The sequence below is a fragment of the Bufo gargarizans genome, chromosome 11, assembly GCF_014858855.1.
Source record: "Bufo gargarizans isolate SCDJY-AF-19 chromosome 11, ASM1485885v1, whole genome shotgun sequence".
Lineage (NCBI taxonomy): Eukaryota > Metazoa > Chordata > Amphibia > Anura > Bufonidae > Bufo > Bufo gargarizans.
Window position 1 is genome coordinate 94489966 of NC_058090.1, and position 113154 is coordinate 94603119.

The 113154-nt window shown below is 45.4% G+C and overlaps 2 protein-coding genes across 2 annotated transcripts; one reads left to right on the forward strand and one right to left on the reverse strand.

The window, feature by feature from the left end:
* The first annotated feature begins 3641 nt into the window (after positions 1-3641).
* BOLA1 (bolA family member 1) lies at positions 3642-5556 on the forward strand. Its single transcript, XM_044272513.1, has 2 exons — positions 3642-3701; positions 4934-5556. The coding sequence occupies exon 2, from the start codon at positions 4937-4939 to the stop codon at positions 5342-5344; it is 408 nt and encodes a 135-aa protein (XP_044128448.1). The 5' UTR covers positions 3642-3701; positions 4934-4936; the 3' UTR covers positions 5345-5556.
* Positions 5557-15237: 9681 nt separating this feature from the next.
* SV2A (synaptic vesicle glycoprotein 2A) lies at positions 15238-61884 on the reverse strand. The gene is made up of 12 exons (XM_044272039.1): positions 61302-61884; positions 45587-45767; positions 41006-41157; positions 39724-39857; positions 38506-38595; positions 37932-38042; positions 37493-37581; positions 32704-32868; positions 31648-31781; positions 20157-20363; positions 17934-18093; positions 15238-15421 (listed from the first exon to the last, which is right to left on the reverse strand). Exons 1-12 carry the CDS (start codon positions 61882-61884, stop codon positions 15238-15240), a joined length of 2190 nt encoding a protein of 729 aa, XP_044127974.1.
* Positions 61885-113154: the final 51270 nt, after the last annotated feature.

Genomic DNA, 113154 nt, shown 5'->3' on the forward strand with positions numbered 1-113154 from the left:
GTACTCATAAAAATTCCGTTTTAGAGATTCCCTGTTTGCAATCTGAGCGTAACAGATTAATTCTGCCACCATGGAAAGTGTACAGATGTCTAATAATAGACATTTCCATATCTGTGCGCTACATGCGGGATCCGTATAGCGCGTCTAATGTATTGTTTCTAATTAGTAGGATGTATGCTCAACATATTAATTACCAGCATATTTATAGCCATCAAAGTAAAGATTAGTCCAGTGTAATCAGCTTGAACTGGTCCATCTGTTTTACTTTTCTGGCACATTTTTTTTTAGTTTTAGATAAGAATTTTTCAAAAAGGCTCTAAAATTTTTTTTAATCTTTCATCTGGCATCTTAATTAAGATCATATTTTTAGAAAAAATTTGTAGAAATAATAATATCTTCATACAGCAAATAGACCTAAACGTAAAAATGCTTAAAAAGATAAAATCGTTATAAAAGAATTGAGCGTAATTTTTTAAAAATATTTTAGATAAAGTTTTCAAAAATGGTTAAAACTAATGTTGAATGGAGATCGGATCCTAGGAAAATCTATTTTGACTTTTACAAAGGTATAAAATAGTAATATCTCTAATATAGCTCATAGACCTAAAGCAATAATTTAAAAAAAATTGAGCGTAATACATTTTTTTACAATTTTTGAGAGGGGAACTAAAATTGCATTTGAAAATTTCAGAGCAATAATTGTACTCCAGAAAATGACAAAAAAAAGTATAAAGTAATAAAACATAATTCATTAAATGTAATAAAAAATAAATAAAAAATGACCCTCGTGATATTTTCCCTGCGTTGTAAGAAATATTATTCTAGGTGACACTTTTAATGTATGTACAGTGTGCTGAATACTGACCTCGGATCTGGCAATAGTTATCCGAAACACTTACTAATAATTTCCATCTGTCTCCTGCAGGTTTTGAAGTCTCTGAAACGGATTTTTTAGAGCCATGAAGAGGGACCACACATGATTCCCGCAAACTCAGAATAGATCACATGGATCATAGGTTGGCGTATGGACTTTATTATGATTTATTACTAAAGAAGGATTTTTTCTTAATTCAATTTAGTTTTTTAGTTTTTTTTCATCTTTCTGTGAATAAAGGAATAATAATACTAAAAGTAAAAAACAATATATATATATAATTACAACAAAAACTTTATCTTCTTGACAATTTGCTATAGACATGAAAAAGTCCTATACATGAGACCACAAGAGTTTAGTATTACTAGAAAAGGTCATGATGTACCATATTGTATTATTTCATTCTTTCTTGGTTCTACTCATGCAATATTTTAAATTTTTATTTTTTTTGTGTATATTTTTGAGTTTATACAATCCGTTTATATTTGTGATTCTTTTCTGTATATTTTTTATGATTTTATCATCAATTTATATATATTTTTCTTTTTATGTATATTTTGTATACCGTCATTAACATTTTTGTTCTTTTTATGTATATTTTTTATGATTTTTATACCATCATTTTAGATTTTGGTTTTCTTTTATGTATATTTTTATGATTTTTATACCATTTTAGATTTTGGTTTCTTTTTATGTATATTTTTTATGATTTTTATACCATTCTTTTAGATTTTGGTTTCTTTTTATGTATATTTTTTTATGATTTTTATACCATTCTTTTAGATTTTGGTTTCTTTTTTCTGTATATTTTTTAATGATTTTATCCCATCCTTTTAGATTTTGGTTTCTTTGTATCTATATTCTTTATGATTTTTCTACCATCCTTTTAGATTTTTTCTTTTTATGCATATTTTTTTATAATTTTTCAACCATCCTTTTAGATATTGTTTTATTTGTATGTATATTATTATGATTTTTATACCATCCTTTGAGTTTGGTTTCGTTATATGTATATTATATATATATACTATCTGAACTGTATTGTAAGCCATAATCTGTCTTTACTAATTAGGCTGCTATTAATTTTTTATTTTATTTTTTATTTATATTTTTTAATGTTCAAAAACTGACATTGTTTGGATGGGATTTCCTTTAATTTCTATCATATAGCAAGCTGATCCTACAATATATTTTTCACACCATATGCATCACACACTTGGTACAATCAAGCGATAAAATATTTTAGATTTTTATTTAATTTTTTGATTGGGGGGTGATCACACTGTTAGAACATATATTTGAGGGTTGTTACCTGAAATGGTAGATTTAACATACCGAGCCTATTAAAAATCTGCTTTGCTTTAGTGCTCATGCACACAAACGTATTTTCATTCCGTGTCTATTCCGTTTTTTTGCAGACCATATACGGAACCATTCATTTCAATGGGTCCGCAAAAAAAACGGAAGGTACTCCGTGTGCATTCCATTTCCTTATGTCCGTATTTCTGTTCCGCAAAAAAATAGAACATGTCCTATTATTGTCCGCATTACGGACAAGGACAGGACTGTTCTATCAGGGGCCAGCTGTTCCGTTCTGCAAAATACGGAATGCACATGGACGTCATCCGTATTTTTTGTGGATCTGTTTTTTGCGGACCGCAAAATACATACGGTCGTGTGCATAAGGCCTTAATGGTTTGCTTGTGTATTATTTTAAAAACATTTTTGCTAAAGTTTTTGCTAAATATTTTTTATGCCTCATAGTATCTATGGCACAAAGCAGCAATTATGCACGATACTTTCTTTACAAAAAATCTGTGTGGTAGTATAAATAAGGTAAAATAGGAAACTTTTTTTTTTTTTTAATCATATGTTTTGACAATTTTAACTGGATTTGAATAAAAGGTTTTAGAATCAATGAACGCAACTGCCATACCAAGGCATGGTGGTATAAAGTGTCAGAGACGTGTCCAGCAGTGGCATGTGTCCGGCCTATGAACTAAAGAATTTAAATAAATATAAAAAATAATAAAAATTTATATCAATGAATATAATACTAACACTCCAAAGTAACTGCCTAAACATAATCTGCAGCTAAAGGGAGACCTACGTGTTAATTGTAATAGGCCATCCAATTTTGGAAATTTTAGAGGTAACTGACATTTTGATATCACCTCTGTGGCCCCATGTCCTGGTGGTTCTGTATACTAACAATGCACTTATTCGGATCTGGAGTTCCCCTTTAGTCAGCTTCTTTCCATTGAGCCTCATCTTAATCATGAGCTTAAAAGGGCAAATTATAATAAAGCTGCAGAGAAACGCTCCATGTGAAGCGCTGACCCCGCAGCTGTGCGACAATTACAGAGGACACCGCACATTTCACATAACCTAGAACTCTTGTGACGCGCCTGCCACCTAGTGGTAAAAGTGAAGAGCTGCGGCCTCCAGTATTGTTTATCTAACTGCCATCTAGCGGTCAAAGTGATAAACTGCAGTGCATAATGAATTCAGTGCTGTGACCCATGACATCGTATTATATTAGATCTTCACTGTGGAGAAACAGTAAGACCAGCTGAGACTTGTAGTTCCCTAGCAGCAGACAGGCCAGAGTTAATGTCCTCCCCTGTGTTCTGTATAATCCCCCTCCTAACATTAACTGGGACTATTACACAGCAGGAGGAGGAGTCTGCGCACAGCGCCCCCCAGTGCATCATGGGAGGTGTAGTTCTCGGTGCCGCAGTTCAACTGCATTTCCCGGCATGCAATGGGACTTCCGGGTAATGGCTGCGAAGAGTCTCCTGTCTGCAGGGTGTTGTGAGTGTTGGGGGTCAGTATGGGGGGAGGGGTGTTAGCAGTGGATTAACCCTTGGTAGCCAGGGTCGTCATTACTGTAGTATTGAGGGCTCAGTGCAAGCAGCTGATGCAAATGCCCAGGAGCTCCTTCAGTACTTCTGACGGAGGAGCCCCCCCTTTAGTGCCTCTGCTGAAGAAGCCCTCTATATTTCCACTGCTGAAGGAGCCCACCTTTAGTGCCTCTGTCAAAGGAGCCCCTCTTTATTGCCCCTACAGAGGGAGCCCCCCCCCCTTAGTGCCTCTGCTGAAGAAGCCCCCCTTAGTGCCTCTGCTGAAGGAGCCCACCTTTAGTGCCTCTGTCAAAGGAGCCCCTCTTTATTGCCCCTACAGAGGGAGCCCCCCCTTAGTGCCTCTGCTGAAAGAGCCCCCCCCCTTAGTGCCTCTGCTGAAGAAGCCCCCCCTTAGTGCCTCTGTCAAGGAGCCCCTCTTTATTGTCCCTACAGAGGGAGCCCCCCCCCTTAGTGCCTCTGCTGAAAGAGCCCCCCTTAGTGCCTCTGCTGAAGAAGCCCCCCCCCCCTTAGTGCCTCTGTCAAAGGAGCCCTCTTTATTGCCCCTACAGAAGAAGCCCCTCCTTAGTGCCTCTGTCAAAGGAGCCACCCTTCGTGCCTCTGCTGAAGAAGCCCCCCCCCTTAGTGCCTCTGTCAAAGGAGCCCCTCTTTATTGCCCCAGAAGAAGCCCCCCCTTAGTGCCTCTGTCAAAGGAGCCCCTCTTTATTGCCCCTACAGAGGGAGCCCACCCCTTAGTGCCTCTGCTGAAGAAGCCCCCCTTAGTGCCTCTGCTGAAGGAGCCCACCTTTAGTGCCTCTGTCAAAGGAGCCCCTCTTTATTGCCCCTACAGAGGGAGCCCCCCCTTAGTGCCTCTGCTGAAGAAGCCCCCCCCCCCTTAGTGCCTCTACCCCAATTGCCTGGTTTATTGACTATGAACCCTTCAGCACCTCTGACACAGGACCCCGTCCCCTCCTTTATAGTCCATGACTCAGGTGCTCCCTTTCGTGCCCCTGCCCCCCCCCCCCCCCTTATGATCTATGATTTGGGTTACCCCTTTAGTGTCTGTGCCCCAGCGGTCGTGTTACAGGGCTAGGTAAAGTGCTGCAGCCCCTCCACACCTCTGGGCCCCGCTGATGGTTGCAGTACCAGGCACAGCCTGTGGTTGGAGGTGGCGCTTTGTCATAGCAGCCTTGTTTTACCATACTGTCTTTGGTTTCAGCCGATGCTCCCGGCACGTGTTCTCCAGTCTTGTAGACGTGTCCCCTTAGTTTTGGTGACCTCAGCATATTCAGGAATCCGAAGAATGGAAAAACCCGTGGAGACTTCAATCAGAGCCAAGCTGTCTGAGAACTTGCAGCCCTGCCACCTGGAGGTGCACAATGAGAGCCACATGCACGCCGTGCCCCCCGGGTCAGAGACCCACTTTAAAGTGGTGGTGGTATCCGATGTGTTCGGCGGGAAGTCTCTTCTTCAGCGCCACAGACTTGTCAATGATTTGCTGAAAGAAGAGTTAGCCGGACCTGTGCACGCTCTGTCCATCCAGGCCAAGACCCCACCACAGTGGGAGGAGAACCCCACCGTTACGCAGAGCCCTGGCTGTATGGGGGGTCGAAGCATGATCCCCACATGAGCAAGAAGATCATCTCCCAGGTGTAAGCAGGAGCACAATGCAGAGGGGGAGACCTACCTGTCCCCAGTCCTGTAAACCCTGGTCTGGAGCCCCAGGTCTGATCACATTTTGGACATTTTTTGTTGTTGTTAAATAGTATTAAACCGAGAAAAAACAGTATTTCATGTAGATAGTTCACCAAAATTAATAAATTAAAAATATTAATAAATGTTTTTTTTTATTATTATTTGGGGGGGCGAATCCAGTTTGATGCAAAAACTTTCCATTCTGTTGGGATCCATAGGGGCAGTATAGTAGTAGTTTGAACTGATTTATTTTACACATTGGAGTCCAATTATTCTGACCACTTCCTACTTTTGACGTCTGCAGCGCGTAGCTCATGAAGGAAGTGCCGTGTGCTGAGCTGGGTCAGTGGGTTATAAGGTGTGCTGAGCTGGCTCGGTGGGTATATAAGGTGTGCTGAGCTACCTCGTTGGGTATATAAGGTGTGCTGATCTGGCTCGGTGGGTATATAAGGTGTGCTGAGCTGCCTCGGTGGGTATATAGGTGTGCTGAGCTGCCTCGGTGGGTATATAAGGTGTGCTGAGCTGCTTCGTGGGTATATGAGGTGTGCTGAGCTGCCTCGTGGGTATATAAGGTGTGCTGAGCTGCTTCGTGGGTATATGAGGTGTGCTGAGCTGCCTTGGTGGGTATATAAGGTGTGCTGAGATGGCTCGGTGGGTATATAAGGTGTGCTGAGATGGCTCGGTGGGTATAAAAGGTGTGCTTAGCTGCTTCGTGGGTATAAGAGGTGTGCTGCTGCCTCGGGGGTATATGAGGTGTGCTGAGCTGCCTCGGTGGGTATATAAGGTGTGCTGAGCTGGTTATGTGGGTATATAAGGTGTGCTGAGCTGCCTCGGTGGGTATATGAGGTGTGCTGAGCTGCCTCGGTGGGTATATAAGGTGTGCTGAGATGGCTCGGTGGGTATATAAGGTGTGCTGAGATGGCTCGGTATATAAGGTGTGCTGAGATGGCTCGGGTATATAAGGTGTGCTGAGCTGCCTCAGTGGGTATATAAGGTGTGCTGAGCTGCCTCGGTGGGTATATAATGTGCTGAGCTGCCTCAGTGGGTATATAAGGTGTGCTGAGCTGGTTATGTGGGTATATAAGGTGTGCTGAGCTGCCTCGGTGGGTATATAAGGTGTGCTGTGCTGCCTCGGTGGGTATATAAGGTGTGCTGAGATGGCTTGGTGGGTATATAACACTGTGCTAACATATCCCTCGTTACTGTCATGGGAAAAGGGGTGATTTATCAGATAAATATTTGCTCTCGGGCCCCAGGTGGCACCAGACGTGTGTCTAACACAACAGTTCAGAGAACCTATTACGGGGCTCCGGAGCAGATGGACGGTCACTGCTCCTCTGCTGGTTGGTAAAGGGTTGTCTTCTGCAATAAGTCAGGTTTTCTGCCTCATGTAACAGGTGGACATTGGCGTGTCAGAGGAGAAACTCCAGAGAACAAAGACCCTGCAGCCATTGCTGGAAGAACAAGCTGGCGGTGGCTGCGTTATGGTCTGGGAAGGTTTTGTGGTATTCTTTGGGGACGCTCATCCATGTGGAAGGCACTCTCCACTGATTTGAGTATAAATCTATCCTTGTAGATCTCTTACACCCATTCCTCATTGGTGGGGCTCTGATTTGAGGATAGGTCATTAATATGAATTCCCGGATAACCCCATAAGGACCCGTGCCATACATGTACGGCGCAACCGGACGTGACTTAAGGAACCAGTGCCGTACGGCGCAAGGTCCGCGGGGCTCTGGGGCACGATCACCGGGGAATCATGGCACCATTGCTGCTCTTACCATCAGGCAGCCATGCCGGGTAAGGGCACCATGGTGCTGCAGCTCTAAGTGCTGCGATGGCCGGTCAATGAAGACCGGCACATCGCAGCGCAGAAAGCTGTCACAAGCATCGGGGCGGGTCTGGGGGAGGTGGCCGGTGCTGGACTGTTAGCACCGGTCACCTCCAAGGTGAGGCAGGGGACACTGGTGTTTGGTACCCCTGTCAGCGATGCTATTGGCTGGAACAGCACTATAGCTGCACAGGAAAGGGAAGAACCTCCTGCATGCAGCCATTCTAGCTGGTGACTGCTTGCAGAGAGGGTCTGTGCGGCTTGTGGCTTGCTGGACTTGTGGTGCACCACCACTTGCGATTTAATCCTTTCCTGCTGAAAAATTGCTGCACTGATTATTATTATTTTTTCATTTGCAGCTGTTCCATATCCCTAAACCACCCTCCGTCCCTTCCCCGCCCCCCTCCCTCCCATCCTTTTTATATGGATGCCATTGGTCCGTGCAATTATTATAATTTTTTGGTCTTTTTATTTAATTTTTTATTTTTTTTACAATTTTCCAGCTCCGCACCCACTTTTCTGCGTGCGAGTTGTGACCGCCAAGTGCTTGTTCAGTACATACCTGCCTGATCAGCACCTGCCGATTATTGTTTGCGCTTTTTAATATATTTTTTCACATCTGTGTTGAGTTTTTTTGCCAATTTTTTTCTGGTTCAAAAAGAAGAAATTGTAGTAGTGCTTTATATAAATATATATAGAGTTCTAGATTTTTTTTAATATATATATATATATATATATATATATATATATATATATATATATATACAGTGGCTAAAAATATATATAAATCTATATATATAGAACAATGGCTAAAAATGAACATATCTACAGTACAGACCAAAAGTTGTACTGTTCATCAAGAGAATGCCAAGAGTGTGCAAAGCAGTAATCAAAGCACAAGGTGGCTACTTTGAAGAACCTAGAATATGACACATTTTCAGTTGTTTCACACTTTTTTGTTATGTATATAATTCCACATGTGTTAATTCATAGTTTTTGATGCCTTCAGTGTGAATCTACAATTTTCATAGTCATGAAAATAAAGAAAACTCTTTGAATGAGAAGGTGTGTCCAAACGTTTGGTCTGTACTGTAGATATGTTAATTTTTAGCCATTGTTCACTTTTTTAACACTGTAGTGAATTTTTATACTACAGTTTTTGCACGCACGTGTGCTGCAGAGCACCGATCGTAGTGTGCTCATTTACATCTGCCACATTTTTTAGTTAGTTTTTTTTTTTGTACTTTTTTTTGTGAAGAAAGACCTGCAGTTAGTGGTAGTTAGACTTTTTTTTTCTTTTTTACACTAACTAGCTCTAAGTACTGTAGTTGTTGATACTATGTGCTAAACTTGAAACACTAATGGCAAATAAAGTTTACATATTGTAAGGAGCTTGGGATCACTTACAAGAACCAAAGAATCACAAAAGAACGCAGGTGGAGATAAGATCTCAAGAGCTTCTGTTTATATGTGAAGGTTAACTTGGGTTTCAGGCTGGTTTTCAGGTTCACTTCCACCATCAAAAAAGACCATAGGCCCACCGTGGACCTCCCTATGGAATGTAGCAGGCTACCTCTTAGTATGTATGGCAGACTGAAGAAGACAACAGGACTACTCACAGTGATCAAAGAATTCACGACATTCATGGACACATTAACCACGACGGACGCCACTCATCACTTGTGGACATATATTTATTGATATTTTATTTCACCCTGAAACTGGTTTGTTGCACAAGAGATGAACTGAATTCCAGGGATCACGGTTCTCATACACCTTCCACAGCACCGTATCGGCATAACAATAAAATACCTCCCATATAACTATTCACTTCTGTATAGACAAAATGGATTTTTTTTTTTTTTTCAAGACATAAATTGTAAGATTTTTTTTTCCATACCTCTGTTCTTTACAAACATCTATAAACTACGGCACGGTACAGTTTGCAAACAGACAGTACTACGTATGTGGAGACCAACTACTACAAAGAATGGATTGAAGACGAGAAAAACGTATTAGAGAACTTGAGGAGTACGGAGCTGGAAGTAAGTTCTGGTCAGGAGTTGTCAAAACTTGATTAGCTTTAGAATGCTCTTCGTAGCTTTAGGACAATCTATTTCCATCCTTGCCTTTTGGTCTTCAACAATTTTGTAGACCTTACTGGTCTTCTAAGGTCAAACACAGTTTGGCCTTCTTGATTGTTTTTCTCAATAACTAATTTAGCCACTATCTTGAAGGTTAGTGGCTAGTACATATGGTACCTACACCTTATGGCAAACTCAAGCCTCCTAAAACGTAGGAGTTATGCCTGATGCAACAGATCATAGCGCTCTTCGAAGAGTGCTTGGTCACTTGGTTGAATGTTTGAGAGCCATACACTCATTGGCTACAAGGATATCAAGCCAGCATGCAACCCTCATACTTTTATCGGTGAAAGGACTCTCAAATCATTTCTTGGGCTGCTGGTTAACCGATCACTTGATTTGACACCATAAGAATGACCGGAGCTCCAGGCTCAGGTCAACATTGGCTCATGTTGCGAACTTGTAACATGGCCATTGCTTTCACTGGCTCGATCGAATAAATTAATAAAATAAGTTAATTAGGGATTTTTTTAGGACAACTCCTAACGTGACCCACCTCCCAGCCACAGTGCTTCCTCCATCTCTATCATATTATCATATCCTACTACACATCTACCACTGTTGCATCATAAGTTATTGTAGAACGAATTGATACAGCAAGAAAGACGAGAAACTCGAAAAAAATAAAAGTATAAAAATATTTGGCAAAAAATGACAGGTGACGTATACACGGCACACAAACTGATTGTCACAATGTTGTTCAGGGTAAACTGATGACGACTGTGTTGTTTGTTCATTTTTATGTCTTTTAATTTACCATTGTCCATTTCAAGTAACTGGTTGATATATATTTCATGGGCTTTTTTGGGGAGAATTACCCCCTGTATCAACACATCGTGTCATCAGTCACTTTTTTCAACATGGACATGAAGAAAAACTCAGGTCGGTTTCCAAAAACCAGATGTTCAGTGTATTTGTACGTCCATATACACTGCCATAGTTACAAAACGGACAGTGATTATACAGTAAATGACTAACTTTTCATAGTCCCCAGGGTGAAAGTCCTATTTCTTCCCAAAAATGTCTTGAGGATGCTTCAGTCAGCGAGGATTCTTGGTTAAAGATGCACTAATCCTCATCAAAGAAGTAACATTAGGATCTTTTAGAAGATAGTTTTGTCCTTGTTATGGGGGGGAATATCTAAAAGGAATGATGTCGAATGGGTACGTAATGGACGCACTCACTAATGGAAATTTTCACAAAAAATTTTCACATCAGAGATGTCATGAGAGCAAGTGAAGGTAGCCAGAGTTTAGTCTCTTTGGATATTGTACATATTTGACCCTGTAAGAAAGTTTGAAGAATATGTATTCTGTTCGTTTTCTGATTAAAATTTGCATGGTGATCTGAAATTTGTAATTCTGTCATGACTCCAGGTCCTTTAAGAAACTCTTAATTTTCTTTCATGTAGTGGCTAATTTTAAGGTGCCGATACGTTGACGACGTACACTAGTAATCGAAGGCGCTACCACCCCTTGCCTTTGTAGTTGAACGTCACGGACGTCCTCCTGCTTACGCCTAATGAATTTGGACGTAAATTCCAATGGTTAAAATTAAAAACAGTTTCCATTTCTACTCTGAATCTTCAAAAACAAAAATTTTCTATAGACATCTGCTGATGTGATCCTTTGCCTGTACACGCTAGTTACAGTCTATAAGGAATTTTTTGTTTTCCTATTCACTAACATATAAACCATATATAACAATTCTAGTGAACACTAAGCATGACCACAACACAAAGACGCAAGATACGGCCTTGTTACGTACAATTAATAACAACCATTGAAAAATAATTTGATTTTGATTTTTTTTTTTTACAGATTAGTACATAGTTTTGCTAAGAACCAGCGGCAGTCAGCACGGACACACTGAAACACAAATGAGTCCTCTGTTGCGAGGATCACAGAAATATGTTACCTTTTGTGCTTTCTGCTCTAAGTTGTGTTGAAATTGCTTGTGCTCCAAAAAGGCCTATGCTTTTTTTTGTTTTGTAAGTTATCATATAGAATATAAAAAAAAAAATGTCTACATCCTCTAAGAGACTATCTTGATGGCATGAAGATCCATAAACCCTTGCTTGAAAGCATGATCAGAAGCAGCAGAAGATAACTCCTTGTAGAAGGCTTGGTCAACGCTTCACAATGGGTCCTTGAGTTCTTACTCATGTTTGAGAATTTGAATTTTTTATTCTGTTTTGATAGAGCTAGAATCTAGTTGAAGTCCACCAACCTGACCTCTGGGTCCAGGAGGCACCAAAGTCAACTTCTTACTTAAATTTTAGACTATAAATCAGGAACGTTCAAGGTTTAAATCTTCAGCCTACCTAAGACCTCCTAAATGTTTGATATGACATCATAGTCTTAAGAGAATGCGGCCAACTATACCAAAGGCACCAGCCTCTCAGAATTTTTCTTGTGTGCTTTCCAGAAGACAGGTCTCCAAGATGAGAAAAAATTGAAGATACACACACAATACACCTAGATATGCTGCAAGGAAGTCCATACCATGTAAAAACACTATGTATATTTCTATGAAGTCGATAGCGAATAGGTTGTTACACTGTAATTTCCCATATATATCTATATATTTACAGTATTATACAAATGGCGGCAAAATGACCATTTATATTATATAAATAAACTATTTCTTCGTTTCCTTAGAGTCACATGAAGATGTAAAAACGCGTCTACTACTAAGTCTGCCAGCTCGGGATATGGCACTCCACATGCATGCAGGGTTTTTTGGAGACACGGTACAATGGGAACCTAATGGCTTTTGCTACAGGTGGTGCTCACGTCTACAGGTGGGGCTTCACCTCCAGAAGTCCACTTACAAAAAAAAAAAAAGCTATTTTCATAATATATTTAGCAACGGGAGGTGGAAAGTCACATACTAGTTTTGACATCTTCTGACGTGGCTGTGTCTCACCACTGCACTAAAAAAATATATATAATCTGGGCCAATAATTTTTTTCTTCTTCACATAAGCAAACTTAAAGGGGTTGTCCCATGAAAAATATTTAACATTTTTCAAACCAGCACCTGGATCTGACTACTTTTCTAACTGCATGAAATTCAAAATGTAGTATAGTCAATAAAATCTCTCTGTATAGCGCCACCTGCTGTTTGTTTGTTTTCGGATTTCGCTGTCCACCTCGGTAACATCACTGAGGTGGCCACACATGCTCAGTTCCAACTGCCACCAGCTGGATCTACTGTTAGAAGCCGTGAAAGTTACAGGGAGAGAGTTGCAACAAAAAGGACATGCCCCTGAACTGTGATAGGGAGAGAACTAAAGTAGAAAGGATACGCCCCTGAGCTGCCAACTTAAAATAAATGCAGCTATGAATGGGGAGATCTCTGGATCCATGGGCTGGTTCTAGCTTAGAAAGAGATTGTCGTGTACTATATGATGTCTGATTTACATTAATCATAGGAGAACCCCTTTATTTAGTGAGGTCCACAAAAGAAAGTAATTTTGTATCTATAATAGTCTTATTTTTTCACTTTGGAATATTTATTTTTGCATGATATTGGCCATATTCATATTTATATATATTGTGCTTTTTTTTTGTCTAAACACCACTTCTTCCCCCCCAAGAACGTACGTAGCATTGAAGCAGGCTAACAAACTGCTGTGGGGCCCATGGAGAAAGGGGGCCCAGCCCTTGTTGCTCCCATCCCCTGCGCAGGACTTTCCTCTCAGGGGGAAATACATTGTGAACAAACAGCAGAGAGAGGAATTCACCCAAGCATCATGGAAAGGCTGCAAACTGGGAAACAAACATTAGGCTCTTCTGCCCTGGGTGGAAAACCAGCTCTGTAATAGAGGACCCATTTTCATCTTTTATGCCACTGATCCCTGCCAATAGTACTTATTTGGGACATGAAGAGGCCAAACCATAACCCATCCATCTCCCAAAGCTACATGCTGAGCGATCCTTCTGTGCCCATCCAGAAGTCCACAACCAAAAGTGTAAAATCAAGCCCTAAAATGTCCTTCAAAATAAAACATGTACTTCTTGTTTGTACATTAATGGAATGTGCCTACATTTCATGGAATGTTTGATCCATTTTTATGAGCTGGTCATATTTCTGTGCTTCGTATTTGCGACATTCTACCCCTACCATTTATCCAGGAATAGATCTCTAGATTATATTACCAACCACCGGCCCTGAAAGCTGCCATCTTTTGAGAACTATGTAAACATAACACATGGCCAATTCATCTAATAAGTAATCTTGATAACAAATAAGTATAATAAATATATTAATAACTGTTCAGATGAGGCTAGTTTTTGTACTGGGCTTCTGCAGTCTACTGCTGCTCCCCCAGACTTTTTTAATTTCTAGAACATCTATGTGAAAATAAGCTTCCCGGCTACATAGGCACCAATGCACTTTGGTTGCAAAAAGGACATTTTCACATCTACTGATAAGTTTAAACTATATTTTATATTTGTGTTCCTTACACCTGTCTAGACATAGGTAGCATATGATATTTTGAGACTAAGGAAGACCTAGCTGGGCATTTAGATGGTGTTTCTAGTAAATTCTGACCTACCTTGAACAGCTCCTGTTAATACCCAGTTTAAACAAGAACAACGGTTGGATCCTTCAGAATACACTATATCCCAGAACTAATGTAGGATACTCTAGAAACCATCTAGAACTAATCTAGGATCCTTCAGAAACTATTAAAACCTAGAACTACTGTAGAATTCTTCATAATCTACTACTACTAAGATCTGCTGTAGGATCCTTCAGAATCAATTACCACCTGTAAGATCCTTCAGAATCTATTTCAAACTAAAACTATTGCAGGGGCTTTCAGAATCTGTTACAACCTAAAACTACCATATAATCCTACAGAATACATTAAAACCGAGAACATCTGTAGGATCCTTTAGATTGTATTTCAACCCAGAACTATTGTAGGATCTGTTTAGTAACCATTACTGACCATAATAATTGTGTCATCCTTCAAAATCCATTATAGTTTAGAAGGATCCTTCAGAATCCAGTAAAGCCCAGAGCTACTGTAGGATCAGATTGAAGGGCAGACTAGATTGACCTGGTGGATTTTTTTCTGCCATATATATTTTTTTCTTTGATTCTTAAGAATCCATCATAACCCAGAACAACTATAGGATCCATTAAGTATCCATTACTAACCAACATGATTGTAGGATCCTTTCAGTAACCTGTACAACCTAGAATAACTATAGGATCCTTTCTATATTTTAGACTAACCAGGACAAACATAAAATGTAAGAAGAGGCAAGTATATCTAGAACAGTGTTCTCCAGTCTGAGGCTCATCGGCTGTTGCATAATGACGAATTGTTCTAGATCAGTGGCCTCCAAACTGTACTTCTCTGAACATGCTGAAAATTGTAGTTTTCGAACATATGAAGAGCCACAGATTGAGGAACAGTGATCTAGAACAATCACAATTTTTACTAATTTCTAGAAGTATCAAGAATGAATTCAGGCTCTTCACAATGTCCAATGAGTCTGAAGAGCAAATCATAAGTTCTTCAATGACTAGAGGTGTTAGAAACACAACATAGAGGTTTTTCATTTCACTAGATCTATCTAGAACATAAAATCTCTGCTCTACACAAAGTCTAGTGCTTCTAATCCCCATACTAATCATGGAGGAAGCTCTGAAACTTAGAATAGTGCAAAATGTTCAGTCCTTGATACATTTTCAGTGACACATATGCATATTGTTTTACCAAACATTTCTGGGAAGAGGATATGGGGAAGGGGCCCCACACATAGCGACAAAAAAAAAGACATTTCACAGTGTCTACTAATCTACTCTCTTTTTTTTTTTACAATGGTGAATCTCACTGAAGCACCTGGCCTCGTGTTTCTGGCAATTTAAGGGCTAAAAAGCTACCCAGGGCCAAGGCAGCAGAGGCCAAGAGGATGGGCACTGCTTTGGCTATCCCCACGAAGGAGGTAAAAATGCTTATCCCCAGGACAGCAGCCAACTTGCAGAGGGCATTCAGGAATCCGAAGGCAGTCGTTCTGGAATTAGATAAAAAAATAATATATATGAGAATTTAGAAGAATATTTTTAGTATCCTAAATGTCCTGGAGGCATAAGAAATTTCACTGCACATAACTCATTCATAGATCTCAATATTTGAAACATATAATGTCGAGCGTCCCATCTAAAGAGCATCTTTCTCAAGCATGATCATTTAAGGTGGCCATAGTTTTGAGCCGACAGGTCTTCCAACTCTCCAATACACATGAGCATGTGTTCCTAATAGGGGAGAAGGAAATAAGCTGCTGCCAGACACCTCTGTCAGGAGCTTATCTCCCTTGAGATCAATAGGATGGGTTCAACTCTTCTTTCTACTGACATCTAGGAGTCAGAACACCACCATATACCTTTGGAGGTCAGCTGGTCCTACCAGAAATGGTGGATTTGATTTGACCGGTATACATCTAACATGTCAGGCACGTTTAGATATAGATTTAATCAACACCTCTTTGAATATAATACTTCCAGGGAAGAGGGTATTCTGGCTCAGGTTCCTACCTTCGAACTGCAAGAGGAACCACAATCTTAATGAACATCATTGGTCCTTCAGAACCAAAGTCTTAGTTTGCAGCTGCTTTTTGCTCTCATAGGACTGAAGAAGGGTCAGCGATCTCAAAATAGCCTAATGAGTCATGAGACTGGATGTCATCGTCTCTCAAAGCTCGCCATACACATCAGATCAATAATGGCTGCAGCTGCCGATTTCTGTGGGACCAACTGACCTTCTAATGTGTATGGGTTTCGGCTGTAACCCAATGGCCGATTTTTGTTGGAAAGAAGGATTGGGTAGATGGATTTCAAAATGCTCAATTTTTTTCTGAAAGGAGATGTCTGACAACATCTAATTCCACCTACTGAGAACATATTTGCATGGGTATGGGAGGGGGGAAGATCAGGAGGGATGAGCGTTTGGCCGACAGCTATCTAATATGTTTGGCCTAACTAACATTACATTTCTGCTGTTAGCTCCCTGGACGGAAATGCTCCAAATCTAACGCGTCTTGAGTGACTCATCGCATGTAATTACTTTATAAGATATTCTCCTGGTGGAGAAAACAACCCTCGCACACTAATCACGGTTTAGTAGTCTCCTCCAGTGTGTGCTCCAGGGGCTGTACCGGTCTACAAATCTGAATATTAATACATCTGCATTTACATGAATTAAAAACAATCGTATATTGTAATGTCTGATATATACGGCATCTAGGAGGGAGGCCATACAAGAAAAAACAGAGATGATAAAAAGTGCACCAGGAAGACTAGGCCGCACTACCATGGACAACTAAGGGGTCTCGTTTTCACTCCGACGTAAGATGACCATGGACAATAGAAAGGGAGGTGGAAAATTGAATGGAGCCCCAGTTTGACTATGTTCCTGTGATATCACTGCACTGTTCCTGTACTGGTACCACATGTGTGCATTATACAGTGCCTGCATGTGACCAGCATATCTATGTTTTTCTCTTATGCTGTCACAATATATTTGGTGATCTTTTTGAGTGCATTATTCCTGTATTATGGTATCATGGAGTGCATAATCCCTGCCCCGCGACATCACTGTGTGCATTATCCCTGCACTGCGACATCACTGTGTGCATTATCTCTGTACTGCGACATCACTGTGTGCATTATCTCTGTACTGTGACATCACTGTGTGCATTATCCCTGTACTGTGACATCACTGTGTGTATTATCCCTGTGCTGTGACATCACTGTGTATATTATCTCTGTACTGTGACATCACTGTGTTTATTATCTCTGTACTGCGACATCACTGTGTGCATTATCTCTGTACTGCGACATCACTGTGTATATTATCTCTGTACTGTGACATCACTGTGTGTATTATCCCTGTACTGTGACATCACTGTGTGCATTATCTCTGTACTGTGACATCACTGTGTGCATTATCTCTGTACTGTGACATCACTGTGTGTATTATCCCTGTACTGTGACATCACTGTGTTTATTATCTCTGTACTGTGACATCACTGTGTGCATTATCTCTGTACTGTGACATCACTGTGTGCATTATCTCTGTACTGTGACATCACTGTGTGCATTATCTCTGTACTGTGACATCACTGTGTTTATTATCTCTGTACTGTGACATCACTGTGTGCATTATCTCTGTACTGCGACATCACTGTGTATATTATCTCTGTACTGTGACATCACTGTGTGCATTATCTCTGTACTGTGACATCACTGTGTGTATTATCCCTGTACTGTGACATCAGTGTTTATTATCTCTGTACTGTGACATCACTGTGTGCATTATCTCTGTACTGTGACATCACTATGTACATTATCCCTGCACTGTGACATCACTGTGTGCATTATACCATTACCTTTTCCTCTGTGTCACCAAGTAGACTCTACCACAACAACTATACCACTAAAATACCAAGAACAGGGGATAATATATGGAGAGTCTGAGAAATGGAGTATATTCTACTTTGTAATCAGCGAGTGGAAAAAGAACCATACCTTTTGTCTGAGGGGTAGAGCTCCACCGTCAGGACATCCAGAGCATTCCAAGAGGCAATACTGACTCCACCAAAGAGGCAGAGTAGAGCAATCATGGCCGATTCACTGTTCCCGAAGAATAAGAAGAAGCAGCTAATACATGACATGACACTGGAACCAGCTGGGAAGACAGACAGATCAGTCACTGAAATATCCCACCAGGTGCTCTGCATCTATCAAAGCATAACTTATGGAATTGGATCTATTTTAGAAAAAAATGGGTTGCTTTCTTCCAATAACAGTGCCATACCTGTCCACAGGTTAAACATGGCATTGCAGCTCAGCTCTATTCACTCCAAATGGAGCTAAGCTACAATACCACACACAACCTACCACCAACAGGTGTGGCACTGTTTAGGAAAAACAGCAGCCACATTTCTCTATAGCAGCACTTTAAAGAGGACCTGACAGCAGGATGAACCTTATTAAACTAGGCATGGCAGGGTTGATTCTTCTGATTAAAATGAAACACAGGAGAGGTGAGGACTGATTATCTATCACTACTAGAGCATCCTGCTTATCAGTGATTATAGTATAAGGACAGAAGAGACCACAGGAGAGGTGATAACTGATTGTCTATCACTACTAGAACACCCTGCTTATCAGTGATTATAGTATAAGGACAGGAGAGACCACAGGAGAGGTGAGAACTGATTATCTATCACTACTAGAGCATCCTGCTTATCAGTGATTATAGTATAAGGACAGAAGAGACCACAGGAGAGGTGATAACTGATTGTCTATCACTACTAGAACACCCTGCTTATCAGTGATTATAGTATAAGGACAGGAGAGAATACAGGAGAGGTAAGAACTGATTGTCTATCACTACTAGAACATCCTGCTTATCACTGTTTATAGTATAAGGACAGAATAGACCACAGGAGAGGTGAGAACTGATTATCTATCAACATTTATAGTATAAGTGACAGGAGAGAACACAGAAGAGGTGAGAACTGATTGTCTATCACTACTAGAACACCCTGCGTATCTCTGTTTATAGTATAAGGAGAGGAGAGAACACTGGAGAATAGACAACTGATTGTCTATCACCACTAGAACACCCTGCGTATCTCTGTTTATAGTATAAGGAGAGGAGAGAACACTGGAGAATAGACAACTGATTGTCTATCACCACTAGAACACCCTGCGTATCTCTGTTTATAGTACAAGGACAAGAGAAAACACAGGAGAGGTGAGAACTGATTATCTATCACCATTAGAACACCCTGCTTATCTCTGTTTATAGTATAAGGGACAGGGGAGAACACAGAACCAACGCTGCCGGGGAGTATTACTAGTTTAGTTGGGTTGATCCTGCTGATGGGTGCTCTTTAAGAAACACATCACAAAAAGTAAATTAGCTGTAATTAGAGCTGCCCATCCAACTGTTAGCCCTGTCATCAGGGCACTCATGGAATTATAACACCTTTAGTCTTATTTAAGGGATGCTCTGCTTTGGACAATCCCTACTTGTTAGAAGGGTCCCTTGACAATAAGCTGATCACTAAATGCCCTTCTGCTGGGATCCTAGCGATCAGATTTTATCTGGAGGGAAACAGACAGTAAGTGTTCCCTGCAGCACCACCACAGGGAAAATGAGGTATTACACAGTGTCCATTGGTATCGATGAGTTATCTGTGTAAAATAGAACAGGTCCTATACTATATTTGCTGAACCCTGCCGGATCCAGCAAAAACGCTAGTGTGAAAGTAGCCTAAGATATTTATGATAACCCAGCTTTTTTGTAGATATCAAACCAAACCACTCTCCTATGGGAGGAAGCAGTAGGCAGTGCCACTACTTGGTGCCCAACTTGATGGGGGTTAAAGCCCCTCTGAGGGTAAGGACTGATCTTGGTTTATTGATAAAGTACACATAAAATCATACTCCCAGTAGGGGGCAGTATGTACTTCTATTATCAACAAATGTTTGCCTTCATTGGTCCTGTATTCACGCAACTCTAAACTGTTCTGTCTCTCGTGGGTACTCTCTTAGCTACTGCCACTATTTGCCCTTTCATGGTGCTGTAGGGAAGCCAAAAACCTCAAGCTGAGACACCCAAGGATCGCAGAAAGAGGCTGCCCAAAATTAGACTAAGAAGCCCTAATAATAATAAATATAGCATAATACATTAAATTTGACCTAAAAGTGAATCTGTTGGCAGAGCACTGATTTTCTCACCCAGCATACGGAGACGCCCGATTTTGTCCATCAGCAGTGCGGAGACAATATTGCCCGGTAGTACCGCCAAAGTCCCCAGGAAACTCACAAAGTAGATCATGTAGGCATTATTAATGTCGTCGCTGAAGTCGAGCTGGCATCCCTCCTTACTGTGCAGGAACGTGCTGTTAATAATCCGACTGTTGATGAACTTATAGTCAAACAAGTCTGCAAAGCAAGAGCGATTAGCTACAGTTATATTCTTGTACATAGGAGCAGTATTATAGTAGTTATATTCTTGTACATAGGAGCAGTATTATAGTAGTTATACTCTTGTACATAGGAGGCAGTATTATTAGTAGTTATATTCTTGTACATAGGAGCAGTATTATAGTAGTTATATTCTTGTACATAGGAGGCAGTATTATAGTAGTTATATTCTTGTACATAGGAGCAGTATTATAGTAGTTATATTCTTGTACATAGGAGCAGTATTATAGTAGTTATATTCTTGTACATAGGAGCAGTATTATAGTAGTTATATTCTTGTTCATAAGAGCAGTAGTATAGTAGTTATATTCTTGTACATAGGAGGCAGTATTATAGGTAGTTATATTCTTGTACATAGGAGCAGTATTATAGTAGGTTATATTCTTGTACATAGGAGCAGGTATTATAGTAGTTATATTCTTGTACATAGGCAGCAGTATTATAGTAGTTATATTCTTGTACATAGGAGCAGTTATTATAGTAGTTATATTCTTGTACATAGGAGCAGTATTATAGTAGTTATATTCTTGTACATAGGAGAGGCAGTATTATAGTAGTTATATTCTGTACATAGGAGCAGTATTATAGTAGTTATATTCTTGTAACATAGGAGCAGTATTATAGTAGTTATATTCCTGTACATAGAAGCAGTATTATAGTAGTTATATTCTTGTACATAGGAGCAGTATTATAGTAGTTATATTCTTGTACATAGGAGCAGTATTATAGTAGTTAGTCTTGTACATAGGAGGCAGTATTATAGTAGTTCTATTCTTGTACATAGGAGGCAGTATTATAGTAGTTATAGTCTTGTACATAAAGGTAATATGTAAAGTGAGGGGGCACACACACCAGAGAAACAGTATGGAAACAATTAACGGATGAATAATTAATATTTATTACTCTAAAAAACACTCCCCTAAAAAGATATATATAAAACATACATAAATAATAACAACCTATAATTAATTGTCATGTAAATCCACTGATATGGGTAATAATGTCGATTGTTCAGCTGCAGTATTCTGGATAGTACTGTGGGTATAATAAAATAAAATTCATCCAAATGGTATCCCACTTTGTACGGTACTGTGGCACAAACAAGTATGCAATGTCCAGAAGGTAACTCCAACAGGTGTATTTTACTTTCAATGCAATGGAACAATGCTGCTGGCTATATATCAATGTCCAGTATTCAGAATAGCATGCGTGAATGTTTGCACAGATCCTCAGATTACTCACAGTGTCCAGCCGCTTGCAGTCTCCCGGTCTCACCCGGTCTCACCCCTCCTTATTGTACGGTAACGCTGGTTTTTCCAGGTAGCCGAACACGGCCGTCTGTGGCGTCCCACGTGACCTGATGCTCTGGGGTTCCGGGCGGACACTACGATGACGTCACTGCTATGCGGCGGTAATTTCAAATCTGGTAGCGGATCTCTTCTGCTGGCAACTTGATATTTAATTTCTTTATCTTTTATTCTTTTTGTTGAATCCACGCTCACTCCACAATGCCAGACGCGTTTCGGGTCTTGCGCCCCTTCCTCAGTGGCCACTGAGGAAGGGCGCAAGACCCCGAACGCGTCTGGCATTGTGGAGTGAGCGTGGATTCAACAAAAAGAATAAAAGATAAAGAAATTAAATATCAAGTTGCCAGCAGAAGAGATCCGCTACCAGATTTGAAATTACCGCCGCATAGCAGTGACGTCATCGTAGTGTCCGCCCGGAACCCCAGAGCAATCAGGTCACGTGGGACGCCACAGACGGCCCGTGTTCGGCTACCTGGAAAAACCAGCGTTACCGTACAATAAGGAGGGGTGAGACCGGGTGAGACCGGGAGACTGCAAGCGGCTGGACACTGTGAGTAATCTGAGGATCTGTGCAAACATTCACGCATGCTATTCTGAATACTGGACATTGATATATAGCCAGCAGCATTGTTCCATTGCATTGAAAGTAAAATACACCTGTTGGAGTTACCTTCGGACATTGCATACTTGTTTGTGCCACAGTACCGTACAAAGTGGGATACCATTTGGATGAATTTTATTTTATTATACCCAGTACTATCCAGAATACTGCAGCTGAACAATCGACATTATTACCCCATATCAGTGGATTTACATGACAATTAATTATAGGTTGTTATTATTTTATGTATGTTTTATATATATCTTTTTAGGGGAGTGTTTTTAGAGTAATAAATATTAATTATTCATCCGTTAATTGTTTCCATACTGTTTCTCTGTGTGTGTGCCCCCTCACTTTACATATTACCTTTTTGAATCCTTTGGGGTCCTGGGGGTAGGACCAGAGGGTGAGCACCTACCCATACGTGACAGGGGTGAGCCGCTGTATTCGATTTACTGTTAATATTCTTGTACATAGGAGCAGTATTATAGTTATTTCTTGTACATAGGAGCAGTATTATAGTAGTTATATTCTGTACATAGAGCAGTATTATAGTAGTTATATTCTTGTACATAGGAGCAGTATTAAGTAGTTATATTCTTGGGACATAGGAGCAGTATTATAGTAGGTATATTCGTGTACATAGGAGCCAGTATTATAGTAGTTAGTCTTGTACATAGGAGCAGTATTATAAGTAGTTATTATTCTTGTACATAGGAGCAGTATTATGTAGTTATATTCTTGTACCAGAGAAGCTGTTATTATAGGAGTTAATATTCTGTGTACATAGGAGGCAGTATTATACTATTATAATTCTTGTACAGGGTAGTCAAGTATTATAGTAGTTATATTCTTGTACATAGGAGAAGTATTAATAGTATTATATTCTTGATACATAGGAGAAGTTTATAGTAGTTATATTCCTTGTACATAGGGGGCAGTATTAACTAGTATTATATCTTGTACTAGGGATGCAGGTATTTAGTAGTTATATTCTTGTACATAGGAGGCAGTATTATAGTAGTTATATTCTTGTACATAGGAGGCAGTATTATAGTAGTTATATTCTTGTACATAGGAGCAGTATTATAGTAGTTATATTCTTGTACATAGGAGCAGTATTATAGTAGTTATATTCTTGTACATAGGAGGCAGTCATTATAGTAGTTATATTCTTGTACATCAGGAGCATATTATAGTAGTTATATTCGTTGTACATAGGGAGCAGGATTAGACTAGTTATATTTCTTGTACAGTGGGAGGCAGTATTATAGTAGTTATATTCTTGAACATAGGATCAGTATTATAGTAGTATATTCTTGTACATAGGAGCAAGTAGTCATAGTAGTATATTCTTGTACATAGGAGGCAGTACTTATAGTAGTTATATTCTTGTACATAGGAGCGGTATTATAGTAGTTATATTCTTGTACAATAGGAGGCAGTATTATAGTTAGTTATATTCTTGTACATAAGGGAGGCAGGTATTAGTAAGTCGTATATTCTGTACATAGGGAGCCAGTATTATAGTAGTATATTCTTGTACATAGGAGCAGTATTATAGTTAGTTAAGATTCTTGTACATAGGAGGCAGTATATATAGTAGTTATTATTCTTAGTACATAGCGAGCAGTATTATAGGTAGTTATTCTTGTACATAGGAGCAGTATTATATGTAGTTATATTCTTGTCATAGGAGCAGTAGGAGCAGTATTATAGTAGTTATATTCTTGTACATAGGAGCAGTATTATAGTAGTTATATTCTTGTACATAGGAGCAGTATTATAGTAGTTATATTCTTGTACATAGGAGAGTATTATAGTAGTTATATTCTTGTACATAGGAGCAGTATTATAGTAGTTATATTCTTGTACATAGGAGCAGTATTATAGTAGTTATATTCTTGTACATAGGAGCAGTATTATAGTAGTTATATTCTTGTACATAGGAGCAGTATTATAGTAGTTATATTCTTGTACATAGGAGCAGTATTATAGTAGTTATATTCTTGTACATAGGAGCAGTATATAGTAGTTATATTCTTGTACATAGGAGCAGTATTATAGTTATATTCTTGTACATAGGAGCAGTATTATAGTAGTTATATTCTTGTACATAGGAGCAGTATTATAGTAGTTATATTCTTACATAGGAGCAGTATATAGTAGTTATATTCTTGTACATAGGAGCAGTATATAGTAGTTATATTCTTAACCAAATCTCTTTTTATTGAGAAAGCAAATAGATATAAAGTGCCACAATACAGCAAACGCCATACGCAGATGGCATCAGAATAGTGCAATCAAATATAACAAAAGTCAAACAAATGAAGGGGGGGGGGGAACACCAATAGACAAACAGGACAACGGACAGGGATAAAGAAATACCAAACAAGAAGAAGGGAGGGAGAGGGAGGGAGGGGGGGTGGTGGGTTCAATAATGGCGGTGTCAGTCATATCATGACAGGGTCTTTCAAGACGCCGGGTGGCGATAGGCTTTCCAGGGACTCCATATGTCCAGAAAACGAGGGCGAGTGTGAGATTCCCAGTGAGCCAGTTCTTCAAAACGACATATCTGATCCACTTTCTCTTGCCACATCAGCAGCGTAGGTGCAGAGTCGTTCTTCCACAGCAGAGGGACTAGCAGGCGGGCAGCAGTTAGAAGTAACGTTGGTAGGTTGTTTTTAGAAGGGGCGAGGGTGATATTGGGGCACCAAAGCAGGACCAATTGCGCATCTAGACTTATAGGGGAGCCGCAAATGCGCCCGATTAGGCTCTCAATCTGTGTCCAGAAGGGACGGATTAGACTGCAGGACCACCATACGTGAGATAGGGACCCCTTCTCTGTTCCACACCTCCAGCACTGATCGGGTATGTCGTGATTAAGATTATGGAGGAATTCAGGCGTTTTGTACCAACGCGTAAGAAGCTTAAAGGAATTTTCCTGTATTTTGATACAACGACTGAATCCGTGAGAGTTGGAGAGGATAAATGCTTTTTCGGGTTCTGAGAGGGGGTACGAGAGCTCCTTCTCCCAGGCCACTAAAAAGGATAGTACTGGGGGTGTGGAAGAGAGTAACTCCTTGTAGAGAGTTGACAGGGGCTTCTTCGGGGGGATCGGCATATCAAGTTTCTTTTCCAGCCAGGTGGATTCTTCCGTGCAGAAGGGAGGGAGTTTCAAAATCGCAGTATCCTTGCGAAAGGCAGCAAGAGCCAAGAAGGATTGCTTTCGAACCTCAGGCAAGGCCCGAATCGTGTCCCATGTCAAGTCCCCACCCGTAGACACAACCTCCTGTAGTGTGTGGTTAGACAACTGATACCAAACACCCGAAGGGGCAGTGATCTCGGGATGAACTAAGTTTTGCAATAAGTGCAGAGGGAGGCGAGGATTCGGGAATCTCAGATCTTTAGATCTATAGAGTTTAGCCCATTCAACGAGCATGCCCTTCCAAATGGGGGAGGCAAAGGAATGTGAGGGCGTACAGCTACGGACCCCCCACAGGACGAGATAATCTTTGTATGTAACGAGGCCTCGCTCTAGAGCTGTGCATAGATTTGGGGGCTTCGGGAAAGAAGAGAGAAGCACCTATTTAGGTGTGTGGCAGTGTAATACAGGTGGACATCGGGAAGGCCGAAGCCACCAAACCTCTTCTCCCTCGTCAATGTGGAATAAGCTATCCTAGATGGTTTGTTCGACCAGAGGAAAAGGGAGAATCTCCTACGCAACTCTGTAAAGTACGAGCGCGGGAGCCATATGGGCAACGTCTGCAGCAGGTATAGGAGTTTGGGGACAATGAAGGTCTTGAGATAATTCTTCCTGCCTATCCAGGAGATGAAGGGAAGTTTTACCGACTGTAGATGGGATTTAATTGAGTTGAGCATAGGGGTGTAATTAAGGCTGTAAAGGTCATTCAGATTCCGCAGAGATGTGAATCCCCAAAAATGTGATGTCCCGAGCGGCCCAAGTGAAGGGGGTGGAGCGTTTAAGCGACGCAACAAGAGCGGGTTTACATGTAACATTCAGGGCAAGGGATTTGCTATAGTTGATCTTGAAATTGGAGACCCAACCGAATTCTTCAAATATAGAGTGTAGCCGGGGGAAGGATGTCTCAGGGTTCGTGGTCATAATAAGGAGGTCGTCTGCAAAAGCCGCCGTGAGGTGAGTGTGGGAGGCTCTCTGGAGACCTTCAATATCGGGATCTTGCCTGATTTTGCACAGGAGAGTTTCCATGACTATCACAAAAAGCGAGGGGGAGAGAGGACAACCCTGCCTAGTGCCATTAGTAATGGCAAAAGCGGGTGAAAGAGTGCCGTTGACTTTGACCCTGGCAGAGGGGGCAGAGTACAGAGAGAGGATAGCGGAAATGAGTTGGTCAGGAAAGCCAAATTTCGACAGAGCCAGTGACATATACTGCCAGCTCACTCTGTCAAAAGCTTTCTCTGCATCAGTGCTCAGCAGAGCTAGCGGGGTAGAGGTAGACCGTGCCCAGTTCATGAGATGAAGGAGGCGAACAGTATTCTCATTACCCTGTCTGCCAGAGACAAAGCCAACTTGTTCTTTGTGAATAACATCCGGGAGAACTTTTTGAATCCGTTGAGCCAGGATCTTAGCCCACCATTTAATGTCCGTGTTTAGTAGGGAGATAGGGCGGTAACTGCCACATTGCAACGGGTCTTTATTCTCCTTATGGATAATGGTGATGTGGGCTGTGAGTGACTGGGCAGGGAGGTGGCCACCACCCAGGAGATAATTACATAGGGAGCTAAATTGAGGGGCTAGGACAGATTTAAAAGTTTTATAATAAGAGATGGTGAAACCGTCAGGGCCGGGACTGCGACCGGAGGGGATAGTGGCTAGGACTTTCAGGACTTCCGGGCCAGAGATGGGAGCTAATAGTTGGGAGGACTGATCCGGGGATATAGAGGGAAGCTGAAGGGAGGAGAGGAATTTATTCGAGGCCTCCGCGACGGAGCAGGGAGATGACCCAGGAGGGGGCGGGAGGTTGTAAAGGTCTTCGTAGAAGGCACAAAATGCTTTGGCTATATCAGGGGTAGACTTAAGGTGATTGCCCGCCGCATCTTTGATCGCCGGAATGAAGGAGTCAGAAAATTGTTGTTTAGTTAGCGCCGCCATAAGTCTGTTCCCCCTGTCTCCATGTGCGTAGGATTTGAAGCGCGCACGAAGGAGTAATTTAGCTGAAGTAACGTTCAACATATCTTTTAATTGAGATCGCGCGACAGAAAGCTCCTCCGCAAGGCTTAACGCTTGGGATTGCTTATGGCTAAGCTCGAGGGTGGCGATACGGGATAGGAGGGTGGACATGGCCTGGGCTCTTTGTTTTTTAAGATGGGAGCCGAGAGCGATAAGCTCTCCACGGATCACGGCCTTGTGGGTTTCCCAGATTACAGCGGGGGAGGGAGGGGAGGGACCTGCGGTGTTAGTACTGAAGAACTCCTGGAGGGAGGTGGCTATTTTCTCAGATGACGCCTGGTCCTGGATGATGGTCTCATTGAGACGCCAGTTCCATTCCCGTGTAGGGAGGGTGGACAGCGAAACTGTCAGAAAGACAGGGGCGTGGTCCGACAACGTGATGTTGCCTATTCGGGTGTTTACAATTTGTTTGACATGCTCAGAGGAGAGAAAGACATAGTCTAATCTGTGGTGTGAGGACTTGGCATGGGAGTAGAACGAGTAGTCACGACCCGTGGGGTTCAGGGTACGCCAGGTATCAATAACACCTAGTTTACGCAGAGCCACCTTCAGGCGTCTAAGACGTACGTGAGTGATAGCCGATTTCCCCGAGGAGGAATCCAGAAGTGGGTCTAGGGTCACATTAAAATCTCCCCCCAGAATTACCATACCCTGTTTGAATGCAGCCAGCGCAGCGAGGGTCTGAACCAGCCATGCAACCTGTCCCCTATTTGGCGCGTAAATATTGGCCAGTGTAACCGGTGTGCCCGCTATAGAGCCCTTCACAAATAAGTACCGGCCATCAGGATCCGAGGAGGAGGCTGTAACCGCAAAGGGTACCTGCTTGTGAATGGCAATACTGACACCCCGGCTAGCGGAGGCCTGTGCGCTGTGGAACCACTGAGTGAACTTTTTGGAAGGAAGATTGGGAATCTTACCTGCCCGGAAATGTGTTTCTTGAAAAAAGGCTATCGAAACTTTGTCTTTTAGTAGTAAGGAAATCACCTGGGATCTTTTGCACGGCTCGTTCAGGCCCCGGACATTAAGGGAAGAAACTATAAGAGAAGCCATGTTAAGTCAGCAGGAAAGCACAAAGCAATCATAATCTGAGCGAACCAAGTAAGAACATTAGGATGGGATAAGAGGACACAGAAGGGGAAACACATGAGGGCAAAAGAAGGGAGACAATAATGCAAACAGTAAATCATAATCACAGAATGCAGAACTAAGAGCTCCACGGAGCGCCTGGGAATCAGAGGATCCTTTCTCATCACGGCCTGGTGCCGGGATCCATCAGGCGGGGGGTCTCGTAGAGCTGGGAGAGGCCATGAAAAGGCCATCAGGTAACAAGGAAGTCAATGAGGGAAACAACGGCAAACAAATCCCCTGTGCAGAGGGGGTGGGAGGGAAGAGGTAGATAACATTCAGGAGGGCGAAGTCCTCAGGGAGGTAAACAAAGGCCTGGATACACCTAGAAAGGCCATGTCAAAAGGCTAGACAGCTCCTATGCATGTCCTGAACAATATAACAGGAGACAACCGTAACTTCCGGAGGTCCACTTCAGGAGAACACCTGAACTGTGAACGGCGAAAATGGTGGCCAACGTAGCAGAGAGGAATCAGCGATGAGGAGAGCGACCCGCAGCAGCGGAAGCCTGGGAACTCTGACTGGGTCGGGATTTCTTCCCGGCAGGCACAAGGGACCAGGTGTCTGCAGTCGGAGGCGAGGGTATAGGATCTCCCTGGTCTGCCGGCATCCAGGACGGAATTTCAATTGGAGCAATACCCAGTGGGACCCAGGCCCCGGATAGGTCCTGAGGCGTGCGTATGGTGATCTGCCGCCCGTTTTTGACAACGGCCAAGCCAAAGGGGTACAGCCAGCGGAATTGGGTCCCGGAAGATTTAAGAACTTCAAGAAGCGGACGCAAAATACGTCTCTTTGCCAACGTGGAAGGTGCCAAGTCCTGAAAGAACTGCAGCTGCGAGCCTTCATATTCCAGGCGGTCCGCCTCTCTACTGGCTTTCAATAGAGCCGCAGTGTCCACAAGACTGAGGATACCGCAGACAACATCTCTCGGAGGGTCTGAAGCCTTTGGCTTGGGGCGAAGAGCGCGATGTATGCGTTCAATGACAATATTTGCTGCTCTTTCTGGAGTTAAAAGATTCGCGAATATTTCTTTCGCGATTTTTTCAAGAACTTCCGATGCGAATATTTCAGGGAGGCCGCGGATGCGAATATTACGTCTCCGGCTGCGATTTTCCTGATCTTCAATTCGCAGGAGGGCATCGTTAAGAAGATCTTTATGCGAACCAAGGGTGGAGCAAGTTTCCTCACCGAAGCGAATAATCGCGTCTTGCGAGTTTTCCAGTGCAGCGACTCTCTGGCCGATGGATCGGAGATCGGTCTTTATTTCAGTCAAGTCCTGCTTCAGGGGAGCTAGCGCAGAGTCCAAAATTTCGCGAAGGATCGCTTTTGAAAGATTCGTTCCCCGCTTGCGATTTTTATATTCGGATGCATCCGAAATACTTCCCGCTTCCGAAAATTCATCCGGATCGGAATGAATAGAAGGAGCCGGCGCCATCTTAGGTGTCCCAGCAGCGGTGCCCTTGGCAGCTTTCCTCAGGAATTTCTCCATGTCAGGCTGTTTGGAGCGGCTCACAGGTGGGTCAGCAGGTTCCCTGGGGCGATCTCTCTCCACTTTGCCCATTTCAAGCTTCTAAAAGGTGCTATAAAAGGGGGTTTGTGCCGGCTAGGATGAGGAGCTCAGTCACCGGCAGCCATGCAGCTCAGCGGCCAAACTCCGCCCCTCTAGTAGTTATATTCTTGCACATAGGAGGCAGTATTATAGTAGTTATATTCTTGTACATAGGAGCAGTATTATAGTAGTTATATTCTTGTACATAGGAGCAGTATTATAGTAGTTAGTCTTGTACATAGGAGCAGTATTATAGTAGTTATATTCTTGTACATAGGAGCAGTATTATAGTAGTTATATTCTTGTACATAGGAGCAGTATTATAGTAGTTATATTCTTGTACATAGGAGCAGTATTATAGTAGTTATATTCTTGTACATAGGAGCAGTATTATAGTAGTTATATTCTTGTACATAGGAGAAGTATTATAGTAGTTATATTCTTGTACATAGGAGAAGTATTATAGTAGTTATATTCTTGTACATAGGGGGCAGTATTATACTAGTTATATTCTTGTACAGGGGAGGCAGTATTATAGCAGTTATATTCTTGTACATAGGAGCAGTATTATAGTAGTTATATTCTTGTACATAGGAGCAGTGTTATAGTAGTTATATTCTTGTACATAGGAGCAGTATTATAGTAGTTATATTCTTGTACATAGGAGCAGTATTATAGTAGTTATATTCTTGTACATAGGAGGCAGTATTATAGTAGTTATATTCTTGTACATAGGAGGCAGTATTATAGTAGTTATATTCTTGTACATAGGAGCAGTATTATAGTAGTTATATTCCTGTACATAGGAGCAGTATTATAGTAGTAATATTCTTGTACATAGGAGGCAGTATTATAGTAGTTATATTCTAGTACATAGGAGCAGTATTATAGTAGTTATATTCCTGTACATAGGAGCAGTATTATAGTAGTTATATTCTTGTACATAGGAGCAGTATTATAGTAGTTATATTCTTGTACATAGGAGGCAGTATTATAGTAGTTATATTCTTGTACATAGGAGCAGTATTATAGTAGTTATATTCTTGTACATAGGAGCAGTATTATAGTAGTTATATTCTTGTGCATAGGAGGCAGTATTATAGTAGTTATATTCTTGTACATAGGAGCAGTATTATAGTAGTTATATTCCTGTACATAGGAGGCAGTATTATAGTAGTTATATTCTTGTACATGGGAGCAGTATTATAGTAGTTATATTCTTGTACATGGGAGCAGTATTATAGTAGTTATATTCTTGTACATAGGAGCAGTATTATAGTAGTTATATTCTTGTACATAGGAGCAGTATTATAGTAGCTATATTCTTGTAAATAATAATAACAGGCCTCATATTTGGTCAAGATTATGTAGATTTGTGCTTTTATATGTTCGACTTTTTCAATGCAGAGAAACAAAAACCATTTTGAAAAATGAGAATAAGTCATTACCTGTGTTGTAGAACATGGTGGAGATGAAAGTACAGTTCTTGAAGAAAGTGTTACTGGATGTGATATCTTCAAAGTAACAGTCTTTGAACAAGGAATTTTCAAATATAACAGACTTTAGCTTGAGGCCAATGAATCTTTTGAAACAAAAGCAAGAGGTGTAATTATTTTACATCTCAGCAGACACTGTACTTGCCACATGAAAAGGTTGAATACATGGTAGCGTCGACCTTAGACTGTTCTATCAAGAATCATAAGATGATATTGTATATAGCAAACCTCCAGTGCCTACTCTGTGGTTCATCCTTATACTTCAAAAGGTCAATCCCTGCAGTTGGGGATACCAGCACCTGTTTCTTGAAGAACATGCCTCCTTCCCCTTGGGTTGTTTTTCTGTCCCTTTAACATCTCTATCAACTATGGGTGACATCTAATATGGAAACTTCTACAGGGGTTTAACAACAAGTTTTCTAACAAAACAGCCCACTTAAAGACTATTTCCCCATAAACTACATTAATTGCCTATCTACTATACAGACAGGACAGAGGTGGGATGTTCCTGCTGCAGCCAATTGTCTTACTCTAGGGTGGAGTTATTCTAGGATTGGGTTACTCTAGGGTGGAGTTATTTTAGGATTGGGTTACTCTAGGGTGGAGTTATTCTAGGATTGGGTTACTCTAGGAGGAGGAGGAGAGGTATTTGGCTGATCTCCTGGAACACACAGATGATTATATATTTCTAAGTTCTGATTTTTTTGTGTACATTTATGTGGTCAAATCTCCAGGTAGAGAGACATTGCTCTCATATAGATTTTTTAAAATGTTTAACACCCTTTAATAATTAAATTAGGTTGGTTCACTAATGGGTTATTGTCCCCTTTCTGATGTATAGCTAATTCATGTATTTTAAATATTAATTCTAGTAAACAGTATAACAAATGTATTAGAGTAAATCCTTTGAACAATTTAGGTTGCATCCTTCTGAGAGGTCACCTTCAATGTGTGTAAACTATTAGTACGAATTAGTCCAAAAACAACAAGGGCATTGTTTGCTCTTACTTGTCATTTTGGTATTCTCCGTTATCGTGGACTTGATTTTCGAGAGTAAAGTTAAAGTTGAAGCTGATCACCCTCTCGTTGGAGAAATATTTGGTGCGTGAGGCATAGTCAATGTTCTGAAGATGTTTGATCATGTCTGGGAACCAAACCGTCAGTCCATAGTAGCTGAGAAAATAATAGAGACGTGTTAAAGAGAAGATTTTGTTTTCCCCGACTTCCATATATATATACCCAACTTTGGACAACCCCTGGATTTCTCTCCTGGAAGATGGAAGAAGCAGGAGACTTCTCTCAGCTACGAGCCACACAATACTTTCAGTCTTGACTGGTATTGTCATCCATTAGTTGGTGGGAGTCATGGTGGCACATATTGATAACTCTTCACCATACAGTGTTGGAGAGAGAAATAAGGACCAGATGAGGAAAAAAAAAACATCTTGAAGGAGTTAGGGCATTTATTTACTCCAAAATTCATATATCATTCATGCAACTGGTAGAGAACTGTTTTAGGGTGGAATTATGCTACAGTGGAGTTTTCCTGGCGTGGAGTTATCCTAGGGTGACGTTATTCCAGAGTGGATTTATCTTAGGGTGGAGTTATTCCAGGGTAAAGTTAGTTTAGGATGGATTTATTATAGGGGGGTGTTATTTCAGGGTGGAGTTATTATAGGATTGGGTTACTCTAGGGTGGAGTTATTCTAGGATTGGGTTACTCTAGGGTGGAGTTACTCTAGGATTGGGTTACTCTAGGGTGGAGTTATTCTAGGATTTGGTTACTCTAGGGTGGAGTTACTCTAGGATTGGGTTACTCTAGGGTGGAGTTACTCTAGGATTGGGGTACGCTACAGAATTTCAGTGATTTTTTGGCCAATCTAAACATGGATGCACATAGTGACTAAATCAACAATCCCTACAACAAATTAGATATAATTGTCTGTTTAAGAAGGCCTCAACGTGCATTTCTACATAAATTACCTATTAATATAGTTTTCTTATGAATATGGGCGTCATCTCTCTACTTTCCACATATACAAGGGAGTCACAGTATGGGAAACGAGTAGCTAAATTGAGTTGCATTAGTCTCTGTTATGCATACACTGTGGAAACAGATGATGTAGGCTACTACAGGCGGCACAGGTCTTTTCGTTTAGTGGCCCTTTAGGTTGCCATAGGTGTCCCTTCTCAGCTTATGATACTTTCATACTGCAAATAAATAGCATCTCAATAAAACGAGCGTTCTCTGATATCCCCTGACATCAATAAACTGCTCTCCTTCCACTTCGTTGTTATGTTCTGTCCTTCCAGATATCGTCTTTCCGCCAGCAGCAGCAGAAACCGCACACGACATAATTCTACATTCTCCTCTCCCCTAAAGCCTCCGATCTCGTTTTCTCTCCCAGTGTCGGACCGCAGGCCTATAACTTCATTAGTAAGTCATTTCTGCCTCTTTTAATGTGCAGCCAAGGAATGGCAAGCAGTAACTGGGAATATGGCATTTTAATTATCTCCCTGACAGCTTGAATTAATGGTTATTTGGGGGGAATCAATCTACAAGCTTCAGTCCTGAAAAGCCCAGACGGAAACGGGGAGTTTAATGCATCTTGTGTAGAAGACAGTGGTGGCATCCATGCCAGGTAATTGGTTAGATAATTATTTCTACGCGTTTCAAGGCCTTTATACCAGTCAAACATTGAACACAAAATCACATGGATTTTATATACAACTCTTCGGTGTCCTTTTTGCTAACAAAAACTCTTCTTCTCCAATCTTTCGAGGGCAGCTTCAGGAAATGTGCTGACTACAGGCACTGCGTCTACGAGGCAAGACGAGACTCAAGCTTAGAAGGAGCTTATACTGATGTGCCATTACATTTCACAGGCATCCACGTTAAAGATCACACTCTGCTCTGGGTTTTCTTTTAGCATTTGTTTTGCTCTTTTCTTTATTTTAGTCTTTTCTGGTCTTTTGTTTTCTGCTGTATGTTGTCATTTTCCTCAGAATTATGCAGCTGGATCACTTCAAGGAACGTGAAGAGGGGGGAGGAAGTCCTTACATAGTAAAGGGGTTCACATACTTTTCTTGCACAGGACCCTACTATCTACAGTATGTATGCCCCAATGATAAGAGTAGAAATGGGTGCTTACGCCTAAAGGGGAACATTTACTATGTGATTTCTATGTGACTTAGGGATCATGCACACGAACATATTTTCTTTCCATGTCCATTCCGTTTTTTTTGCTGAACCATTCATTTCAATGGGTCCGCAAAAAAAATTGAAGGTACTCCGTGTGCATTCCGTTTCCGTATGTCTGTATTTCCATTAAAAAAAAAACATGTCCTATTATTGTCTGCATAAGGCCTTATGCACACGACAGTATTATTTTGCGGTCCGCCAAAAGGGGTTCCGTTGTTCCGTGATCCGTGTCCGTTTTTGTTTTCCGTGTGTCTTCCTTTATTTTTGGAGGATCTCCAGACATGAAGGAAAGTAAAAAAAAATATAAGTCAAGTTTGCCATGCAAAAAAACGGACGTGGACACGGATGACAATCTAGTGTGCCTCCGTGTTTTTTCACGGACCTATTGACTTGAATGGGTCCGCGAAACGTTGTCCGTGAAAAAAATTGGACAGGTCTTATTTTTTTCACGGACTGGAAACACGGATCACGGACGCGGATGACAAACGGTGCATTAGCCGAGTTTTCCACGAACCCATTGAAAGTCAACGGGTCCGCAGAAAATCACGGAACAACGGACACGGGACACAACAACGGTCATGTGCAAGAGGCCTTACGGAGAAGGATAAGACTGTTTTATTAGGGGCCAGCTGTTCCCTTCCACAAAATACGGAATGCACACAGACGTCATCCATATTTTTTGCGGATCCATTTTTGCAAACCGCAAAATACATACGGTCATGTGCATGAGCCATTAGGGCTCATGCACACTAAAGGTCCATTCACACGTCCACAAATGGGTCCGCATCCATTTCGCAATATTGGGAACGGGTGCGGACCCATTCATTTTCAACAGGGCAGGAATGGATGCGGAGAGCACGCTATGTGCTCTCCGCATCCGCATTTCTGGAGCGCGGTCCCGAACTTCCGCCAAAAAAATAGAACATGTCCTATTCTTGTCCGCAATTGCAGACAAGAATAGGCAGTTCTCTGGGGGGTGCCGGCCGGATGTATTGCGGATCCACAATAGACTACGGACATGTGAATAGACCCTAATGTATATTCTTTCCGTGTCGATTCTGTTTCATTTCAATGGGCCTGCAAAAAAAACGGAAGGTACTCTGTGTGCATTCCGTTTCCTTATGTTCGTATTTCCGTTCTGCAAAAAAAATATAACATGTCCTATTATTGTCCGCATTACGGACAAGGATAGGACTGTTCTATTAGGGGCCAACTGTTCCGTTCCGCAAAATATGGAATGCACACAGACGTCATCCGTATTTTTTGCGGACCGCAAAATACATACGGTCGTGTGCATGAGCCCTTAGCATGTGAAAAACACACAGATTGTCGCACGGCATATTTTCTGCAAAATTTGCCACTTTACCCCCTTCACGACAGAGTGTGGTGAGGGGGCGTCACTGCAAGTCCGTCGCATTTATCTTTATTCACGACAGTTTCCTGGCATGAATGGATTGAATTGGCTGCCACAGATTTGAGACACGGCCAGCGGAAGGATGCACTAAATCTATGATAGGAGTGCGCCTCTTCATAAATTTGGCGCACCCTCTGGTGTAGCGGGTGGTATAAAGACTGGCGAAGAAAACGTTGGTCTTGATAAATGTCCCCCAAAGAGTCTAGAGCAGGGGTGCCCAACCTGCAGCTCTCTAGCTGTTGCAAAACTACAACTCCCAGCAAGCCTAGACAGCTATTAGGGCATGCTGGGGGTTGTAGTTTTGCAACAGCTGGAGGGCCGCAGGTTGAGCATCCCTGGTTTATAGGTTGTGGTGGCACCAACGCCTCTTGCCTTAAAGCCTTACTGACCTGCAAAGGTGCGGTGTGTTGGACCCCTGCTGGTTTGATATTGATGGCCAACCCTGAGGATAGCATCAAAATCCTGGACAACCCCTTTAAGAGCCAAACAGTGGTGCTACAAACGTCTCTTTGCATAGGAACCAAATTCCTATCACTGAATCCATGTTCGTTTTATCATCGATGGTGGTCCAACCTCTAGGAGAATTAGGTTTCTGGATGAAAGGTCTACAGTACTGCCGTAGAGGTCCATCCCTGGCCACCCGGCTGTACAGGGCATGGTCCCAGCAGCGCAGCTGGGTGGTCAGAAGCCATGATCTGAGCTTGTCATTCTTCGGGTTCCTCTGATTTCTGGCTGAAAAATGCTAAACTCTAATGACGACTATATCAAGGTGGAGGAGATGTTGGCTGAGCATCACTTGTCGGAGGTAATAATTACGTTGGACTCCTGAGATCTGACAGCTGAGTGGTATCGGGGCGGCAGCTCAATACCGATCGGGACTAATGCCGTCAGATCTACTTCATTGAAACGGAAATGTGAATTAGCTAAGACCAAAGATTGTCAGACTCCATCTCGAGTCTCGTCCGGAGAGGAGGAAGCCAGACGGTCCTGCAGCGGTTGCCATGACGATAGCAATTTCACGGAGCAGTTCAGAATTTGACGGAGCAAGGAGGCCGTGAGCGAAACTAAGTGCTGTTATTAGCAACCAAAGCAGCTTTCTGTAAAACGAACAGAAACATGGAAAACTCTACTGACACCCAAGACGCCTCGTCCCGCGCTGCCATCTAGAACAATATACCAACCTGAAAGACATGGTGAACCAAACCGCCATCATCATCAGGGTGATGCGTCTGTATTCTGGGGCAAAGCACTGGTGGAAATTAGACCAAACCTGCAAAGCATGAAAAGGTCCCAGTGCTTAGAACATGGATATAAATACAAAATGTTTAAAAAAATATATATATATAAATTATGTAAATTAAAAGGGAATTTTGGCCGCAAAAATTCCGCCGCACTGCAGTTTGCAGATCGGCGGTTTAAAGGCGTGACTGTGCCAAGATAGAACATAACCCTTCTTGGCGCCATGTCTATTCAATAGATCTAAGGTGCAAGCGGGTCCATGGTATGCAAAGTAAACCGCGGCAGCGGCGGTTTCTGCTGCGAAGTACGCAGCACATTTGGCCAGAGTGAAACAGGCACAAAGGGTTAACTCATCAGAGACATTCCGCTCCCGGCGCCTACCTGCTGAGACAAATTAAGTATCCGGATCATCCAGCGCCGGTACCACGTCCCTGTGTCTGACTGGATCTCAATCAGTTCATCCTCTTGTTTAATGAACTTTATCTGAGTGACCTGTAAAGACAAAACCAGCCAGTCAATAAAGGGTTACAAAGACTGTATGCCACCAAATGAGCGATAAAGCTATTTCAATTCAAGGCCACGCCCATCGTGACCGACAACGTCTTTTATTCCCTCCATGCATATTAAATGAGACAACTTGACAATAGGTGTTAATTAAAAAAAAAAAAGAAATCCTATGCAGACTACGTGTTTCCATGGTAACAGACCGCAAACAAGACTCCGCGTAGTCTGATCCTGCAGTCACATCTGCCTTCTACTTCTGGCAAAGAGGTAGGGCGAAAAATGGAAGAGAGAGACTGCACCATCAGACTACACAGAACCTTGGTGTTGTCTGTTACCATGGAGACGCCTAGACCTGTTTGTTTGTTTATTTATTTTATTACCTATTGCAAAGTTGCTTCCTTTTCCGCATTCGATTTATTGGGAATGGGTGCTAAGCAACATCTTTACTTACGGAGAAGACTCTTTCCGGGTGGCCCTTGGCTCGCATGTTGGTGTCATGGACCTGCTTTAGCACCATCCAAGCTTCATCGTGTTTTCCATTCTAGAAGAGATTTCAGAAAGGAATTATTATCGTCAATGCAAAGCGCTTTGGGTAATAAAGCGCAAAATGATGACTGCGTCTGAAGAGCGGTGTGATACCCTGCATTGGGTACCCTGGTAGATGGTGTATTGCTGCTATGAACATTACATTGAAATCGGAATTCTAACCTTCACTGATCATCATCTCAACATTTCAAGGATCTCTGCTTGCTGTCACTGAATGAGAATGCTTATTGGCAAGTCCCGCACTTCTGTGTGCCCATCACACCATGAAGCTTTGCCTCCACTGAACCGCTAAGACCCACTCTCAGCTTAGCAGGGGTGCGCCTAGCCTTTCTGCCGCCTAAGGCGTCAAAAAAAGAAAACGGCGCCACCCCCCCATGCCAATTTCTGAACCTAACCCCTTTGCCACAATGAAAGCACTCATTGCCCGTGGCCCTTCCGCTGCCCTCTTACCCCTACCAGATGTACCTCATCTGGCCTCATTGGTGGTGCGCCCCTGGTCCTGGGCTTCTGATGCTCAGCTGGAAGGGCCTCGTACAGACAGGTTGCTAAAGGGGGCCATCCTCCTGTGGCTGGCAGGGCATCCCCTGCTTGGGTGACCAGATGACATGTCTGGACACTGCAGATTAAAGGGGTTTTCTGACTTCTTTATACCGATGACCTATCTGTAGTGGCTATGCTTGGTATTGCAGCTCAGTCCCATTCACTTGAATGAGACTGAGCTGCGCCTAGGCCAAGTGACCAATGAACGTGATGTCACTGGCCTAGGGTAAGCAGCGAGAAGGCCATGTGATGTCACGTTATTCGGTCACACGGCCTAGGCGCAGCTCAGCCCCATTGAGGTGAATGGGGCTGAGCTGCAATACCAAGCACAGCCACTATCAAATGGATGGTGCTGTGCTTGGTGAGGATGGAGAAGGTCGTGGTGCTACTGTGAGTGCCGATGTCTTCTCAAGTTGCTGATCGGCAGGAGTCCCGGTTTTCGTACCCCCACCGATCAGATACTGAAGACCTAGAAAACCATGGTCACAGGCAGGAGACTACCACTTTATGACACGTATATCCTGCGTAGGATAAATATTAAGCCATCTCAGAACATTCTTCAGGATAGAGGTTCATATCTTACCTCTAGGTAGAAGCGAGGACTCTCTGGCATGGTGTTCAGAGCTCCGATGGCGAACACAGAAGGAAATGCACAAACCAAGACAAACACCCGCCAACTGTGGAACTGATATGCCGAACCCATCTGGAAACTCCATCCTGTCGAGAGATGAAAGACGGTGAGATAAGGCTAGACGTAGACCTGATCCAACCAGGCCGCCCACACAGGACAGAAGGGTTTCCGCCTTGGGCCATTTTTTCCACTGCCTCATTTGCTAAAAGTTGTTCCTTTAGAGGGTAGAGTCCAGACCAAGTTTTCACCCCCAGTAGAAGAGGAGATGATCCCAACTAGGACCCCTGTGGCCCTGTAGTCGCATGGTCTGCCGCTATGGTAGTTACGCCCCCCTAATTACAAGTAATTTAATGGGAATTGTAGTGTTAAATCATGACACTAGGTGTCACTATTGGGTATTCTATAAAGGCTTACAGCAGGGAACAGGCGGTAGTGTGTAGCTGAAGCCACATGGTGTGAGAGATGAGGCTGCTGCTACAATTAACCAGGCAGGGCACAGGCTGACAAACAAAACAAAAGTGTGACACAGGAGGGTGAATTCGGGATTTACAGATATTTCCTGCACCACACCCCATAGCCGACCAACAAGACATCAGCAACATAAGACTTCCATTATTCCTATGAAAACTTGATGCCTTAAATGCAAATTTCTGTGGTCCCTTTAATTGATGCCTATCAACCATTGCGTGATGTATTTCTAGAGGATGTGGCATAGCACAATGACATGTCTACTCTACGTGAAGTTACCACCCAGTTTTAGATTTCGGACACACCCCCTGAGCTGTGATAGGGGGAGAGCCGCAGCAGAAAGCACCCCCCCCCTCGAGCTTTGGTAGGGGGAGAGCTGCAGCAGAAAGGACCCCCCCCTGAGCTGTGGTAGGGAGAGAGCTGCAGCAGAAAGGACACCCCCCCTGAGGTGTGAAAGGGAGAGCTGCAGCAGAAAGGACACCCCCCCTGAGCTGTGAAAGGGAGAGCTGCAGCAGAAAGGACCCCCCCTGAGCTGTGGTAGGGAGAGAGCTGCAGCAGAAAGGACCCCCCCCCCCCCTGAGCTGTGGTAGGGAGAGAGCTGCAGCAGAAAGGACACATCCCCTGAGCTGTGATAGGGAGAAAGCTGCAGCAGAAAGGACACCCCCCTGAGCTGTGGTAGGGAGAGAGCTGCAGCAGAAAGGACACTCCCCCTGATTTCCATAAGCCCAGCTGTAGCCCCTGCTTATTTAGAATGACCTTAACTCACCATAATGAGGAATGATAGCCCAGGCCATGGCCGAGGCGTAGATCCCCCCGATCATCCAGAACATGGACAGCCAGCTCAGATGCTCTCCCCGCTTTTCCTGGGCCAGGAATTCAGAGAAATAGGAGAAGACGATAGGAATAGATCCACCGATGCTGCAAAGGCGATGGAGAATATTAATACATTTTTTTTAAATCATTAGGCCATGATGCCTTCGCTAACTGGGTAGGTGAGGTTCACATCTGCGTTATCATTTCCGGCTTTCTGTTCCGTCGCGATGGGGAATAGATAAAATGATGCCCCTGCGTCCAACAGTCCCCGCTGACTATGAGGGGTTCCATAGGATTTCTGTTATTTTACCTGGAAAATACAGTGTAGCATACTGCGATATCTGCACGCTCCAGCACAAGTGTGAGTCTAGTCTAACATCCAATATGGCCACCATTATACGTTTTAAAATGTATCTGTAGACAACCACCTGCTGTTTGTTCTTTTCCTTACTGCTCTGTCCATCTAACTGGGGTGGTCGCACATGCTCAGTTTAAATCTTCAACTGTCACCAGCCATATCTTCTGTTAGAAGCTGTGGTAGTTACAGAAAAAGAGCTGCAGCAGGAAAGGACACACCCCCTGATCTGTGATAGGGAGAGAACTGCAGCAGAAAGGACACCCCCCTGAGCTGTGATAGGGAGAGAACTGCAGCAGAAAGGACACCCCCCCTGAGCTGTCATAGGGAGATAGCTGCAGCAGAAAGGACACACACCCTGAGCTGTGATAGGGAGAGAGCTGCAGCAGAAAGGACACACACCCTGAGCTGTGATAGGGAGATAGCTGCAGCAGAAAGGACACCCCCCTGAGCTGTGATAGGGAGAGAGCTGCAGCAGAAAGGACACCCCCCCTGAGCTGTGATAGGGGGAGAGCTGCAGCAGAAAGGACACACACCCTGAGCTGTGATAGGGAGAGAGCTGCAGCAGAAAGGACACACCCCCTGAGCTGTGATAGGGAGAGAACTGCAGCAGAAAGGACACTCCCCCTGAGCTGTGATAGGGAGAGAGCTGCAGCAGAAAGGACACATCCCCTGAGCTGTGATAGGGAGAGATCTGCAGCAGAAGGGACACTCCCCTTGAGCTGCCAGCCTGAAATAAATCTAGCAGAGCAACGAATGGAAAGATCTCTGGATCCATGTGAGGTACAGGGCTGGTTCTAGCTTTGTTAGAATGTACGATGTGATGTCTGATTATACTTTTTATATCAGTCATGGTATAACCCCTTTAGGTAGGTAAATCAGCCATTTAGCACATTAGAAAACCAGGTACATGGCTTAAAGGCATATTTCCACCATCAACATTTAGCATCTACCAACTAGTATTTTATCTTAGGTAGAAATATCTGGAAAAAGATGGTGACTATAGCACTAGGCTGCTCGGGGAATAAGATGTTAATTGCGTCTGCACATCCGTTATTTCACATTACACGCTCGCTCCATGACAGATCTGAGCCGCCGCTAGTGATAAAGTGATCGCAGCAGAAAGAGGCGCTATATCTATCTATATACCCTGACAGGCCAAATACAAGCCTCCTGCCACTGCCAACAAGCCCGGTCACCAGGACCCCTAAATGTTAGGAATGACATTAGATAGATAGATATGAGATAGATAGATAGATAGATAGATAGATATGAGATAGATAGATAGATATGAGATAGATAGATAGATAGATAGATAGATAGATAGATAGATAGATATGAGATAGATAGATAGATATATAGATATGAGATAGATAGATAGATATGAGATAGATAGATAGATATGAGATAGATAGGAGATAGATAGATATGAGATAGATAGATAGATAGATAGATAGATAGATATGAGATAGATAGATAGATAGATAGATATGAGATAGATAGATATGAGATAGATAGATAGATAGATAGATAGATATGAGATAGATAGATAGATATGAGATAGATAGGAGATAGATAGATATGATATAGATAGATAGATAGATAGATATGAGATAGATAGATAGATATGAGATAGATAGATATGAGATAGATAGATAGATAGATATGAGATAGATAGATATGAGATAGATAGATATGAGATAGATAGGAGATAGATAGATATGAGATAGATAGGAGATAGATAGATATGAGATAGATAGATAGATATGAGATAGATAGATAGATATGAGATAGATAGATAGATATGAGATAGATAGATAGATAGATAGATAGATAGATAGATAGATATGAGATAGATAGATAGATAGATAGATAGGAGATAGATAGATATGAGATAGATAGATATGAGATAGATAGATAGATATGAGATAGATATGAGATAGATAGATAGATATGAGATAGATAGATATGAGATAGATAGATAGATAGATATGAGATAGATAGATATGAGATAGATAGATATGAGATAGATAGGAGATAGATAGATATGAGATAGATAGATAGATAGATAGATATGAGATAGATAGATATGAGATAGATAGATAGATAGGAGATAGATAGATAGATAGATAGATAGATATGAGATAGATAGATAGATAGATAGATAGATAGATATGAGATAGATAGATAGATAGATATGAGATAGATAGATAGATAGGAGATAGATATGAGATAGATAGATAGATAGATAGATAGATATGATATAGATAGATAGATATGAGATAGATAGATAGATAGATATGAGATAGATAGATAGATAGATAGGAGATAGATAGATAGATAGATAGAGATAGATATGAGATAGATAGATAGATATGAGATAGATAGATAGATAGATAGATAGATATGAGATATAGATAGATAGATAGATATGAGATAGATAGATAGATATGAGATAGATAGATAGATAGATAGATAGGAGATAGATAGATAGATAGATAGATAGGAGATAGATATGAGATAGATAGATATGAGATAGATAGATGGATGATAGATAGGAGATAGATAGATAGATAGATAGATAGATATGAGATAGATAGGAGATAGATAGATAGATAGATAGATAGAGATAGATATGAGATAGATATGAGATAGATAGATAGATATGAGATAGATAGATAGATAGATAGATAGATATGAGATAGATAGATAGATATGAGATAGATAGATAGATAGATAGATAGATAGATAGATAGATATGAGATAGATAGATAGATAGATAGATAGGAGATAGATAGATAGATATGAGATAGATAGATATGAGATAGATAGATAGATAGGAGATAGATAGATAGGAGATAGATAGATAGATAGATAGATAGATAGATAGATAGATATGAGATAGATAGATAGATAGATATGAGATAGATATGAGATAGATAGATAGATAGATATGAGATAGATAGATAGATATGAGATAGATATGAGATAGATAGATAGATAGATAGATATGAGATAGATAGATAGGAGATAGATAGATAGATAGATAGATAGATAGATAGATATGAGATAGATAGGAGATACAGTAGATAGATAGATAGATAGATAGATAGGAGATAGATATGAGATAGATATGAGATAGATAGATAGATAGATAGATAGATAGGAGATAGATAGATAGATAGATATGAGATAGATAGATAGGAGATAGATAGATAGGAGATAGATAGATAGATAGATATGAGATAGATAGATATGAGATAGATAGATAGATAGATAGGAGATAGATAGATATGAGATAGATAGATATGAGATAGATAGATAGATAGATAGATAGATATGAGATAGATAGATAGGAGATAGATAGATAGATAGATAGATATGAGATAGATAGATAGATAGATAGATAGGAGATAGATAGATAGATATGAGATAGATAGATAGATAGATAGGAGATAGATAGATAGATAGATAGATAGGAGATAGATAGATATGAGATAGATAGATATGAGAGAGATAGATAGGAGATAGATAGATAGATAGATATGAGATAGATAGATAGATAGATAGATAGGAGATAGATAGATAGATAGATATGAGATAGATAGATAGGAGATAGATAGATAGATAGATATGAGATAGATAGATAGGAGATAGATAGATAGGAGATAGATAGATAGATAGATATGAGATAGATAGATATGAGATAGATAGATAGATAGATAGGAGATAGATAGATATGAGATAGATAGATATGAGATAGATAGATAGATAGATAGATAGATATGAGATAGATAGATAGGAGATAGATAGATAGATAGATAGATATGAGATAGATAGATAGATAGATAGATAGGAGATAGATAGATAGATATGAGATAGATAGATAGATAGATAGGAGATAGATAGATAGATAGATAGGAGATAGATAGATATGAGATAGATAGATATGAGAGAGATAGATAGGAGATAGATAGATAGATAGATATGAGATAGATAGATAGATAGATAGATAGGAGATAGATAGATAGATAGATATGAGATAGATAGATATGAGATAGATAGATAGATAGAAGATACAGTAGATAGATAGATGGATAGATGATAGATAGAAGATACAGTAGATAGATAGATAGATAGATGGATAGAAGATACAGTAGATAGATAATGTGATCTTACCCTACTCCAGATAAAAGTCTGCAGAACAAGAAAGTGCCATAGCCTTGAACAAACGAAGAAAAGAAGGCGAACACGCTGTTGACGGAGAGAGACATGATCAGGCACTGTCTTCTTCCCATTCGGTCAGCCAGTCCTCCCCAGAGGAACGCTCCCACCATCATACCGAGGTAGACGATGAGACCTGCAGACAGAAGTACATACATTAATCCTAATCTGACTCTTTATCGTGCATTTTCATTAAACTAGAGGCTGGTCTTTTTTCCAGAAAAACTCCTCTCCGTGGCTTGTGTCTGGTATTGCTGATAAGCTCCATTAACGTGAGTAGGGCCTAGCGGTAATTCCTCACACAAGCCATTTGACCCCATCTACAAGGTACTGAATGTAGAAACAGCCTATGGTAGCTATATACAGACCTTCTCAAGGCGCGAGCAGCGCTGCGGAAAAACCAGCAGGTATAATATCCATGTACATTCCAGTCTCAGGAAGCTGCAAATTACGAGTTACGAGGCACATGGCTCACCTCGGCACCATGAGAGGTCAGGGAGGTTTATGTAAAGTCAACTGCAATTTCATTCCCTTCTCATCAGATGCTTATTTTTTACATTCCCCATAAGTCCTGGCCTTTGTAAGTCTTTATGAGAATCGGATAATTGGCGGTTGTGTGATCACTGACCCCTACACAAAGGTTCAGAGATGTAACTCTCAAGGTAGAGGTGGTTACCTAAAACAGTTCAGTCCCCGTCTAGAGGATGAGCCCATCATATGGCACTTTTTTGGGCTTACGTTAGATGCTTAAAGCTCTAAGGATACATTTAAAGTTTTCTCTGGGCGTTTTTATTCTGCGCAAATTAATATTTACAACATAGAGTGTATACCTTTAAGGCTGTTGGAATTGGCATCCTGGATGTGACCTCACAATGATCACCAGCTGCCATCTTGGTTTATGGGCGTGGCTTTTAGAATGTTTTTGACCTCATAATGGTGACATCACAAAACGTGTACTAGCAACTGACTTTAGAATGTCAGATTTCACAGACCTTAGAGTGAAGTGAGTGAATGAACTTGTGTAGAACTGTTCTGCTGATGACCTAAACCTCATCATGGGTTTCAGCAGAAAAAGAAAGTTCAAAAAAACATCACCGGAGGAAGAAAAGAGTGAGAAAGGGAAAGATGAAGTTACGCCAAAGAGGAGAGGATCCAGAAGGAAGGAAGATCCTGCAGAGGGATGTAGCCACCAGGTGAAGGAGACCACACCTTCAGACAAAAAGCTAAGTACAAAACCTTCTTTCATGATGGGGCTACAAAGGCGTTGGAGCAGACTTGCTGGACGTCTGAGAAACACGAAAGATCTAATTGTAAAGAAAGGAAGAAAATTCTTCCTTCTTTCTTCTCAAAGTAATGCCCTACAGGAGGAAAGCAAGAAGAAACTTATTCCTAGTGAGACATCTGAGACATCCAGAGAGGCTGGAGAAAGTTGCGCTCAGGAACGATCAAGAAAACGAAGAAGAACCGAACCTCAGAGATCAAGAGGAAGCAGCGTCTCCCCTAAAAATAAAACAGAGGGCCATGCTGCATTAAAAAAAAAATCAAAAAAAGAGAGGAACGATCCAAAAGGAAAAAAGCGCAGATCCGGAGTTACAATGGAGGAACAGGCCGGACCCAGTAAAAGATTTAAAACAGCTGCCCAGGAGAACTCTCCTACAGCCACAGTTCCCTTAACCCTGGACAAACTCACGTTCCACCATGTCCTGGGAGAAGGAGGTTATGGGAAAGTGATGTTAGCAACTGATTCCATGATGAAACACCGCGTGGCTGTCAAGAACGTCCAGAAGAGGCTCCTCACAGAATATAAAACAGGACTAGTGGAGGGCCGTGTCCTACAAATAACACATGGCAGCAGGTTTCTGGTGCATGGCTATGGTGCCCTTCACACAGAAAACTATGTTTATTACATCATGGAGCTGGTCAGCGGGGGTACACTTTCCAACCTCATCATCGAGAACGTGTGGCTAGACTACCCCACCATCAAATTCATTGCTGCCGAGCTGGTCTGTGGGATACAATTTCTACATACTAAAGGGATCATCCACCGAGATTTAAAACCCAACAACGTGCTGCTGACCAGAGAAGGGCACATTAAAATTACAGATTTCGGCCTCTGCCTCGATGATGTTTATGAGGTTACAACCACAACAGACTATAATGGGACTCCCGGCTATGGGGCACCAGAAATGATCCTGCAAAAACCATACGGTGCCTCGGTTGACTGGTTTGCCCTTGGAGTCATAACATACATCATGGTTGTTGGAGGAAGCCCTTTCCGTGGCCATACATATGAAGACATCGAAAAGCAGGTCCTGGAGCATGAGCCAACATACGATAGCTTTCTAGACCTTGAAACTGTGGACTTATTAAGAAGACTCCTGTGTAAAAATCAGTCTTGCAGATTAGGGGTACACGGGGACATAAGGAAACACCCATTTTTCTCCTCTATTCATTGGGATGACATGGACGCCGGAAAAATACCATCACCAATCCAAATGGGCAAAGATTCCACCGATACACAGGCGACAATGCAGATTCCTGTGCCCTGCAGTGAAGAAGGGAAGGATCCGATCTATGACGACCTGCAAGAGATCTTTGAGGATCTCCCTTTTGTCTGCTCATCGTGGGCTGCTCACTACCACCCAGCGCCCATGCATTAAATTGCTCCCCATCCTGACCCCAGCCTGTCTACACCAGATGCACCTGAAACATCTCATAAGTCTTTCCTCTGTCTCCTCGAACATGATGCGACCCAATATCCACCTCTGGATCTCGAATGTAATCTATCTACCTCTATACAGGTAAGTACACAGCGCTGGATAATCTCCTGTGAGCTGTGCCACTGGTTTACCATGTAATTGTGCCCATGATCTCCATGATAGAACCATGAACGTTTCCTTTTATTTTACCAGCTCTCCATGCCTTGCTGCTGACTTTCACCACCTGCAGTTGCCACCTCCAGCCTATCGCCAATGCAAAGTATCTCCTGTGATCCTGAACTCCTCCATGGACGACTCCACCTCAATTCTCCTTCCATCTTTCCTTAAGATCTTCCATCTTCATCTTCCTCTGCCAAACTCTACTCATTTCACTTCACTTACTGGATATGACATTACCTACCAAATGTGACCTTACTACCGGACTTGACCCTACCTACCGAATGTGACTTTACCACTGGATATGACCTTACCCACCGGCTATGACTTTAACCATCGGATAAGACCTTAACCTGTTAACCACTGGACGTGACTGTACCATCATATGTCATCACCCACTAATACCATCCTGTGGGATCTAAGCTGCCATATTGTCTACCATCTTCTGTCATCTTAGCAATCAATAAAGATCTGCCTGCTGCCAATCAGATGTGTGCTGCTTTATATTGGTGATTAGGGACAGGTTTGAAGACGTTGGGCCTTATTTATCAAAACTGTCTAACAGGAACACTGTCTTGGTTGCCTTCATTTTTTCAGAACATTTTAAGAAATAAAAGGTGAGCTCTGATTGGTTGCTCTGGGCAACCCAACCCTAACCCTAAGACCGTCTTCCTTTTACTTTACACAATGGACAAAAGTTGTCCATTTTTGGTGGGACTGGCCAATCATAGATGAAGTGGTTAGGGGAAAGAAGGATCAGGCGGTTTGACGTTAACATGCCTGATCCTTTCGTTCTCCTGGGATAGAATCTGCTGGGAGAGGCTGTGGTTTACCTCTTACCCTACTGGGAACACATACACCCTCGTCCAAGCTCGGAATGCAAGTGTATGGGGGTTGTCAGCAGGAAATTAGCTTTTGTCCAACGGCTTAGCCCTTTAATTTTTATATGACACAGGACAACCAATTCAACAGGGTTGTTTAGTTAAGAAAACCCATTTCTCACATCCCCCCATTAGGAGCTAAGCTATGGATGAACCCTCATCTAGAAGATCAGAGAGCAGCTACAAAGAGTGTCCCTTGCCCTGGAGGACCCAACACAGCCTATTGAATTCAGGGTGCAATCCTTCATTTCTCCTGTGGTGGCGCTGTAGGAAAACTGAACACCTGCTGCCACATTCCTCCACCGATTACATGTGATTGCTGGGGCTCAGCAGGACAACCAGTGACCTAATGATGATAATTAACAATCTGATCTTAATTAGCATAGTGAATGATAGGGGTTATGTCTCCGTTACTTATAGCATTGCTTCCACCCCATTATCAATTTGCTCCATAGTTCGGCACAAGTGTAGGAGCTGCGTTACAGGGGTTGTCCAGGAGAAACATGGCTGCCTTCCGTCACAGATGGCTCCATTGAATTAAGTGAAGCTGGACTGCAATACCCCACACAACCTGTGAACGGGAGTGGCGCTGGCGCATGTTTTTCTAAACATTCTGCAGCCGGGATTGGCGTTGGTGAGGCTCTGTTACATCTGCCGCCATGTTTTATTCACGTACATATGGAAATTAAAATCTCGGATAAATTAATTATGCAAATATTATTTAACGTCAAATATTTGCTTCCAAACTTAAAATCCACCAGAGGATTTCCACATGAATATGTAATCAGGACGTGAAATTATAAGGCGAAGGCTTCCAGGATTGGAAGGGGGGGGGGGGGGGGGTGACGTGCAGTTAGGTCCATCCATGCCAGAGGCCTCATCCGCTGCCCTTCCTACTGGCCTCCGAGTCAGTGGTGGTGGTGGTGGTGGGGGGGGGGGGGGGGGGGTGCAGGGTTTCTAATAAGCAGCTGGGGCGTTGTGAGTCAGCAGCGGAGGACGCAGGATGTATTCAGCTGCGGGCGGGATGAGCTCCGGGCTGCGCACGTTTTATGGGAAGCAGAAACCAATCTATTATGATGATGGGACATGAACTTGGAAGATGAGATGGTTTAGGTGCAATGGTAGTAAATGTGGTGATGGAAGGGTCTGGATAGAGCTATAATGTCTATGTGGTGTGTGTATGCCAGCAGAATAGTGAGTGCAGCTCTGGAGTATAATACAGGATGTAACTCAGGATCAGTACAGGATAAGTAATGTATGTACACAGTGACTGCACCAGCAGAATAGTGAGTGCAGCTCTGGAGTATAATACAGGATGTAACTCAGGATCAGTACAGGATAAGTAATGTATGTACACAGTGACTGCACCAGCAGAATAGTGAGTGCAGCTCTGGAGTATAATACAGGATGTAACTCAGGATCAGTACAGGATAAGTAATGTATGTACACAGTGACTGCACCAGCAGAATAGTGAGTGCAGCTCTGGAGTATAATACAGGATGTAACTCAGGATCAGTACAGGATAAGTAATGTATGTACACAGTGACTGCACCAGCAGAATAGTGTGTGCAGCTCTGGAGTATAATACAGGATGTAACTCAGGATCAGTACAGGATAAGTAATGTATGTACACAGTGACTGCACCAGCAGAATAGTGAGTGCAGCTCTGGAGTGTAATACAGGATGTAACTCAGGATCAGTACAGGATAAGTAATGTATGTACACAGTGACTGCACCAGCAGAATAGTGAGTGCAGCTCTGGAGTATAATACAGGATGTAACTCAGGATCAGTACAGGATAAGTAATGTATGTACACAGTGACTGCACCAGCAGAATAGTGAGTGCAGCTCTGGAGTATAATACAGGATGTAACTCAGGATCAGTACAGGATATGTAATGTATGTACACAGTGACTGCACCAGCAGAATAGTGAGTGCAGCTCTGGAGTATAATACAGGATGTAACTCAGGATCAGTATAGGATAAGTATTGTATGTACACAGTGACTGCACCAGCAGAATAGTGAGTGCAGCTCTGGAGTATAATACAGGATGTAACTCAGGATCAGTACAGGATAAGTAATGTATGTACACAGTGATTTCACCAGCAGAATAGTGAGTGCAGCTCTGGGGTATAATACAGGATGTAACTCAGGGTAAGTACAGGATAAGTAATGTATGTACACAGTGACTGCACCAGCAGAATAGTGAGTGCAGCTCTGGAGTATAATACAGGATGTAACTCAGGATCAGTACAGGATAAGTAATGTATGTACACAGTGACTGCACCAGCAGAATAGTGAGTGCAGCTCTGGAGTATAATACAGGATGTGACTCAGGATCAGTACAGGATAAGTAATGTATGTACACAGTGACTGCACCAACAGAATACTGAGTGCAGCTCTGGGGTATAATACAGGATGTAACTCAGGGTCAGTACAGGATAAGTAATGTATGTACACAGTGACTGCAGCTCTGGAGTATAATACAGGATGTAACTCAGGATCAGTACAGGATAAGTAATGTATGTACACAGTGACTGCACCAGTAGAATAGTGAGTGCAGCTCTGGAGTATAAGGGTACTTTCACACTAGCGTTTTTCTTTTCCGGCGCTGAGTTCCGTCCTAGGGGCTCAAATCCGGAAAAGAACTGATCAGTTTTATCCTAATGCATTCTGAATGGAGAGTAATCCGTTCAGGATGCATCAGGATGTCTTCAATTCAGTCTTTTTGACTGATCAGGCTTTTCAGAAAACCGTAGCATGTTGTATTTTTACCTCCGGCCAAAAATCCTGAACACTTTGACTGAACGCCTGATCAGGCTTTTTTCCCATTGACTTGCATTAACGCCTGATCCGGCGCCGTGTGTTCAGTCAAACCGGATCCGGTTTTTGCATGTTAAACCCGAAAAATGTGAAAAAAAAGTTAAAGTCCATAAATGGCGGATCCGTTTTTTCCAATGCATTTTTTCATTGTGATCAAAATCCTGATTAGGATTCAAATGTAATCCGTTTTCACACGTTTTTCCGGATCCGGCGGGCAGTTCCCAGGTCGGAATTGAACGCCGGATTTAAACAACGCTAGTGTGAAAGTAGCCTTATACAGGATGTAACTCAGGATCAGCACAGGATAAGTAATGTATGTACACAGTGACTGCACCAGCAGAATAGTGAGTGCAGCTCTGGAGTATAATACAGGATGTGACTCAGGATCAGTACAGGATAAGTAATGTATGTACACAGTGACTGCACCAACAGAATACTGAGTGCAGCTCTGGGGTATAATACAGGATGTAACTCAGGGTCAGTACAGGATAAGTAATGTATGTACACAGTGACTGCAGCTCTGGAGTATAATACAGGATGTAACTCAGGATCAGTACAGGATAAGTAATGTATGTACACAGTGACTGCACCAGTAGAATAGTGAGTGCAGCTCTGGAGTATAAGGGTACTTTCACACTAGCGTTTTTCTTTTCCGGCGCTGAGTTCCGTCCTAGGGGCTCAAATCCGGAAAAGAACTGATCAGTTTTATCCTAATGCATTCTGAATGGAGAGTAATCCGTTCAGGATGCATCAGGATGTCTTCAATTCAGTCTTTTTGACTGATCAGGCTTTTCAGAAAACCGTAGCATGTTGTATTTTTACCTCCGGCCAAAAATCCTGAACACTTTGACTGAACGCCTGATCAGGCTTTTTTCCCATTGACTTGCATTAACGCCTGATCCGGCGCCGTGTGTTCAGTCAAACCGGATCCGGTTTTTGCATGTTAAACCCGAAAAATGTGAAAAAAAAGTTAAAGTCCATAAATGGCGGATCCGTTTTTTCCAATGCATTTTTTCATTGTGATCAAAATCCTGATTAGGATTCAAATGTAATCCGTTTTCACACGTTTTTCCGGATCCGGCGGGCAGTTCCCAGGTCGGAATTGAACGCCGGATTTAAACAACGCTAGTGTGAAAGTAGCCTTATACAGGATGTAACTCAGGATCAGCACAGGATAAGTAATGTATGTACACAGTGACTGCACCAGCAGAATAGTGATTGCAGCTCTGGAGTATAATACAGGATGTAACTCAGGATCAGTAATGTATGTACACAGTGACTGCACCAGCAGAATAGTGAGTACAGCTCTGGAGTATAATACAGGATGTAACTCAGGATCAGCACAGGATAAGTAATGTATGTACACAGTGATTTCACCAGCAGAATAGTGAGTGCAGCTCTGGGGTATAATACAGGATGTAACTGAGGATCAGTACAGGATAAGTAATGTATTGTGTGTACACAGTGACTGCGCCAGCAGAATAGTGAGTGCAGCTCTGAAGTATAATACAGGATGTAACTCAGGATCAGTACAGGATAAGTAATGTAATGTACACAGTGACTGCACCAGCAGAATAGTGAGTGCAGCTCTGGAGTATAATACAGGATGTAACTGAGGATCAGTACAGGATAAGTAATGTATGTACACAGTGACTGCACCAGCAGAATAGTGAGTGCAGCTCTGGAGTATAATACAGGATGTAACTGAGGATCAGTACAGGATAAGTAATGTAATGTACACAGTGACTGCACCAGCAGAATAGTGAGTGCAGCTCTGGAGTATAATACAGGATGTAACTGAGGATCAGTACAGGATAAGTAATGTATGTACACAGTGACTGCACCAGCAGAATAGTGAGTGCAGCTCTGGAGTATAATACAGGATGTAACTCAGGATCAGTACAGGATAAGTAATGTATGTACACAGTGACTGCACCAGCAGAATAGTGAGTGCAGCTCTGGAGTATAATACAGGATGTAACTCAGGATCAGTACAGGATAAGTAATGTATGTACACAGTGACTGCACCAGCAGAATAGTGAGTGCAGCTCTGGAGTATAATACAGGATGTAACTCAGGATCAGTACAGGATAAGTAATGTATGTACACAGTGACTGCACCAGCAGAATAGTGAGTGCAGGTCTGGAGTATAATACAGGATGTAACTCAGGATCAGTACAGGATAAGTAATGTATGTACACAGTGATTTCACCAGCAGAATAGTGAGTGCAGCTCTGGAGTATAATACAGGATGTAACTGGGGATCAGTACAGGATAAGTAATGTAATGTATGAGGTTACTTTCACAATATACAGTGGTGTATGCATATATTTGCACACCGTTAGCCTCCTGCAGGTACGTGTTGTACATTCGGCTCTGCACACATGTCATGGTCAGTTGAACAGTCTCCTTTCCTTGCAATTTCCTGAGATAATGGCTCCTAACCCGGCTCTTCGCTGGCTAGCAGGATCGCTCTATATCCGTCCTGTCCTACTTAATCTCCATGGTAGGCCCAGTGTTCGTCAGTGACAGGATCCGGATAACAGACGCCCCGATCATCAGGTCTGACGGAGCTGATTTAGAGACGATCACAGCTCCTGCTTGATGGCTCTAATTACTGAGGGCGTTAATAAGCGTGCAGGTAGCCGGCGTCGTGACTGCTTGCTGTCTGCACGCTGACTTTCCACTCGCCTGTTTACGCCTTCCTTGGTGCGAGGACTGTGCAATCAATGCTAGTACGCAGCTTGTATAGTGACACGCGATCGCGAGGAAAGAAAAATGTGACGCATGAAACATCAGTTTCTATTCTTAAAGGGGTCTTCCACTTGCTATCGTCTGTGCTTTTGCAAATCTAATGGCAAATCTACTCCAGCTGCTGGATACCCAGAGGGTTTTGAATGTATGTCAGTAGCACAGAGTATTTCAGGAGAGGAGTGTGCTGATTTTGCAGCAGGCAGTGACCTGTCCACCCTTGTGATGATGGTAGTGATGAGACATGGGCACTTTCTAGAGGTTTAACGGCAAATATACCCCAGCTGCTGGATACCCAGAGGGTTTTGAAAGTATGTCAGTAGCACAGAGTATTTCAGGAGAGGAGTGTGCTGATTTTGCAGCAGGCAGTGACCTGTCCACTCATGCGATGATATTAGTGTAGCATGTGTCAGGGGCTATGTCAGATTGTTAGGAGGAGAACGCATGCAAGCAGGGATGTAAGTTTAGGGAATGCAAAGGATGCGGCTAGATCTGTGCACTGGTGCCTAGAAGTGGTTCAGCAGCACAGAGTATTTCAGGAGATGATCTTTCTGCAGTGACGTGACCACTTGCATGATGATGCCCGCCAAGGTGTTATATCGTGGTGTCAGGAGGGCAGTGTAGGCAAGTGGAAAGGTATAAACAGTGAAAGTGAAGGCCCCCCAGCAGCACAGAGTATTTCAGGAGATGATCTTTCTGCAGTGACGTGACCACTTGCATGATGATGCCGCCAAGGTGTTATATCGTGGTGTCAGGAGGGCAGTGTAGGCAAGTGGAAAGGTATAAACAGTGAAAGCGAAGGCCCCCCCAGCAGCACAGAGTATTTCAGGAGATGATCTTTCTGCAGTGACGTGACCACTTGCATGATGATGCCCGCCAAGGTGTTATATCGTGGTGTCAGGAGGGCAGTGTAGGCAAGTGGAAAGGTATAAACAGTGAAAGCGAAGGCCCCCCAGCAGCACAGAGTATTTCAGGAGATGATCTTACTGCAATGACCTGTCCATTTATGTTACTGAGATGTGCACAGAGTATTCCAGGTGATGTGTGGATTCATCCTATGTGATTATATTAGAGGGGACAGGGCTGCATTTGACCAGTCACCGCGGGAAGAGGGGCACCTCGGCGTGACATAAGCTACAACCTCCGGATTCCTCGGGTTCAGTGCGCTGGATATGAAATGTAATGTAGGAGAAAATAGTGACTTGATCATTTGAGGAGTGAACGTCAGGAAGGCGACGCTCTGGTGAGCAGGAGGCATTGTGCTGAGGCATCCTATAGACAGTGACCTAGTTTCTCTGGAGCAGTCACTTCAATCTGCGCGCTTGCGCTGCTCCACGTCCATCCGATTTGCAGAGGTTCCTCACATTTGCTCGTCACTTAGATTTCTGTGTGGGTGTGCGGATGGGTTCGTTCTTGCCCGCAGCCGGCAGCAACTTTCCAAACTGTTGGACACGCTCCCGGCTAAGCTGCCTTTTTGACCGTGCGGGCAGGAGAGAGGCTCCGAGAGGAGCGGCGAAAGGCTCACGCCAGGAAACCGCTCGTTCTGTGCGCGGCCTAATAATAGGCGCTCATCTATCATTTATAATAGCAAATGTATTTAAGCTAGGGAGGCTTCGTATCCTCACCCTTAAAAAAAACCCGCTCACAAAGCAGGGCCAAGCATGCATGTCCACAGGAGGGATCGGGAGAGAGCGCTGAACGAGCGTTGGACAAGTCACTGGGTCAGTAAGCAGCCACTAAAGCGCCACCTGCTGTTTGCTATTTTCCTAATTTCTATGTCCTGCTCGCTGAGAGGGAAGTACATGCTCAGTTCTATCCAGCTGTAGCAGAGAGGACACACCCCTGGATCCATGTGAGGTCCAGGGCTGGTTCCAGCTTTGTTATAAAGAGACTTTCATATACTATATGATGTCTCATTTCCATTTTTTTTACATTATTGAATGGATGACTGCAGCGGGACAAGAGTGCGCTGATCTCGCAGCAGGACAAGAGCGCGCTCATCTCGCAGCAGGACAAGAGCGCGCTCATCTCGCAGCAGGACAAGAGCGCGCTCATCTCGCAGCAGGACAAGAGCGCGCTCATCTCGCAGCAGGACAAGAGCGCGCTCATCTCGCAGCAGGACAAGAGCGCGCTCATCTCGCAGCAGGACAAGAGCGCGCTCATCTCGCAGCAGGACAAGAGCGCGCTCATCTCGCAGCAGGACAAGAGCGCGCTCATCTCGCAGCAGGACAAGAGCGCGCTCATCTCGCAGCAGGACAAGAGCGCGCTCATCTCGCAGCAGGACAAGAGGGCGCTCATCTCGCAGCAGGACAAGAGCGCGCTCATCTCGCAGCAGGACAAGAGCGCGCTCATCTCGCAGCAGGACAAGAGTGCGCTCATCTTGCAGCAGCACAGGGTTAAAAAATTTAATAAAGATATATATATATATATGATACCTCATTCACATGAACGTGCGGAACACTCGCTCCTCGCTGGATGCAGCAGGACCTGCACCAGCGTCATGACGTCACATGATCACAATGAGAGCACAGGTCCTGCAGCGTCCAGTATGGAGCGATTATCCCCGAGCGCTCAACTGGATGAGGGGAGTATTTGTTTTCATGGATCAGGGGCTAAAGGGGGCATTTTATAATACCAAGGACACAAAGGCCGGCCATTATCTATACTGGGGGGCACAAAGACTTCCAATATATATACTGGAGGGCACAAAGAGTTCCATTATCTATACTGCAGGGCACAAAGAGTTCCATTATCTATACTGGGGGGCACAAAGAGTTCCATTATCTATACTGGAGGGCACAAAGAGTTTCATTATCTATACTGGGGGGCACAAAGAGTTCCATTATCTATACTGGGGGGGCACAAAGAGTTCCATTATCTATACTGGGGGGCACAAAGACTTCCAATATATATACTGGGGGGCACAAAGAGTTCCATTATCTATACTGCAGGGCACAAAGAGTTCCATTATCTATACTGGGGGGCACAAAGAATTCCATTATCTATACTGGGGGGCACAAAGAGTTTCATTATCTATACTGGGGGGGCACAAAGAGTTCCATTATCTATACTGGGGGGCACAAAGAGTTCCATTATCTATACTGGGGGGCACAAAGAGTTCCATTATCTATACTGGGGGGCACAAAGAGTTCCATTATCTATACCAGGGGCACAAAGAGTTCCATTATCTATACTGGGGGGCACAAAGAGTTCCATTATCTATACTGGGGGGCACGAAGTTCCATTTTCTATACTGGAGGGCACTGAGTTCCATTATCTATACTGGGGGGCACAAAGAGTTCCATTATCTATACTGGGGGGCACAAAGAGTTCCATTATCTATACTAGTGGGCACGGAGTTCCATTATCTATACTGGGGGCACAAAGAGTTCCATTATCTATACTGGAGGGCACGGAGTTCCATTATCTATACTGGGGGCACAAAGAGTTCCATTATCTATACTGGGGGGCACAAAGAGTTCCATTATCTATACTGGAGGGCACGGAGTTCCATTATCTATACTGGGGGGCACAAAGAATTCTATTATCTATACTGGAGGGCACAAAGAGTTCCATTATCTATACTGGGGGGGCACAAAGAGTTCCATTATCTATACTGGGGGGCACAAAGAGTTCCATTATCTATACTGGAGGGCACGGAGTTCCATTATCTATACTGGGGGCACAAAGAGTTCCATTATCTATACTGGGGGGCACAAAGAGTTCCATTATCTATACTGGGGGGCACAAAGAGTTCCATTATCTATACTGGGGGCACAAAGAGTTCCATTATCTATACTGGGGGGCACAAAGAGTTCCATTATCTATACTGGAGGGCACAAAGAGTTCCATTATCTATACTGGGGGGCACAAAGAGTTCCATTATCTATACTGGAGGGCACAAAGAGTTCCATTATCTATACTGGGGGGCACAAAGAGTTCCATTATCTATACTGGGGGGCACAAAGAGTTCCATTATCTATACTGGGGGGCACAAAGAGTTCCATTATCTATACTGGAGGGCACAAAGAGTTCCATTATCTATACTGGGGGGCACAAAGAGTTCCATTATCTATACTGGGGGGCACAAAGACTTCCATTATATATACCGGGGGCACAAAGGGGGCCATTATCTATACTGGGGGGCACAAAGAGTTCCATTATGTATACTGGGGGCACAAAGAGTTCCATTATCTATACTGGGGGGCACAAAGAGTTCCATTATCTATACTGGGGGGCACAAAGACTTCCATTATATATACCGGGGGGCACAAAGGGGGCCATTATCTATACTGGGGGGCACAAAGACTTCCATTATATATACCGGGGGGCACAAAGGGGGCCATTATCTATACTGGAGGGCACAAAGAGGTCCATTATCTATACTGGAGGGCACAAAGAGTTCCATTATCTATACTGGAGGACACAAAGAGTTCCATTATCTATACTGGGGGGGCACAAAGACTTCCATTATATATACCGGGGGGCACAAAGGGGGCCATTTTTCAGACTAGGGACACAAAGGGGGCCATTATCTATATTGGAGGACACAATGGGGGCCAATATTTATACTGGGGGCACTATGGGGGTCATTATCTATACTGAGGGCACTGCAGGGGTTGGGAATAAAAAAATAAAATAAAAAAAACATATGAAATTCATCTTTTTTTAATGGCTGATAAAAACTGATGCAAAATGGCCGTTAAAGATTGATAAATGGCCAGAAAATGGATGCACACGCTGATGCAAAATGGCCATGAAAAACTGGCAGTGCATCCGAATGAGGCCTAAGAATACCAGTCTACTGTGCCGAAGGATGACAGGGCTTCCCTCGCTGGATTTTAAAAGGAAAAAGGATCGATCAGGAAAGCGGTTTGTAATGGAGATTTCTGACTGTCCTGGAAGATCAATAGATTTCCTCCTCCTTGGAGATGAGATTTGTGGATCTCTCAGGAAGGATTTGAAGGTCACTTGAAGGAGACTTTAGCAGAAGTGCTGAAGAGGGAATTCAACCTCATTAAGTGCGATGATGATGTATGCTGTGCGCTTCTATCCCCAGCAGGATCCGTAATGAAGTATACAGGATTTTAGCAATGGAGAGAGCCTTTCTTATATTAGCTTAAAGGGGTTGTCTAGCTTAGCAAACCTATCTTCTAAGGAGTTTTAGGAAATAGTCCCTGGTCCCCTCTTCAGGATCCTCATTGCTTTTCTAGAATAGAGAGCGGTGCCTTTCACTCTGGAGGACCTCTCCTGGATCACACATGGATTTGAATGGAGACTGTGTAATACCTCATTTCCCCTGTGGTGGTGCTGCAGGGAAACTGAACACTTACTGCCAGGTGTCTCCTCAGATGACAGCTGATCGCTGGGGGTCACAACAGGAGGACACTTTGTGATCAGCTTGTTGTCAAGAGGGATATTCTAACTGGTGCAAAAGCTTTGCTTGCCTACCTCCAGCCGTTCTTATAGAGAATGAATGGAACGGCAGCATGCTCAACCTGCTGTGGTGGGCACAGGACACCCATTTTGGTGAGGTCCCAGCTGTTTTTATCTTGGTACAACCCCTTTAACCTGGGTGTGTTAAATAAACAGGCATGAGTATGCCCTAGCAGCTGGAGTAGAAGATAGCCCTAGGGTCTTCCAAGAGTGCCTAGACTTTCTGCCTATACTTTGTAAGGGCAAAAACTGCATCGGAAGGAATCCCTCAAAAGGAGGATCCTCCCCTATGATCTATCTCTTCTGCACTGACCACAGTTAATGGAGGCCATCAGTGGGTTCTCTGATCCCCGCCGTTAGAGCAGGAGTGCAGCTGCCAATCTACTGCTCTAACGGCTGATTGCCTTAGCAAACTTTCTCTGCCCATGCAATGTCGGCACTGTAATAGTACGGTACTGTGCAGCGCTACGAGGCAACTGGTCAAAGAACCAAAATATAAGTAGAGCCTCAATGCCAAAGCTTCCACCTGCTGGAGAAAATGTATGGATCTTTTTTTATTATATAATTAAGATATTTTTATGCCTAACTTAATAGCTTTGATAAGCATTAATAAATAGGGGTGTGACTATGAGGATACATAAAATGCGCCAAATCTGTGTGATGTGCACCATTTTTGGGCCCAAATTTTTGGCCTACTATGCATGTCGTGGCGTGAAGAAAAGTATCTACTATGCCCGGTGCGTTGCACCAAACTTATCACACCGTGTTCACCATATTGGATTACATCTTAAAACGCTATTGATAATTCTCTAAGATTCTATCTAGTCATACACCATATCTTTATAAACCCACATGGACCATGCAGAACATCAGTGATCAACTTGGAAGCAACATACACTTACCCAGCATGCCTTTGTTGGAGTCAGATAAGCACATGTCCTTCTCTGCACTTGGCAAGACGAACCCGACTACAAAAATTTCTACCCCATCAGCCATGAGAGCGAGTCCCAGAACAAAATAGAGAGTCCACTGGAATCTTCCATGTCCACATTCTTGAAGGATTGCCTCATACTGCTGGGCCAGTTCTTCCCTGTCCTTCTTCTTCTGACCTTCTAGATCCTCAAAGTCTTTAAACTCTGTTACGAGCTGCTGGTTATTGCTGAGGTTGTCTCCTTTCATGGAGTCTGCTCTGGGGATGCCTTGATATTCGCCTTCGTATATCTCGTCGTCCTCATCATGGCCTTCGGTGGCATCGCTAGAACCTCCTTCATCATCGTTTAAGGGGTCACCTCGGTAGTAGCCATCCTGCGGTTGATAATCGTCATCATCGTCTTCTTCGAAGCGAGTGTAAGAACGTTTGGTGTACTCGTCTTGCACCTTATCTACCCCTTTACCAACCTTCTTTGTGGCATGTTTTTTAACCTCCTTAGCAATGTCTTTGGCCCCTCGTATAAAAGCAGTCCGATCTCTGAATCCTTCATCCATGGTGACCGATGAATGCCTCTCTAACCTGGTAATGAAATCTGAAAGCTATCAAGGTTCTTCTTCCTGAACTCTTGACTTCCTTGCGATAGTTGAGTTCAGCACCATGCAAAGTGGACAGCTCCTCTTAAGAGATTGTCGCTGAAACTATGCGCATTCCAAATTTTGGGAAAAGACGTATATTCACAAGTTGAGCTTCTCATGTATCCTCATACTTCTCCGGAACGTAAAATCCCTTGTAAGAAGGTCTCTTAGCACCTGCAAAAAATATAGCATACGTTAGTACAGCAGGAACATGTGTGACATCCAAATTTAGTCCTTGAGAGGTGCTACAGTTTTATTGGAGAGATAGAGAAAGGCCCGTGAGGAATTTGTCAACACTACATAGTCTGGGAAGGTGGTTTTAGAGAACAGTTGGTATTCGGTTTGGCAAGAAGATAGGCATTAAAGTCATTGGGTGAGGGTATTAAGGGTGGAGTAATACAGGGGGTCTTAAAGGGCTTTCCATATGATGGTGGGCTTAAAGGGGGTTTAATAAATAAAAGAACTGATTGTCATCTCACCAATCCACCTGCACTCTCGTAATGATGTTGGCCGGGTGTCAGCTGATCTCTACTTCCTGTTCCTGTCTCCCGCTAAATGGACATTTCTAGGTATTTCCTGTGTGTCGAGACATTACCAGTAAGTAGAAACCAGTGAGGAGGAATTAGTGAGGTATAGTTACTTTTATTTTTTATCCCTGTCAGAGCTTGCTGCTACCAATTTTTTCCCACTATATAACACCTTGAAAGGGGTTGTCTCATCTGACACACTGGTGACATATCACTACGATAAGCCACCGATGTCCCAAAGGTGGGATAGGCATCTATCACTAGAACAGAAACCCTGAAGTGAGCGCATAGCATACACAAATGCGCGGTTGCCCTCTTAATTTCTATGGGACTGCCGAAAATAGCCAAGTGCACTTGCTTGGCTGTTTTTGGAACTCCCATGGACATGAGTAGAGAGCACACTGTGCATTCACGGTGCCCTCTCCTTCCCTGGAGATAGGTGTGGGTCCCAAACCTATCTGATATTGGTGGCATATCCTCACACTGTGCCACCATTGTCTCAGATGGGACAACCCCTTTAGGGCAGGGAAAGTGAGGGTCTAGCTCACTAATTCTGGTTTTACTTACAAAATCACGGGAGACCCACATATGGTGGGATTGGGGCACTTTACACCCACGGTGTTGGGTGTTGTGGGCCATGCCAAGAAAACCACAGGCTTTGCGGCAGGGTTTGTCATCTTTGTGGGGCGGCATAGTCTCCGTGGCTAGTTTGAGTGGGCTAGGGCAATCACGAATATTGAACATGGTTTACCAGTGTTTCATTGAGGACTTTGGGTGCCAATGGAAGTGCACAAACACCACTGGCACCAAGCTCCGAGTCTTTGCGTGAGGTGCCACAGAGAGCCCTATATAGTAGGTGTATTATTTCTACCTTATACCTGGCTTTTGTGAGCTCTTCTCCCTTCCCGTCCCTCCCCCCCAAAAAAAGGGAAGTAGTACATCTCAGATATGGCGCCTCTGCAGAGCTTTATGATGTCATGATGTGGGAGGAGCTTAGATTTAACTTTCAGCATGATAACTTTCGGAGATGGGAAATTTACCCTATCCGTAAAAAAAAAAGGTCTTCAAGAGAAGAAGCAGCGAGCAGTTATTCTGAGCTCGTCTGCAGAAACGCCAGAGGCCAAATCATGTAATGGCTGAAAATAAGCTGAGCGGGATTCATTTCACCAGGAAGAATTCATTATGTGGAGATCGGAGGGGAGTCTATCGCCACCCGCCGAAAATGGCTCTGTCCTCTGGGTGCAAAGGCAGGATTTATATACAATAGACTGGTGGCACTGAGAACAGCAGCCAGAACTCAAAAGGGTTATCCAAGAGTTCAGTACTGGTGGCCGAAGATAAGTGATGTAATGTATGTACACAGTGACTGCACCAGCAGAATAGTGAGTGCAGCTCTGGAGTATAATGCAGGATGTAAGTCAGGATCAGTACAGGATAAGTAATGTATGTACACAGTGACTGCACCAGCAGAATAGTGAGTGCAGCTCTGGAGTATAATACAGGATGTAACTCAGCATCAGTACAAGATAAGTAATGTATGTACACAGTGACTGCACCAGCAGAATAGTGAGTGCAGCTCTGGAGTATAATACAGGATGTAACTCAGGACCAGTACAGGATAAGTAATGTATGTACACAGTGACTGCACCAGCAGAATAGTGAGTGCAGCTCTGGAGTATAATACAGGATGTAACTCAGGATCAGTACAGGATAAGTAATGTATGTACACAGTGACTGCACCAGCAGAATTGTGAGTGCAGCTCTGGAGTGTAATAAAGGATGTAACTCAGGATCAGTACAGGATAAGTAATGTATGTACACAGTGACTGCACCAGCAGAATAGTGAGTGCAGCTCTGGAGTATAATACAGGATGTAACTCAGGATCAGTACATGATGAGTAATGTATGTACACAGTGACTGCACCAGCAGAATATTGAGTGCAGCTCTGGAGTATAATACAGGATGTAACTCAGGATCAGTACAGGATAAGTAATGTATGTACACAGTGACTGCACCAGCAGAATAGTGAGTGCAGCTCTGGAGTATAATACAGGATGTAACTCAGGATCAGTACAGGATAAGTAATGTATGTACACAGTGACTGCACCAGCAGAATAGTGAGTGCAGCTCTGGGGTAGAATACAGGATGTATCTCAGTATCAGTACTGGATAAGGGCTCTTTCACACCTGCGTTCTTGTCTTCCGGCATAGAGTTCCGTCGTCGGGGCTCTATGCCGGAAGAATCCTGATCAGTTTTATCCTAATGCATTCTGAATGGAGAGAAATCCGTTCAGGATGCATCAGGATGTCTTCAGTTCAGGACCGGAACGTTTTTTGGCCGGAGAAAATACCGCAGCATGCTGCGCTTTTTGCTCCGGCCAAAAACCCTGAAGACTTGCCGCAAGGCCGGATCCGGAATTAATGCCCATTGAAAGGCATTAATCTGGATCTGGCCTTAAGCTAAACGTCGTTTCAGCGCATTACCGGATCCGACGTTTAGCTTTTTCTGAATGCTTACCATGGCTGCCGGGACGCTAAAGTCCTGGCAGCCATGGTAAAGTGGAGCGGGGAGCGGGGGAGCAGTATACTTACCGTCCGTGCGGCTCCCGGGGCGCTTCAGAGTGACGTCAGGGCGCCCCAAGCGCATGGATCACGTGATCACATGGCACGTCATCCATGCGCATGGGGCGCTCTGACGTCATTTTGGAGCGCCCCGGGATCCGCACGGACTGTAAGTATACCGCTCCCCCGCTCCCCACTACTACTATGGCAACCAGGACTTTAATAGCGTCCTGGCTGCCATAGTAACACTGAACGCATTTTGAAGACGGATCCGTCTTCAAATGCTTTCAGTTCACTTGCGTTTTTCCGGATCCGGCGTGTAATTCCGGCAAGTGGAGTACACGCCGGATCCGGACAACGCAAGTGTGAAAGAGGCCTAAGTAATGTAATGTATGTACACAGTTATTCACTTTGTAAAAGTATGTTGGCAGGTGAACACACCTTAGCACAGCTCATACATAGATACAGCTGTACAGCCTGTAAGCTGCTGTGCATATCATGCAGGCTCCAGACCTGTGAGACAGAGGACTGGCTGCCATTACAGATCAGCATCCCTGGCCCCGCCCCCTCCCTCACACAGCGAGGACTGCAATGTACGGGCTCCCGGGAGGCTGAGGTCACGTGATGAGCTCTCCCTACGTCAGGCCCGTCTTCCCGCGGTGTCAGGTGACCGAGCAGATTCGTCTCCCGCTGCTCCTCCCCTGAGGTAACGTGCTGGTCCCCTGCTCTGTACAGCAGCCTCTGTGCTCCTGCAGTCGGGTCAGAGGGGGCTGACAGCTGTGGCTGAGGTAACTCGAGTCTGCTCTTCTTCCTTCAGCTAAGTCTATGTAGGTGTGCATTTGTGTGGATATATAGGATTAGTATCAGGGTGACTTTTGTGGTGTAGGGGGCAGCTGGCCCAAAATGTTTTGAAACAACATATATTTTAAGGGGTTGTCCCAGTCGTCGGGGAGGCGGAGTTACTGCCGATCCGCTGTTTCCGTAATAGGGAAGCTTTATGTACAGGGGCACCCAGAGGCGCTCAGTTCTGTGGACGAAGGGGGTTTGATTAAAAAAAAAAAAAAATATACATATATTGGTATTTAACCCCTTAATAGCCAGGTCTGAAAAGGCCTCTAACTTAATTTTTTTTGCGTGAATTAGCACCCATTGTGGTATTAGGGACCCTAATTCTGCTGGAGCACCAAAATAAATTATGGGGCATTTTTTCACATGACGCCTAGAGCTCTTTTTTTCCCGTTTTAGTTTTATTTGGGGAAAACCGCAAATAAGATCCGTTTTATAAAAAAATATTTTGCTTGTTTTAAAATATAATGTGTTTCGTGACTGAGGAAACGACGCCGATGTCTTTGGTTGTCAAGTGTGTTTTTATTTTAATTTTATTTTTTCCTTCGTTTTATATATATATATATTAAAAAAATGTGTGTGTGTGTATATATATTAACCTATTAGTGACCAGCCTATTTTGGGCCGTAGCGACCAAGCTATTTTTTTCATCCTCACATTTTTAGTTTTCTATAACTGTTCTATTTTGTTGTTTTTTGCAGGACAAGTTGTCGTTTTCAATGGTACCATTTTGGGTTACATATAACTCATTGACGAAGGGCTCATGCACTCGAGCATATTGCAGATACGCAAGGCACAGATACCGGCCAAGAGCATGCCGCCATTTTTTATATTTATTTATTATTATTATTATTATATTTTTTTGCACCTTCGCAAATGTCCTATCCTTGTCTGCAAAATGGGCAAGATGATGACATGCTTCATCTTTTTTGTGGAGTGCGGAACGGACATACGGATATGGCCATCACGCGGTCGGCTGTCTGCTACTTGTGCGGCCCATCCGACCCTCAAAAAATGCAGATCAAGACTACGGCCATGTGAATGACATTCTGGCTCAGTATGATTACAGAGATACCAAATATACGGTATATCTTTTTTTTTTTTGTTTTACTACTTTTGCACAAAAAAATCCCATAAAAAAATAAATAGCCTCATGCCAAGACCCATTTCTTTTATCTTTTTCTCTGCAGAGTTGTGTGAGGGCTTGATTTTTGTGGGACGACATATAGTTTTCATTGGTAACATTTTGGGGTAGATAACACTTTTTGATCGCTTTTTATTCTCTTCTTTTTGTGACAAATAGGCAAAAAAACTGCAATTCTGTCTTTTTTTTTTTTTTTTCTTTGTCGTTCATCGTACAGAACATATTACATGATGATTGGATTGTGCTGGTCATTACGGATGCGGCGATACCAAATATGTGTGAGGGAATTTTATATTTGCAATTTTCATTGTAAAGCATTTTTTTTAAACTTTATTTCACTCTTATTTTTAGTGTACTTTGCTCACTTACTGGATCACATAGTATACTGTACTGCTTATGCAGGACAATGTATTATACTGTCAGTAAGAAACTGACAGACAGCCTGTTAGGCCATGCCTCTGGCACATCCTAAACGGCACACGCTAAGGGCAGACCTAGGGGTCTTCAATTGGCCACCGGCTGAAGATCTCGGCACCCCGCAATCACATTCAAAGTGGAGCTGATGGCTGACTGAGGCAGCCCCGTCCCTCTGAAACCTCTTAGAAGCTTCAGTCGCTATTGACTATGGCATCTAAGAGGTTATACGGTCGGGACTGGTGCTTCTGCCTCTCCGGGCTGTCATGTGAGACCCAAGCTCCTGCTCTCCATTGCATGAGAGATCCCTGCAGCTCTTAGATTAGGCTGCCATAAAAAGGCGGCTGCCTTAGTGGTGGTCACTAAGGGGTTAAAAGACTTCTCGGAGACATTTTTGCAATCAAGGGAGCCCCAGTTATAAAGGGAAACTGCTCCCTGCTGGGCCATTTGGCACAGTTATGTTCTCTAATCTGTGGCTTCCCAGCTTTTGCAAAACTACAACTCCTATCGTCCCTGCCATCCTGTGGCTATCTGAGCATGATGGGAGCTGTGGAGAGCCACAGGTTGGAGATCACTGGTGTGTACAAGCAGAGCTAATCTGGGTCTGCTAAGACCCAGTAGCTCTGCCCTGCCTGAGAGCACCACAGCGTGATCATGTGACCGTCCGCTCCCTCTTTGCACCGCATGGTGCTCACCAATTGCGATGTACCGAGGAAAGGAGACGGCAGAAGAAACCTTTATTCTCCGGAGATGCCGCTGCCGACTTGCTCAAGACAGGTATTGTTGTAATCAGCAAGATCAACCCTGCCAGCAGTATGCTTGATTTAGTGGGGTTGAGCCTCCTGAACGGTACTGATTCAGTGCCGATCACTCTTACATTTACATTCCCAGGAGGAATAACTGAGGAGTGACACAGGATCAGTACTGTATTATCTCATCTAGTCTGGTGGGTTTGTGTGTCAGGGCAGCCTGCAATGGCTGATAACAGAGAGCAATAGATTGTATCGTCTGGCAGCAACGCAACCCCCCATGGGCTTAGAGAGGTTCTCCAGATATTGCATGCTTATCCTCAGGATAGGTCATCTATATATCAGATTGGTGGGGGTCTGACACCTGACACCCCCACGACCTGCTGTGTCGGGCACTGTACAGTATATGGAGCTGGAGGCAGACAGCGCTGTGCACTGTGTGGTGGCCATGCTGTGGTACTGCAGCTCAGCTCCTGTAAAAGTGAATGGAAACTACACAGTGTGTGGAGCCTCCTTCTTCTTCTGCTCCAATCACTGTTGCTTTAGGGGGCCACGGCAGATTGGTGGGGGTCTCGGGCGTCAGACCCCCACCAATCTATGCTGAGGATAAGCCAGCAATATCTGTAGCCTGGAGATCCCCTTTAAGGATAGACTCTCCTCTGTGGGTTTTCCATTCCTAGTGAACCCGTCTCTGTTCATTTCCACTTTATTCTGGAAAATCTTACCGCTCAAAGCCGTCCCTGTGAACATACAATAATATACGTGTGGGCGAACGCACTGACCGCGCTGCGGAGTAGCTGCCATCGTGTGCCGAAGGGGGAGGAAAATGCAAAACGCGACCTTTAGAAACAAATTGATGGTATAACCAGGGACTATTTCCGTAGAACTACAAGTGCCACGAGGCTCTGCCTAGGCTGCCTGGGACATGTAGCAAATGGTATGGTCCATAGGTGATAATTGGAAAGTTCCTGGGCCCCAATACAAAATCTGTACTGGGGGCCCCATTTTCACATTATAATACTTATGAAAAGCAAGCAGAGAGGTTAGTTTTTAATACTTATGAAAAGCAAGCAGAGAGGTTAGTTTATAATACTTATGGACCTTTGGGTTCACCACGGATGTGTGAATGAGTTATTATCCAGCGCTGCGGCCCCCGCTCCGCTAGGTGGTGGGTGCCGCTATGCAGGGAACCGCAGCACGCCTCCATTGAAGTGAATAGGGCCGGCTGCAGTTCCCTGCACATCCGGGACGTCGGGAGTCAGCACTGTGGGCCGTTTATTCTTAGGATGGGTAGGGGTCCCCAAACCGATCATAAAGCGATGATATACCCCTATTAGCCCATTGCCCCCAGTCATTTCATAGGAAGCCGGGAAGGACCAGCATCCCCTCACCCCTGACTATTAGGAGAAGCTCTGACCGGGGAACCTTCACCCTTACATGTTCATAGTGTCAGCGTTCCACGAGGCGCCCGTGTAATCTGTAGCTGATGACAGCTCCTGACTCTGCTGGGAGTTTTAGTCCCGTCGTAGTAGGGGGTCTACAGGTTGCCTCCTTGTCATTTATACGCACGTTTTTTCCAATGCGACCTTCAACTTTAATATTTCTGAAACATAAAAAAGCCGCGTTTGCAGAACGTATCTGAGGCCGTAGACAGAAAGTGATAATGTAGAGCGGAACAAGGGGTTGGGGGAGGGGAGCCGGCAGCAGCCCGCAGCCCTAAACGCTGCTCTGTCTCCTTCAATCTTATCTCGCCGTGCCAGCCCTGGGTCCCTGCGCAAGCTGCTGCCATGTGACTCCGCAGGTCCGCCGTCCAAATACTAAGTACATGGAGCATTCATTCATTTGTGGCACTGGAGTCATAATCAAACACCTGGGAGGGGGGATCTAAAGGCCCCTCCGGCCTATATCAGTAACACAAACACTATTGACTGCATTATACCAATTACACAGTGATGTGTAGAGCACAATGGTGGTCTCCAGTCTGTGGTGGTCTCCAGTCTGTGACTGCGGGTTGTTCACACCTCTGTCAAGCAGATCCAGCAGGTTGATCCATCACAGAACAGCTGGATTTCTCCCCGCACTGGCCTTACTGGATTCTCCAGATCCCCATCTGGCGGTGATTCGGCCACTTTGCAGCATAAATGCTGGGTTTTGGCCAGACGAGAAACCACTGCCAGCAAAACAATAGCCGGCATTTATTCCGGATCTGGTTGACGGAAAGGTGAATGATGCCTGGGGAGAGTCGAGAGCGCCCCATACACATTAGGTTGTCTCCCAACAGTACACTAATGTGTGTGGGGGCCTTAAAGGGGTTGTCTCATCATAGACAATAGGGGCATATCACTAGGATATACCCCATTGTCTTATAGGACTGAGACCTGCACCTATATTGAGAACGGAGCCCCGCAAGTGAAGGAGGGCGCACTGTGCATGCGCAGCCACCCTCCATTCATTTTCTATGGGGCTAGCAAAAATAGCAGAGCGTCAGCTCGGCTATTTCCGTCGGCCCCATAGAAATGAATGGGAGCGGGGACCGAGCATGCGCAGTGCACTCCCATTCACTTCTATGGGGAGCCAGCTTGGTGGTGGCCGGACCGGAGTCCTCCAGACACCACCTTGCAGAGCTCCGTTCTTATGCAGTGGGACCCGCACCTATATCGAGAACGGAGCCCTGCAAGTGAAGAAGGGCGCATGCGCAGCCGCCCTCCATTCATTTTCTATGGGGCCGGCGAAAATAGCCGAGCGTTGGCTCTGCTATTTCCGTCGGCCCCATAGAAATGAATGGGAGCGGGGGCCACGCATGCGCAGTATGCTCCCTTTCACTTCTATGAGGAGCCGGCTTGGTAGTGGCCGGACCAGAGTCCTCCAGCCACCACCTTGCGGGGCTCCATTCTCAGCGGTGGGACCCGCAAGTGAAGGGCGCACTGCGCATGCGCAGCCGCCCTCCATTCATTTTCTATGGGGCTGGCGAAATTAGCTCGGCTATTTCCGTCAGCCCCATAGAAATGAATGGGAGCAGGGGCCGCGCATGCGCAGTACGCTCCCATTCACTTCTATGAGGAGCCGCCTTGGTGGTGGCCGGACCGGAGTCCTTCAGCCACCACCTTGCGGGGCTCCGTTCTCTGTGTTGGGACCCGCACCTATAAGACAATGGGGGGCATATCCTAGCGATATGCCCCCATTGTCCACGATGAGACAACCTCTTTAAGTTACAATTATAACCAAACACAATCTAACAAAACATTCATGTACTTTATTTAAATGAAGGCACACAAAGCCTGGTTACTGACAAATCTGTTCTTGGTTAGAGAGAACATGCCTCGATGCAAATAACTTTCGTAAGACGTGTTATAGAGATGCATGCTGTGAGAAAGGTAACAGGAGAATTACACAGGCCGATCCTCTCGGCCATTAGTAGGGACCAGCGTCTGTAATGTAGGAGCAAATAATAGTTTTTTAGGTAATCACATTTTTCCTGTGGCACAATAAAGCTACTTAGATATTGATGGCCTCCGTATGGGTCATCAGTATCAGATTGGTGGGGGTCCCGGCCGATCAGCTCTACGAGGGACGGAGCTGGAAGCAGACTCTATGTCCACCGTGCAGTGGTCGTTCTGGGGTACTGCAGCTCAGCCCCCATTCAAGGAAATTCCATAGTGGTTACTTTTTAATTACAGCTGAAATAAAATAAAAAAACACTTTTCAACTGGATAGGATGGATCAATGGTTTATTTAGGTTTTACAATCACGTGAAGGCCTCTGAGGCTTACCCGGAGAAATATCTGAAGGTCAGGATTGCTTGGATCAATTCATGTGCTGTAAATGTAAGAATTGTAATCAGTCTCTTTGTGGTTTGAGAATAAAGGCCAAGGATCGGGGAAAATTGTATTTGTGCCGCTGTTTATCCAATGAGCAAGGAACTGCGCATTCATCGGGTAAGATCTTTTTTTATGTGATACCTAAAATCATCTGTAAGGGGATGAATGATCACAGTAGTGATCGCTTGTCCTAATAAGAGGGAATGGTGGCTGCATGTAAATATAGCTTTCACCTCCGCAATTGTCGGGAATGTTTGGTTAATTCTCATTATTTGCCTATGCATCGGCCCGTGTAAAACTGTTAATTTTATTTGATGATCCGCTCCTATGATCCGATCAGTTTTGTCGCCCTGTATGCTAATCAATAGCAGCGGTACAGGGAGGAGGAGACGGCAGCTTTTCTCAGGGGGTGGGGCATCTCCTTCTCAATCGCAATGGACCGCGTCACAGCCAGGGAGAAGGGGACGCACCTTGAGGAACTCTGCCGTCTACTCCTCCCTGTACCGATGCTATGGATTAGCATACAGGGCGCCAAAACAGATGGGGGGGCACAGTGCTGCAACGGGGGAGCGGGATCATCAAATAAAATACTGAGGTAACATCTCCAAATCATAAGCCTCAGCCTGAGGTATTGTTTTAATAAAGTATATAGTGGTTTAAGGTCCTCTTTAAAATGCCTGGCCCACAGCTATTGAAGATGTGTGGGCACCTTTAGCTAAACTTCGTCCTGTACCTACCTATGGACAGGCATACCCTTTAAAAGTGAACTGAGGGCGGTCCTCTAGGCACCATTGCCCCTCCCGCTGTCTCTTCTAGTTCCTCCCTCTCCTTGATTTAAAGGACCAGGTGAGGTGACTTTGCAGGAACCGGGCCCTGGTAAACAAAATAGGAGCAAGAGGAATCAGGAGTATCAAGGAGACTTGAGCCTCCTTTTGGGCTCATTTTCATAGGAATTAAAAGTATTTTTCCCCAGTTGTCTCCACGACAGCACCCCTGAGGTTGCCTCGCCCTGGTGGAACAGGAAAAGCAAGCAGAGAGGTCAAAAGGCCCCTCCGCTCCCTCCATCTAAAGTGTTTTTCCGGTCCCAGTACAGGACAGAACCTGCAGAGAGGTCAGAGTTTCATGAGCCTGACGAAAGGAAGGAGGGTCCAGGTGGGGATTCTGAAGGAAAGAAGAAGAAATTGCTAAAGCTAGCAGCTCTCTGTCCTCTTCATGGAACTCCACTCAATACTCTTAAATTGCACCCTCTGTCACGTTTCGGTGTGGGAGGGAAACACCACACCGAGCATAGGAGGGAAGGGGGAACAGGGAATCAGGCCTAAGAACTAGGGAAGGAAGATGGACACCTCCTAGTGAAAACCCTAACCAAAATCCTGAATGACTACCAGTATGAACAGACCCCAGAGGTAGGTGTGTTCATACGCAGGAATACCTAGAGTCCTATCAAGCCCTATAGGACCCTGGTACTAATGGCAGGGACGAGACTACCTGTTCCTCCAAAAGGAAGGACGAACAGGAGTCTCCCTCAGGCCTAATACAAACAATAGGGAAATGCAACACACAGAACCCAAACAAAATACAAAAGGGAAAGGAAAGACTTAACTTCAAAGGGTCTATGGAAGCACCAGGAACTCAGCCGAGATCTAAACACAAACTATCCACAGACGCTATAATCCGCACAGCATCGTGGGAGAAGCAACTATAAGTAAGGAAGGTTAAATGACCACATTAGCAACACCTGGAGGCAAGGGGTGCGGCCATTACTAGAAACAACACAGACGCCTATTGATCCACAAGAAAAACCTGTCATATCAAACCACGTGTTGCCAGTCTCGCAGATCTCCTGCCACTCACTGTCGCCGGGATGTCCATATGTCTCGGTACGTCTGTGACACCCTACTTTCCCCAGTGGTCCTGCTGTGGCGCTCCAGATGGATTTTATTCAGTCAGGCTCAAGACCTAATCATTTTCTGGGCCTTGATCCCAAACACCAACGGGTGTTTAGTGCGTTACATTCTGCAGAGCGCGGCTTTGAATCTCCTTCTCCGGTCGGTATCTGTGCAGCCTGTGTCTAAGCTAGGCTTGTTGTGAAAGTAGTGATTTCATTCTACTGTGGTCATCATCCCTCTCCTGCTAAGGGTTTGTTTTAGGGGTGGTTATCCTATAGTCATTTGAGTCAGATTAGTCCTGAATATGGGATCACACCCAAGGCTGGATGTCAAAAGGGGTTGGTCAGTTTCCAAAATTGATGACCTATCTGTAGGATTGGTGTTGCTGTCGACGAAGAGCAGGTGAACAGTAAAGATAAGGCAGCGATTGTTTGAGCATTGCGTTCTTTTCAAACAACTGTTCGGCGGTACCCGGAGTCCGACCCTCTCCGATCTGATATTGATGACCTATCCTGAGGATACATCATCAATATCGGAAACTGACCAACCTCTTAAGGGTAGCCTTGTGTCTACTTAGCTATAGGGGTGTTTATTCGACGTAGTTGGATTTTTGTTTAATATGGTATCATTTTCGTCTTTGGGTGGTGTCTGTGATTATTTTTGGAGTTGTCTGAATTGGTTTGCTGCTTAATGGGGTCTGTCTCTGCTGGCTCTCTGTGGGTGGCTGTGACATTTGGCTTTGTACCTGTGACGTTTGGCTTTGCGCCTGTGATGTTAGCTTTCACATCTGACGTTGGCTTTGCACCTGTGAGCTTGTCCGAAATGCACATTTTGTAACAGTTGCCGGTCGCCTGCCTCACTGAAAGGGTCATACTTACCTGCTCCCTGCTGCTTCAGTCCTCCCCTCTGGCTCCCGGGGGCCACATACGGCCCGCGCGATCATTTCATGTGGCACCCTGCCAGAGCATGTAGTAAAAATGCTAATGACCGCTTCCATAATGAGCATGTGGGAGGCACAGGAAGATGAGAACAGCACCGCACTGGCTGTAGTCACCTTCCCTGGTCTTCTTCCGGGCTCCGCTCTGTGTCCTGACATATACAGGTCCTTCTAAAAGAATTAGCATATTGTGATAAAGTTCATTATTTTCTGTAATGTACTGATAAACATTAGACTTTCATATATTTTAGATTCATTACACACAACTGAAGTAGTTCAAGCCTTTTATTGTTTTAATATTGATGATTTTGGCATACAGCTCATGAAAACCCCAAATTCCTATCTCTAAAAATTAGCATATCATGAAAAGGTTCTCTAAACGAGCTATTAACCTAATCATCTGAATCAACTAATTAACTCTAAACACCTGCAAAAGATTCCTGAGGCTTTTAAAAACTCCCAGCCTGGTTCATTACTCAAAACCGCAATCATGGGTAAGACTGCCGACCTGACTGCTGTCCAGAAGGCCATCATTGACACCCTCAAGCAAGAGGGTAAGACAAAGAAAGACATGTCTGAAGGAATAGGCTGTTCCCAGAGTGCTGTATCAGGGCACCTCAGTGGGAAGTCTGTGGGAAGGAAAAAGTGTGGCAGAAAACGCTGCACAACGAGAAGAGGTGACCGGACCCTGAGGAAGATTGTGGAGAAGGACCGATTCCAGACCTTGGGGGACCTGCGGAAGCAGTGGACTGAGTCTGGAGTAGAAACATCCAGAGCCCCCGTGTACAGGCGTGTGCAGGAAATGGGCTACAGGTGCCGCATTCCCCAGAAACAGCGGCAGAAGCCCTACAGAGAAGCAGCACTGGACTGTTGCTCAGTGGTCCAAAGTACTTTTTTCGGATGAAAGCAAATTTTGCATGTCATTCGGAAATCAAGGTGCCAGAGTCTGGAGGAAGACTGGGGAGAGGGAAATGCCAAAATGCCTGAAGTCCAGTGTCAAGTCCCCACAGTCAGTGATGGTCTGGGGTGCCATGTCAGCTGCTGGTGTTGGTCCACTGTGTTTTATCAAGGGCAGGGTCAATGCAGCCGCTATCAGGAGATTTTGGAGCACTTCATGCTTCCATCTGCTGAAAAGCTTTATGGAGATGAAGATGTCATTTTTCAGCACGACCTGGCACCTGCTCACAGCGCCAACACCACTGGTAAATGGTTTACTGACCATGGTATTACTGTGCTCAATTGGCCTGCCAACTCTCCTGACCTGAACCCCATAGAGAATCTGTGGGATATTGGGAAGAGAAAGTTGAGAGACGCAAGACCCAACACTCTGGATGAGCTTAAGGCCGCTATCGAAGCATCCTGGGCCTCCATAACACCTCAGCAGTGCCACAGGCTGATTGCCTCCATGCCACGCCGCATTGAAGCCTCCTGGGCCTCCATAACACCTCAGCAGTGCCACAGGCTGATGGCCTCCATGCCACGCCGCAGTGAAGCATCCTGGGCCTCCATAACACCTCAGCAGTGCCACAGGCTGATGGCCTCCATGCCACGCCGCAGTGAAGCATCCTGGGCCTCCATAACACCTCAGCAGTGCCACAGGCTGATTGCCTCCATGCCACGCCGCATTGAAGCCTCCTGGGCCTCCATAACACCTCAGCAGTGCCACAGGCTGATTGCCTCCATGCCACGCCGCATTTAGGCAGTCATTTCTGCAAAAGGATTCCCGACCAAGTATTGAGTGCAGAACTGAACATAATTATTTGAAGGTTGACTTTTTTTGTATTAAAAACACTTTTCTTTTATTGGTCGGATGAAATATGCTAATTTTTTTAGATAGGAATTTTGGGTTTTCATGAGCTGTGGCCAAAATCATCAATATTAAAACAATAAAAGGCTTGAACTACTTCAGTTGGTGTGTAATGAATCTAAAATATATGAAAGTCTAATGTTTATCAGTACATTACAGAAAATAATGAACTTTATCACAATATGCTAATTTTTTTAGAAGGACCTGTACAGTGTCAGGACGTAGTGCACATAGGCGCGTACTATCACCAGGAAGGGTAAGTGAATTTACCATGTGGCAGCACTATACGGAGCTGGAAAGGTAATTTATTTTTATTTTTTTAAATGTCTCATTTGAGGTCTGATTAGATGCTGGGGGGGGGTCTGATCTGAGGCTAATCAAGGGTGGGGAGGGCCTGATGGGGGTCTGATCTGAGGCTGGGAGGTCTGATAGGAGGCTGATGGAGGTGGGGGGGGGGGGCAGATCTGAGGCTGAGAAAGGGACAAAGGCAGGAAAAATTGCGAAGAAAGTGGCAGGTAGAGTGAAAGCTGTGTGAATCCCTCTCTGGACCCTCCTGGGATGAGCTTGGCTGCCATTAAAGCCAAATAGGGAACTAAATACATGACATTCTGAACTTAAAAATTAGACTGCTATGTTTAGTCAAAATGGCACCTGTACTATATGTGATATATATTAGTGCAGGCACCATTTTGTGTTGCAAAAATACAGCGCTCTAGATTATTTTTTTTATTGAACTGCAGTTTATGTAACCTACCCCTAAGTCAGTTATATGTTTGACCAAATATAGCAGTCAAATTTTTAAGTTGAGAATTTTGTATGGCCCACGAATGATGTTACAAATATCCAAATGGTCCTCTGAAGCAAAAAGGTTCCCCGCCCCTGCCTTAGAGTGACTGTAAGCGACACTATATCATAGGGAAATTTTCTCATTAAGAAAAAAAATTCAGTTCTAGCAAAGCTAGTCATTTTTTCTGATGATAGAAGTCGCCCTGTCGGCATTAAAAGCAGCCCCTAGGTGATGACTATCTCCTGGTAAAAGGGTCTTCTCTTGTAAGAGAGAGTTGGGGTTTTGATACCTCATCCTGTCTACTAGGGGTGTTACCTCGCCCTGCAGTTTATGGCACTATCTAAATGTAATTCTTTGGTGTATCTCAGTTGTGCTGTTGTGGGGACGACTAGGGTACATTTACTGGTAATTGGGTTTCCTGGAAGTCTCCATGACACCTTCCATAATTTCCTCCCCATTTCTCTTTTCTGGATTTGAGTATTATTATAATTTACATCTGCCTCAGAGGTTCTTGGTAAATCGCTGAAGGCGGAGGGTGAAGAGGAGCCTTTAACCTCTCTGCAGGTTGTTTTTCCTATCCCAACCGGGTGCTGTCTTGGAGACTTCCAGGAAACCAAATTAGTGTAATTGCACATTTTCTCCAGAATGATGCAACAGATATTCAGAGCTAGCCCTACAAGACATTGTGATTGGTTTAACAGGGAATTTCCTAATGAGAGGACCCCCTGTAATATACACTTTAGATAGCTGTTAGTCGGAAACTGCTGCCCCGAAAACCAAGAGTCGGGAAAGTCGAAACACCTCAATACATAAAAGAGTTATTTCAGCCAGAATCGGTACATATAATCTAAGAGGGTTATAGCATAACAAGAAATGACACCAGGTTATATTTCTTGGGCTGTCTATGACGGTCTGTGTTGTTGCGCACAGTTGCAGCCCTCTGATTAAGGCTCCGGAGGGAGCTGCCACTTGATTTTCGACGTGACCTCCTCTGATGCAGCGGGAACTGCACATACAGCAATGTTTTATCTCAAGCTATAAATATCCCTGCAGATCGTCGTCTAATCAGGGAGACAGCTCGTGAAACGCTCTGATGGCTGGAAACCTCTAAAAGAACAAGTCTTTCCGGATTGTATCACATCTGTGTGATGTCATATTAACGTAATATGTTATAGAATAAATGATTTTCCGTGTTTGTGACGACCAATCAGATGTCGGGTGGAAGGTCAGGACAGGCAGCAAACCAGAACCAGGAATAGAATATCGCAGGACACCTTAGCAGGATGCAGGAACCTGTTGCTCAGGCACAGGATGCTGGGAGAAAGGCTCTAAAGAAGTGTGGGGGTACGCTGGGAATTGGCAGGCTAATTAGCCCTCTGCATGCTGGTTCTTTAAGGCTGGGTTCACACCTGAGCGTTTTACAGCGCGTTCCTACGCGCTGTAAAACGCTCAACAAGGAGAAACCAATGCTTCCCTATCGGCATGGTTCTCACCTGGGCGTTTTACAGCGCGTACGATCGCGCTGTAAAAAACGCCCGACGCCCCAAGAAGTACATGAGCTTCTTTGGGGCGTCTTGTCGCGCGTTCCCGTGCATAGACTTTCGGGAACGCCCGACAATGGGCGTTCGCTTGTCTCTGTATGCGCGATTGCAAACGCCGGTACAATCGCTCCATCGCGAACGCTCAGGTGTGAAACCAGCGTAAATGTCAGGAGATAGCATACACATGCGCCATGATGGAGCATGCGCCATGTTTGTTGCAGGAGGAAGAGACTCGGCTACCGTGCAGGAGGGACATGTGAAGGGCCCCATGGACATGGCAGCAGGAGTTGAGTGGGCCCGGACACGACTATACTGGGAGCTGTGTGTGATAAAACTGGTCTATAAAAGGTATATAAAGAAATAAATCAAGACAAAATTTCCGCCGTACGTAGAAGCCAATTAATGTCTTTAGATGGGGGGGTATGTAACCAGACAGTGATCCCTTGACAGCCGCGGTTCAGGGAAATGCTCTGTGCTAGCTATCCTTTACGATATAGACCAAAATAACCTGACGGCCTAAACGCCGACATCCGATCCCATCAGAACCGAATGAAATTACCTCTCACCTTATTGTGCACCATAAAAAACCGACGAATCTTCACTTTCCATGCTAATGAGGAAGGGATTAACATGTAAACTAATTAGTTGTGGAAACGGCACTGCTCGGAATCTCTCTCGTGAAATTGCACAAATCCGTTAGACCAAAAATAACTTTGTTAAATTGGAAAGGATTAGAGGAAGTGACAATGATTTTTATCGCGGAGGCCTGTGGAAAATTGTTTACCGGGGAGCTGAAGAGCGGCCAGACTTACTGGCTGGGGTTTTTAAAGGGGCTCCTGGGGGGGCTCTATAAATGGCACGAGATGCACCCTACTATACCCTGGTGTTACAAATAGTACAGGCAAAAATAGCAAAGCGCGTTTTCTGTGCTAGAAACATAAGAGCTTGAGTCTTAGTTGCTGCTTCGGTGCCAGTTTTAGGTCCACTCTCTCACCGTAGGAAGGGTTGATTATCATTGGAGCTAAAAGAGCGCCAGGTCCTGCTCACCCACAGAAGTCCCATCTGGACCCGATCCCTGCCGTCCTTCTGTAATCAGGGGTAAGCCGCGGACCACTACTCTGAGGCCTATGTCCACCTTCACAAAAAAAAATTGTGTTGTGTTTCTACAGCTCCTATGCAAACCTTTGTCTCCATGGTAACAGACAACAAAGATACTTTGTGTAGTCTGACCCTGCAGTCAGGCTACATTCACACGACCAAATAAAGTCTAGTCTAAAGGCCAGTGAATAGCGTCCATCAAAAAATAGGACACAACGCTGGTGTCACGACCCTTGGTCACGGTCGTGACTCTTGTGGCCGCATGCAGTTGCCTGCAGTCTTGGTGTTGTTGTCAATCACAGGTGAGGGCTATAGTATGTTGCCTGACCTGTGGTTGCCGCTGGCAACATTGGGTATGTGGCAGCAGAGCAGCCTGAACAGTGCTAGGCAGCTTGCTGCAGTAGGCATGCGGTTGCACCTGGCAACCTCTCCTATAGGTGTGACTTTTATCAGTGTGCACGGGGTGTTATATGTGTTGTGTGCACTTCCCCTTTAAGTTGATGTTTTTCCTTCCCTGGTGTTGGAAGGGTTAACTTCCTTCCTAGTGTGTGTGTGCACTGGGTGTGTCTGACTGTTGGGTGTGGCTACTTGGCCCTATAAAGCCTCAGTGGAAGGCAGTAGTCAGAGAGGGTGCTTCAGCCATGCTTGCTGGAGACATCCTCCTGGTTACTTTACCATCTGCCAGTGGGGGCCACCCTTCTGGTCATAAAATTATGTTACACAGTGTTATGAAGGTGTGTGTGGGGTTTCCTTATCATTGCAGCTTATGGTCCTGGGTTCCTGTGTGATGTCTGGTGTGTGCTGTGTTCGTTTGTGTTCTGAACAGCAGCACTTGCACATGGGTTCCAGGCTTTGTTGTCTGTGGCAGGCGAGTGTTGTGTTGGTTGCATTTGCCTGTCACTGCCATAAGTTGTTTCTTTTCCCCTTGTAGCTTGGCCACTTCAGACTCCTGTTTCTCCGTGTCCAGGAGGAACGGGCTGTATACCCAGCTCCTAGCTCAGGGAACGACGGAGGGTCAGTAGGGATCCGAGGTTCCTGAGTATGGGCCCTCCTACCTTTAAGGGCGGCTCATGCAGCTAGGAGTCAGGGTCAGATTAGGGAAGCGCTAGGAGATGACCTGCTCCCTAATTCTGTGGTTCTGGCCAAGTAGCAACCTTACCATCACCTGGCACCGCACGGCTGAGGGTTTTCCCCATCCTCAGCCGTGACAGCTGGGTTTTATTTCTGGCCCTACTGGGGTTTGGGTTTGTTGGAAGGTTAGGCACTATAATTACTGAGGGCACAACAGAGGTAAATTATATATACTGAAGGCACTGGGGGGTCCTTAACTTATACTGGGGGGCACTAAGGGGCCATTGCTTATATTGAGGGCTATTACTTATACTGAGAGAACTAAGGGGTCCATTACCTATATTGGGGGGCACTAAGGGGACTATAACTTACACTGGGGGCATTAAGGGGGCCATAACTTACACTGGGGGCACTAAGGGGGCCATAACTTACACTGGGGGCACTAAGGGGGGCCATTGCTTATACTGGGGGTGATTACTTATACTGAGGGCACTAAGGGGGCCATAAATAACACTGGGGAGCACTTTGGGGCCCACTGCTTGTCCAGAGGGCATTATGTATACTGAAGGCACTGCAGGGGTTGGGATTTAAGGGAAAAAAAAAGCCTATGAAATGTATCCTTTTTTAACAGCCAATAAAAATGGATAAATGACCAGAAAATGGATGCATACACTGATGCAAAATGGCCATGACGTGTTAATGTACCCTCATTCTACCTTTCATTGCTCTTTACTTCTTGCTGAGGTATTAAATATTTTTAGGGGACAGGTAAAGGGAGTAGGACTGCAGGATCAGACCACTTCTTGGAAAAGAGGTCCCCCAAACCGGTGTGCCTTGACAGGTGGTCTTGCATGTGTGGCTCTGTCCATTTATATCTACGGGAGTTCCAAAAACAGTGAATCGGGCTGGGTTGACTGTTTTTGGAAGTCCCGTAGAAGAAGGGAGAAAGCTGCACCTGTGCATGTGCGGAGGCTGCGGGCGAGGTCGGAGAGTTCCCATTCTAGGTGGGGGGTTTATAAAACACATGACTCCATATGTAACACAGTGATCTGCGTTGCTGGCTGACCTAGGCCCCGCCGATCCTCTCCCATCATCTGAAGCATTTCCCATCTCCTTCTGTGTCACAATATTAATTTTCCAGAGTCTTTTTCCGCTCGTCGGGAGAAAACACATCTTGCGGAGGGGAGGGGAGCGGGCAAAATCATCAGTTTGTTAGTGTAACATGGATTCACGGGCCGTCACCAAGGCAACGGCAGTGAGTGATAATAAGCGGTACGGACAAGCGTTTCATCAAGCCTTTAACCAATCTTTTAAAGCCTCAGTTCTACCAGGACTTGTATTATTTGTTCCAGGATTAGCCTATATTTCACAAGATTTGTGTGTTTCTTCTGTTTTATCTTTTTTTTTCTTTTTGAAAGGAGAAAGCAAACTACGGAACCAAACAAATATTAGAAAATATAATAAAATTAAAGGGGTATTCTTCTCATCTCAGGATGTCGACAAGCTTTCCAACAAATGCCTAATAGCTTGAAGGGGTTTTCCAGGTGTTTAGGATCTATCCTCAGGGTATCAATATCAGATCGGTGGGGGTCCAACACCCGGCGCCGCCGCCCATCAGCCGGTTGAGGAAGCTGTGGCGCTTCACAGCTTACCAGGCACAGCACCATCCATTGCATAGTGGCTGTGCTTGGTATTGCAGCTCAGCCCCATTTACTGGAAAGAGACTGAGCTGCACTTAGGTTATGTGACCGATGAACGTGAAGTCACATGGCCTAGGAAGAGGCAGCGGTGCCCCGTGGTCAGCTGATCGCAGACCTGCTGGGAGTCGGACTACCACCGTTCTGATATTGTTAACCTATCCTCAGTATTAAAGTCTCAGAGAACGCCTATAATAGGGTTACACTTACCAAATCAGTGCAGTTATACAGTGCTAGGGCAGGATCAGTAATGTATATACACAGTGACTCCACCAGCAGAATAGTGAGTGCAGCTCTGGAGTATAATACAGGATGTAACTCAGGATCAGTACAGGATAAGTAATGTATGTACACAGTGACTCCACCAGCAGAATAGTGAGTGCAGCTCTGGAGTATAATACAGGATGTAACTCAGGATCAGTACAGGATAAGTAATGTATGTACACAGTGACTGCACCAGCAGAATAGTGAGTGCCACTCTGGACTATAATACAGGATGTAACTCAGGATCAGTATGGGATAAGTAATGTATGTACACAGTGACTGCACCAGCAGAATAGTGAGTCCAGCTCTGGAGTATAATACAGGATGTAACTCAGGATCAGTACAGGATAAGTAATGTATGTACACAGTGACTCCACCAGCAGAATAGTGAGTGCAGCTCTGGAGTATAATACAGGATGTAACTGAGGATCAGTACAGGATAAGTAATGTATGTACACAGTGACTGCACCAGCAGAATAGTGAGTGCAGCTCTGGAGTATAATACAGGATGTTACTCAGGATCAGTACAGGATAAGTAATGTATGTACACAGTGATTTCACCAGCAGAATAGTGAGTGCAGCTCTGGAGTATAATACAGGATGTAACTCAGGATCAGTACAGGATAAGTAATGTATGTGCACAGTGACTGCACCAGCAGAATAGTGAGTGCAGCTCTGGAGTATAATACAGGATGTAACTCAGGATCAGTACAGGATAAGTAATGTATGTACACAGTGACTGCACCAGCAGAATAGTGAGTGCAGCTCTGGAGTATAATACAGGATGTAACTCAGGATCTGTACAGGATAAGTAATGTATGTACACAGTGACTCCACCAGCAGAATAGTGAGTGCAGCTCTGGGGTATAATACAGGATGTAACTCAGGATCAGTACAGGATAAGTAATGTATGTACACAGTGACTGCAGCAGCAGAATAGTGAGTGCAGCTCTGGAGTATAATACAGGATGTAACTCAGGATCAGTACAGGATAAGTAATGTATGTACACAGTGACTGCACCAGCAGAATAGTGAGTGCAGCTCTGGAGTATAATACAGGATGTAACTCAGGATCAGTACAGGATAAGTAATGTATGTACACAGTGACTGCACCAGCAGAATAGTGAGTGCAGCTCTGGGGTATAATACAGGATGTAACTCAGGATCAGTACAGGATAAGTAATGTATGTACACAGTGACTGCAGCAGCAGAATAGTGAGTGCAGCTCTGGAGTATAATACAGGATGTAACTCAGGATCAGTACAGGATAAGTAATGTATGTACACAGTGACTGCACCAGCAGAATAGTGAGTGCAGCTCTGGAGTATAATACAGGATGTAACTCAGGATCAGTACAGGATAAGTAATGTATGTACACAGTGACTGCACCAGCAGAATAGTGAGTGCAGCTCTGGAGTATAATACAGGATGTAACTCAGGATCACTACAGGATAAGTAATGTATGTGCACAGTGACTGCAGCAGCAGAATAGTGAGTGCAGCTCTGGAGTATAATACAGGATGTAACTCAGGATCAGTACAGGATAAGTAATGTATGTACACAGTGACTGCACCAGCAGAATAGTGAGTGCAGCTCTGGAGTATAATACAGGATGTAACTCAGGATCAGTACAGGATAAGTAATGTATGTACACAGTGACTGCACCAGCAGAATAGTGAGTGCAGCTCTGGAGTATAATACAGGATGTAACTCAGGATCAGTACAGGATAAGTAATGTATGTACACAGTGACTGCACCAGCAGAATAGTGAGCACAGCTCTGGAGTATAATACAGGATGTAACTCAGGATCAGTACATGATAAGTAATGTATGTACACAGTGACTGCCCCAGCAGAATAGTGAGTGCAGCTCTGGAGTATAATACAGGATATAACTCAGGATCAGTACAGGATAAGTAATGTATGTATACAGTGACTGCACCAGCAGAATTGTGAGTGCAGCTCTGGAGTATAATACAGGGTGTAACTCAGCATCAGTACAGGATAAGTAATGTATGTACACAGTGACTGCACCAGCAGAATAGTGAGTGCAGCTCTGGACCAGCTGTTCCTGAGCTGCGATTACCTGTGGGTGTGGTCGCCTGTGGCTGTGTGTAGCTGCTGCTGCTGCTGCTGCTCCTGAGCGTTTGGAGGAAAATCTATCCACCTGAGGCCGGCTCTCTCCTCCCCAGGGGGAGAGTGGGTTCTCAGGCATGAGCGAGGGAAGCAAGCCCCAGGCTCCTGTTCCCAGCGGCAGGCCTTCAGGGGACAGGAGAAGCCAGCGTTTGGCCTGCATGGAGGACTCAGGGGTAAGAAGATCTGGCAGGAGTCGCAGTAATGTGGCTTCTGTCTCCCCTGAGTCTGAGGGTAGTAGGAAGAGCCGCAAGGCTGGATCCGCTAAGGAGGACCCGAATGCCAGCATGGGTGAGAGTGGCCCTTCCGGGGCCCAGCAAAAGCCGAGTGTTCACGGAGGTGAAGCAGATCTTGAGGAGGAAGGCTGGGGCGTACTGAGGGCCCGGGAGTCCATTTCCACCTACGGATCCCGGGTCATGAGCCACCTCCGTGAGTACGAAGACGCGACTAAGACCCTGAGGAGGCTCCGGGAGGAGCTGCGCGGCTTGAGGTCTTGTGTTGGAGTGGCCCCAAAGAGGAAGAAGCAGGGGCTGGAGAGCCAAATAAAGCAGCTACAAGCTGACATTGGCGAGATTGAGCAAAGGCGGACTGTACTCCGAGATAAAAGCGGCCCGTTTAAGGAAAAACTCCTAAACGAGGAACGTTTTCGGAAGATGGCGGAGGAGAAGGGGCAGATGGGGCAGCAGCCTGACAGCCAGGTGGAGAAGGAACCAGTCGTGCAGGAGGAGGATGATGATGATGACCAGCAAGATCCACCTGGCAGCCTGCAGGAGCAGATTCCGTACAGTGGGCCCCCTGCACGCCAAATAGCAAGGTCACCCAGCTGCGGCTCGGGGGATGAGTATGAGACCTGCGGCCCGGGAGGGGCCCTAGTGGAGGAGATCCAGCTCCTGGAGTCCCCAGTGCGTTTCCAGGACTTATGCTTTGGTGATGAGTTGCCACCGGAGACGCCTGGGGAAGGAAAGAAAAAGGCTAAGAAGACCAAGCTCCAGGAGCAGGTAAGATATGTATACACCCCCCTCCCTGGGACCCCCGGGTCGACCGCAGGGCCGGCTCACTGTATTAGCCCCTCTTCTCAGCCCAGCCCGTGTCCTGCAGTGGACTCGGTGCAGGAGAGAGGGGAGAGCGAGGTATCCGATATGGTGGTGAGCTCCGTCTCTGTTTGCAGTAACGGGGATGGAGCTGGTGCGACACCGGCTGAAAAGCCGGACAGGAAGGTTACTGCGGAGGATGAGAGAAAAATCTCTGGCGCTGGAGTTTGCTCCCTGATGGGAGGAGGGGGTGGCTCCACGCCACAGATGGCTGCAGGAGCTCCGATGGCTCCAACCGCTGATGACGCTGTTCCCTCGGGCCAGCAGAGGCATGAAGGAGCTGTCGGAGCTATGACGGTTACGCCTCCCAATGAAGGTCAAGAACTGAGGCCAAAGCCTTTGTTTTGTATTGGCGCTGCTGGTCAGATGAGCGGCGCCATGAAAGAACAGATCAGCAGCGTTTGGATCAGCGGCGCCCGGTAATGGATCAGCGGCGTCCAAAAGTTGTAAATGGTAGTACTGAGGAAGCGGAGGGCAATGATAAAAGTGGGGTTGGGGCTGTGGTCTGTCTTTTGGGGGCAGCTCCGACCCCAGGGCCCAGTGATGCTGAGGTACCAATAATTACACCAAAACACACCGGTTCAGCCAGTATGAGTGAGGGAGCAGGTGGGGGGCAGAAAATTATTTTTAATAAAAATATGTCTGGGGGTTTGGATGGTGGAGTGAATGGTGTTAGGAGGGAAGGAAGGGAGGTCGCAGAATCTGTTGTAAGTAAGGCTGGTTTGGGGATGGAAGATATGGAAGTGGGTGGTGGAGGGTCTTTGGTAAGCGGGGAGGGTGTGGAACCTGGTCCGGTTGCCCCCCCGGCTGTGGCAGCCCCTGTGCGCAGTTTTGCTACTGTCACGGCCGGGGTGAGTAGGGGACCCTCCTTGTCCTCTGGCTCTGGGGACGGCGTTTTGCAGCGGCGTCTTCTGGAGGCTCTAAAGAGAGGGGAGAGCACAATCAATGTAGAGGGGAGGGAGGTTGATCTATCCTTTTGGATAGATAGGCATGGCCTCTCAGCCTTCCGAGAGCAAAGGAGCGGGGAGACCACGTGGTCCCTCCCGACAGCTGGGCAGGGTGCTCTCCGTAGGAATGTGGTCCGTCTGAGGTGGAGGGGCAGTGATACATGTCCTTCAAGATCAGAAGTTGTTGAGCTCCTTCTAAAGATGGGCTTCAAGGCGACAGACATCTACGCCTTGATACATCCCTATGGGACCCCTGAGTTCGATGTCAGCTTTGTTCGGCCGGAGGGACTTGAGCTCTTCTGGTCGAACTATGAGATGGCAAAGGACGAGCCCAGCTGGCGAGATTTTGCCGTCCAGGCAGTGTCTCGTCAGAACAATGTGAAGAGGGTGACCGTTCTAACCCGTAACGAGTCACTCTCGTGTATTGACATCATGACGTGGCTCGGCCGATATGGGGAGGTGGTGGAGGTTCCCAAGAAGAACAGGGATGAACATGGCATCTGGTCTGGGGCCTGGACGTTCATGGTAAAACTTAGGCTTTTAGGAAACACAGTTACTCACATACCATCTGCCACCTTCCTTGGAAGGGATCGCATCCAGATTTTCTACCAGGGTCAGCCGAAGCTCTGTCACAGATGCGGCAGCCCCACACACTTCAGTGCTAACTGCACTGTACAGAAGTGCGCGCTGTGTGGGGAGATTGGCCACCTCGCTGCATCATGTGCAGAGATTAGGTGTCACCTGTGTGGTGACTTAGGTCACCCATTCAGTCGCTGCCCTCATTCCTTTGCCAATGCGGTCAATGCCCCGGCGGGAGGAAGCCGTGAGGCCAATTCTACTGGGGCAGGGGCTGGCAGAAGTGAAGGAACAGAGGGGCCAGGGAAGAAAAGTAAGCAAAAGACGCCTGCCCAACTGAGGCGTCAGGAAAATCGCCGAAGGGAGAGGGAGATGGGTGAATCCCGGGAACCTCAGGCAACTGGGGAAGCTGGGATGACCCCTGATCTCACCCCTGAGACTGCTGCTACTGCTGAGGCCCAAAGGGACAGTGAGCTGGATGAGGAAATTAGGAGGATCCAGGAAGAGGAAGGTGCCATCTCCTCATTATCCCCCCATGACGGGGGAAGTGGGGGATGGCAAAAGCAGGGTAATAAACGTACAGGGAAAAAGGGAGATTTAAGATCTTCTCCCACCCGCCAGATGCCAAAGGAAGGTACAACCAACCCCCCTCTGATTAGTCTCTCAAACCGGTTCCAAGCCATTGGTGACACCTCCCCCTCCTCAGGGGAGGGAGCCGGTGGGGAGGTTTCGGGAGTCGCGGTGACACCTGGGCCTGCGGGGGACGCCGAGCCTCCTTCTACTGGGGAAAACATGTCCTCAGGGGTGGGGGCTGGCTTGGAGTCAGAGCACAAGGGCAGAGGTGAAATGGACACATCTGTTTGTTTGAAGAGGGGTAAGCCATCATCTGATGAAAAAGTTGGTGGGGGCAGTGGGAAAAGAAAGCCATCTAATTCAATCACCCATGATGGCGGCACTCACTCCGTTGACGCTGGCGTCCATTAATGTCGCCAGCATTAAGTCAGATACGGCTAGATTTGCGGCCTTTGATTTTTTCAGCCGGGTTGAAGCTGACATTTTGTTTTTGCAGGAGACCAGGCTGCCAGATTTGGCATCTGTATTTAAAGCTAAAAGGGAGTGGCGACGTGGATCCTCCTACTGGTCTCTTGCGGCCGAGCCGTATAGCGGGGTGGCAGTCCTTTTTACTGCACCGGTAGAATGCCGACGGGTTATTGAATTAGAAATGGGGAGGTGCCTGATCCTGGATGTCCTCATGAGGGGACAAGAACTTCGTCTAATTAACATCTATGGTCCCCAGTCCAAGTGGGACCGTAAGTGTCTCTTCATGAGGATCAAGCCCTATCTTTTTACAAGTCGGCAGGTGGTCTTTGGAGGGGACTTCAATACTGTCACGAGGCCCCAGGATAGGGGAGGTTCCAGGGACAAGCTGACTTACGACAGCATTGCGCTTAATAAAATAGCTAGTGAGGCTCGTCTGGTGGATGTCCACATCCGGCACACCCCAGGCCACCCGGGGTTCACCTATCATAGGGCTAGTTGTAGGTCTAGATTAGACAGGTTTTATTTAAAGGAGGAAGCCGTCTCTTCAGCCGTGTCCGCTGTGGAGGTGGAGTTCTCCGACCACTGTATGATTTTGTTTTCTCTGAATGTTGCAGAGACCCCCCGAATGGGAAGGGGCTACTGGAGGCTCAATTCGTCTCTCTTGGAAGAAGCGGAGATAAGACAGTCCTTTGAGGATTTCGTTCAGAGCCAGGTACCATTGCTGGATCTCTGCGGCAGTAAGTCTGAGTGGTGGGAGATCTTCAAGGAAAGGGTGGGGAGATTCTTCCGCCAGCTCTCGAGCCTCAGGAGTCTGAGTAAGTATCGCCTGTATCAGGGCCTGAGGAGGAAACTCGAACGTCTTGTCTCGACTGGGGGTAGCCGTGAGGAGATCTCCAGAGTGAAGTCTTTGCTTATGAGGTGTCAGTATGATAGGCACGCATCTTTGGTTTTTGAGAGGGATTACGGGAAATACCGCTCGCCCGACCCTTACAAAAACTGCAGGATGTCAGTGAGTAGTAAGATTGTGTCAGGACTGATTGATAGTACGGGTTCTCTGAGAAGGTCCAGATCAGGGATCCTGGAGGTTGTCAGATCCTTTTACTCACATCTCATGGCAAGGAGGGATCTTGATCGTGATAAGATATCGGCTTTCCTGACAAACTGTCCCTGAACCAGGGGTAGACCCCTCTCTTGACGGTTTGACGGAAATGATCAGTGAAGAGGAAGTCAGTCTGGTGATTGAGGGGCTTGCTCCCAAAAAATCACCTGGTCCGGATGGCTTAACATCTGAGTTTTACAAGACCTTTAAGGACACCTTAGTTCCCCTCTTGACTGAGGTATTAAATGAGTGTCTCTCCTCGGGTACTCTACCAAAGTCAATGAGGAGGTCGGCCCTGATCATCCTGTCAAAGGGTAAAGATCCTTTCCACATTGAGAATTGGCGTCCCATAGCGCTCCTCGGTGTGGACAGAAAGATTTTGGCAAAGGTGCTATTTAATCGGCTGGTGAAGTTTGCACCCCAGCTCCTTTCTGGGGCCCAGCATTGCTCTGTTCCCGGCCACAGTACTTTTAGTGCTGTGCTCAGTGTCCGGGAGGCCGTGGAGCAGGGCAGGGCAGGTCACTGGAAGGGGTACATGCTGTCCTTGGATCAGGCAAAAGCATTTGATCGTGTTAACCACGAGTACCTCTGGTCTGTCCTTCTGAGATATGGCCTGCCTGGGGGGTTTGTTGATTGGCTTAAGACCTTGTATGCAGGGGCAGAGAGTTTCCCGCTTGTGAATGGTTGGATTGGGCGTCCTTTTGGGGTGGGATCTGGGGTTCGCCAGGGTTGTCCTCTGAGCCCGCTTTTGTATGTGTTCGCGATCGATCCCTTCCTTAGAGGGGTTGATCGTGGGCCGTTGGCGGGCATCGGGATGGACCGGGCGGCTCCGGAGACTACACTGAGGGTGGTGGCGTATGCTGATGACGTAACTATCTTTGTGTCTTCGAGAGGGGAGGCAGAGTGGGTACTGTCTGAGGTAGAGCGCTACTCAGAGTCATCTGGGTCCAAGATCAACCGAGATAAGTGTGAGAGTCTCTGGCTGGGAGGTGGAGATCCTGGTTTTGATCTCCCGGACACCCTTCCAGAGCCCCAGGAATCTACAAAAGTCCTCGGCATTGAATTTGGCCAGGGGGATTACCCCCATCAAAACTGGGATAGCAGGCTTAAGATTGCCGCTCAGAAGGTGGACCAGTGGAAGGGTTGGTCTTTAACCCTCAGGGAAAGGGTGAACATTATCAAAACCTACCTGATCCCTTTGCTGTTATATCTGGGCAGTGTGTGCGTCTTGCCGGAACCTTTCTGGACTCGGGTCTACAGTCTGTTCTTCCAGATGTTATGGGGAAACAGACTGAACCTTGTCAAGAGGGAGGTTACTTACCGTACGAGGAGACTAGGAGGGTTGGGTATGGTCAACCCTGTGGTGTTCCTGGTGAACACCTTTATTAAGATTAATCTCTCGAACCTCTGGCAAGAGAGGGCTCCTCTGTGGGTAGCCTCCTGTCGGGGATGGTTTCGGCCTTTCTTCCAGGAATGGGAGACAGGGGGGCAAGTGAAGGATCTCCGCACACCACATGGGCATCTCCCGGCTTATGCTGCCCTGGTTCTGAAGGTATTACGTCGGTGGGGTCTGGGGATGTGGGAAATCAGGACTCAGTCAAGGAGACTCCTTGACCAGAGGGTTCTGTTGACCCATTTCCAGAAACCTCTGGCCCTCAGGGACTGCCCAGGTCGGGATCTGAGGGTTGGGTTACGGCTTTTAAATTCCAATAGGATCCCCTTGAAGTTCTTTGACTTGACTTGGCGCTGCTTCCATGGGAAACTGTGTGTGAGGGACAATCTGAAGTGTAGGAGCTCTGAGGACAGGGGGTGTCCCCGTGAGGAGTGCGGTGGTGTGCTGGAAAGCATGGACCACTTCCTGCTTCATTGTCCCTTTAACACAGAGGTTTACACCAGGGTGGGGACCTCCATTGGCTGGCCTAGGCTGGTCACTCTCTCCTATGCGGAATGGGCCTATGGAGCATTCAGACACCTGGGTGGTAGGGACCTTTGCACTTTATTCCTAGTCAGCTCAGTGGTCAGGTACTACACGTGGCATGCACGGTGTTTAGTTTCGACGCAACGCAAAATCCTCCCCGAGGATGAGGTGGTTAGGAACATTCTCGGAGACCTGGTGAAGGTGCGCTCTCTGGAGTACGAGAGGTTGGGGGCGGGTAGAGCCTCTCTCCTCTGGAGGGGTTTTGCCTTTAGGGTACCCTAGCCTGTTGTCTCCCCTCCCGGTGGTGGGCTGAAGCTGACACTGTAGATTTTTGTTTTGTTTTGGTGGCTGTATGAGGACATAGGGCTTGCAGGCGCCAAACTTGGGCTTTAATGGGTTGTGTGTGGCTGAAAAGCCTCACGGTGGGTGGTGAGGTTAAGGTCTACTATGTAATGTACTATGTAATGTAGTTTATATGTCTTTATGTCTATATATATTTGTATATTTGTATAGGTTGAGTTGTCGGGTGTAGTGTTAGGTTGGGTGGTGGGTAAATGGGGGGAGGGTTCCATGGAACATTGGGGACTTTGGGACATATAAGAAAATCCTGGGCTGGTTCATGGATGTCTATTATCATGTACTGGGGGCATGGGATGCGGGACCAGCTCAGGGACCCAAAAAAAAAAAAAAAAAAAAAAAAAAATGTATATATATATATATAATATATAAAAAAAAAAAAAAAAAAAAAAAATTGTGTGTTGCATTGGGGTGGTGGTGGGTGGGCTTTTTGTAAGTTTCACTTCTGTATTTGTTAAGTGTAGGTAGGTGCAACCGGATCAGGAAGGTTAGTACATGTACATAGATATTGTAAATATTGTACATAGCTGGTGTTCTGTGGCGAGTGGGCTGGACCGGTGCTGTCTGCGCCGCGCTGAGGAGCATCATGTCCTGTATGGTTGGTTTGGTCTCTGTTTTATATATTTATTTATCTGTTTGTTTTAAAATTTTAATAAAAGAAATACAGGATGTAACTCAGGATCAGTACAGGATAAGTAATGTATGTACACAGTGACTCCACCAGCAGAATAGTGAGTGCAGCTCTGGAGTATAATACAGGATGTAACTCAGCATCAGTACAGGATAAGTAATGTATGTACACAGTGACTGCACCAGCAGAATAGTGTCATTTGTTGGTCGGCTTAGTTTGAGGTAGAATTTATCCTAGAATGAGGGTGCAGTTCTTTTGCACATATTAGGCCTTGCCCCTTTCACGTGACTCCTTGCACTCTTTTGTAAGCCACACGCCATATCGGCACAGATCATTTGTGTAGATCTAGATGAGCCAAATTGTACCAGATTTTGGTGCATTTTTGGCCATAATCTAGGTGCCCCCATTAGTACATGTGGAGCAATGTATACTGACATTATGAGTTAGGCTCCACTCACACGTCCGCAATTTCGTTCCGCATTTTGCGGAACGGAATTGCGGACCCATTCATTTCTATAGGGCAGCACGAAATGTTCCGGGACCGCACTTCCGTTCCGCAAAAAAATAGAACATGTCCTATTCTTGTCCGCAATTGCGGACAAGAACAGGCATATTCTATTAGTGCCGGCAATGTGCGGTCCGCAAAATGCGGAACGCGCATTGCCGCTGTCTGTGTTTTGCGGATCCGCAAAACACATTGCGGATGTGTGAATGGAGCCTAAGGCTTACGTGCTGCTGCTAGGCCGCCTCGGCACTGTAACACTTGGCTTGTCTCTGACTGTATGAATTTACCTTCTATGTCAATTAACAATTACTGAAATGATTTCACTTTATATGCTAAGTAATCTGTCACTGCATTATTCATTGCCCAGGCCTCCTTGACCCATGCATCTTTCTAATGCAGACATTTGTATTGTTCCTTCACACACTGCTGTAGATAGATAGATAGATATGAGATAGATAGATAGATCTCCCCCGATGGCGGTGACACGTGTAGGGTAATACCTGTCGGGATGTGTCGGTGCAGTGATGTATCTAAGCCAATCATCTGTGATACGGCCTGCTGAGCCAGAGTGTCCGAACCCACCATGTGTGACTCTGCCCCAGAGATCCGCACAGAACTACTTCCCCCATCATGTATTGTTTCACAATATTAGGGGATTTTCTACTTGTCAGTTTTAATTACTGAGAACATAATGACCAATTATGTGTCGGGCAGTGAGCGGGTAGCTGCGGCGTGCACCGTACATGGCATGGCCTACATGGTATAGAGCTTTCCCCTGGTGGAAAAGCCGCCCGTCTTCCCGGAGGGATTTTAATCCTCCTCCTCCAGCTGCCTCAGCCTTTGTTGCAGCAAACAACCCACAATGCTTTGCAGTTTGGCAATCAAAGGGTCAATGAGCCTATCTCCGGTAGACCCGCAATTGTAATGAGTCCTAGGATCTGCCAAGTCTCTGTACCCTGCCCTTGTATCTCCTTGCTCCACCGTCATGTTGGTAGCCGGCCGAGATTTTATTAACTCTCTCAGGGCTCCTTAGAAGGGAAAATAACTGTTTACTCCTCGGCTCCGCACCTGTGTTCCTTGCCAAGACGATGCCAATCTACCAGGCGTAATTGAACGATCTCCAAGGAGAAAACCCATTGCCTTTACGACATGGCACATGTTCTCCTTAAATGAAAACTATAATTATGTTGTAATTTATTAATAATGCAAGAGGAGCGCTCAGACGGCTGCTCCATTGCTTTTAACGTGTGTCGTCTGGTGTCAAAAAGCAGTTTTTAAATATCTTTTTAGGGGAGTCTAAGGGAGTCCCCCGGTTCAGGGTCCTCATCTGAAGACCAGAGTGGAGGGGGCTTATGAAGAGCTGGAGGACCCAGCGCATCCTACGTTACATTGATTTCAAAGGCATGTGTGTAATGCCTAATATTCCCTGTGGAGGTGCTGTAAGGAAGAGGAACCCTTGCTCCCACAGAGTACAGATAATCACTGCAGGTCCCATCGGGGGACATATTGGGGGAGATTTATCCAAACTGGTGTAAAAGAAAACTGGCTTAGTTGCCCATAGCAAAAAGTCGGATTCCACCTTTCGTTTTTCTGAGCTCCTTTGGATAATGAAAGGCAATCTGATTGGTTGCTACGGGCAAAAGGACATCAGCTTACACTAGATAGGAGATAACTAGTACATTGGTGGGGGTCAGACTGCTTGGACTCCCATCGACCATGAGAACGGGAGTCCTGTGCTGCCCCTGTATTACTGGAGAAGACCAAAGGGGTTCTTTACTCTCTGGTCAGTCCCAGTTCCAACCAGGTGCTATGCCATGACTGCTGTCCAGTTAGACGATGGAAGTGATTATCCCCTTGTCCTAGCCTTAAAGGGGTATTCCGGTTAGAACAAGTTTTCTGCCATCCACTGGTCTGACTTCTGGGACGCCCGTCGATCACGAGAACATTTGAATGGAGCTCTGGTTGAGCATGCCCTCTACCGCTCCATTCATGGGACATATATGGGACTATCAGAGATCGCCAAGACCATTGCTCGGCTATCTCTGTCAGTTCCATGGACTTTTATTGGAGCGGTGGTGCACATGTGTGACTATTGCTCCATTGAAATGTTCTGGTAATCCATGGGCGTCCCAGCAGTCAAACTAGTGGATAGCAGATAACTTGTTCAAAGTAGAATATCCCTTTAAGGCTAACTCAAGAGGATATTCACTTCCATGAAGCCATTGGGCCCCTGGATTAGCAGAGTCTAACTTGACAGCAGTCATGGCATAACACCTGGTTGAGGCTGAAGAACCCCCCTACTAGCAGTGGGACAGCGACCCATTATCCATTGAGGGAGCGTATTCTTGTTATATACCTTCAGTCTACTCTACTTCAGCACTACTCATGTATTACTGCAAATAATAGTCCAGAATTGTGGTGACCGATTCACCGGAGATAAAAACTATGACCGCATCCTGCGCTGAGTACTACAGTTCTCTATGCAGGGGCGTAGCTAAAGGCTCATGGGCCCTGGAGCAAGAGTTCAGCTTGGGCCCCCTTCCCTCAGTGCTTTCTGATCAGAGGCAAGGAAGCACATAGCCTTTGTGCTGCCCGAGCCCCCCCCCCATGCCAAATTCTTTACCTAACCCCCAGAGGTGTAACTTGACCAGCATGCACTTTCTATAATACCGGTGTCTTCTTATGTTGCCCAAGGGTCTTTGGGCCTCCTCAGGCTCCTGGGCCTGGTGACTGCGCCCCTGTCTCTATGGTAAACTGAGGTCTACTCCATCTGTATCCAGACGGAGACACAGACAATTTCTTATTAACATAGGTCAAGTACACACACAAAGGCACGCGGCCATCGATTCAGCACGTGGCGGTCTACCGGCTGCATCAATAAGTGGCTGGGATTATCCGTCGCTGGCTGGACGCCCGTAGTTTGTAATAAATTGCTGCAGATCTCTAATCGAATGCAGTAGGCATTCTCCGTCCCAGCACATTTGACCGGGTCAGCAGTAAAAGACTTCATTTTCTTCCAAGGACCTCCTTAATAAGCTGTGAGATCACTCCAGCCGTGAGATCACTTTGGAGCAATGTCTACTATAATGCCGGAATAGAGGGATTAAATTGCCGCCTGCTCCTGTGGGATCTGGTCCTGAGTAGGGATTTAGGGATGTTCCCATGGCTTTAACTTCACATGGATTTCGTAGCAAAATGCTTGTGAAGACAGCGTCAAATCTTCATCAACTGTTTCCAGTGGGAATCCACATTGCCATTCATATGGTAGTGGATTCCTTAGAATTCAGGTCAAGGAGGGATGGAAACCACGGCGAGTGGTTGCATCTGCATGGGGTTGCTTCAGTGGTTGGATCTTTGGCAGGACAACCTCCAAGTCTGTGGCAGAAATCCAAGGGTCAGGGTTGGATTTCTGCCACGGATTCCACAGTAAATAGACTTTGGATTTTTCCGACATGTGGTCGTGGTCTTAGGGTGTATGAGTAAAGTTGTCTGAACCTTCTGATTTCAGTGGGAACGTCAAACTCTCATGTCTATGGGTGTCCAAACTCTCCCCTGATATCTCCAAGAACGGTCAGTACTGTTGATTTTCCTTTTGCTTTCAAGGGAGAGAGGCCACCACCAGTGGCAATGGCCGATTATAGTTTGGGCGGCTGGCCATCATCTTGAAGGTCTGTCACACTAACTGCTTCACAAGAGGACTGGGGGCCACTGATCCCCCAGATGATTTGTCCCTTGTTCTAGGGTTCACATCTAGTCTGAGGTGTAAATCTGACTCTACACATGACGTGGCCGGGGCGGAGGAAGCCTAAAGTTGGGCAAAGTCAACCTAAACCACCACTCCCCTCTCTCACACGGACTTGCGTCAATCAAACCAACCCGCCATTCCATAATTGTTACCTTCGTTGCAAGAAACGGTTTATAAGAGGATGATGCTTCCAGTATACACAGTATATATACGTCTACAGAACGCCAAGCCTCCCATAAGAGGTGGGGATCTCGTAGGTCGTAGCGCTCTGATAGCGTGTGGTATTTTGCAGCCGCTCTCTTACCAGGTGGTCCCACACAATAGAAATCAATCAGTATTCTTCGGCGTAAGCACACAGCCACCTCCAGTCTACGCAAAGCCTAATCCCCCCACCCCCGCCCCCTCTTCCTCTCGCCATGTGTGTAAAATGCGAGGCTGATGCTCGTCCCCTGTATAGACTATTCCCTATACCTGCTAATTTCCTAACGGATCCGATTATGCAGGTTCTAGAGAATTAGACGAATGCTTTATAAAATGATACTGATACTCGATAGGCCCGGTGGAGAATGGTAAATCTGCCTGGTTACTCCCCTGCTCCTATACTACCGCATAACCAGGGTAATTGGACATGGTGGCTGTGGGGGGCTAGCCCCCTGTGGCAGCTGGAAAGGTGACCCCGTTTTCAGTAATTGGAGTAAATCATTGCTGTTTTGCCAAGGATTGGGAAACATCGAGGCCAAAACCGTGACGTGACTGCGAGGTGCGAATGGAACCCTGAGAAATATGGCAGAAGATGAGGACTCGGTGACTTGTGATTAGATGCCAACGGGTGCCTATTATGGGTGCTGATAGAAAGGGTCTCTTTGCATTGTAGCTCTACCGGATAGGTCACCACTGCCGTCAGGTGTACCCCATTGACTTATAGTGGGGGCCGCCAGGTTCTGCCAAAATTGCAGCATTTCTCCCGTCAAATATGGGAAAAGAGCCGTAATTTACATAGAGGGTCCGCGGCAATTAGTGATAGGAGACCACCCTGTGACATGAAGGGGTTATCTTATCAAGACATCCCCTGTTCATGTGCTTGATTGTGGCACATGGAAACCATCAAGAGGAGGGGTCCTCTCCTCGGGATCCCAGTCCAATAGTCATAGTGGAGGGAGTGGCCCCTGCTCTGGTAGTCATGTCCTGGCCATGTATCACCCAGTCGCATATTCATTTAAAAAGGCCATCAGTGGCCATTGCATGGGTCATCAGTATCTGATCGGAGGAGGTCCAACTCCTGGCCCTGGGTCTTCTGATATCGTACGTAACAGGATCTGACCATCTCTGTGGACAGAAGATAAATTCTGGGAAACCCATCACTATATGGCGGTAATATATGAGCAGTGTGTGGTAAGGAGAAAGGCCCTATACAATGGGGGAATTTACTAAGACTACTATTCGGCCCTGGATATTTGGCCCAACAGTGCAGAAATAGTGTACCCCTTAAGGAATCCAGTCTCTGTTTCTTTCCATTAAGCACATAAGCAGCACAGAGTATTTCAGGAGACGGTTGTACTGAACTCGTGGGAAGCGGTGACCTGTATACTCAAGTCCATTGATGTATTTGAGGACTCCCCATGACGGGTAGTATCAATATTTGAGGAGGAGAAATGAGATAATTAAGAAGTCACAGACAGATAGTAGACAAAGCAGGGTATCTCTGCAGCACAGAGTATTTCAGGACACTGGGCAGGGACCTTGTGATTAGGCTGAACATTGAACGGCACTGCATAATATAGAGGCGGTGTTATCATTTGACGTGGCGACCAACGAGAAATCACAAGAGAGTGGATGGGGCTAATGACTCCCAGTAGCACAGAGTATTTCAGGAGATGTTGATCATGTGCTACATGTGTCAGAGGAGCCCACGGGGTACAATATCCATCTTGTCAGCCTGATAGGTGGGTATTTATCATGGCGACTGTGGAGTCATAAGTGAGTGTTCATTTATATAAGAAAGTGGACGGTCCTATGCCGCCCATGAGGGTTATTATACCGCACGGCACTACCCCAGAGAATGGCGCCTGAACTGTTCTACACATGTATCTGCAAATGCAAATGATGGAGTCCCAGCCATTTATCACAGCCTGGAATGAGCGGCGCCAGCAGACCATATCATTTGGCGGTTTAGCTCCATAAGCTGCGCTTTGTTGTGGACAGCTAAATCTTTTCTTGTGTGAACTGGTCCTTGCTGGGAATAGTATCCGGGGACCTCCATATGAAATGGACGCTCTGTCTTGTGTAAGGGCGCCTTCACACGCGGCAGATTTTGTTGCAGAATTTTCCGCGTCTGAAAATGACTTCCATTCATTTGAATGGGGTGACAAGCACACAGATTTCCGCAAGCCCCATTCAGGTGAATAGAGCAGATTTTCTGTCGCGGAAAATCTGCCGCCGGTAAAAACACCCTAAAAGCCTGTGAAAGTTTGACCTTACTTGTTATAAGGGTCTCTTAATCTGGTCACAAACCTCCAGCGATCAGCTGTGATCTGTGCAGAAACCTGGCAGTAAGTGTTCAGTTTCCCTGCAGCGCCACCAGTGGGGAAATGGAGCATTACACAGTGTCCATTCCGATCAATGGGTTATCTGCGTAATACAGAAGAGGACAAGTCCTCCAGAGAGAGAGAGACGCTCCGTGTAACAGTTCTCCTCTCTGACCAAGAGATAAGGGTCCTGGACAGAGGACCCCCTATTAAAGGGGTTGGTCCTTCTCACAATTTGCAGCATTTCGCTAGGATATGGTGGACCTGCTTCTACCTCTCATGGTGTGCCCTTGTGGGAAGCACACCTATCGGATATCGGTGGCATGTCCTAGCGAAAGGCCACCAAAAAGTGAGATGGGCCAACCTCTTTAACTCCGAATCCCCTGTTAGGGTGTATGAAAATGGGTTGTGTAATCCAGACTAGGGCTGCAACGATTAATCGACGTTATCAATAATATTCGATAACGGGATTCATTGAAAATTAGGAAGATTTAGACTCCAGCACTCACTTATTTTAAAGTGTCATATTCTCTGTCTTTATTTGGCAAGTGTTCACAGACAATACAGTACTCAAATTCTCTCTGATGTAGGCTGTTGACGCGTTTCGAAAGGTTCTTATTCGTAACAGTTACGAATAAGAACCTTTTCGTTTTACCTGTATAAGGAGGTTGAAAGACCAAGGCACCGAGCACACGGATACATTCGAATCGCAGAAATAGTGAGCTGGTATCTCTGCTTTACAACAGGATTCATTGTCGACAAATCCCGTTATCGAATAATCGGCCGATTCGTTGCTATGCGGGCGGGAGCGGGCGGTCAGGCGCTATGCCTGCAGGTCCCGTAAATCCTGCACGCTCCCGCACCTCCGCAGTTAAGTCCCTGATACATCGCTGGCTGCGATGCATCAGCCGGGAGGGAGCATTGGCTGGAGGCGGCAACTCGCGGCGGGGCCGGTGCAGTCATTGTGCTCTTACACCGGCCCCGCCGCTCACTGCAGTATAATATCTAAAGACTATTCCTTAACCGGCAGTAACTTGAACTTTGAATCAGCGCTATGATCTTTATTACCTTACAATGAAGTTCAAGTTACTGCCGGTTAAGGAATAGTCTTTAGATATTATACTGCAGTGAGCGGCGGGGCCGGTGTATTGGGGGAGATCTGTGGATAACACATATAGCATAAGATGCTATATAGTGTCATCCATAAATTCACCCCCCATAGCAGTGTCATCCACAGATCCCCCATAGCAGTGTCATCCACAGATCCCCCATAACAGTGCCATCCACAGATCCCCCTATAACAGTGCCATCCACAGATCCCCCTCCCCATAACAGTTTCATCCACAGATCCCCCATAGCAGTGTCATCCACAGATCCCCCATAGCAGTGTCATCCACAGATCCCACATAGCAGTGTCATCCACAGATCCCCCCATAACAGTGCCATACACAGATCCCCCTCCCCATAACAGTGTCATCCACAGATCCCCCTCCCCATAACAGTGTCATCCACAGATCCCCCTCCCCATAACAGTGTCATCCATAGATCCCCCCATAACAGTGTCATCCATAGATCCCCCCCATAACAGTGTCATCCATAGATCCCCCCCATAACAGTGTCATCCATAGATCCCCCATAACAGTGCCATCCACAGATCCCCCTCCCCATAACAGTGTCATCCACAGATCCCCCTCCCCATAACAGTGTCATCCACAGATCCCCCCCCCAATAACAGTGCCATCCACAGATCCCCCCCCAATAACAGTGTCATCCACAGATCCCCCCCAATAACAGTGTCATCCACAGATCCCCCCCCAATAACAGTGTCATCCACAGATCCCCCCCCCAATAACAGTGTCATCCACAGATCCCCCCAATAACAGTGTCATCCACAGATCCCCCCAATAACAGTGTCATCCACAGATCCCCCCAATAACAGTGCCATCCACAGATCCCCCCCCAATAAGTGCCATCCACAGATCCCCCCCCAATAAGTGTCATCCACAGATCCCCCCCAATAACAGTGTCATCCACAGATCCCCCCCAATAACAGTGTCATCCACAGATCCCCCCCAATAACAGTGTCATCCACAGATCCCCCCCCAATAACAGTGTCATCCACAGATCCCCCCCCAATAACAGTGTCATCCACAGACCCCCCCCCAATAACAGTGTCATCCACAAATCCCCCCCCCCCAATAACAGTGTCATCCACAGATCCCCCCCCCCAATAACAGTGTCATCCACAGATCCCCCCCAATAACAGTGCCATCCACAGATCCCCCCCAATAACAGTGCCATCCACAGATCCCCCCCCCCAATAACAGTGCCATCCACAGATCCCCCCCCCCAATAACAGTGTCATCCACAGATCCCCCCCAATAACAGTGTCATCCACAGATCCCCCCCAATAACAGTGTCATCCACAGATTTCCTCCATAACAGTGCCATCCACAGATCCTCCATAACAGTGCCATCCACAGATTCCCCCCCCCCCCCAATAACAGTGCTATCCACAGATCCCCCCCCCCCCCTAATAACAGTGCTATCCACAGATCCCCCATGGCAATGGACCCACCATCTTCTTCCCAGCCCCTAGTAGTTCCTATGTGGGAAAATGGGAATGTGAAAAGAAAAAGATAGATTAGGTCAGAACAGGTTTTTAAAGCAATGCCCCCCTTGCCCTTGTCAGCGCACCCCCTGACCCTTGTCTGTGCCTCCCCTTGGCCCTTTTAGCACAGCCCCTGACCTGAATGCGCCGCTCTGGCCCTTATCTGTGCCCCCCGCGGCCTTGTCTGCGCCCCTGGCCCTTATCTTCTGTGTCCCCCGCGGCCTTGTCTGCGCCCCTCCTTCCCCCTCTCTGCGCCACCCTGGCCCTTATCTGTGCGCCTCCCTGGTCCCTGTGTGTGCCTCATGTAACGCCTAAAATTGTTTTAATATGGCCTTTGTACATAATTTTTCAAGTGAAATCATATAAACCCCTTTTTTTGTCATTTTGGTGTTTTTCCCGATTAATCGATGAAATTATCGACAACTAATTGATTATTCAAATAATCGTTAGCTGCAGCCCTAATCCAGACACCCCCCTTCATTAAGCTAACTCAATTAATAAGTTGTAATATACTTTTATGTTTCAATCCCTTGTCATTTTCAGGATCTCTGCCTGCTGTCAGTGAATGGGAGCATTCTCTCAGTCCGTGATCACTCCTGATTTCATATGAACGCTTCAGGTAAGTGGATCTTGTGTTAGTAAGTTGTTTTCTTATTGCCCAAGATATTGTTAAAACTGCCCCAAAAAACTGGTTTATGATCAGATTTTCTGCCAGAAAACTTTGTACAGAAAAGATAGTTTTTCATGGTTCTAAATATCTAGATGGCGCTTTTAGTTATGTTATTATCATGTACAATACTGAAAATACGGGAATCGCTCACCAATCACCCTTGCAGTATGACTGCAGACACAAGCGCAGTTAACAATACGTGGCAGCGCCACACCTCTCCATAGGCTGTGTGTGGTATTGCAGCTCCGCTCCATTCACTGGACGGGTGAGGGGCTGTTTTCACAAAAACAAAGTATATAATGGAGACAAATTCCTTGGCTCATACCACCTTGAGGCCACGAGATCTTGTAGGGCACTTATGTCAAACTCAAGGCCCGTGGGTCGAGTCCAGCCCACCACGGCATTTTATTTAGCCTGCTGCACCCATCTAATGGCAGGAAGGGAGTGACTGCTGCTGGGCACTGCCGTCAGCGGATACCCAGCGGCACTCCCTCCCTGCTTCTGATTGTTGTAGGGGTCTGGGGGGGAGGAGAAAATGTTACCTAGGACCTTATGTTGGAGGGGGCTGGGGAGGGGATTCATGTTATTTACATGGGACTGTATGTTGGAAGGAGATGAAAGGAGGGAGTGGTGTTATTTACATGGGACTGTATGTTGCAAGAAGATGAAATGAGGGAGTGGTGTTATTTACATGGGACCGTTTGTTTGAGGGGGCTGGGGGAGGGGAGTGACGTTACTTACATGGGACTGTATGTTGGAAGAAGATGAAATGAGGGAGTGGTGTTATTTACATGGGACTGTATGTTGGAAGGAGATGAATGGAGGGAGTGGTGTTATTTACATGGGACCTTATGTTGGAGGGGGCTGGGGGAGGGGATTCATGTTGTTTACATGGGACTGTATGTTGGAAGGAGATGGAAGGAGGGAGTGGTGTTATTTACATGGGACCGTTTGTTTGAGGGGGCTGGGGGAGGGGAGTGACGTTACTTACATGGGACTGTATGTTGGAAGAAGATGAAATGAGGGAGTGGTGTTATTTACATGGGACTGTATGTTGGAAGGAGATGAATGGAGGGAGTGGTGTTATTTACATGGGACCTTATGTTGGAGGGGGCTGGGGGAGGGGATTCATGTTGTTTACATGGGACTGTATGTTGGAAGGAGATGGAAGGAGGGAGTGGTGTTATTTACATGGGACTGTATGTTGGAAGGAGATGGAAGGAGGGAGTGGTGTTATTTACATGGGACCGTATGTGGGAGGGGGCTGGGGGAGGGGAGTGATGTTACTTACATGGGACTGTATGTTGGAAGGAGATGAAAGGAGGGAGTGGTGTTATTTACATGGGACCATATGTTGGAGGGGGCTGGGGGAGGGGAATGATGTTACTTACATGGGACTGTATGTTGGAAGGAGATGAAAGGAGGGAGTGGTGTTATTTACATGGGACCGTATGTTGGAGGGGGCTGGGGGAGGGGATTCATGTTATTTACATGGGACTGTATGTTGGAAGGAGATGAAAGGAGGGAGTGGTGTTATTTACATGGGACCGTATGTTGGAGGGGTCTGGGGGAGGGGATTAATGTTATTTACATGGGACTGTATGTTGGAAGGAGATGAAAGGAGGGAGTGGTGTTATTTACATGGGACCGTATGTTGGAGGGGGCTGGGGAGGGGATTCATGTTATTTACATGGGACTGTATGTTGGAAGGAGATGAAAGGAGGGAGTGGTGTGATTTACATGGGACCGTATGTTGGAGGGGGCTGGGGGAGGGGAGTGATGTTATTTACATGGGACTGTATGTTGGAAGAAGATGAAAGGAGGGAGTGGTGTTATTTACATGGGACCGTATGTTGGAGGGGGCTGGGGGAGGGGATTTATGTTATTTACATGGGACTGTATGTTGGAAGGAGATGAAAGGAGGGAGTGGTGTTATTTACATGGGACCGTATGTTGGAGGGGGCTGGGGGAGGGGAGTGATGTTACTTACATGGGACTGTATGTTGGAAGGAGATGAAAGCAGGGAGTGGTGCTATTTACATGGGACCTTATGTTGGAGGGGGCTGGGGGAGGGGATTCATGTTATTTACATGGGACTGTATGTTGGAAGGAGATGAAAGGAGGGAGTGGTGTTATTTACATGGGACCGTATGTTGGAGGGGGCTGGGGGAGGGGATTCATGTTATTTACATGGGACTGTATGTTGGAAGTAGATGAAAGGAGGGAGTGGTGTTATTTACATGGGACCGTATGTTGGAGGGGGCTGGGGGAGGGGATTCATGTTATTTACATGGGACTGTATGTTGGAAGGAGATGAAAGGAGGGAGTGGTGTTATTTACATGGGACCGTATGTTGGAGGGGCTGGGGGAGGGGATTCATGTTATTTACATGGGACTGTATGTTGGAAGGAGATGAAAGGAGGGAGTGGTGTTATTTACATGGGACCGTATGTTGGAGGGGGCTGGGAGAGGGGATTCATGTTATTTACACGGGACTGTATGTTGGAAGGAGATGAAAGGAGGGGGTGATGTTATTTACATGGGGCTGGAGGGATGATAGTGATGTTATTTACACAGGGATCTTATTTCCATAGGACTGCACCTAACATCAACTACATTACCTGTTCTCTGCGGTGTTACCAGGGGCGGACTGGCCATAGACCCCACAAGAGGCCCGCCTAGCCCCCTTCTGACTGCCGGCCGGGTATATAACAGTCTGATGCTCTCAGCATTAATAATGGTGGCCGCAGGTCCCCTCCTGAATTCAACTGTATCGCCGTCCTCAGGTGACGTCCTCCCGTCAGCGGGGGTATTTGGTTCTGCTTGGGCGGTATTTTGTGCTATCAATTTGAACCCTCCTACAACATTCAAGATTGGGAACACTTTCATTTTTTTCCAGGGCACATTTAATTCCCCACCTACTACATAATCTGCATTCACATTTCTACTGCTGCAGTGCACTGTGGGCGACGCATTCCATGCCCACAATGCTCCTCAGACACTGGCAGGAGCTGCAAGGAGGTGTAGAACTAACAGGAAGCCCATGGAATGGCGAGTGCAGCTCTGGATGTGAATGGAGCATAAACCTTTTTTTTGCAGAATTACTCTACATTAACAATAGAATTCAAGAGCGAAACCACATAACAATTGGGCTACTTGTCTGTACCAGGGATATTATCTCCCTGCTACCATCCTTGTACTGTCAGGGACTATTTAAAACACATGTAAGAAGCCTGAAGGGTTGTAATTTGCCGGTTGCATCTCCCGAAGTGCTATTAAATGGCACATGACATCCAAAGTCTCCGAAATGCGTCAGGACAAGGAAGGAAGAAACGCTTCATCTCTTCCGCAGCTCCCTACAGACGCCGTAATGGCCTCACAAGGTTATATCGGCGCAGCTATATTATACTTCGGAGGCTGGAACATCACTGGGCATGTCCTAGAGGCCCCGCTCCCTGATAAATGTCCCCATCACAGTGACCCAGGCATGACTGCAAGACACTGGCACTCGGCCATTACTATTCCTGTCACGTCCCCACAGCGGCGGTGTACCCAGCCTGCTGTATTAATGCTGCGCAGCAAATCTTCTCTATATGTTGTCCCTGCGCCATACACCGTTTATCACATGGAGAATGTCACGAAGACAGGCGTATTACAGTTTTATGTAAATGCGGCAATAAAGGGACTGTAAATATACTTTACAAGATCTCTGCTTGCACTCAGTGAAAGGAAACGTTCATCTTTTAACTCCTTGGCTTCTTTGAATATGCATTCACAGCGCTGATCGCAAACCGCTTCAGGAGCTAATGGGTTTCCAAGTAATCAGGTGTGAACGGACAGAGGAGGTACCTCCGTCACCCCATAGGTGCCCCCACAATCACCGGGTGCTGGTGCAGTTTGACAGGATGGAAATCCCTCCGTCACCCCGTAGGCTCCTCCACAATCACCGGGTGCTGGTGCAGTTTGACAGGATGGAAATCCCTCCGTCACCCCATAGGTGCCCCCACAATCACCGGGTGCTGGTGCAAATTGAGAGGATGGAAATCCCTCCGTCACCCCGTAGGCTCCTCCACAATCACCGGGTGCTGGTGCAGTTTGACAGGATGGAAATCCCTCCGTCACCCCATAGGTGCCCCCACAATCACCGGGTGCTGGTGTAGTTTGAGAGGATGGAAATCCCTCCGTCACCCCGTAGGTGCCCCCACAATCACCGGGTGCTGGTGCAAATTGAGAGGATGGAAATCCCTCCGTCACCCCGTAGGTGCCCCCACAATCACCGGGTGCTGGTGCAGTTTGACAGGATGGAAATCCCTCCGTCACCCCGTAGGTGCCCCCACAATCACCGGGTGCTGGTGTAGTTTGACAGGATGGAAATCCCTCCGTCACCCCGTAGGCTCCTCCACAATCACCGGCTGCTGGTGCAGTTTGAGAGGATGGAAATCCCTCCGTCACCCCGTAGGTGCCCCCACAATCACCGGGTGCTGGTGCAGTTTGACAGGATGGAAATCCCTCCGTCACCCCGTAGGCTCCTCCACAATCACCGGGTGCTGGTGCAGTTTGACAGGATGGAAATCCCTCCGTCACCCCGTAGGCTCCTCCACAATCACCGGGTGCTGGTGCAAATTGACAGGATGGAAAGGCCTCTGTCATCCCATAGGTGCCCCCACAATCACCGGGTGTTGGTGTAGTTTGACAGGATGGAAATCCCTCCGTCACCCCATAGGTGCCCCCACAATCACCGGGTGCTGGTGTAGTTTGACAGGATGGAAATCCCTCCGTCACCCCGTAGGCTCCTCCACAATCACCGGGTGCTGGTGCAGTTTGACAGGATGGAAATCCCTCCGTCACCCCGTAGGCTCCTCCACAATCACCGGGTGCTGGTGCAGTTTGACAGGATGGAAATCCCTCCGTCACCCCATAGGTGCCCCCACAATCACCGGGTGCTGGTGCAGTTTGACAGGATGGAAATCCCTCCGTCACCCCATAGGTGCCCCCACAATCACCGGGTGCTGGTGCAGTTTGACAGGATGGAAATCCCTCCGTCACCCCATAGGTGCCCCCACAATCACCGGGTGCTGGTGCAGTTTGACAGGATGGAAATCCCTCCGTCACCCCATAGGTGCCCCCACAATCACCGGGTGCTGGTGCAGTTTGACAGGATGGAAATCCCTCCGTCACCCCATAGGTGCCCCCACAATCACCGGGTGCTGGTGCAGTTTGACAGGATGGAAATCCCTCCGTCACCCCATAGGTGCCCCCACAATCACCGGGTGCTGGTGCAGTTTGACAGGATGGAAATCCCTCCGTCACCCCATAGGTGCCCCCACAATCACCGGGTGCTGGTGCAGTTTGACAGGATGGAAATCCCTCCGTCACCCCATAGGTGCCCCCACAATCACCGGGTGCTGGTGCAGTTTGACAGGATGGAAATCCCTCCGTCACCCCATAGGTGCCCCCACAATCACCGGGTGCTGGTGCAGTTTGACAGGATGGAAATCCCTCCGTCACCCCGTAGGTGCCCCCACAATCACCGGGTGCTGGTGCAGTTTGACAGAATGGAAATCCCTCCGTCACCCCGTAGGTGCCCCCACAATCACCGGGTGCTGGTGCAGTTTGACAGGATGGAAATCCCTCCGTCACCCCGTAGGTGCCCCCACAATCACCGGGTGCTGGTGCAGTTTGACAGAATGGAAATCCCTCCGTCACCCCGTAGGTGCCCCCACAATCACCGGGTGCTGGTGTAGTTTGAGAGGATGGAAATCCCTCCGTCACCCCGTAGGTGCCCCCACAATCACCGGGTGCTGGTGTAGTTTGAGAGGATGGAAATCCCTCCGTCACCCCGTAGGTGCCCCCACAATCACCGGGTGCTGGTGTAGTTTGAGAGGATGGAAATCCCTCCGTCACCCCGTAGGTGCCCCCACAATCACCGGGTGGTGGTGCAAATTGACAGGATGGAAATCCCTCCGTCACCCTGTAGGCTCCCCCACAATCACCGGGTGCTGGTGCAGTTTGACAGGATGGAAATCCCTCCGTCACCCCGTAGGTGCCCCCACAATCACCGGGTGCTGGTGCAGTTTGACAGGATTAGGCCATAGGCCTAATGAAGGCCACGGGTCTACCAATCTGTGTGCTTCTATTAGACCAGGGACGTCAAACTTGTTTCCCTCCAGTTGTTGCAAAACTACAACTCCCAGCATGTCCTGATAGTTGTAGTTTTGCAACAGCTGGAGGGCCACAAGTATGACATCCCTGTATAGACCCTGTCAGAGACATAATACAATATTGCAGTGTATTATATCATCACATGGAGAATGGTAACACCCAGATGTAATTGTAGTTATGCATTTCAAGGAGTAATAACAGAGGAATGGCATACGAGATGCCCCCAGAATCCTTGTTTTATAGGAATACAAGTATTTACTAAAACGGACGAGTCATTAGTGGTGACGGGCCCTCTTTAAGCTTTATTTACATGACTTGGGAAAAGCTGTTTAACCCCTTAAGGATCTGGGCCTATTTTTGTTGTTGCATTTTTGTCTTTTCCTCCCCGCACTCCAAGAGCCACACACACAACCATTTGAGGGCTTATTTTTGAGGGGTACGTTGTATGTATTAATGGTACCATGTCTTGTACTGGAAAAAGGGGGAAAAAATATTTTTGAGTTGAAACTAAAAAAAAACCACAATTCTGGCTAGGTTTTGGGGATTTTGAAATCACGACATTGAGCGGTAAAAATGACATGGCGTTCTTATTGTGCATGTCAGTAATAATTAAGTGCCATAAATTACATTAAGTGTAATGCTGGGGCTCCGATCGGTTACCATGGCAGCCAGGACACTACTGAAGTCCTGGCTGCCATGGTATGTTAGTGAGCAGCATTATACTCACGTGCGCTGTGGCCGCCGGTCGCTCCTTCTTCTGTCTGTGCGGCGCATTGCTAATGCTTATAGCATTAGCAATGCGTCGCACAGAGCTACGAGAAGGAGCACCCGGCGGCAACGGCGCACACGAGTATAATGCTGCTCACTAACATACCATGGCAGCCATGAGTTCAGTAGCGTCCTGGCTGCCATGGTAACCGATCGGAGCCCCAGCATTACACTGCTGGGACTCCGATCGGAACTGCCCACTGCCACCAATGCAGAGACTGAAGAACATTCCCGGCACCCGACCTCTGACAGGACGCTGTGATCCGCGCGATTAACCCCTCAACTTAGAGGTTAATTGCGGCGAATCGCAGCGTGCAGTCATAGGGGCCGGGATATGGCCGGCACACGTTGGTATTCAGGCATTCATTGGTGGCGCAGTGGCCACAATCCCTCCCCTCCTCCTCTGTTCTTATTGGTGGCCAGCGGCAGCCGTGCACAGTGGGGAGGGAGGGACTCCCTCCTTCTCCACTGTGCCGGCTCAGGAGAACATGGTGCGCGCCGAGAGCGCGATCATTCACTACCGTTCCGTGGTCATATCGCGGTCCGGCGATATAGGCAATATGCACAAAATACATATCGTGGCACAAATTTATATTGCATATCGCCTATATCGCCCACCCCTAGCATGAGCCCTGATTGTTGATTTTTAGATGTAAAATTGGGGAAGGGAGGGGTGATTTGAATTTCTTTTTTTTTTTTTTTTTTTACTTTTTACACAGTAACTTTTAGTCCCCTTAGTGGACTTGAACATTAGATTTTCTGATTGTTTGTTCCATAGAAAGCAGTAAAATACTATTGTGGTCTATGGGATTCCGACACTGCCTGTTGAGCCATGTTTCGTGCACGATGCAATTCACATTGACCCTGATGAATGTCGGGTTATGGTTAACCCATATTTTCAAAAAGCCATTTGCCCCTTTTTTACATGAATCACTCCGGGTACCTTTCCCTACTTCACTTTATTCCCACATTGTTCAAATTAAAAAGCGTAATGATTAAAAGGCCCTGTCACTGGTGCTGCTCTGTTTTGCTAACACATCTATCAGCCTGGCTATCCCTATAGCGCTGTCATTCCCGTGTGCAGCTGGTTTCAGGTTTAAAATTTTAGACACTGCCCCCGACATGTTTCGCCAGAGGTCTGGCGTCTTTAGCCTTGTGAACGGCCCCAGGCTGTTAGCCAATTGTAGCCCCGCGATTTCGCTACAGGGGCTCCGATCGGAAGACAGAGGGAACCCCCTACCCCTGCCTAACCCCACAGACGCAGTGGTCATTACTGGCAGCAGCATCAGAAGGGTTAAATGACGGGGTTCTGCGTCATTGCTAATCCCAATCATTGCGGCCGGGTGCTTGTACTGGGTAAAAAAAATATCTGTGTAGCCCCTCCCCAGAGGAACTACATTGTTATCTAACCTAGGAGTGAGAATTGTTAAAGGGACAGAGAGGGACAAAACCCAGCACCGTAGTGGGGCCCACTTTGATCTTTGGTATGGGGTCACTTCTGCAATTGCCAGCCTGTAAGCCCACAAGGGTAAGATAGGAAATGGGTGAAGTGAGCGTCCATCAGGTAAAAGTGAGGAGTCCGGCCTGACCAAGGTGGCCATTGCAGAGCTGCGTTGGTGCAGTAGTCTGATTTCCGTACACACTGTTACACGCAGACCTCACACCTCCCTTGTTGCTGCGCCTCTAAGAATAGATCACCAGCACACTCCCCGACAGCTGACGTGCACGGAGGACTGCGCGCCGCCTGCCCCGCAATAACACTCCTGCATCCTGCTAACACAACACATATTGTGCCTTGCCAAAACCATGAGCGCGTAAAACATAGAGCGATGCAACGTTATCCTAGAAGGATATTATTTGCCAGTCCTGTGGATTCTTCTACGTAGTGGATAGGACACATGTATACATCTATAGATACGCCACAGTACCCATACAGAGTTGTGCCCACTTCAGGGGGCCTTCACCCTGGGCATTGTGATCATGTGCTTCTATGCTCTTCTGTTCATAAACAGAACAATTAGTACTAAAAACAAATGAGTTTTAGCAATTTTATAGACAGAATATAGAGGAAAAGAGTGAAACTGTCACAAAACTAAATTCTGTATCACAAAATGTCACAAAGTAGTGATCTGTGTTACTTCAGAAATCCGGATATAGTGATTCAGAATAATGATCTAAATGTAATTCTGTTTTGGCTTTGCTTGGGGAAAGATTTCGTCTTTGAGCCAAAATGTTGCATTATGTGCCACAAAATGGTGTCCTGTGTGGCAGAAGGGTATTATGTGTTATTACAGTCAGGGAAGGATCAGGGTCCATAGGCAGAACATCGTAAGCGGCCCCATTATACAGAGCCCAAATAATAGGGCCATATAGTGCTGAACTAATACTGTCATACAGTGCCCACATAATGTTGTCATACAGCTCGCAAATAATGCCACCATACAAATCAGAAATAATACTGCTATGCTGTGTCCTTATAACACTGCCATACAGCTGCGAAATAATACTGCTATGCAGTGGCCTTATAACACTGCCATACAGCTGTGAAATAATACTGCTATACAGTGGCCTTATAACACTGCCATACAGCTGTAAAATAATACTGCTATGCAGTGTCCTTATAACACTGCCATACAGCTGTGAAATAATACTGCTATGCAGTGGCCTTATAACACTGCCATACAGCTGCGAAATAATGCTACTATATATTTCCCAAATTATACTGCTGTACAGTGCTTAAATAATGCTGCTATACAGCTCCAAATAATACCAGTGTACAATTTCCAAATAATACTGCAATAGTGTGCCCACATAACATTACCGTTCAGCTCCCAAATATTACTGCCATACAGTGTCCATGTAATTCTGCCATATAGCTACCAAATAATACCACCATACAATTTTCAAATACTGCAGTAGTGTGCCCACATAACATTGCTTTACAGCTTCCAAATAATACCACAATGTAGTTCCCAAATAATACTGAAACGCAGCTACCAAATAATACCACCATACAGTTCCTAAGTAATGCTGCCATACAGTGTCCACTCAATGCTCCATCAGAAGTCCGATGAGCACCTTATGAGGTAGGCAGATTGTATATACACGGCGCTATGCGGGAAACTCCTCCATCCTTGTCATAAATCTCATTACATTTGGCTGCGCCATCCTCGGATCTTTCAGACATGTGTCCCCCCCCCCCCCCAAGTGTTACCAGGTGAGAGGCTCAATAATATATGAATAGTATTCCTCGGGGGAG

What these genes read in the sequence shown, in the direction of transcription:
- BOLA1 (XM_044272513.1), top strand. Translation starts at nt 4,937, where the DNA reads ATGCTCCCGGCACGTGTTCTCCAGTCTTGTAGACGTGTCCCCTTAGTT.
- SV2A (XM_044272039.1), bottom strand. Translation starts at nt 61,884, where the DNA reads ATGGATGAAGGATTCAGAGATCGGACTGCTTTTATACGAGGGGCCAAA. An exon ending in CTCCAACAAAGGCATGCTGG is followed by an intron (nt 45,768 to 61,301) that starts GTAAGTGTATGT and finishes TTCTGTCTGCAG; the next exon opens with GTCTCATCGTCTACCTCGGT. An exon ending in TGGTTCACCATGTCTTTCAG is followed by an intron (nt 32,869 to 37,492) that starts GTTGGTATATTG and finishes TTATTTTCTCAG; the next exon opens with CTACTATGGACTGACGGTTT.